Source organism: Antechinus flavipes, chromosome 5 (assembly GCF_016432865.1).
Source record: "Antechinus flavipes isolate AdamAnt ecotype Samford, QLD, Australia chromosome 5, AdamAnt_v2, whole genome shotgun sequence".
Taxonomy (NCBI): Eukaryota; Metazoa; Chordata; class Mammalia; order Dasyuromorphia; family Dasyuridae; genus Antechinus; species Antechinus flavipes.
The window spans coordinates 85,246,191-85,386,847 of NC_067402.1; the positions used below are offsets into that span (position 1 = coordinate 85,246,191).

General features: G+C 37.3%; 2 protein-coding genes across 2 annotated transcripts; one reads left to right on the forward strand and one right to left on the reverse strand.

Annotated features, from left to right (window-relative positions):
- Window positions 1-29,966: 29,966 nt before the first annotated feature.
- On the forward strand, window positions 29,967-83,073 carry CNPY1 (canopy FGF signaling regulator 1). The gene is made up of 4 exons (XM_052001540.1): window positions 29,967-30,068; window positions 76,762-76,965; window positions 78,802-78,898; window positions 82,874-83,073. The coding sequence occupies exons 1-4, from the start codon at window positions 29,967-29,969 to the stop codon at window positions 82,912-82,914; spliced, it is 444 nt and encodes a 147-aa protein (XP_051857500.1). The 3' UTR covers window positions 82,915-83,073.
- Window positions 83,074-132,257: 49,184 nt separating this feature from the next.
- On the reverse strand, window positions 132,258-138,133 carry EN2 (engrailed homeobox 2). Its single transcript, XM_051961083.1, has 2 exons — window positions 136,919-138,133; window positions 132,258-132,580 (listed from the first exon to the last, which is right to left on the reverse strand). The coding sequence occupies exons 1-2, from the start codon at window positions 137,736-137,738 to the stop codon at window positions 132,264-132,266; spliced, it is 1,137 nt and encodes a 378-aa protein (XP_051817043.1). The 5' UTR covers window positions 137,739-138,133; the 3' UTR covers window positions 132,258-132,263.
- Between the last annotated feature and the right edge of the window lie 2,524 nt (window positions 138,134-140,657).

Sequence of the window (140,657 nt, forward strand, 5' to 3'; positions counted from 1 at the left end):
TAGCATTTAAAATTTACATATATCATCTCATCTGATTAACAGGCATTTATTAAGTTCCAGTTCTGTGCCAGCCCAGTAATTAACATAGGGACTGGATTGGGGATTTCATTTCAGGTGAGAAGACTCCCTCTATCAATGCAAGTTGGCAACTTCTCTGCAATGGATAGTCTCAGTAACTGCTGGGGGCAGAGGTGGCAAACTCACAATCTGCAGGCTGCAACAGTTTAAAATGTAACTGGGAAATGTTTAATAAAGCAAATAAGATAAAGATAGTGCTAATTTGTGGTTTTCTAAATTGATATATAGCCACCAACAGTCCTACATTTTAGCTGAACGCCTCTGAATTAACGCACTGAGAGGTGAATGAATTGCTCAGGCTCACATAGCCAAGTATATGTTAGATGAGGGTCATTGAGCCAGATTTTCCTGCCTCTTAGGCCAGTTTTCTGTCTGTTTTGCCATGCTACCCTGTGATACAAAGACAGAAATAAAAGTCTCTGCCTTCACAGAGCAATGAGGTGGGGAGGAAGAGGAGAAACCTTGTTGGAATAGAGCCTTTGAGGTAACATTCTGTTCTGTTGATTCCAGTGTTTTTATTTTTCACAATTAATGAACAATGAGTACAGTGAGATATTATATGCTATACATCTGTCAGTCAACTTTGTGATAGTAAGTGTGTACAATGTTTCTGGCAAAACCCTGACTTCCAATGTCCATTTTGAGTTTGACTTTGATAGTGGCGGTAGTGGAGGGGTGTGGGGTGTGTGTGTGTAGATTAGACAGGTAGGTGGTGTAGTGGATAGAATCCTAGACTTAACATGAGAAAAAAATCAAATAAAACAACATATTTTAAGTGTTTTGCAAACTTTAAGGAATCTTATAAATACCAGCTATTATATTTTTATTATTATTGATCAATAAACATTTGTCATGTTCAGCCATTTCAGCTGTGTCCAACTCTTCACGACTCAACTTGGGTTTTACTTGGCAAAGAGACTGGAATAGTTTGCCATTTCTTTCTCCAGCTCATTTTTACAGATAATAGAAACTAAGTAAACAGGATTAAGTGACTTGCCCAGGGTGACCCAAGCAGTAAATGTTGGGGCCAGATCTGAACTCAGAAAAATGAGTCTTCCTGCTTTCAGGTCCAGCACTCTTATTTATTACATTATCTACCTACTAAATGCCAGGTTAAGCACTGAGGATATAGTAGGAGCAAAAGACAGTCCCTGTATTCCCCTGCTTACAATCTAGTGGGGAAGACAACCTTTATGTAGGTGGAAAGGTAGGCTCAACAATCAGAAGTTTCTGATGTTCTTTCACTTGTCTTTATTTTTTTACAACAATGAAACTCCACATTTTTTCTATCTCTAATTTCTGCCTCTTTCCTTGACCCTTCAAAATCATGCTGCCTCCACTACAGATTTCCTTTGTGTGTGCAGGATCCAGACTTTTTCTATCTATTTTCTTCACTGCCAATACCATTTTCTTCATGTTACCAAAAATCTAGTTGGTAGAAGATTTTCTTCTCTCTCTGGGGTAGATCAGGGCTCATTGAGGCAGCTGGTTTTGGCAGAGATCTGGTCTCAGACACTAATTGTGTGATTCTGAGCAAGTCACTTACCTTGTGTTTTCTCCCTTATAAAATGAAGTGAAAAAGGAAATAGCAAACCATTCCAAATTTTTTCCCCCCTGAGGCAATTGGGGTTAAGTGACTTGCTCAGGGTCACACAGCCAAGAAGTGCTAAGTGTCTGAGTACTCAGTTTACAGAATCTTTGCCAAGAAAATCCCCAATGAGGTCACAAAGCTAAACAAAACTGAAAATGGCTGAATAACAACACCAGGGCTGACTGAGGCCATCTAGGTAGTTCAAGGTTCAATACTAGAACAAAAGGAAATACAATTGAACTGCTAACGAAAGGAAGTTTACTTGATCATAAACAGAAAGAACATTCAGCTAAGGTGAGGCACTGAAACAACTGGACACAGTTTCCCTGCTTCTGCATTTGTTCTATGGGTACACTGGTCAGAAGAGGAAACTGCTGCCCTTTGCCCTTTTGTACTCAAGGGACCACAAAGTTATACCAGAGATTAGAGTCTTGGATCCATAAGCCAATTAAATGTGTAGAAAGCAGGATTTCAGTTGGGACTTCAAGCCAGGGAGATCAGCAGTCACAATGGAGGAAGAAAAGCATTCCAGACCTAAGAGATGGCCAGAGAAAATGAGAGGTGAAGAGCCTTGTTCATGGAACAGCCAGGAGGCCAGAGAAGACAGGACAGGAAGTAAAGCATAAGAGGACTGGAAAGCTCAGGGGGCTGTTATGGAAGGCTTGGGATATCAAAGAATTCTGTGTTTGATCCCAGGAAGCCTCTGGAGTTTAGTGAGTATGTGGTTAAAGAGGGAAAGGGGACATTGCGGGACCTTGGCTTTAGGAAGGTCACTTTGGTGGCTGAGTGGAGGATGGATTGGAGTGGGGAGAACCTTAAGGGAGACTGGCCCACCAGCGTGCTATTGCAGTAATGAGGGGACCAGCTGACAAGGGCCTGCACTAGAATGGTGGCAGGGTCATGGAGAGAAGGAGGTATATTTGAGAGATATTATAAAGGTGAAATGCCTTGGGAGCAGCTTGGATGTAGGGATGGGGAGTGAGAGAAAAACTGAGGATTCCAAAATAACACCTAGGTTGTGAGCCTGAGGGACTGAGAAGACGGGGTTCCCCTCCACAGTATTGGACGTTTAGTTTATTGAACATTCAGTTCAAGGTATATGAAAGGCAGTGGGAGGTGCAAAATTGGAGGTCAGCAGAGAGATTGGGGAAAGAAAGGTAAATTTGAGAATCAGCAGTCATTAAATCCATAGGAACAGATAAGATCAACAAATGAAGGAGGCCCAGAACAAAACCCCAAGGGTCACCCAGAGTTGGAGGGTGTGATCTGGAGAAAGAACTAGCCAAAGAACCTGAGAAGGAGCAGCTGACAGGAAGGAGATTAGGAGAGAGTAGCATACTTGTGACTATAGCACCTTTGGAGAAAGAAGTTGTAGTGGAATGATAGGGTCAGAAGCCAGATTGCAAAGCGTGAAGAAGAGACTGAGAGGGGAGGAAGTAGAAGTCCCTATGGTAGTCTTTTTTAAGGAGTTTACCTACAAAGGGCTTTTTTCTGTGTGTAAGCAGGAGAAAATGAGCCAGGAGAAAGGAAGGAAGGAAGGTGACAGAGTGGGAGAGAGGGGGCAGTGTGTTGGAGAAGACAGTATGGAATAGGATTGATTGAACAAATAGAGGAGCTAGCCTTACTTGGTAAAAAATAAAGCCATGTGAGACTTCATGTGAGACAGGGCCAAAAGAGAAGAAGCAGAAAGCATCTGAGTGATAAGGGATGAAGGGCAGGGGAGAAGATGGAGCTCACAGGGAATGGTCTCATTTTTTTTTTTTTTCTGTAAGACACAAGACAAGATGCTCAGCTGTAAGAGCAGGGAGAGGTGGAACCAGGGGAAGTTTGAGAAGGGATCAACACTGTGGAGAGTGGAATAGGAGATCGATAAGGGAGATATGATAGGATGGCTAGTGGCAGTGAGGGCCTAGTTAAGATCATGTAACATAAATTTTTAGTGAGCCCAGTAAGAAGTTACATGATTTTCTCTACATTCAGCTGCACAGGTATAGGTACAAAAGTTGATGAATAACAAGAGTGATCCAAAGCTGGGGATTGACTGGGCAAACTTGGCAGTATGGTAAGGGGATTAGGGATTTGAGAGATGAGGATAGGATATAGAATTGGAGTGTTTCACCAAGGAGTAAAGATGGGGAGAAGAGGAGAGAGTGGTTAGTGCAGGGTAGATGGCTTGAGAGAGAATGAGGAGTCAAGAGATCGTAGGTCATGGTTGGATAAAAAGTAAAACTTTTGTAATGGAAGGCAAAGGGAAAGAGAAAAGCCAATGAATGATGGGATTTCAGAATTCTTGAACAAAGATAAATATAGAGAGGTGTGTGTGTGTGTGTGTGTGTGTGTGTGTGTGTGTGTATGTGTGTGTATAATAGATTCATTCTGGATAGTTCTCTTAAAGTGTCCATCTTCTTCCCTTTGAAACACACTCATTTAGGGAAACTTGGGTGAGGATGTCTCATTCCATTTGAGTCAATTCTGGAAGCTCTCACAGATAACCCTGGATATTGTCAGAGGATGAGACTGTAAGTTAGGAGGCAGTGTCAACTGTTATGTGACCTGAAGCAATTCTCCTAATTCTGCCTTACAAATAAGTAAAGCACAAAAAAACTTTACCAGCCCAGGGGAAAAAATTTAGCTGCTTTCCTTCCTTCCTTCCTTCCAGGAGTTACACCAGAAATAAAACTATAAATCAGCATTCTTTGCAGCTCACAACTCAACTAAATTCAACAAACATTTTTTTAAAAAATGTTTTATTGATGCCTTTTGTTTTTACATCATGTTTACTTCAATTTTTACTCCTGGTCTTCTCTCCCACATTAAATTCTACTTTGAAACAAAGAAAAACAATTAAATAAAAATGAGCAATACAGGAATATAGTGAGATAACATAAGTGAAATACTTAGCAAATCTTATAGTTCTGTATAAAGGAAAATTCTTGTTATGCTGTTTCTTTGTGTAATACCCTCCCCTCAAAATCCCTGACCTCTCAGTAGAGGAGAAAAGTGTGTTTCTTTATTCATTCTGAAAAGATTATTACTATTGTTGATTTGTTGGATTTTTTTCCATTCAATATGAAAAAAAAATCCTACAAATCAACAATAGTAATAATAATAAAGGCAGATTATCTTTGAACGCTCTTCTCATTTATATTGCCAGTCACATTGTTCTGATTCAACTTATTTCATCTGCACCAGTTCATATAATTCTTCCCATGTTTTTTTCTGAATTCCTTATCTAAGCCATTCTTTATTATGTAATAATATTCCATAAGATTCATATACCATGATTTCTTCAACCCCACACCATTTGGATACACACTTTGTTTCCTGTTCGTTGCTATAACAAAAAGTATTACTATGAATTTCTTGATATATTTAGACTTTTCTTTCTATGTTTGACCTCTTTTCAATACATACATAGTAGTGAGATTTCTGGATTAGTGGGATTTAGTGACTCTTCTAAGAAAAGTCAAAATTGTTTTTCAAAATAATTGGATCAATGTATATAGTTCCATCAACAATGATTGGTTGTTTGCCATCTTCCCAGATCCTTCCTTTCCTTTTATTGTTATTTTTGATGCTTTAAAATGCTTGATGCTTTAAAAGCATCTTCTATTAGCAAAATATTCCTAAGCAATGCTGATTTAAAAATAAAGCCAGACATTGTGACTTCAAGGAATTTTCAGTCTAATGGGGAAATAGACAAGTATCTTGTGCCCTCATTGCTTTTACTTACGAGTAAAAGCTTTTGTTTTGGTATTTCTCCTCCTATTTCTCCTCCTATTCTTTGTCAAGATTAGCTCTTTGACAAAGTGGAATTAGATAATCCTTCCTTTAATACTGTATTGAAGATGATTAATTGATTCTCCTACAATTCATAAACTTGGCCTATATTCTTAATTTTGGTTTTTAAAAAGGAGTGATGATACACAAGGGAAACATACCAAGGAGATAGCGAATTGGTAAGGGAAAAATACAGGCACACCTTTGTTTTAATGCACTTTGCTTTATTGTGCTTAATTGAAGATTTGTAGCAAGCCTGCATCAAGCAAACCTACCATCATCATTTTAACCATGTGCTCACATAGACTATGTCACATTTTGGTAATTCTCTCAATATCAACTTTTTATTATTATATCTGTTATAGTGACCTGTGATCAGTGAGTTTTTATATTACTATTGTAATTGTTTTGGGGTACTACAAACTGCATCCATATAAAAAAGGAAACAATCAATATAAGTTGTGTGTGTTATATTTGCTCACCAACTAGCTGTTCCCCATCTCTTTCCCTCTCCTTGGGCCTCCCTGATTCCCTAAGACATAGAAATATTGAAATTAGGACAATTAATAATCTTGTAATAGCCTCCAAATATTCATGTGAAAGGAAGATTCAATCGATGTGGCAAACTTCAGTGTTGTTTATTTTTTAAAATTGCCACAGCCTTCAGCAACCACCATCCTGATCAGTCAGCAGCCATCAACACAGAGACACGACCTTCTACCAGCAAAAAGATTTATGATTTTCAGGAGGCTCGGATGATGGTTAGCATTTTAAAGTAATAAAGTAGTTTTAATTAAAGTATGTACATTGGTTTTCTCTAGATAGAAAACTATTGCACACATAATAGATATATTAGAGATAGATAGACAATAGATAGATAATAATATAGTGTATAATAACTTTTATGTACACTGGGAAACAAAAAAATTTATTGTGACTCACTTTATTGCAATATTCACTTTATTTTGGTGTTCTGAAGCCAATTGTACATTATCTCCAAGGTATACCTGTGGTAAGGAGAGATTATATACTGAGACTTCGACTGAGTTCCTTGAGACAAACCCTGTCTGTCTTCAAGACTCTCTAGGGATCCACATGCTCAAAAAGGTAGCAGTGAGTGGAGAGGAGCAGAGTAGTAAAAAGCCTCTGGGTCAAGTTGGGAGTGGCAAGAATGAAAACTGGCAAGTAGAGTGACAGAGGAGCTCCTAGATCAAGGCTCCTGGCCCCAGTAAAGGAATTCTTGGGCCAAATAGAAGTTGGAACCACACAGTAACCATAAATACATGAGATACATAAGATAAGGCAAAAATGCATATCTACAAATTTGCACTTTGCCCTGCATGAATATTATGAGTTCTGGTCTTTCTGCAAGTCTAGAGAGAGATCTTTCTCCTATGGAGGACTGTATAGATCCATAAGGGAGAAGCATGACTTGCCCAAAGAAAGAAAGGAGGAAAGTTGCTTGATTTTCTTGTGACTCTGGGTATTTTCACCTCACAGAGTCCAGTACTTCTATCTGAAAGAGAAAATCAGTACAAAGAAGGGATTTGTAGAAAGAGAAGGTCAAGTGTTTTTACTCTGGATTCAGCTATAAGGAGATTTTTTTGCACCTTTTTTGGCCTTCTCTACTCATGAAGTTCTAGGTTCACACCTTTTGGGTCCTATCATAGGTCAACTGCTGTGGCTCATTTTTTACTGTTTGGCTGTGGTGAAACCTATGGATAAATTCCTTTTCAGAAAAAAATGTTTTTCTTAACATTTATAACTCAAGTTATAGATTTCAGTTACAACTTGGTGAAAATAAAAATATAACTTTTTCCTCATCCAAGTTCAGGAAACCTCTGAAATTACAATAATTAACACTGATAGAATGCTCACTCTGTGCACTGTGCTCAGAGTTTTACAACGATCATTGTCATTTGATCCTCACAGCAGCCCTGAGAAGTAGGTGTTATTATTACCTCTATTTTACAGATGAGGAAACTGAGGCAAAGGTCACAGAACTGAGGCCAGATTTGGACTCTTATCTTCCTGACTACAGGCCTGATACTCTACCAAGCTGCCCCTTGTCTTAGAGAGCTGCCTATAACATAGAGAAGTTAAATTACTTGCCCAGAATCATCCAGTTTGAATCAAAGGAAAAACCTGAACCCAGGTCTTGGTTTTAAGATGAGCTTTCTATCCAGTATTCCATAAAGCACTCAACCCATTAAGCCATCCTTGGGGACTACAGAATAAATCATAACATCCCCACTGGGTCTGTACCATTGGAGTCATTTATATAGACAGTGGGAAGGTCCGACAAGGTCCAGACTTTCCACACATCTCCATGTGGTGACTCCAGCCTCCACCAAACTCTGGGACTGGAGATTCTTGTTGAAACGGTTCTGAAGCCCGCATCTGTCTGCCTCCAGGTTCGCTCCACTAAGCCCTCATTGCAAGAATATGCTCCCTGCAGCCATACACTTCTGAAGGAACTCCATCAGGTCTCTGGTTGTTGCCATATTGGTGGAAGGAGCAGTCCATGAGCAGATTTCTGAAAAAGAAAAAGAAAGGAGGACAGTGGCAAGGTGACCTGAGCAAGAGCATGCAGCTAGCTCACCATGAACTTCTCTAAGTGGCCAGTAACTTGAGAGGAGGTTCTGGAAGAAATCCTCTACCCTTACCCAAGTCCAGAAAAAAACAAAAGAAAAAGTGAAGAGGGACTCCAAAAAGAAAAAGAACACATTCACGTGGCTTTCAGAACTTGAGAGGGAAGCCATTTTTGTAAGAATCTGCTCTTTTTACTTTTAGTTTTAGAGGCAATCAGTCCCTACAAATCAATCAAAGAAATCTGGGGTTTAAGCTTAAGTCTTATTATCTCAAAAGAGATAACATGATGTGTAGAACTCTTAGCACAATGCATGGCACATGGTAGAAGCTTAATAAGTTCCTGGTCCCGCCCCCTCTTTCCCTTCCCTCTTTCCATAATGCCAGTTAGTCTAAAAATACATTTACCTCTAATGGGAACTACATCTGCCAATGGGCTTTATTTAACCTGGCATACAGAGAAATTGATCAAGTCAATCCCTGACGGGATGTGCTGGAATCCATGTAGGATCTCTAGAGTTTTGGTGGTGAAATTTTCAGTTATGAGCTTTTTATATCTTAGAAATTGGCAAGGGCTACAAATCAGGTCTTGATTTGTTGTTACACTGATTCTCAAAATTTAAGAAAGCCATGATAAAATGTTAATCATACAAATGAAAATTCAAGAGTGTGCAGTGATGACATTTCCCCCCAGGTTTCAGCTTACCCCTAACAATGGGGTCTCAATTCAAACTGATAGGCTTGTAATCCTAGTATTTTGTTTTGAGACATCTGAAGGACACCTTCCCATAAAGTGTTCATTGGCTAATATTGACAAAGGTGTTCATTCTCACTCCCTACACTTCACTTTTAGAATAAGTTGCTGCCGGATATATATACAGTGGAGTCTTGCCTCTGGTCTTTCTATTCTTAACAGCTAGGTTTTCTACTAGAAGAGAGAGACTAATTTGCTTTTCTCTGCAGTTATTATTTTTTTAATTTAATGAAAACATAATAAAATAAAATAAAAGATTAAAAAAATTGATAAATTAGCGATTTAATATCAACATAGAGTTTGAAGGAATCTTAGAAATCATCTAATCCAATTGCCTAATTTTATAAATTGTTATTTTTATTATTATATTATATATAATATTAATAATAATATTATTATTATTATAAATTATAAAAACTGACACCTAAGCAGTTGAGGCAGTAAAAGTCCCATAGACAATAAGTTCTAAAATTTGAATACAGGTCCTTTGGCTTTAAATCCCATGCTCTTGACATCCTTCAAAGTTCACTTAACGAGTGTAGATATCTTCATCATCAATAAAGGATATTATATTAGACAAAATGTTTAAGGCCCACTTAAACCATAAGCCATAAGCCACAGTTTAAACCCACAAGAAGCTCACAAACAAGTTCAGGAATAGGGAGCCTCCCAGTTTAGAAGTATCTCTGAGGTGTAAATGAATTTTTCCAGAGCTGAGTGAGGTCTAAGCAATATCTGTGGTATGTAAGTATGTAATGGAAAGGAGAGGAGACCAGGCTCTGTAATATTCTTAGAAAACTGAGAAGTAGGTGGAGAATAAGGAGAAAATTTAAATTTTCCTTCCTTTTGTGAGGAGTAAATTCTAGGAAAATTGAAGGAGAGACATAAAAAAGATATACAACCCTTGGTCATGATTGACTCAAAAGGTTAGTCCTGAAGAAGGGGTTCAATCAGAGGGGAGGAGAATAAAGTTATAATAGCTATCTTCAAATGTCTTCATGTTGTTGTGTGGAGGAAGCTTATTCTGCTGAGGAAGTGGAGAAGAATACAGTGAGAGAAATTATATAATGAAATTTAGCCAAAGCACTTGAGTTCAAATCCTAACTTTGAGCAAATCATTTCATTTTCATAAGCCTCAGTAAAATGAGGAGCTTTAGACTGGAGGACTTCAAAATCCCCCTCCATCTCTAAATCTGTGATCCTATAATTTGCATGAAAATTAAACTCATCTCTTTAATGGCTTCCATCATCTGACAAAGGATTAGCTCATATTTTCACAGAACTCTGCTTTTAAAAACATAATTTTAACAGAATAGAACAGGGTTTGTAAAAGTGGATTTCATAAGTGTTTTTTCCACATTTTCTTCTCCTGGGTATCTGATTTGGTAGGATTAATTATCCTTTGTTTAATCCAAATGAGTCAGAATTGCTGCTGTGATCATTTCTAATCTAGACCTCCTCCCTATAAAGAAAGCCACACCCAGATGAGCCCAAATCAGCCACATGCAGGGACTCAGAATAAACCAGCTAAATGACTTAGACAGGGGACAAGGTAGTGGGGAAGAGGATAAGAGGGGGAAACTTTGGTTTCTGCCGCATAATAAAAACTGTTTTCTATCCTGCTCATCTTCTGACAGACACATGGAGGATGGACTCAGGGTATAGAATGAGGCTAATATACATAGTGGTTACAAGGGGTTTGGTTTTTTCTTTTTTTCTCAATTAAAGGGAAATGGAAAGGAGAAAAAGTAATTTTTTTGTTCATTGAAAAATATTAATTTAATGTAAAATTGCTTATTCCTATTTTGCAGAAGAGGAAATAGTGGCAAATAGAAGTTAATTAATTTGCCCAGGGTCATATAGCAAGTAAGTAAGGGAGGATTTGTACTGGATTTTTTCACTCCAAAACCAGAATTCTAGTTACTGCTCCATCTTGCTCTCTATGTCTCAATTTGACCTTCACAACAGATCTATGAGTTAAATGTTATTATAATCAGATGAGGATCTGAGAATAAGGAATTAATTTACTTACTCAGAATCACACAGTGGGAAAGTCTCAAGCAAAATTTGAATTCACATCTCCTCCACTGATTCCAACATTCTACCCACAGTGCAACTTACATTCCTTAAAGATGGTCTCTAAGGTCCCTTCTAGTTCTAGAGTCCATGATCCAAAGCACCCACTGGATCAAGTTGGCAGTTTATTTATTCCTATATTTATTAGTGAAAGGGTTCCTTCCTTTTCAGTACCTGTCTGTGTGAGGCAGGACCACTGGTCACCAGAGACCACATAAACTCCTGCTCTTGGCTTTAGATCAATGAGCATTTTCTGTGGTAACCTTGGGCTACTTTTATTGGATTGCTTTCTGGCCCCCACTCCCACTGTCCTTTTGCTTGGCTCATTATTTGGAAATGGAGCAAAGGTGCGGTAGTTCTATGAGGTGGTTCTATTTGGACTGACCACCATGCTAGTGAGTTGAAAATGAGTATATTTCAAAATTTAAAAAAAATCATTTAGACAAGTGAATCTCTTTATAAGTTGTGTCTAATGTTGATCTGTTATTTTGGAAAGATGCTTATAGCATTATAACCATTGCATTCTTCCCCCCACCTCCATCCTTTTCAATATATCCCAGACTGTTCAGTGGAGCAGATTTTTATCTCACTCCATTTCCTTTGCTTTCTCCTCCACCCCCATTGGATTTGTAGAGGGCACTTCTGTGGGGTCTCATTGTTAGCAGACCTTCAAGCATTTGTGTCAGCCATCAGCATAATGGACTACACACACTATTGATTTAATGACAACTATCACTGCTAGGAATTGATCTAATGTTTTCATTACACTAAAAATGCTTTAACAAGTTCATTCTGAATTAGGCAATGGTAAAGATCTGCTCAGTTCCTGAGCATCTTCTCTATAGGAGGGTGATTTATAAGGTCTTTTGGAAAGACATGTCGCTCCATGATTTCTCAATGCCCTGATTGGTTTGTTGTAGCCTCTCCTCCTGAAGGAGAACAGAGTGGGGTTTGAACCTCTGTTCACAGATCTCTCAACTCATCCATCTAAAAAGGCTTTTTTCATGAATAAGGAGAATTACTCCTCAGAATGAGGGGGCTGTAGTAAGGGATATTGCAAGGGGTTGCAAATAGATGACTAGAAAGATTGTGGTTCCCTTGATTGAAAGAGGGAAATTTGAAAGAGGGATGGATGAGTTTTTGAGAAAAGGAAAAGAATAAATTAAGAAACTCCATAATATCTATACATAAAATCATTGCTTTATATATATATATACATATATATATATATATAATATAAAACTCCCTAATATTTACATATAACATCATTGTATAAGTTGGTAGAATTTTCAAACAGAGAATGCCCTGACACTGATAACATTTAAAATCTTTTTAGTATTTATATATATATTTATTGTTTGAGCTGGAGGAAAACTTAACCTCTCAGTGTTTTGGGCACAATCTAATTTCTTGGACTAGAAGTTATAGACAAATTGTATATCTCATTTTCTGTCCCTGAAGAAAATTTCCATACTTACAAAATCACAAATTCTGGAAATATTATATATTGCTCAGTGTGTCTGTAGCTTATTCCTCAATTGAATTTCCCTCAAGTAAAGGAGCTTTCAATTTTGTACCTTCCTCCATTGTGACATGCTCTAACCTGTGAATGGCTGGAGCCAAACAGAGCAAGTTAGAGACAGGAGAGTCTGGACTCAAACAGAAGTTTAATTTGAAAGCGAAGGAAATAGCTTGAAAACAAGAAAGCAAATTAGACATATGTGCCAGGCCCTGTCCCTAATGGGGTAAAGCACTTTAGTATGGCCAGATCTCAATAGTTATATTAGTGGCTGTGCGTTGAAGTCCTGACAATGAAGAATATTAGTTTGATTCAGAGTAGGGCTTCATGACCAGAACATAGATACAGCAGGATCTTGTCCAAGCTCAGAGAATACCTGGTGCTGGTCAAGGAAATTCATGGCACCGTTTGCTCGCTGGGTCTTAGCTCTGGAACACAGAGCTAATATCCTGACACTTCACATAAGGATAAGAACTAGATTTGTGGTTTCTTGGACATATGAACTCTCTGGGAAGGGAAATCCCTCAATCAAGGCAGGTTGGCACCTGATCTACAGTTTATAGTCTTGGAGAGTGCCCAGAACACCCAGACACAAAGTTAGTATGTATCAGAGGTGAGACTTTAACCCAGGTCTTCCTGGCTTTGATGGTGGTTCTTTATTATGCCACGTTTCCAGCCAACTTTCAAATAATATTCATTTAATAACCGTGAGATCATAGATCTAGAAATGGAAGGAAGCCCAGGGACTATATAGTCCAAATCCTTCATTTTATAGATGAGGTAACTGAGGCTCCAAAAGGTTACATGATTTGTTCAAGGTCACACAAGTAGTTATCAGAAATGGGATGTAGACCCGGCTTCTCTCATTCCAGAACCAGTGCTTTCCCCACTATACCAATTTAATAATCAATTTTTGTGATGATGTTATGTTTTTCTAAGTGGGGTATGAATACAAAATGCATTCTTGTATTGCATATTGTAATCTATTTTAAAAGAACACAAACTTTTATTTCATATATCCATAGAAATGATGGAGTACTGGCCACATAACATACAAGATTTTTTTGGTAGTAGTAAGAGGAGGCAGGTGGGGGTAACTATCACTACACTTTTGAAACAATGGAGATAGTTCATGGAATAAAAAGTTCAAGGACTACTATTGTGCAATATGGTGAAAACAATTGGTCATTTTGGAGATTTTAGATAAATGTATTGATCTAATAGGAACAGGGACTCCCAACCTATTTTGATTATGATATTCCTTGACTTTCAGTAGACCTTTCCGTATCTTCTATTTCATATGAAAGGAATAAATTATAGATATTACTCTGCCTATGCACATAAGAAATTAAGTGAGATTAATATTATTCTCAATATTCCCCATATTGCCTTTATAAATTTGCTGTACTCTGGTGACATATATGCCTAGGTTGAAACCCCTTGCAATAGAGTATGTAGACATAGCCCTTGGTTCTTCATTCCTTCCCCTTTCCTTCATTCTTTCCAACTCGGAGAGTTAGTTAAATGGATCAGTTCTTTGTGATCAGTTGAAATGAGCTCCTTTGGTGCCTCAGGAGTTGGGTTGCATAGCAGAATTTCCAGAAATTCCAGCTGGCAGCAGTAACTTACTCTAAGCAAATTGTCCACAGACTCAAAAAGTTATTAAAAATAGAAGGACATGACAGGGAAATGTGTCACTCTATGGTGCCAGGGCATATTAGAATGCATGGATCTTGTTTGGGAGCTAATGCTTACACAAAAGTGGAGCAGAATGGTCATTAGGGATTGTATGGTTCTCTTCCCTCTTTGTTCTTCCACAGGTGCCCTCCCTCTGCAGATGAAATCAAATGCTGTTCCTTGTAAGAGTAGTTTATGTCACTGCTCTTGAAATACTGGTTTCCTAATGAGCCAACAATAAGTGTTTCACCTCCCACTGGAATCTGATTAGCTGACTAAATACTTAGGGTTCCACTCAGGCATCCAATGCCATAGGAGCCAGAGGCCTCCCCTCAGGCAGAGGGAGATGATCTTAGTTGGAACAGACTGTGGTATCTTTTGACACTTTATTGGGAAATCATTCCCTTCCCAGAAAAATGTATGAATCTGCTGCACTAGATGGGATTCCCCTCTGAAAAGTAACAAGGCATCCCTGATGATAATTTTGTTGAACAATAAATGAGGCACCAGGGTCCTCCACATAGCAGATGAGGTCATCTTCTGATTATTTTTTTAATCTGACAATAAAAACTCTTGTGTGTTTTGTTTTTGGGTTTCCATCATCAGCATTCTTATAGGGACTTACCGAATACTTTGTGAGTCACTCTGAAACAATATTAAGGTAAGGGTTCTAGATCTTTTTTGTGTCTTAGACCCCTTTGGTAATTTGATTGTATCTATGAATCCCATCTAAGAATAATGTTTTTAAATTATAAAATAAAATACAAAACCTTACAAAAGAAACCAATTATGTCAAAATACAGTTATCAAAAATATCCTTTTAAAAGAAGAAACAAGTTCACAGACCTAGGTTAAGAACTTCTTTTATGAGGTAATTTTTTTTTAAAAAATGGGATTCATATATTTTCTCATACTCTGAAAATATATCTCACTATATATGGAATATTTGGTGCTAATTCCTGGACATTTATTAATGCTTCAATTATCAACTTTATTCCACATATGCTATAATTTTAATTTTCCATATCTTTAGGCATATAATTTCACTTCTAGATGATAAGCATCTAGGGGCCAGGAGCCAGTTCTAAATGTCCTATTATAGTGATTTTTATATGAAAATATCTAATAAATATATTTTTGTGGACATTTTTAAAAAATTATGTACTGATGGGGTTGCATCTGCCTTTTCAGTGCAGAGCCAGAGGGCGCTGTCCAGCTGCTGAAACTACATACTGAATGGGGCAGAGGATAAAGAGTTAATTAATGGATTTAAAGCTGAAAAGGATAGTCAAGATCATAAATCATGGAATCATATGTTTATATTTGGAAAGAATCTTAGAGGTAATCTAGGGATCACCTTATTCCTCATTTTAGAAAAGAAGAAACTGAGGCACAGAGAGGTTCATTGATTTTCCCATTGCCACATAGGTAGAAGATCTAGAATTCAAATTTATATCCTTATGATTCTAAATCTGGTGCTTTTCTTATTACACTTGATGATATATATATATATATACAATAGCAAGAAAACAATAGCAAGAAAAACTAGTGAAGAACAGAAAGCAACAGTGGTTATCTTGATTCTATATTCATTTCTGATTTATTGGAAAGATTCTTAGCTTTGTAATCTAGAAACAAACTTTTATTAAAACCCAGGTCAGTGGAAATCCTTGCCATACCTTCTTTGGTAGTCAGCCACAGACTCATATTATGACTATGTCCTTTTTTTTAAATTGGTAGTTAATATCTTGTTTAGAATATAAAAGATTTCTTCCTCCTCATGAGGAAGGGAAGAAGAGAAGGACATAGAAGCATTGTCAGAGTCCAGAAATAACAAAGATGCAAAAAAGGAGATTGATGACATAACCTAAATTCCTTTTCACCACTACCCTGGGTCTTACCTGAACTTTATGGCTCAGAGTATCTTTCTTATGTTTCCATTTGAGGATAAGACATAGGGAAGACAATCACATCAATATAGGTCATGTCAATATAGGAGCCTCCTACTATGTTCGTTTATTGAATGAGTCATTTTTTTAAATTAAAAAATGTTAACACTTAGGAAAATTAGAATAAACCAGTACTACCTGAACAAAATTTAAATAAAACAGAATGTTTGATTTAAGAATAGCTCATAAAGAACAAGGCTTATTAATCTGAGGTTCCCTAAAGTATCCAGAGATAGATTCTGGGGGGGTTTGTGAACTTAGATCGGAAAAAATATCTTTATTTTTCATTAACTTCTAACTGGAATTTGGCATTCCTTTAATTTATTTTAAAATGTTATTCTGAGAATGAGTCTGTAGGATTCTCAAGACTTTTAAGAGTCCATGACACAAAAAAGTTAAGAATCTCTGATCAAGGGTCTGTAGCATATTGTGAATTGAGTTTTTAAAGGACTCAACCAGAAAAATTTTTTTAAAGTGAATCTCCCTATTTTACTTAGGCAGGAAGTACATTGGACCAACATGGACCAAATCCCACTGCGAATTAGCACAAAAGCTTTGATCTGCTTCATTTCCAACTTGGGCCTTTCACCCTTTTATAGACAATCTGGTAGATCTCCATATTCCTGAACATTCACTATACAGGCACCCATGAGGCTTTAGCCCTAACACAGCTTCCAAACTCAAATGATCTACCTTCTTCTCCCACAACAAAATGTATTAGAGATGTGTGCCAGCAAATCTGACCAATTAGAAAATTCTTAGATAAAAGTCTTCCTTAAGCTTGTAATAGTTTCTAAAGTTGGTCCACTTTCCTCCCATGTCATAGTGATTTGAATAGTTACTCTTTTTAAAAGTTTTTTAAAGTAAAAATGTTTTGATCCATTTTCTTTTAATATAACAAGTACATTAGAAAGAAGACCCCAAAAGATACCTATACAAAATATATTCCCCACAAAATAGTTTATCAACTATTAATAAAAGAAAAGACAACAGGGCATCACAAACTCAGCTAAAAGAAAATTCATTATCTTTTCTACCTCACATCTCTTCTTCTTTTAAACTTCTTCAAGTTTTCAAACATATTTTAAATGCTAAATAAATAAATAATAATATTGTTCTTCTAGTCACCTAGAATCACAACCTAGATGTCATCCTCAATTCCTTACTCTTATTCACTTCACATATGCAGTCACTTTCCAAATCTTATGGCTTCTATTTCCCTGTCTCTTATATCTTCTATCCTCTCCTATAGCTACCACATTATTTTGGACCCCTATTACCTCTCACTGTATATAGCAATAGCCTCCTCTTTATTTTATTTTATTGATTTATATATTTAGATATACATTTTCCTCCTAAGTTCTCCTTTGGCTGTATCCCACAAATTTTAGAATATTGTCTCATTATTGTCAGTATCCTTAATGAAATTATTGATTGTTACTATCATTTGTTCTTTCACCAACTCATTATCTTGGATTAGATTATTTAGTTTTCTATTTTAATCTTTGTTTCCATCACCCTTTATTGAATGTTATTTTTATTTCATTATAGTATTAAAAAGGTGCATTTAATATTTTTGTTTCACTGTATTTGATTATGAGGTTTTTTTTGAAGATTCCATGTACAGCTATGGGAAAGGTATACTCTATTCTGTTCTCATTCAATTTTCTCTACAGGTTTATCATATCTTCTAAGATTCTCTTCATCTTCTTGACTTCTTTTTTATTTATTTTATGTTTGGGTTTATCTAGTTCTGAGAGAGTAAAATTGGGTTCCCCCACTAGTATAGTTTTTACTATTTCCTCCAATAATTCATTTAACTTTTCCTTTAAAAATTTGGATACTCAGAGAAAGGACTATGGGGACTGAATGTGGATCACAACATAATATTTTCACCTTTTGGGGGAGTTGTTGTTTTGCTTGCTAATGATTTTGTTTCTCATTCCCCTTCTTTTGATCTGATTTTTTGTGCAGCATGATAAATATGGAAATATATTTAGAATAAATATACATGTTTAACCTATATTGGATTGCTTGCTGTCTGTGGAAAAGGGGAGGTGGGAAGGGAAGGAGAAAAATTTGGAACACAAGGTTTTGCAAGGGTGAATGTTGAAAACTATCTTTGCATGTATTTTGAAAAATGAAAAGCTATTATTATAAAATGAAATAAAAATTTGGATGCTATGCCATCTGGTGAATATATGTTTAGTACTGAAATTATTTCATTATTGATGGTTCCTTTTAATAATATGTGTTTTCCTTGATTAATCCTTTTAATTAGATCTATTTTGCTTTGCTTTGTCTAAAATCATAATTGACTTTTTTATTCAACTAAAGCATACCAAATTCTGCTCTAATCTCTTATTTTTAACTCTGTATGTGCCTCGCTGCTTCAAGTGTGTTTCTTGTGGACAATATATTGTTGGTTTTTAATTTCTAATCCATTATTCTGTCCACTTATGTTTTATATGTGAGTTCATCCCATTCATATTCACAATTACAATTACTAACTGTGCATTTCCCTCCATCCTATTTCTTCTATTTATCCTTTTTTCTCCTTCATCCTGTCTCTCCTCTAAAATATATTTTGTTTCTAACCACTAAGTTCTTTTATCTGCTCTCCCTTTTTGAAAAATAATAATAGCTTTCTATTTTTCAAAGTACATGCAAAGATAATTTTCAACATTCACTCTTGCAAAACCTTGTGTTCCAAATTGTTCTAACAGCAAGTAATCCAATATAGGTTAAACATGTGTGATTCTTCTAAATATATTTCCACATTTATCATGCTGCACAAGAAAAATCAGATCAAAAAAATGAGTAAAAAAAACCAAGCAAACAACAACAAAGGTGAAAATACTATGTTGTGATCCACATTCAATCCCCATAGTCCTTTCTGAATGCAGATGGTTCTCTCCACCAAGTCTATTGGATTGTCTGCTCTCCCTTTTAATACTCCCCCTTTCTCTTATCCCCCTTCCCTCTTATTTCCTTGTTGCATTAGATAGATTTCTATAACCAACTGAATGTGTGTGTGTGTGTTTGTGTGTGTGTGTACACACTCCCTTTTTAAACCAATTTAGATGGATTGAGGTTGGAGCATTGCCCACCCTCACTTTCCAACCATTATCCCCTCTTCTGTAAAAGCTCTTCCTTGAGTACCTCATTTATGTGAAATAATCTTTCCCATTATTTCTCTTTCCCTTTCTCTCAGAGAATCTTTCCTTTTCTCCTTTTTTGAGATCATCCCAACATAGCTGATTTACTCCTATGCTTTCTTTCTATGTAGATTCCTTTTAATTGCCTTAATAAAGATAAAGGTCTTAGAAGACCCTATACCTCCAGTGCCTAATAGTACATCGCATAATAGTAAATACTTTATAAAAGTTGGTTGGTGGCCCAGTGGATAGAGTGTCAGGCCTGGAGTCAGGAAAACTCATTTTTATAAATTCACATCCAATCTCAGATACTTAACTAGCTGTGTGACTCTGGGCAACCCTGTATACCACAGTTTCTTCATCTGCAAAATGAGCTGGAAAAGGAAATGACAAATCACTTCAGTATCTTTGCCAAACCCCAGATGTAGTCACCAAAAGTACACTGTAACACACCTGTAACAACTGTAACAACCAAACAAGATTGACTGGTGCGAACAATTTACCTATGTAATCAATAATGGTTTTCTTTTTTCTTACTGTTATCCTTATGAACATCAAATTATCACTGCAAACTCTAAGCATAAAAGACATAGGGAATTATGTTGAATATATACTGACCCCAGGACATTCTCTGGAATTTGCTTTCATGAATAAATCCCTGATATCAACATATCTCATTTTCTCTATCTCCTAAAGAAAGGGGATAAAAAAAGACTCAGTTAGTTGAGGCTTCTTAGAAGAAGAGAGCGCTTTCTTCACAATCTGAATTTTAACCTAACTTTCATAATTATTTCACTAGTTCTCTTCATGCACTCTGTGCTCAAGGCCAATGGAATAGTTCCCATGTGCTATTTTTCTAGCTCATCATTCCATCTTCCATCTCTATATTTTTGTACAGATTGCCTGCCAAGTCTGGAATGTATTTCCTCCTCATCTCTGCATCTCAAAATGTCTGGTTTTCTCTAAAGTTCAGCTCAGGTTCACTTTCCTATTTAACTCCTTCCTTCATCTACCCATTGGTGGCTCCCACTCTCCTCAATTTTTTTTGTATTTACTTATCTGGGTTTACATGTTGCAACCAGCATGCAGAATATAAGCTCCTAGAGGCAGCAGTTGTTTCTTTTTTGTCTTTATGGTGTTCATAAGATTATAGTTATCATGGGGTCATAGACTGAGTGGTAGGTAGAAGGATCACAGAAGCCATCAATAGTCTAATCTTCTTGTATTACAAATGAGGAAATTGAGGCCCAGAGATAAGTGACTTCTTTAAGATCACAAAAAATATTAAGCATTCAAGCAGATATGAACCCAATTCCTCTGACTCCAGAGTCATTGTGCTTTCTGTCAAATTATATCTCTTACAAGTATAAGTGCTTAATGAATGTTCATTAAATTAAATTGAATTAAATCAGGTTCTAGTTAATTAAGATTTTATTATTGGGTGGATCTTTTTTAAATTTAAACTTCTCAAACACCTTTTTTGCATCACTTATATTTTCCACATTTCATATCCTTTTAGATATTTTAAAAGGAGATTTTTTTACCTTCACTGTGACTTTGTACATGTTAAAAATAATTTGGGTTAAAACTCAATGGGTGGTGACTCATCCTGGACTCAGCCCTGTTCGCTTCACTGTGGAAGCAGAAAAGGTTAATAGACTTAGACCATTTCTGGAAGAGTTTGGGCTATTGCCAGGTCTCTCTCATGTATGAAGTTTTAAAAGAATATTTCAAAGGCTCCAGTTGCTCCCATTCCAGTTGGAAACCAATCTGTTGAGTTCTTTATCTCTTGAGCAGTTTCCATTCCTAGATTCCCCCATACTCAGTGCATCTGGTAATATTTAAGTAGTGGCCAATGGTTTATCACAGGAACAAAACACTTGACTATTAGAATAATAAGAGGTGAGTCACTCTTAATAGTGTTCCATGCCAAGCAAAATCAGACACACCTAAAGTCACCATAACTCATGTCCCAGAAAAAGCTTTCTTTAAAGTCTGGCCCAAACACTACTATGGTAGGATGTTCCCCTACCATTAGGGACACTGTTATGTAACTCTCTGATGAGTTTGCACTATATGAGTGAATGGCTCAGAAAATCAATGTAAATTAGTGGGATTACACAATTAATTATTCTTAAGTGTCAAATTCTAATAAATACTCTGAATTGTAATTAAAATATACAGATTTGAGATTAGACTAAGAAAGGATACTTGCTTAGTGTAAATGTACTATTTTTGACCTTTGATTTCAAATGATTGAAATCCATGTATAATTATATTGAAATAGTTACCAAAACATTAATTACATATTAATATATAATTATTTTCTTTGCAATCCATGTATTTTATTTTTATTAATTTTAAAACCTTATTTTGAAAAGGGACCCATAAACTTCACCAGACTGCAAAGGAGTCTATGAAAAAGATGAAAGAAAAAAAGAACCCCTAGTTTAGAGAGACAATTTGGCTTAGTGGACAGGAAGGACTTTGAATTTGACTTCACACTAAATTCCTTAACCTCCTTTTTCTCATCTGGAGAATGAGAATGAGACAGGGGTTGTCATAAAGATGAAACAAGATAATATGTGGAAAGTACTTTGCAAACTTTGAAGTATTATTACTGCTGTCACATTCTAAGTGCACCAGAGAGGGTCTTTGTGAGGTCTGAAGAAGAGAGGGTCATTTCCAACTTGAGAAGCTCAAGGAAGGAAGTAGTATTTGCACTGAACTGTAAGGGGTGGGTGGGAATTCAAAAGGTGAAGATAGGGAGAGGGGATATTATAAGAATAGGGGAAAACTCGATTTTAAAAAGGCATAGAACTGTGAAAGCACTTATCTGAGGGACAGAAATTAGTGCAGGTTAGAGCACAGATTACATGAAGGGGAATAATATGAGACAATGCTGTTTCATCAGTTGTCAAGTCCAGTCATTTCTACCTTCTCATCATCTCTTGCATCTGCACAGGTGGCTAAGTAGTAAGTGAATAGAGCATAGGGTCAGGAAGATCTAACAAGAGCTTCCCAAACTTGCAGCTTGGGCAGTCTGTTTCTAAGAGAGTACTTAATTGAGCCAGAAAGGATAGGCTTTTTTGGGGGAGGGGGGAGTACATGGAGATTTGACTGATGCTAGCCAAGAAGAGACACCTCCCATTTAGAGACAGCTACATAACAGATATTGTCATCATTGAGCAGGGGGCAATGGCGGCTGAGAAGCCGCTTCTGGAGGGCTCCTAAGCTTTGGAGACAGAATTTCTGTGCTCGAGGCTCCGGGAAAGAGCTGTAAGGGCAAGCTGATAACTAACTTCAGCAGGTAAAAACTGATGGGGCAAAGAGCTCCCCAGGGGGGTCCCAGCAAGGGCCAACCTGTCATCCAAGTGTGGGGGTTTCCCTCCTCAGAGAACATTTTCCCCCCAATGGCAGAGGAATAAATAGAGAACATTTCTGCATCTTTTTATTTGATTGTTTCTAGGATCATTGATGTAGTGCTATGGATCAAGGTCAACGCACTCATCTTACAGAAAAAGAACTAGAAATTTGTTTAAGGTCATTGTTGCCGTTATTGCTCATGCTTCATTCTCTGAGAGGACCAGACCTCAGGAGGGTGATGTCTTGACTCACAAGTGAGTTGGATTAGAATGATGCTCCCAGCAGCATCAGCCTTGCTCTCTCCTCAGGAGTCGTTGGAGTTCAGTGGCAAGGTTGGCGATGGCCCGGGAAGAAATGGATGACTTTAGTTTTTTCGAATGAAGTTCTGATGACTTGCCCGTTCAGTGGCTGGGGGCCAAATTAGGGTTTGAATTTGGGTCCTGACCCCCAAACCCCCCAAAATACTTTCTACAGCACCACACTAATTTATTGTTTTTCCCTTTTAGTTTTGCTTTAAGTACAGGGACTAGCCCATGATTGGTAGAAGAGACTCTCAGATGAGGAGACTCTTCCAATGAAGATTTAATTGTGCTCTACAACTTTCAGTAACAGAGAGTGGCCCAGAGCATTGAAAGGCTACATAGCTCGTCCCAGCTCACAGAGGCAGAGATGGGACCACCCATCCCAGGTCTTCCTGATCCAAGGTCTCCACCCACTACATTATGCTGGTTCTCTTTAAGGACTTTGATGTTAGTCCTCTGGTGATTTGGTTTTAATTTGAGGCAGATTATATGCTATATCTTTTTTTCCCCCTGAGGCAATTGGAGTTAAGTAACTTGCCCAGGGTCACACAGCCAGGAAGTGTTAAGTGTCTGAGGCCAAATTTGAACTCAGGTCCTCCTGACTTCAGGGCTGGTGCTCTATCCACTGCACTACCTAACTGCCTCAGATATCTTTCTTAACAATGAATCTCAGTGGTGAGAATACCCAAATCCATCTCTTCACTGCCTGGAACGCTCTCCCTCCTCATCTTTCTCCTGGCTTACCTTGTTCCTTCCCAAAATCTTACCTTCTTAAAATCTTAACTTCTACAGGAAATGTTTCTCACTTCCTCGGAATTCAAACCCTTCCCTCTGTTGATTATTTCAAATGTATCTTGTTGGTACCTTGTTTGTACCCAGCTGTTTACATGTTGTCTTTCCCATTAGACTATGAGGTCCTTGGAAGCAAAACTAATCTTTGGCCTTTCTTCATTTCCTCAGCATTTAGCACAGTGCCTGGCACACAGTAGGCTCTTATTAAATGTTTGTTGACTGACTAATGTTTAGGATTGTTTCATTTTTGTCTTTGAATCCCCAGTGCCTAGCATAGTGTTCGGCACACAGTAGGTGTTTCATAAATGCTCATTCATTAAGTTGATTTTCATCTCCTAGTGACTGAAGTATAGAAATCAGAAGGATAACACTTGAATTAAAACATACAGGGAAGTTAAAATGGCAGAGAACCCAACGTCCAGAAGCAGTTGGATGAATGTGCTCCTTGTTGGAATCCCACTGATTTCCTCGAGCTTGTTGTTTGGGGCCTGAGAGTTTTGTTCATCAATAGAGAGCCACCAGTAAGCCCAGATTATTGTCATTGTTCAGTTGTGCCCCATGAACTATACTGTCCATGCAGTTTTCTTATCAAAGATCCTGGAGCAGACTTGCCATTTCCTTCTGCAGAGGATTAAGGCGAACAGGGATTAAGTGCCTTGCTCAGAGTCACCCAGGCCAGATCTGAATTTAGGTCTCCCTGACTCTAGGCCCAGAGCTCTCTCCACTGAGCCACCCAGCTGCCGACTCCAGAGACATCATCAGGTAGATCACTAAGTAAGATGACTTCTAGCCCATCCTGTTGGAATCTTTCTTCCACTTACCAGCAGCATTCTTCACCTTATTCCCTCTTGTGTCCTGGACTTATTTCCTCCAGATAGGATTATTATATTATTAATCTTATTTTATGACCTTATTATATGTGAGTTTCAGTGGTTGTGTTCGTTCTCCCAGAGTTATTTATATGTTAAGGAATAGCTTTTATTTTGCATCAACAAACTTTGTTTTCTTAATTTTAAAAGAATTTCAGGCATTGGTATGAGGGGAACTGAACAGGACATATTTGTTAGCTGTGTGACTGGGCAAGTCATTTAATTTCTCCATGTTTCAGTTTCCTTATTTGTAAAATCAGAGGAAATGGTCTCAATGGCTTCCAAGGTCCCTTCAAGTTCTAAATTTGTGATCCTGTGATTTCTCCTAAAACCCTGAAGATACCAAGTTTGTGAATGAAAAAGTTGGACTTTCCATGGAAAAGCCACCTAGTACATAAGGAAAAATTCAAATCAGTGACTATTGTGACTCATGAATCAAGGCAACTTAATTGTGCAGTGAATATTGATGGACCTAGACTCAGAAAGACTTATGTTCAAATCCTGAGTCAGACACTAACTGGCTATGTGAACCTGAATAAATCTCCTAATCTCTCTTAAATCTCATTTTCTTTATTTATAAAATGGGAATAAAATACACACTTATCTTAAAGAATTGTGACAATCAAATGAGATAGCTTTTTTAAAATGTTATATAAATACTATTATCACTGAACAGCTGTGGGAAGAATTTGAGCAAAAGATGCTAAATACTTTATCTTGGCCAGACCACTCCTGAGCACTTAATTCAGTTATAGATGCCTCATTTTACAAAGGACATAGGCAAAGTGGAATGCATCCAAAATGGCAATGTCTGCGTTATGGATGGCAGTCCCGAGGAGAAGGAGATTGGAGGCTATATTTAGCTCAGAGAAGAGGAGACTTGGGAAGGTTGTAATGTCAGTACATGAATATTTGCAGGGGTCTTCAAACTACAGCCGGCGGGCCAGATGCAACAGCTGAGGACATTTATTCCCCTCACCCAGGGTTATGAAGTTTCTTTATTTAAAGGCCCACAAAACAAAGTTTTTGTTTTTACTATAGTCCAGCCCTTCAACAATCTGAGGGACAGTGAACTAGCCCTCTATTTAAAAAGTTTGAGGACCCCTGAAAAGGTTTGTCTCATAAAGGGGCAGTTAGATGGTCAATAGATAGAGCATTGGGCCTGGAGTCAGAAAAACTTAAGTTCAAATTTAGTCTCAGATACTTACTAGCTGTGTGATCCTGGGTAAGTTACTTACCCCTGTTCGTCTCAGTTTCTCCATCTATAAAATGAGCTGGAAAAGGAAATGGCCAACCCTCCAGGATCTTTGCCAAGAAAACTCCAAATGAAGTCATAGTCAGACACAACTCAAAACAACTAAACAAAATATAGAGGGATTGAGATTACTTTTTTTTTTTTTTAGCTCTTAAATGCCAGTCAATGGATGTCACAAAAGACAGGTCTAGTATAAGGGAAAACTTCCTAATCATTAGAAATGGTGCAAAAGCAAAAAGCTCTGTTTGAAAAGTTAGTGTTTCCCCTGACTGGAGATATTCAAACAGAAGCTAGCTGATTTCTTGTTGTATATGTAAGAAAGAGAATTCTTGGCCTGGATGATTTCTGAGGTCCCTTCTAAATTTTGGTTACTGTGATTTTGTTATTACAAATGATTGAGAGCACGTGATAATCCAGACCCAGTGCAATACCTTCAAGAGTTTGCCATTGCTTATTTTTCGGGCTGTTTCTGTCTCATCTCTTCAATTAGACCGTAAAGATCTCACGAGCAGAAGCCATGTCTCATTGCTTCATGGTGTGCAGGGTCTGGGACAGTGCTTTTCACAGAGGAAGGGCTCAATAAAAACTTGTTGATCAATTGATTACATGCTAGCCAAGGACACTGTTGATGAGGACATGCATGAAGCGGACATGACAGGCATCTCAATCATTCATACCTTCTCATTCTACTTCTCTCCCATCCTGTTTCCACCCCCCTCCCCCCCAAAAAAGAGAGGGAAAAAATGAATTATGAAAGGGCCCAACTGGGAGGAGGGGCCTGCCCTCTGGCAGCGAATGTGACCTGTCAATCTCTTGCTACTGTTCCACTTGTGCCAGCTGGTCTAATAAACTCTAAACTCCAGTGATTTAAGTGAAGATTTCAGATTAACATTTAAATTAATGCTGGACTAGGAATCAGGAGAGCCAGGTCGCAGTTGTGACTCTGGAGCTAACTTGTTCTGTGACCTGGGGCAGAAATGTAAAATTATCCTCGCTTCTAACTCATAATGCTTCCCTTCCCGCCTCCATCCTCCAGGAGGCCAGGGATTTGCAGACCTGCTACACCCTAGGCCAACTAAGATCAATCCACCTTTCTATTTCTCTTATCTCAGAGACTTAAAATCTTGCTGAGAATCATCTTTGACCCTTGAAAAAGGGCCTGGTTGACCTTCACAAATAAGGGTTTTTCTGGTTCATGTTTAACAAAAGGCTCTCTAGGGAGATTAATTTGAATTATTAACATTTTCTCCCATCACTTTCTTAAGGTTTAGGTAATTAAGAAAACAATAAATCAAGCCCTTATTTGTAATGTTGCCAGTTTTGAGGAGTAAATGCTCACACTGAAAATTTAACAACCAGCTCTCAGGAATAGCTCCACCTAACTGGAGCATGTTCCTCTAAGTGAAGAATTTATTCAATCTTCAGGCCCTGTGATTACATCTGCAATTAAATCCCTAGAATAAAAAAGGGTGATCAAAAGGGGAAAGGGCCACTCTTCTTTTTGCTTACTTTTTCCTTAATGCCACAGTGATCACAGAATCATAGTCTTAGAAATTAAAGGGACCTTAGTGCAAAAGAAACATAAATTCCAAATATATCATCAATGACAAAGGGTTATTTTTCAGCTTATGCTGAACTCACTATCAATCAATCAATGATTATTCATTAAGCGACTTTCTATGTGTCAGGCACTATGCAAAATGCTAATTCTTGAGGCAGATCCATTTAGTTTTGGATGTTCAGAAATTTTTCTTCCCTAGAGAAAATTAAAATTCACCAGTTTGCAACTTTTCCCCTGTTGACCCTTGTTCTGTCCTTCCAAGGTCAAAAAGGATAAGTATATTGATAGTGCCTTTATTTAAGTCATTCTGAAAAATGTTGAACAGAGGCAAGAAACTGGAAACTGAGTGGATGCCCATCAGTTGGAGAATGGCTGAATAAGTTATGGAAAATGAATGTTATAGAATATTATTATTCTGTAAGAAGCGATCAGCCGGATGATTCCAGAAAGGCCTGGGGAGACTTACATGAACTGATGCTGAGTGAAATGAGCAGAATCAGGAGATCATTGTACATGACAATAACAAGAATATTTGATGATTAATTCTGATGGATATGGTTCTTTTCAACAAATCTGATGATTCAGGCCTGTTCCAATGATCTTGTGATGCTAAGAGCCATCTACACACAGAGAAAGGAACTGAGTGTGAATCACAACATAGCATTTTCATTCTTTTTGTTGTGGTTTGCTTGAATTTTTTTTCCTCATTTTTTTTGATCTGATTTTTCTTGTGCAACAAGATAATTGTGTAAATTTGTATGCCTATTTTGGATTTAACATATATTTTTATCATGTTTAATACATATTAGGTTACATGCCATCAAGGGGAGAGGGGGAAAATTGGTACATAAGATTTTTCAAGGGTCAATGTTGAAAAAAATTACTTTGCATATGTTTGAAAATAAAAAACTTTGAAAAAAATGTTGAACAGAATAGGATGAAGGGCAGAGCCCTGTGGAACTCCTCTAAAGACCTTCCTCTATTGTCAATCTATTGAAATATTCGTTTAGCTCAGGCAAAAAACACCTATGAAACTTATGGTTATTGTGAAACAATTATTGGTTCTCTTTGATCCCCGTCAATGGTGCTGTAGTCACCTCTTTTAATTCAATTCAATACAATAAAATTTACCTCAAACTGATTGAATATTTATAATTATAAGGTACCATTAAGAGGATAAAAAGATAAATCAATACTCTCAAAGAGTTTGTAATCTAACAAGAAGAATAAGATAAAGGGAAATAAGGAAATGAGATATAAACATTTATATACTGCCTACTATGCAGTAGGCACCTTACTAAGTGCACTTTACACATATTATCTCATTTGAACCTTCTCAACAGTTCTTCAAGGCAGCTGCTACTTCTATTTTACAGTTAAGGAAATGGAGGCAAACAAGTGTCCAGATCACACAGCTAATAAATGTCTGAAACTAAATTTCAACTCACATCTTTCAGATTCTAGGCCCACTATTCTATCCAGTATGCTACCAGAAACCTCTGAAAAGACAGGAAGACACAGAATGCCTTTCACAATTCTATTCCCCTTTCTCCATAATCTCTGCACATATTCCCATATTAGTTGCCTGTACTAAGTACCCATGGAATTTACTCAGCCCTGCTGGAGGAAGGTAGTAGTATGCCAGAAGAACTTGCTGACTACTGGCTCAATCCAGTTCTAAGAGGGAGGGATCTCTCTGGGAAGACCCCTTCTACAATAAAGCTTCTCTCCCTGCATTGACAACAGCACTTGGGGTTCTACTCCAAGAAGTTAATTGTTTGAAAACAACAGAGAGTAAGCAAGTTAGGATATTTAAAAAAAAAATAGGACTAGAAGGCATGACCAAGTCAGAAACTCATTGGCTGTGGGGCTAGGACAGCCTCCTAAATAGGCCCTAAGGTCATTTTCTGCCTCTATTAATTAGAGGAAAGTGACTGGATAGTTCTTTTTTAAGTGTTATGATAGGATTAATCTAAGTAAGGGGACAATCCAGGAACAAGAATGTGAAAACTAAAGTGGCAAACAATAAAGGAATTATTGCTGTATTTTTTGGTGGCACCAAATGAATGAAAATAAGGCCAGAGCCAAGATTTGTTTTAAAAACTTATTGTGATCTGTTTTTGGCACATGTCATATTTCCCCCAATCATTACAAAAGGTTTTTTTTCCCCCCAAAAAAAAATCTCCTTAGCTCTGGTGAAATTCAAAATAAGCAATTTTTCAGTAGAGATGTTCTGACTCTTCCATACCCTCATTAAAAAAATGGAAGTTTCTTCAGGCTAGTAGTCCTGTACTTGATAGGGCTCTCTAAACAGACTTGGGGTTGGGGAGGAACTCTTCAGACTCATTACGCATTTTCCTGGTAGGCAAACAGCAGAGAAAAATAAGATCCTTTTTGGTCCGTGGGGCCTAGTAGAAATGCCCCAAATCTCAGCTCACTGATAGCTGGACAGTGCAGAAAATGGCTCTCCTTTCCCACCGTTTCTCGAAGGCCCATTTCTCATCCTGTGCTGCAGTCTCCTTTCCCCGTACTCAAGCCCCGAAATCAAATTTCTGCTTACCTGTGCTTAGCTTTTCCATCCACTCTCCTTCCTTCCTTCCCCTCCTCCGTAACTGGCTGTTTTCTGTCTTGTTTAGCTTGCAGGGCCTTGATGGATGAGGTAGAGTATGATGTTATGAAAGCCCGTCAGAAGAAGGGTGTGAGGGTGAAGTCGTACCGCATAAGGCCTGATGGGACGCAGGAGAGGACCAAGGTAACGGAGAAATCATATGCCAGGACATAATTGCAGATATGGGCAATTACCAGTCATTTATCCAAACAGCAGTTGGTCTTAATCTTCTAACCTTTTTCTTGTGCAGGGGATCAGCCTCTAAATTGCTTCTGAGTCCTCGGGGACCAAAGTAATTTTTAAGCTTGAAATTGAAGCATCTCTTTGTCGGTACCTAAATTTTGTGCCTCCGTCGCCGTGGCAGCCATTCTGGCTCCGCTCTGCATCGGGGTAAGAGCAGGCCCTCGTGATTCTTGGGCAAGGCCAGTAGGGGGCCAAGCAGGACTTGGCTACGGGATCCGTGCCGTGAGGAAAGGGAGCTTCTGGGAGGCTCAGCTCTTCTTCCCACTTCTCCTTGCCCTTCTGTGGTGGAGGGTTTGGGATGTTTAAAATGCAGTGACTTCCTAGGTGAAAACAAGGAAGGTTTCTACAGAGCTCTTCTGGCCTGCATTATATTGAATATGAAAGGGGAGTTTCTTTCTTTTTTATGCCTTCTGCTTATGGGAGGCCATATTGTTGGAAGGAAGGCCCTATATTAGAAATTAGGAGAAAGAAATGTGAGCTTTACTGCTACTTAGCCAAGATATAAAATTACAGTGTTTGGTTTTTTAAAAAGGAAAAAAAAATTGCTTCTTGAGAATTTTGTGTGTGTGAGAGTGTGTGTGTGTGTGTCTGTGTATTTTGGGGTATCATTCCTAGTGTGGAAAATCCCTCCATCCCAGCAAAATTACACAACTTATCTATCACTTAAAGTCTTACAAATTTGCCTGAGAGTTTACACTCACTTGCCCATGTCATAGCTCTAGAATGTCAAGTAGAATGATTCTACTTGCCTCTAATGCCAATTTTTTTTCTACTATTCTTGGCTCCAATACTTGCCATAGCTGAAAATAATTAATGGGTACCAATGAATAAATTGATGAGTTCAAGATCATCAGAGTCCATTTAGGTAGTAGACTAGGATTGGACTAGACTAGGATTGAGTCTTTCCACCATTAGCTCTGTCCCTGGTCCCTAATTTATGCATTTATAAGATCAAGGGGTTGGATTAAATCAGAGCATACCAAACTGAAGACTGGGATTTACTAGTAAATCTGAAAATGTTCCCTGGTATTCCTCTCCAAGCTAGTATCCGCCATATCTCCCTCCTGGACATTTGTAGTCTTGACCTCATCCTCAAACATAGTCCCTCAGAGACTTTACTTTAAATGTCCCGTCCTTATTTTTCAATCAGAAACTTACTATCAGCAATGCTCACTTCATACCCCTAGCACACATGTCCATATAAACACCAGGCTCTCAGGAAGAAAAAAGGAGAATATATGGAATGGGCTTTGAGATCCCTGTAAGTTCTTAAATTCTTTGAGAATCAGTAACAGTTTCTGTTTCCTTCACACTTAGTTTTAAAAGAGCATTTACATCAGTAATTTAATTTGAGACTCAAATCAGTAATACTTAACTATGGCAGAGATGTATCTCCATTTTACTAATAAAATCAAGGGTAAGAAAGTACTTGACTTGCCTAGGATCATACAAGTAGTAAATTGCAGAGATGGGAACCACCTGGCTCTTCTGTGATCTTTCCACTATTCTCACAATTTTGTCTCTATCAAGAAACCTCTTGCTCAGGGTTTCTGGTAGCTGGTAACTCCCTCATAGTAACCAATAAGCAATTTAGTTATACAGCTTGCCCTCCTACTCCCATTTTCACGAGAGACATTTGCATTGATAAGCCCCCAACCCATTGAAGTCTCTGAACCATTAAACCTTTAGATGTCCCTGGTTGGCAACTTCAGACCCTGAATTGCTGCCAAATCTTTCAGACTGTTTCTTTTGCTCACCCATTATGATACTTTGTCCAGAGCTCACACTCAATAAAGATTTGTTATCTTGTTTCTTTAAGGCACTCACTGAAATAATACCAACTTCACTTTTTATATAGTTCTCTGCATTTAACAGTGTTTCACAAAAAAACAGTCAGAAGACTTGGGTTCTCACTTTGCTATTTGCTAATCATATGACCTTGGGCAATTAATTTATCCTCATTAAACTTTCTTTTTCCTCATATGCAAGATGAGAAGGTTAGATTAGATGATCTTCAAGGTATCTTCTGGTCTTGACATTCTGTGATTCTCACAACTACCCTGTTTAGCAGGTAATATAAAAATTATTATATCCATTTCACAGGTGAGTTAACTATGGCTCAGTTCTGCCCTGGTGCATTTATCCTTATGATGCAGAGAGCTTCTAGGAAATGAGATCAATTTTGGGCATTCTCTTAGGTTCTAATCCTTTTCAGAGGGACATAAAAGGTTTTTCCAAGCATATTACAAATCAAAGTCAGCTCTAACCCAGAACTAATCTCCATTCTAGAACTGGTATGGGCTAGACTGTGTTGGATTTAGTGCTTTGTAGCTAAGTAAAAATATAATTGGGTATATGTTGGCATACAGAATCTATCAAAAGGTCTATTGGTTTTTCTTATTTCAGCATAACTCAAACAATCATTTTAATGCTTATTTGGGGGCTCTGTTATGCCAATAAACAAATTATTCAGAGTTACATGCAAAAAATTAGTGTGGAAGAGCCCCCCAGAAAGTTATGGAGAATATGAAAATGTAGTAGCATTTGTTTAAAAAAAAAAGTCTTTGGCTGGCTGGGCTATCAATTAGTATCTGGACAGCCAATGATTGATTGACTTGTTGATGGTGGGAAAGATGTTATCAAGAACACAGCTAGAAGGATTAGCTTAGTCAGAGAATAAAGTTACCTCTTCCTCTGAAACAGGGGAAGGATCATAGGAACCCTGAAGACACTTCAGAGATTAGCTAGCCAAAACTTCTCATTTTACAGGTGAAGAACCCAGAGAGGTTGTGATTTGTCTCAGGTTATAGATGTTGCAGTGGCGATGTTAGGATTCAAAATTCTGATTTCAGATACTGGGCACTATGCTGCCTATCCAAGGAAGAATAAATGGGTGATAGAACCTAAATTTTGGATCCTAAGAGAAGGGAGTTTACAATTGCAAGATTTTTATTATCTCTCTTAAGTAGAAAGTGAGATCATCAGCTCTATGTTAAGGTAGGGAGATTGGAGGCAAAAGTTGGAAGGAAGGATGCAAGAACTTACTGTGTTCCAGACTCTATGGTAAAGCCTTTATTATCTCCTTTGATCCTCATAATAACTCTGGGAATTAGGAGCGATTGCTATAGGGAATAACATCGAAGCTCACAGTACTGAATAGCATTGAGGGCCCAGTCGAGTTTATGTCATTTGAGTTTTTAATGAGTAAACTCAGGACCTGTTACTTCAAAATAAAACAAATCTTGTTATATCTCAAAGACTGACTGAGTCTCTCCATGAACAGCTCAGTGTGGTAGAAAATACATTGAATTTATAGTGACAAGACCTGCTTTCATAAGTTCTGACTGTACCCGTTATTAGTGTAAATAGACTAGCAAATAGAGTGCTAGATTTGAATTAGAATTGAAGACATAAGTTCAAAGCCAGTCTCAGACTCTAGTAGTTGTGTGATTTTGAATAAGTCATTTACCTTTACCTGCCTCAGTTTCCTCATTTGTAAAATGCAAATAATAATAACACCTACATTACATAACAGTTATGAGGATGAAATGAGATAAGATATGGAAAGTGCTTTGTAAACCTTACAACAATATACAATACTTTTATTTTTAGCCTGAATGTTTCATATTCATATGCAGTATATCTCTCCCACTATAGCATGAAACATTAATAAAGCTAGCATTCTCCTTGTACTTGGACACAAAGCATCATTTGGACACAAAGCATCATAATGACCTCTTGTGATATTCATTTTTTGGCAAGTGTAGGGAAGAATGATTAGGAAATGGGGAGAAAATGGGCTTTTTTATTTTTGTGTTATCAATAACCTGAGCCTTTCCTAATTCCCAGAATATCTAGTGCAAACTTCTCCTACTCCATCAAAGTATACCTTGTATTTATTTTGGATATACTTACTTCTGTACATATCTACTCTAAGTAGAAGGTAAGCCTCTTTAGGGCAGGGATGATCTCATTTTTGTCTTTGTATCACCAGCACCTTGGACAGTATCTCTTGTGTAGAAGGTGTATAATAAATGTTTGTTGATTGATTAGCTATTATTACAATATTAGGAATGTACTGATGAATAGCAAGGACCAAAACAAGAGGGGAAGGCTTTGATGATTAGAAAAATGGACAGGGGAATCAAGAAGTGTGACACAATATTCTACCAAAGCTTAAAATGAGCTATCCTTCATTAAGAATAGATTATGCAAATTAATCTGATTTTCTTTTTTTTTCTGACAGGATTGATTAATATAATAGGAAGTGGTAGGAATTCTTTAGATATAATTTGCCTCCTTCTTAGCAAAACTTTTGATATAGGATCTTATGTGATTTTTGTAAAGAAAAAATAAAGACATATGAATTAGATGATAATGTAGTCAGAAGGATTAAGTACTGGTTGGATGTCTGAATTTAGATTGTCATTGGCAATGGCTCAATGTCAGCAAGGCAAGAGGTCTCCAGTGGAGTACCCTAGGGACCTGTGCTTGACCCTGTGCTATTAACATTTTTATCAGTGACCTGGATGAAGGCATAAAGAGTATGCTTATCAAATCTGCAGATGATTCAAAGCTGAGAGGGATAGTTAAGACCCTGAATGACGGGACCTGAAAGGAACTTGATGGATAGAGCATTGGGCTGAATCAAATAAGATGACACTCAATAGGATAAGTATAAAGTTTTATATTTGGACAAAAAAATTGACTTCACTGTATCAGATGAGAAAAGCATGGATAGATAGATAGCAATTGTTATGAAGAAGATCTGGGGGGTTTAGTGGACTGAATGCTTGATATATGAGCCAGTAGCATAATGTGGCTACAAATAAACAATGCAGTTTTGGGCTGTATTCAAGAGATATAGTATCTAAAATAGGGAGGTGATACTCTTCCCCCATTTCCCAATGTACTCTGCAGTCTTCCCCTCTGCTAATTCTTCCCACTTATCCTATATATATATCATGTATGTACATAGTCATTTGCAACCCTTGCCCCACTAGACTATAAGCTTCTTAGGGGCAGCTACTCTATTTTTACCTTTCTCTACATGCCCAGTTCTTAGCTCAGTGCTAACACACAGTAAATACTTAATAAATGCATGTTGGCTGATTTACTTCCCATGTCAGATCTCAAGAACATGCTCGGTTCTGAATACTGTGGTTTAAGAAAGATACTGATAAGCTAGAGTGTGTTTAGATGGGGGTGGGCTTGGAATCCATTTAATACAAGGATTAGTTGGAGGTACTAAGCAAGTTTGATCTGGAAAAAAGAAGAAAAAAGAAGACATGATAGCTGTCTTAAAATATTTAAGGGACTATCACGGGAAAGAGGGATTAGACTTTTTCTGTTTGGCCATAGAAGATGGGACCAGGACCAGTGGTAGAATGTGTAAAGTGGCAAGTTTAAGCTTTTGACAGCAGGAAATTCTTTCTAATCATTTGAGCTGTCCAAAAGTAGAATGGGCTGCCTAAAGATAGGGTAAATTCTTCCTCTTGAAAGTCTTCAAATAACAGTGAGGAGAACCATTGTTGAGGATGTTGTAGGAAGCATTCCTTTCATGGATGGGTTGAACTAGTTGGTCCCTGAGATCTTCCTAATTCTCAAATTCTATGCCTTGGGACTAGTAGTGTCTTAGAGGCCATCTAGTCTAACTCTAATTTTTAAAATAAAGAAATCTGAGACCCAGAGAAGAGAAGTGAAATTTGCCCAAGGAGAGAGAGGTACAAAACAACAGAGTCAGAATGTAAATGCTGGTTCTACGACTTCAACTTCATTGTTCTTTCTCCTGTACAATTCTATTTTCCAAATTCCGGTGATAATAATGATTCTTATAATAATAACAGCAAATATTTATATAGTAGGCAGCTAAGAGGCATAGTGGATAGAATGGAGGAAATTTTTTCAGACTCTTTTTTTTCCTAAGTTCAAATCTGGCCTCAGATGTTTACTAGCTGGGTAGCACTGGAGAAGGCATTTTCATTTGCCTCAATTTCCTCATCTGTAAAATGATCTGGAGAAGGAAATGGCAAAGCATCCAGTACCTCTGCTAAGAAAATCCCTAATTATGTCACAGGGAGTGAAATAGAACTGAATAATAACAAGCAAAATCTAGGCTCCATTCCTCACTCTGTCACTCTCCTCCTCAGACAGCTTTCCTATACAAGGAGAAGGGTTGGACAAGGATGATTTAAGAGGTCCCTTCCAGATCTAAATCAATGAGCCTCCGGTTCAGTCTTTGGAAACTATTGGCTATAACCAAGATGCAGATGCTGAGGTTCTTATCCCCATCCCAGACCACCCCCCACAAACCCAACTCTGAATTATCTGAGATCATGTGGCTTAGTGGATAAAATGCTGGATTTGGGATTAGGATTATACTTTACATACATTTTACTCCTGGATTTAGGATAAAATGCTGGATTTAGGACTTAATTCAAATCTCACCTTATGTGATCACAGACAAATTATTTAAATTTTCCATGTCTCAATTTCCTCATCTGTAAATTAAGGATCATAAGATCTGTGTTCAATTATTTTAGAAATGTTTGACTTTTTGTGGTTCCAGTTGGGATTTTCTTGCCAGAGATATTGGAGAGATTGGCCATTTCCTTCTCCAGTTCATTTTTCAGATGAGAAAACTGAAGCAAAAAGGTGAAGTGACCTGCCCAGTGTCACTCAGCTAGTAAGTAAAGCTGAATCTCAACTCATGAACATGAGTTTTCCTGATTCCAGGCTCAGCACTTTATGCACTATGACGCCACCTAGCTACTCTGTAGGAGTTACCAAGAAGATGGTTATAAGGTATGAATAAGATCTTGGTAAGAGCTTTATTGACAGCAGTTATTATTTTGTAAATGAGAACAAAAATGTTCTAAAAGTCTTAATGCTATTAAGAACAACAACATAAGTACATTATGTTACATGCTGAACATTCAAAGAAAAAAGCAAAAATATTCCCTGCCCCCAGACAACTTAAATCCTAATGGGGAAGACAAAATGTAAATAACTATGTAGAAACAGTTGCATTATATACTAAATATGTATAATATAATATTATATGTATATAATTTAAAAAGTCGGAAATAATCAATAGAGGGAAGACACCAATATTGAGAGGCCCTAGGAAAGATCTTGTAGAAAGTGGCATTTTCCTGGGATTTTAAGGAAACCAGGAAGTCAGGAGGCAGAAATGAGAAGAAAATAATTCCCAAAATGGCAGAAAACCAGAGAAAATGCCTGGAAAAGGAGTGCCTTTTTTGAGGAACTACAAAGAGACCAGTGTCACTGGGTTGAAGAGCATGTAGTGGAGGGAGGATGTACTGTAATGTAGAAGAAGATGAAAAGGTGTATGTAAGGGGAGCTACGATATAAATTGATCATTCAAACTCTGCTTGAATATTTGTCGGCATAAGGATACCCACAAGCTCTTGTGGCAATCCATTCCACTTTGGGGGTGTTCTGTTTGGAAATTCTTTCTCAAATCAAGTCAAAATCTGAATCCCACAACTTCCCGCCTATTGTTTCTAGATCTAACTTCAAAAAGCCCTCAGGAACCTGAGAACCTCCAGATACTTGAAGGTGACCATCAAATCCCTCTTTAATCTTCTCTCTTTCAGAATGAAAGTTCCTTGTTCCTTTAACCAATGCTCATTCCCCCATTGTCTCAGTTTTCTTGCAGTTCCCTTTATCTTTTTTTGAGCATGCATTGTCCAGCTTATCAACGTCCTTCATAAAACATGATACTCAGAGCTGAATAGGACATTCCAGATTTGTTCCAACCAGGGCAGGGTATAAGGAGTTATCACCTTTCTCATTCTAGACACTATGATTGTTTTAATGCAGATGTGGATTATATTCAGTTTTGGCTGCCAAATCCTACCATTGATTCAAAGAATTGAAGTTTTTAATTAATGTTATTCTCAAAATAGCTTAGAATTCTTTAGCATCATGGATTTTATACCATATTCTAATAGAAACAATATAAATGGTTAAATTTTGATCTATGGATAATCAAAGGAGCAGTTATTTTGCATAAATAATTCTTGTTGATAATGAATTCCCAGAGTGAAATCTTTCCCTTTTATTATCATTAATATTCCCTCTAGCCTGGGTTTTTTGGTGTTTTGCTGCTCTATGAATGGTGTATTGGGTTAGTTTTTTTTTAAGCATCAAATTATATTCACTTATGGCAACATTTTGCTTGATGTTATTTTATGATATGCAGAATGCTTGTTCTTCTTGACTTTCAAAGATTTCTCTCTTCAATAAAGCCAAGGATATAGAGGTTCTGTGGAGGCACATTCATTGAAGTGGAGGGTTCAGAGAGATGTCGTCAAGTAGCATCTGGGCTGCCAGTGACAGGACCTAGTCTATGCCTGCTGATTGTATTAGATAAGAATGTTCCCACCTGACATCTCCTCTGTGTTGTTACAAAGAGATGTCTGTTCAGCAAAATGTAGTTCCTATTTTAGTGCTGAAGCTCCTTTTTTGTTGTTGTTAACAAATTGAATTAATGGTGATTTATGAAAAATGCAGTTAGCCAGTCTCATATTGGCTCAGCATGATCTGGCTACAAAAAAGATCACCATTAGGTAGGGACCAGTGAATTTTGGTCGCAAAATTTTTAAGAAAAAAAATATTATATTATTCAAATTTAATATATAATAAGAATATATTATATATGAATGTTTTATCATATCATAGGCATATTCACATATTATAATATATGCCTATTATATTATATAATGAACAATATATGTTCAATATATTTTACATAATATTATGTACATATCATAAATATACACATCATATGTATTAGATATATATTTATAAATCTTCTCAACTCTCTTAAAAATGTCAAGAACCAAACCTCTTGAAAGACACTGAGGAAACCAGCAACTATTGAAGTTTGGAAATATCAGGGAATGGAAGTCTGGATCTCAGGTGCTATGATCTATTTGCTTTTACATGCCATTCCTTTGAATTCTGTGACTTTCTTCAGTGTAATGTAATGGCCAAGCTTTGGACACAAAGGCAAAAGACTTGTGGTTTCAGTTCCAAGTTCTTCAGCAAATCTCTTATTTTCTCTGTGGCTTTAAAATGAGAACAATAATATTTATTCCTGATCTCACAGAGTAGCTGTGAGAAAAGTATTATCTAAATGTGCGATCTTATTAGTGTGGAGATAAATCACCAATTTCAGCTTTTGTCAAATATCTGAAAGGTGACAGGTACCTCCAAAATGGGCTCAGATCTACATGGATTGCCAGCTAGTGGTGGAGTCAAGATTCAAAACCCAGAGTGCTGAATCTTAATCTAGATTCAGGATTCTCTCTGCTATCCCACTGCTGCCTTCTCTATGATGAAGGAGGAAAGGGTACAATACTTCTCTAGACACCTCAGTTTTCTCTCTGGAAATCAGATGAATCTAGATTGAGTTCTGAGGACTTTTTTTTCATTTTATTTTGAAAACACATGCATAATTGTTTTCAGCATTCACCCCTGCAAAATCCTTGTCCCCAGTTTTTTCTCCCTCCCTTTTCCCTATTCTCTCCCCTAGACAGCAAGCAATCCAATACATGGCAAACATGTGTAACTCTTTTACACACACTTCCACAATTATAATGCTGCACAAGAAAAATCAGATAAAAAAGGAAAAAATAAGAAAGAAAATAAAAGCAAGCAAATAGCAACAAAAAGGTGAAAATATTATGTTGTGATCCACATTCAGGCCCCATAGTCCTCCTTCTGAATGCAGATGGATCTCTCCCTCACAAGTCCATTGGAACTGGTCTGAATCACCAGCCTGAGGACTTAAATTACACTTATAAGAAAGGAAAGGTGTATAGGTGCTTCCAGGTTATAAAGGATGTAGGGGAGCCACAGGAGGGATGAGGGACATCCAGAGCCAGCACCTGAGAGCTGAAAGACAGTGTAGTCTGCTTTATCATTTGAGTTTGGGCTCTTTGCTATCTCTGCATAGTAACTCCCCAACAGTTCCTTCTCTTGTATAAGCCAAATCTCACTGAGTTACATAGTGGCTTGGAACATCCATTGCTCTGCTTTACTGGGACCAGCAGAGGGACCTTTTCCTCTGGGCTGTCCTTAAATTCATACCCAGAAGCCTTAACCAAGAGTTAAACAACCTGGAATTGGGGAGAATTAAGACTGAAGTCCCCACTGCCAATCCTGGAGATTAAAAATGAAAGCTAGATGTGATGTGGCAAGGAGTAGAGTGAGCAAAATTTAAAAGGAGGGAAGTCATTTAAAATCTTATTGGGAAGCTTTAAAGCAATGGCGAGGAATCAAAGCTCTAAGAAGTTTGTTGCTTTAAATAGTAGCCTGAATAAGTGACTTTGCCATGAAGGGCAGGTAAATATAACCTAAATTTTTCTCTGTCAAATAATAAAATCTCTCTAATCCCACTTATTAGGACAAAGGTTCTTCTGATTTTCATTCAAAGGAGGCAGATTGCCATTTTTGAACCAACTGCATTAGCTCTCCTTTGCCTCTCCATACATTTCAAACTAGTCAGGAACAATTATAGAAGGCCAGTATTTGAGCTGAGACTAAAGGGAATCAAGAGATACTCTTGGTAAATGCTCTATTCTCTTTATTACCACTGACTGCACTGATTGCCAACCTTTAGGAATTGTCCACACCCTTTCCTTTGTTTAATTTGTAAAACTCTCCCACTCCTGAAAAATGCTATTGGAATTTAATTATTTAATTTACTGATGAAGAAATGTGACAGTCCATGATATAATAGATTGAGTCAGCTTTTGAATTTGGTAAAACCTGGATTCAAGTTCCACTTCTGACACATATCAAATAATCAAATAAGAAAAATGGCACATTGTAAGTACTATAGAAATGCAAATTATTGTTATTGTTGTAGTTACTTTTATTATTATTTATTGGCTGTATGACCCTTTGCAAATTACTTGCCACACAACTCTCTAAGACTATAAATGTCAGAACCAATATTGGGAGCTGGAAAGTTTTCCCCTTAGGAATTTCCTGTACTAATGAAACCACATACACACCAAATCAAAGTCAATTAAAATAAATTTTGCTTTAAATATCTTTTTAAAATATCACAAATGAGTCTTTCTCTACTTGCAGTACACACTGCATATGCCTTTTAAATAATTGAAATCATTGTAGGATTGAAACTCATTACAGTAGAGCAACTGCTTTCCCTACAAAGACCAGCTATGCATACATATATACATATAAAAACATACAGTCTATCCCAAAAGTCTTGTGCAGTTTTAAACTTTAATAATTTTTAAATATAAATATTGCAAACCGATAAGAACACCATTTGAAAATTTATTTAAATTTTTATATTTATTTAGTTATATGAACTTTGAATAATAATTTTTTTTATTTTAACAAGACACAGTATCCTGATATTATGCATTGTTTGGATTATGTTTTTTTATGACATTTTTCCCACCTGATAACTCAAGAGGACCTTATCCTCTTACTTAGTGATGTCAGTTACAGCCATTTGACTTTTTTTCTCATAGAGCCACCTCAAAACTGTCACATATGCACCAAAACCAAAACTTTTAGGTGATCTAAAAGCTAGCATTATAAATGCAATCCTTTCAAATCCTGAGCAGCAGCTGACTTGAAAGTTTTTATTAATTTTGAAAATTGACAAGAGTGTTGTATAGCACAAAATGGTGATTGTGTCCGATGTTGATAAAAATATATGAATATATTTAAAATGTAAATAAATGATTTTCCAAATGCTATTTTTAAAAAGTTTATAGTATTTTTGATTCTAAAGTTACAAAAGAATGAGAGTGCACTAAGACTTTTGGGACACTATGTATGTATTCTGTGTATGTGAATATGTGTGTAAACTTCTACATGACTATTCTATCTGATTCACTGTTTTTTTTTTCCTATCACAGTGGTATAGATTTAAAGCTAAAAAAGAGAAGTAGAAGGTGACTAACAAATACTTAATGTTTATCTAATCTTTCATGCTTCAAGAGTGAACTAAAAAGTTATCTGCTCTTGAATGCTAAGAGGCAGTGGTATGATGAGTCTGGTGTTGAAAAAACTGGATTCAAGTTCTGGTCCTGCCCTTTTAAAACTCTATGTGACCATGGGTAGTCATTTCTACCTAACATGCCTTCATTCCTCAACCAAGAAAAGAGGATAATCATATTTGTATTATCTATCCAACTGGGTTGTCCCTAAATTTTTTTTTGATAAATTTAAGTGCAACCTAAATGGGAGCTATAATCACAAGTCAAAGTTATATATTTAAAGAAGAACCAAGATGGCAGAGTGAGAGATTAGCAATTTTGCCACAGCTTCCCCCAAATTTCTTTCATCATAACCTAAAAAACACAATTCAATAAGAATTCCCAGAAAAGTTAAAAAGATTAAAAGAGCAAAAAAAAATCATATAATAATAATAGAGGAAAATAGGAAAAGAAATGAGAGTTACACAAGAAAATTATGAAAAGAGCTTGGTAAACGAGGCACAAAAATACTTAAGAAAATAATATCTTAAAACCCAGAATTGATCAAATGATCAAAACATCACTGAAGAAAATAATTACTTAAAAATTTAAATAGACCAAATGGGAACTAATGGTTTTATGAGATATCAAGAAATAATAAAGTCAAAAAACTGGAAAAAATGAAAGAAAATGTGAAATATGTCACAGGAAAAGAAAATTATGTGGAAATTAGATAAGGAGAAAAAAAGGAAGAATCATTGGACTGCCTGGAAGTTATGAGCAAAGTCATATATTTATAGAACTATATATTGTTTCCACTAAAAGAAGGTGAACTTCTTGAAGGCAAAAACTGTTTTATCTTCATCTTTGTATCCCTAGTCCTTAGCACAGTGTCTGGCATGTGATAGGTACTTAATTCATACTTATTGATCACTTAAAGATACGATGAAAAAAGTACTTAGTTAAAAAAATCTGAATATCTATATTTGATTTCTGACTGCCACTTTTACTAGTTGTATGATTTTTGGACAAATCACTTTTCCTTTCTGCCCCTGCCCCCCTCCAGTTTCTCAATCTATATAATGATGGGTCTCTATTAGATTATCCTAAATCCTCTTCTAGATCTAATATTCTATAATTTAGAAGTCAACAGCATATACATTTATATGCTTTTTGATCTGTTTCTACACCTTACTGTTTGAGAGAATACTCTGGGGATGAGATTGGGGGAGATACTGTGATTATATATCTGTAAATAAAGAAGCTTGCTTACATATATATTAAAGATTCCAAAGAAACAAGATTAATTGAAAGAGATCATTTTTTCCATAACCCTCTAATTAGGGATAGAGTCTAAATTTATGATTTTATTGGTATAAGAAACTTCTGAATGAGGAAGACTCAATACAGTCTTCTATGTGTCTCAGTATTCTTAGAATACTGAGAATTTAATTGACTCACTCAGGTCACACAATCAGTATATGTCCAAGTTTTCCCCAAAGTCAGCTCTGTGATCATTCCTCTCTGCTGCCTCTCAATCCTATGATTATTAACATTAAATGAAGAATAAAGTGGGAATATGAATGCCGGCTACTATTGTAGAAGATTCCAGTGTAGAGTTCTTATCAAAGAAGGATTCCCTAGAGAAGATAAATTCTTGCAGATGACATTGTACTTAGTATATCAAGCCCACTAATTTTACAGAGATAACTAAATAACATCCAAATTCATTGCAAAAAGTTCAGTCTGATTATCTAATCAGGAAAAATCAGATATATAAAGAATACCTATTGCTTAGAATATGACATACAGTTGGATGGACAATTAAAAGAGCTTGTCCATTGATGTCTTTATTTCAGGCACTGCAAAGAGTGTCTGAGCTCAGAATTTAATAGAAAGAAGCAAGTGGGCTAGAATGCTTTGGGGAAATTTACTTTCTAATTTCTTCTTCCCCCAAAAAAACTACCATTCTTATCACTAATATTCTTTTTTAAAAATCTTTTTATTTGGATAACTTTTCAACACTGACACCTACAAAATCTTCTGTTTCTAATTTTCCCCTCCTTCCCTCTACCCCCTCCTCTAGAAAACAATCCAATATATGTTAAACATATTAAAATATGTTAATATGTTAAATCCAATAGATGTATACATATTTATACAATAATCTTGCTGCACAAGAAAAATTCAGATCAAAAAGGAAAAAAATAAGAAAATAACATGCAAACAAACAACAAAAAGAGTGCAAAATGCTATGTTGTGATCCACACTCAGTTCCCACAGTCCTCTCTCTGGGTATAGATGGCTCTCTTCATCACAAGATCATTGGAACTGGTCTGAATCATCTCATTGTTGAAGAGAGCCATGTCCATCAGAATTGATAGTCATATAATCTTGTTGCCGTGTACAATGATCTCCTGGTTCTGCTCACTTCACTCAGCATCAGTTCATGTAAGTCTCTTCAGGCCTTTCTGAAATCATCCTGCTGATTGTTTTTTATAGAACAACAATATTCTATAATATTCATATACCATAACTTAGCCATTCTCCAGCTGATGGGCATCCATTCAGTTTCCAGTTTCTTGACACCACAAAAGGACTGCCACAAACATTTTTGCATATGTTATCACCAATATTCTTCCACTGAATACGTATGACTACAGGTCATGATGTCTGAGCTATCTGATAGGCAAGTGAGTACAAAAGAGGCTAAGACTGCAATTAAGCTCAGGTTTTTCTGACTCCAGGCCTACCTAGCTACTCAGAAGTTAAGTGATTTCCCTAAGATCATGAAATCACTATGTCCAAACCCAGTTCTTCCTGGTTCTTTGCTGACTAAAAGATAAAGAAATAAAATAAAATAAAAGGCCCCAAAGAAACACATATATTATTAAGAATAGGCCCTTGAGCTTAAGGCTTTTCTGAAGCCTTCAATTAGGAATTTAAGTTCCATTTGCACCTTGCATTTTAGATTTTAGATGAGTTGTAATATTTAGGACTTAGGAGAGAGATAAAATCAACTCCTTCACCCCCAAACTCTGACATGAACATTCATGTTTTTTTTTTTTTAAGACAGCCTAGATAGTCAGTGATCGATCATTGCCTTCTCCTCCCGGGCAATGGAAAGCCAAACAGCCCTTCCCCCTATTCATTGGTAGGCAGTGAGTTCGATTTGTCGAGGTTTTTACCCTGAACTGTGTTTTACTGCTTGCTCTTCAGACTGTTGGTTCAACATGTCACTTTTTCTGGGATTTCCTATTTGCCGTCTGCCTGCTTTGATTGTGTGAGGCTGATGGCAGCAAGATCTCCCAGAGGGACAGCAGAGCAGCTCATAGGAAACAGAGATACAAATAAGGAATTATCCCATCTCTGAATTCAGGAGGTGTCACATTCAGCACACCTCCAAACTGACAACAGAAATGTCCAGATCGGAGATCGGGGAGGTAGGGGAAGGGAGAGAAATGATTTAGAGGAGTTTGGTAATATTCAGACACAAGTTACTGAAGATCCAAGAGTACATCAGAACAAAATGGTTGCCATCTATGCACTGGGCAAATTTGACAGCATAAGGACCTTGGTAAAAACAAAATCAGAAAGAAACTTCTCTATTGTATCAATGATATACTCTAACAATTGCATTTTATTTTATTCAGTTAGCCTATAGAGAAAATCAAATCCTTAGGGACCATCTATCACTAAAAGATAATGCCTTCATAGAATCACAAACAGGTAGAAAAGCCAGATTTTATGCATTATTTTTTTTAAAAAAGGCTTAATTGATGCCTTTTATTTTTACAGTCATTTCTGGATATCTGTATATCTGGATGTGGATAGTGGATTTTCAGGATTGTAGCCATCCCTATCCCTTCCCACTCCCCAAATTCTTCCCTTCTAACAAAGAAAAATAGCTAGGTGAAAATAAGTGTTGATCCATGACTCTGTCTGACAGTGTTAGAAGGGGAGAAGAAAAGGAAATAAGCATTTATATACCAACTACTATGTGCTTGACACTATACTAAGAGCTTTAATAATAGCTTATCCACAGTGTTTATACTATGTGCCCAGCACTTTGCAATTATTGTTTTATTTGATCTTTATAGAAATCCTGGGAGGTAGATGCTATTGCAGATGAAGAAACTGAGGCAAACCAAGGTTACATGACTTATTAAGGTCACACTATCTAGTTAATAGGTCTTCATTGCTCCAGGCCCAGAGTTGTATCACTTTGTTTCCTAATTGCCAATGTGGGAAATATTCTTTTCTGCAAAAAAAACCACCAAACACTCAGTGACTTTATTTTACTTGTTTAAAATGCAACCATAAGAAGCAGTTTAATGGTTTCCTTACAGCTGCTCAGATGCAAAAAACAAGAAATTATAGAATCACTCATCTTGAGCTGAAAGGGATATTGGAGGTCATTTAATCTCATCCTTTCATTTTGGTTGTTCTTTGTACCCAAAGAGGACCAAAATGACATTACTATGTCGGGTTCAAGGTACAGTGGGCTGACTGTGGCTGATCAGACTAATATGAGCTTGGAATGCTCTGCCACAAGTTGAGCACAAATCATCCATATGAACATCTGGAGCAGAGATGTCTCTAAATCTGCAAATCTCACATTTCTTTTGAGCCACTGAAATTCATTTTATAAGCAAGGAAAGAAAACTTAAGAGACTTGCCCCAAAAGCTGCAGGTAGCAAGCTTGAGAGATGGAAGCAGAATTTCCTCTGCCACAGATTGAACTTTGATTTTTTAAGAGTTAAATATTTTATATGAAAGATGGAAAAGAGTAATTGCCTCCAGATTGGGGGTTGAGACAGTATTTCTGAGAATCATACAAATCCTCCTGAATAGAGCAGCAAGTTCATGAGCTTTCTTTGACAAGACTGTTTATGATAATATCTCATAGCATCATAAGATGTTAGCACTAGAAGGGACTGTGGAGATCATCAAAATTCATTTGACAGATGAGAAAACGAAGGCCTAGAGCAGTCAAGGTCATACTATTACAAATGGAACCACGGGGGCCTCATTTTCTAAAAAATCCTTTACCTTCTTCTTTTGGAGCTGCAGTGGCAGACCAAAGAAACAATTTTATATCAGTAATTCTTCTTTTTCTTTGGAGACATAAGGACATCTAGTTGAGGGGAAGAGAGAAAGAATTAACTTCTTTTTGTCATCTCTACTATCCATCACCATTTGCTTGTCTCAAGTGACCCAACATATTGGTAAAAAGAATGGTTATTAAGCTAAGACAAACTGAAGAGTCTGAAAGTATTTCACTCCCATGTAAGGATCCCCTTCAGGGTTTTATTTCAAGCTCCAGTTCTCAAAGAATTGAACCCTAAATGAAAAATGGCCTAATTCTATCTGAGAAGGAAGGAAAATATATTTCATTCCTCCAAGCACACTCCTCTCCCCTGCCATTTTTTTCACTTGAATTTTTAAACTCCATTTTTCTCTGGCTGGAATAAATTGAAAAGTAATTCCCATCCTTACTTACCTCTACTGTGGTCAATGCGGTCACCCAGACTTCTCTTAGCTGAATATTCTTTTTCTTCTTCTTTCTTCCTCCCCATTCTTGGCAGATATTAATGTATGATGGGGGAGGGAAAAGTTTCCTGAAAATGAAAGGGCTGAGATTTCAGGAGAAGACAAGAAAACCCTAGCTATTCAACGACATATTATTAGGGGATTTGGAAGTTGGGTCCCCCAAGCAAACCTAAAAGTGGTATGAATTTTTGCCTCAACCAAATGTTTCTGTGGATGGGAGTGTGAATTGGGGGATTTTAGAACTTATGTTAAAAAGGACGTATTCTCCTGCTCATTGCTTAAGTCGGATAAAAATAATTAGGCTCTTTGGGCCTTTCCCTGCCCCTTTTCTTGAACTTTCTAAAAACATGAGAATGAAAGTGGTCTTTCCAGCTGCACTGGAATTGTCTAAACCTTTATAATCTGGAAACGTCCTTTTTTAATGAAAATATAGTTATGACAACTTTTTTTTAGGGAGTCACCAAGTTTTTCTAGTTAGACTATCTCCCCAGTAGGTCAGGTCTCAGACTGCCATGATATATCAGGGAGTTGGGCTAGCACCATGAAAGCTGAGTTTATTTCACTATCTGTTTAATTCTAAAGGAATAATTTGCCACAAGTTGTACTTGATAAGCTTTGAGGCTCCTCCATGTGTGGTGCTCTGGGTGACATTAAATCTCTAATATCTGAATATTCTAGCAGTTATTACTAGTTTTTTCTTCTGGGACCTATCCCCCTTGTCCCATCTTCTACTTTACTGCTCTTTATGTAACAATATGATCCAGCATTATTAAACTACTTAGTGTTCTTCATATGCAACCTTCCATCTCTCATCTTTATATATCTGTGTGTGCACTGACTGTCTCCCAAGTCTGGCAAGCCTTTCTTTTTCACCTTTCCCTCTTAAAATTCCCACTTTCTTTAAGATTCAGGTCAAATGCCTTTAATCCAAGAAACCTTTCCCAGATAACCTCCTTTCCCCAGTTACTAGAGCTTTCTCTTCTAACATTTCTTCTCATCCACTCTGCATTTTGTATGTACCTGTTTGTTTACATGTCACCTTCTCCTTTAAAATCTAACCTCCTGAGAGTCTCTCCTTGTTTTTGCTTCTCTTAGTATTAGAACTGGCATCTAGTAAGTTCTTACTAAATGCTTGTTTATTAATTGATTGAATGAATCTCTTGTAAATAACTTTTAAATATGACATTCTAGCATTGGGGTTTTGAATGCCCTCAAATTTGATTTAGTATCACCAAATGCATTTTCAGGTCCATTCCTTCTCTCTCCAGTTGATTATCAGTTCCTTGAGGTTAGGGATAATGCTTTGGGTTTCTTTGTCCCTTACTCCTCACTCCCACAACCTAGAATGGTGTCTTATTCAGAGAGGTACAATAAGTATTTGTCGAATGGATATCATACCAATTAGCATGTTGTAGTGAAAGGATTAATGCATCTGACCTCAGAGGAAATTTGTCAATGAGTCAAATAAATTAGAATTTATTAAACACCTACCTGGGCTAGGCACTGAGCTAAATGCTGGAGATACCAAGGACAAAAAACAGTTCTGCTCTTAAAGAGTTCACAGTCTAATGAGGGAGATAACAAACAACTTTACTCAAACAAGACATAACACAGGATTACCAGGAGATATTCAACAGAAGGGAACTGGTAGCATTATGGAGAATTAGGTAAGGCTTCTTGTAGATGGTGAGATTTTGTGGGATTTAAGTTGAGACTTAAAAGAATCCAAGCGAAGCTAAAAGGTAAAGATGAAGAAAGCAAGCAATTCCCGGTAAGATTGTGTGCTTGCAACATAGCAATTACTTATTGTATGTGTGAAATGTTTGCCTTGGAAATTAATCTAAGAAAGTATATTTTGCTTTAATCCATTACTTGTATGAATAAAAAATTGATATAATTATATTTATCTGAATGATTATTTTTAAATCGTCTTACAATTCATTTATAACTAATGAAAAAATAGTCTTGGTAAAACCCCATGCTATAAGTGAAGAAACTTCCACACTAGACGCTCTACTCAAGGTTCTGGTGTTCTTGTCATAGAATTGCAGGGGGTGGTTTTGTGCATTCTGCAAAAATTTTCCTGTTAAGAATAATTAAATTATATATATATACATATATATATATATATATATATATATATATATATATATATACATATATATTTTATTATTATATATTATATATATTATATTAAATTATATATATATACACACAAAATTACAAAATAATTAAATTTAAAATAATTTAAATGAATCAAAAATGATCAAACAATAATTTAAAATAATTAAAAATTACATTTCTAATTAAGCAATTTAAAATGTGATAAATACACCAAATCAAAGTCATGTGTTTCTTTAATTAAAATTTGTTTCTGACTGTACAGTACTCTTTACATTAAAAGTAAATTAGTATTGGAAGGAATAAAAAGAAAAACAGCATTCTAGGCATGGTAGACAGTCAGTGAAAATGCAGAGAAGTGGAAGATGGAGTGTCATGTTCAAAGAACAGAAAGGAAGATGGTGTTAGTAGGATCACTGAGCATATGGAGGGAAGTGAGGTGTAAAAAGACTCAATTCACATGTGAAGAGACTGAAGCACCAGGGTAATGGAAAGGTCCCAGGTCATTGAACTGTAGAGTAGACATGTCCCTTTGATTGCACATCCAGAATGGTATCCTTAAGACTTTTATTTAAATATCCTAAAATTAATGAATGCTTTCATTCATTTAAATATTTTGATGTGAATGAATGTTATATCTTTTAAGTAAACAAATTAAATACTACTCAAAAGAGTTTAAGAAGCTTCAGATAGGGCTGTTATTAAGGTATTTTATAAAGAATACTTAAAGTATCACAGAGTTTTGTAATCCTTATGGGTCCACTCCAAGAACTCAAGTAGTAACATATGTGTGAAATTTACATGCAAACAAATTTGGATTTCAAAAATATGCTATGTGAGAGTTTCAGGCACTAAGGCGACAGAAAGCTGTAAATCACATAACTCTCCCATGTTAATTTCCAATTAACCACAAATTAGCACCCCAAACAAATCCTGGAATAATACAACTTGCCAAAAGACAGGAGGAAACAATCTCTGAGTCCAAGAAACTTGGAAGATCAACAGAGAAGGTCTGTATTGCTCTGGGTAAAAGAGAAGCATCCCAGCAAGGCAGCAGCAAACTCCACCTCAGCAAAGTAGCAGTAGGTCTTGAGCCACAGAGCGGTGGAGCAGGCAAACAGCAACACCAGGACCTTGCACGTGGCTCAGCATAGCCAGGGAAATAGACAGCCTCCAGTTCTGAGAAGAGCCACATGCTTCAGCTTAGCCCCTGGCAAACTGGCAACCTCCAACAGCCAGACCACCATGTGCTTCAGTAGAGCCCCAGGAAATGTAGAAACACCCTACCAGCCTCAACATACCTCAGACCCCAGCACTAGAACTATGCCTCAGGGCAGTAAGCTTCCAGACCCCCAGCACTCCCGACTTTGTCAGGATGGGGTCCCCCATGAGCCATGGGGTAACATCAATGAAGCATCAGCTAAACAGTGAAGGCCTGCAGTCCCTGGCACAAGAAGCCTAAGAGAGTGCCCCTTCCACTCCAGAATCAGAGATCAAATTTAAAAGAAAGGAAAAAGGTCAAAAAATGAGCAAAAAACAACAACAAAAAAAATCTGATCATAGAAAGGTACGATGACAGGGAAGATCAAGACACAAACTCAAAAGAGGACAACAGTGTCAAAACACCTGTGGGCAAAACCTCAAAGAAAAATGAGAAGTGGTCTCAAACTCAAAAAGAACTCCTGGAAAAGCTCAAAAATGAGCTTTAAAATCATATAAGAGAGTTAGAAGAAAAACTGGAAAAAGAAATGAGCGTGATGCGAGAGAATTGTGGGAGAAAAAAGTTGGAAAAAGAAAATAACTGCTTAAAGAGTAGAATTAGTCAAATGAAAAAGGAGATACAAAAATCCACTGAAGAAAGCTATTCCTTAAAAAGTACAATTAACTGAATGGAAAAGAAAGTACAAAAGCTAATTGAGGGAAACAACTCCTTAAAAGTTAGAATTGGGTAAATGGAAGCTAATAAGTCTATGAAACACCAAAAATCAATTACAAAAATTAAAAAAATTTAAAAAATAGAGTAACTGAAAACCATACCCAAAAAGAGGGTCTGGGTAGCATCTTTCAGGAAATTACCATGGAAAACTGCCCTAATATCCAAATCAGAGGGCAAGATAGATATTGAATGAATACATGGATCATCTTGGTAAAAGACCCCAGAACAAAAGCTCCAAGGAATATTATAGCCAAATTTCAGAACTATCAGGTCAAGGAAAAAAATACTTCAAGTGGCCAGAAAGAAGCAATTTAAACATTGGGGAACCACAATCAAGATTACACAGGACTTAACAAGTGGACTTAGCAACTGCAATATTAAAAGATCAGAGGTCATGGAACATGATATTCCAGAAGGTAAAGGAGCTAAGACTATAACCAAAAATCACTTACCTGGTAAAATTAAGCATATTACATTAAGAGAAAAAACGATCATTCTGTGATGACTTTGTTAGCACCCTGGATACTTTAGAATCAGCCAGAGTCAGGATCAGCAAAAGTTCTTGATCTTTTCTCTTTGTGGACGTGAATGGAATGGACATATGAAGTGAGAGCAATCGCAACACAAATCCACCAGGAGTGACTCTGGCTCTCTCACTCTACCCCCTAATTCCTCCACCCAATCTCCTATACAACAGATCAAACTTGCACAGAGTAGTGGGCAAGGCCATTCTTTCTCCAAGAATATACTAATAGAGTATTATTGTCCAATTGGTAATTAGCCTTAAGTACTTGGACCTCAGTGCATCTGCTCAGTTTCAGCCCGTTACAGATCATTCAATATAGTTGAAGAATTTTAAGTTTTCATAAGAATACCAGAATTAAACCAAAAATTTGATCTCCACTGTCAACACTCAAATGAAGAATAAACAAGTTTTTTAAAAAGGGAAAAGAAAACATAAAGGATGCAATAGAGTTAAATTATTTACATCCATTTGTGGGAAGATAATATTTGTAAGTCTTAAAAATTGTATTACTAATAGTGCAGTTAGAAGGAATATACATAAAGGACATGGGTATAAGGTGAATTTAAGGAAATGACATAAAAGTAACTAATTAGTTAATAAGAAAGAGGAGTACACTGGGTGTAGAAGAAAGAGGAGAATAAGATAAATTATTTCACATGAAGAGGTGCAAAAGACCTATTACAGTGAAGAGAAAGATGAGAGGATAGATGAGCATCACTTGAACCTTACTCTATTAAATATTGTCTCAAAGAGGAAATAATACAACCAATTAAATATAGAATTCTATCTTAACTGGCAGAGAAGTGGGAGGAAAGAAGATTAAATAAAGGATGGGGTAGAATTGACAGGAGGGAGGATAAATCAGAGGAGGTGCTAGACAGGAATAAAGCCCTGGTAGGGAGGCAAAGGGTGAAAGGAGAGACGAAAAACAAACAAGAGGAAAAATAGGATGGAGGGAAATACATATAATTGAATATGAATGGGATGAACTTTCCTATAAAAGAGAAGAAGATAGCAGAATGGATCAAAATCTAGAATCTAATAATATGTTGTTTACAAGAAACATGCAGACAGACACACGGAGTAAAAATAAGGGGCTAGAGCAGAATCTATTATGTTTCAGTTGAAGTAAAAAAAAAAAAAACAGGAATAGCAATCCTTATTACAGACAAAGTAAAAGCAAAAGCAGACCTAAATAAAAAGGATAAGGAAAGAAACTATATCTTGTTATAAGGTACCTCAGACAATAAAACAATATCAACACACACACACACACACACACACACACATATATATATTAAATATATATATACACATATATAATAGTATAACATTCAAATTCTTAAAGGAAAAGTTAAGTGAGTTATGGCATTATGAAATGTAAAATAGATAATTTTAATTATATTAAAACAAAAAGCTTTTGTACAAACAAAACTAATGCAACTAAGATTAGAAGGAAAGTAAATAGCTGGGAAACAATCTTTACAACAAGTGTCTCTGATAAAAACTTCTCAAATACATCAAGAACTATATCAAACATAAGAATACAAGTCATTTCCCCAACTGATAAATGGTCAAAGGATATGAATAGGCAGTTTTCAGGTGAAGAAAGCAATGCTATCTATAAGCATAATAAAAACTGTTCTAAAACACTTTTGATTACAAATTAGAGAAACTAAAACAACTCTGAGGTACTAACTCATGCTTATCAAATTAGTTAATATGACCAAAAAGAGATAAATGTTGGAAAAGATATGGGAAAATTGAGACACTAATGCCCTATTGATGGAGTTGTGAACTGATCCAACCGTTCTGAAGAGCAATTTGGAACTATGACTAAAGGGCACCCAAACTGTGTATAACCTTTGATACAGCAATACTACTACTAGGTTTGTATCCCAGAGAGATTACGAAAAAGGAAAAAAGGTGCAAAAATATTTATAACAGTCCTTTTCATGGTGGCAAAATACTAGAAATTGAGGGATGTCCATCAATTGGGGAATGGTTGAACAAGCTGTAGTATATGAAGGTAATGGAATACTTTTATGCAATAAGAAGTGATAAGCAGGCAGATTTCAGAAAAATCTGGAAAGACTTGTACAAATTGATGCAAAATGAAATGAGAAAAATCAAGAAAACATTGTTCAAAGAATCAGCTACAATGAGAGATGATCAACTATGAATGACTCAACTCTTCTCAGAAATACATTGATCCAAGACAAGTACAAAGAACTCACAAAGAAAAATGCTATCCATAATCCAATAAAGAACTGATGGACTCTGAATGCAGATTGAAGCATTACTTACTTTATTCTTTTTTTGTTTTTCCTTTGATCTATTTCTTCTTTCACAACTGTGACTAATGTGGAAATATGTTTTACTTGATAGCACATGTACAATCTATATCAGACAGTCTAACATTTTAGGAAGAAGAGCAGGAGAGAGAGGGAGAAAAAATTGGAACCCCCAAATGTTGTAAAAATGAATGCTAAAAATTGTTGACATGTAATTGGGGAAAATAAAATATTAAAAGGTATAAAAACTTGTGAATAGATTAAACAATCCAACAAAATAAAAAAGATTATACATGAGGAATTATATTTTCAAAACAGAGATTAAAGATTGATTATAAAAAGATTCTACTCTGATTTCTTTTAAATTACAAATTCCCTGTATTTTTAAACTATAAACTGATTAACAAGAATTATGTTCATCTATAACTGCATAAACAAGATGCCCCTGTTTAATTAATAAAATTGCTACTGGACTTTGAGGGCTCTCACTCTCCTCTTCTCCATTAAAGGGTCTCTCTCAGTTCTGGACTTATGCTCACAAAGATCATGAGTTTAAAATTGGGGAAAACAGACCACCTAAAAGAAAGTTCAGGTTCTTGCTTATGTAACCTTTGGCTCTTTACACTTCTACCCTGGAGCTTAAAGGAAAAACAGCTTAGGTTTAGATGTGAGATATTTAGGATCTCCCCAAAAGGAATACTCAATGTATAATGTAAATCTATTTATTTCCATCACACAAAAGAAATGTTTAATATACACAAGCACCCCCAAATTTGCATTAGTAGAAAAACTTAAATAAGAAACAGTAATTTATAACAACTGTTACCTTTTCCTGGGAGATTGGAATTAAAAACTATCAAGTAGTTTGTAATACTACTACTATATTGACATTTCACATGTCACTTCAACTTTGCATTGTCCAAACAATTCTCTCTAGGTTCACAGCAGATTCGAGGTTAGACTCATTCTCCTCTTGCTGTTGGCTGTCTTCAATAAGTGAATATAATAAATATAGGGACAAGGTTTTTCCAAGTACATCTAGCATCAACCGAAGACCTAGAATCTCTTAACATATCAAACCCACAAAAATACCCTTATCCTTAGATCACTTCTCAGTCAAATACCCTCAGAAGCAACACAAAGTAGAAGATGAAGCCAGAGACTTTGATTCAAACTTACCTACTTATGTGGGAACAGCTTTCCTGTTGCTGGGGTGAAGATGGACATCCATTCCTGCCCTTCATACCCCTGAGAAATTGCAGTTATATGATTCCATCTGGAAAGTAAAAGAGAGAGAGAGGGAAAGAAAGAGAATGCATTATGACTTCTTTTTAAGTCTACTCAGTCACTGACTCTTCCTGCTCTATAGCCAAAAATAGGTTTGATATGCCATCCAGGCAGTGAGCCACAGAAGTCCCCTAAGTTTCTAGGGAAGCTCTGGTGAATGCTTCCTGTGATGATCCTATAGTACTATTATCTATGTGTTCTATAGTATATAGTATATATAATTCTATAGTATGCAACCCATTAATAAATGAATTTGTCCAGTATGAATTATAACTTTCTCTAGATGAGTGGGGTTTTTTCAGCAATGGCCAACATATCATATGTCTATGCATATGTAATGTCTAATACATTAAATTCTTTGTGACCAAAACTTCTAAGTTAAGTAGTAGCAAGAAACTATTCAACTATATCAGTGGGTAAGTGATTTGATCTTATTGTCCTAATATTGACTTAAATTTAGGTCCTATAAACCTAATTAGCTCTAATCAGGTATTATCTGTGCATGATTGTCAAAAACTTCTGGAATCCTGAGTCCCACAGTCAGAAAGGCTGACTTGCTGGAGTCACAATGTTCTAATGACATGAGATAACTAGTGATAAGCATTAAAAGCATTTGCTTCTAAGGAGCAATGTCACCAAATTGACTATTTTATTCCTATCTGGCTAGTCACCCTTTAAAGAGGAAATGAGCATAACATCATCAAGATAACACACCACGACCAAGTAGGATTTATACCAGGAATGTAGAGCTGGTTCAATATCAAGAAAACTATTAGCATAATTGACTATATCCAATACCAAATTAACAGAAATTATATGAATATATCAGTAGATGCAGAAAAAAACATTTAACAAAATGCAGCACCCATTCCTATTTAAAACAGTAGAGAGCATAGGAATAAATGGAGTTTTCCTTAAAATGATAAGTAGCATCTATCTAAAACCATCAGCAAGCACCCTATGCATTGGGAATAAACTAGAAGCATTCCCAATAAGATCTTGGGTGAAACAAAGTTGCCTATTATCACCATTAGTATTAATTATTGTATTAAAAGTGCTAACTTAAGCAATAAGAGAAAAAAAGGAAATTGAAGAAATTAGAGTAGGTAATGCGCAAACCAAATTATCACTCTTTGCAGATGAGATGATGATATACTTGGAGAATCCTAGAGATTCAGTTAAAAACTACTAGAAACAATTAACAACTTTAGCAAAGTTGCAGGATACAAAATAAATCTACATAAATCATTGGCATTTCTATAGGTTACCAACAAAGTCTGGCAGCAGAGATGGAAAAAGAAATTTCATTTAAAAGAACTGAAAATAATATAAAATGTTTGGGAGTCTACTTAGGAAGACAAAGCCAGGAACTAAACTATATGAACACAATGATAAAACACTTTTCATACAAATAAAGTAGATCTAAACAAATAGAAGAATATCAAGTGCTCACGGGTAGGTTGAGCTATTATAATAAAAATGACAATTCTACCTAAATAATCTACTTATTTAGTGCCATACCAATTAAACTGCCAAGAAATTACTTTATAGAGCCAGAAAAAAATAACTAAATTCATCTAGACAAATAAAAGATCAAGAATTTCAAGGGAATTGTGGAAAATAAAGGTGGCCTCTTTGTACCAGACTTAAAACTATATTATAAAACAGAGATCCTCAAAACTATTTGGTATTGGTTAAGAAATAAAGTAGTGATCCATTAATCAGTAGTCATGATCTTCTTTTGGGATCAGTGGGTTAAGTTCACAAGACACAATAGTCAATGACTATAGTTATCTAGTATTTAATAAATCCAAAGACCCCAGCTTTTGGGATAAGAACTCAATATTTGACAAAAATTGCTGGGAAAATTGGAAAATAGTATGGCAGAAACTAGGCACTGACCAACATCTATACCAAGATAAGGTTGAAATGGATTCGTGATTTAGACATAAAAAATGATACTATAAGCAAATTAGGAAAATAAGGGATAGTCTTCCTCACATCTGTGGAGAAGGAATTTATTGCTAAAAAGAAATAGAGAACATTATAAAATGCAAAATGGATAATTTTGATTATATTAAATTAAACTGTTTTTGTACAAACAAAACCAATGCAGTCAACACAGAAGGGAAGCAGTAAACTGGGAAAAAAAATGTTTTTTTTAAACAATCAAAGGTTCTGATAAAGGCCTCATTTCTAAACTATAGAGAGAATTGACTCAAATATATAAGAATAAAAGTCATTCTCTAATTGATAAATGATCAAGAGTATGAATAGACAATTTTCAGATGAATAAATAAGAGCCATTTCTAGTCATATTTTTAAAATGCTCTAAATCACTATTGATTAGAAAAATACAAATTTAGACAACTCTGAGTTACTACCTCACACCTCTCAGATTGGCTAAGATAACACAGGAATAGATAATGATAACTGTTGGAGGAGATATAGGAAAACTGGGACTCTAATGAACTATTGGTAGAGTTATGAACTGATCTAACCATTCTGGAGAGCAATATGGAATTATGCCCAAAGGGCTATAAAACTGTGCATACCCTTTAATCCAGCTGTGTTACTACTGGGCTTATATCTCAAAGAGATCTTAAAGGAGGGAAAGGGACCCACATGTGCATAAATGTTCGTGGCAACCCTTTTTGTAGTGGCAAGAAACTGGAAATTGAGTGGATGCCCATCAATTGGAGAATGGCTGAATAAATTGTGGTGTGTGAATGTTATGGAATACTATTGTTCTGCATGACCAACAGGATGATTTCAGAAAGGCCTGGAGAGACTTACATGAACAGAAGCAACAAGATCATCTGACGATCAACTGTATGGTCTTGGCTCTTTTCAACAATGAGGTTATTCAGGCCAATTCCAATGATCTTGTGATGGAGAGAACCATCTGCACCCAGAGAAAGGGCTGTGGAGACTGAGTGTGGATCACAACATAGTATTTTCACCTTTGTTGTTTGTATGCTTGTTTTTTTTCTTTTTCATTTTTGTACCTTTTTGTTCTGTTTTTTCTTGTGCAGCATAATAAGTGTGGGAAATATGTTTAGAAAAAAGAGGAGACTGGCATATAAATCATAAATAAAAAATATATCAATATGTCATTGTGGAAAAAGTCCTAGGAATAGACAAAGAGGCATTATATCCAGCTCCACAAAATTTTTTTCAGTTTTATCTTGACTGATTTCAACAAACTAGAGACTGTAACAAAAACTGATAAAGATAGATGGGACATCTCAGGAGGATTATGTCCATTTAAATGTCCCCCAAAGTCATATTTTTCTTTTCAAAGGAAAATATATGGACACTCAGAGACAACTGTAAAGAAGTTTCAGAATGGTCAGCAATAGGCTGAGGCTAAGAAAACTAGTTAGACAAAAAGCTGCCAATTTTTCGAATTCCAAATTTATTTCCCACTTCCAAGATAAAGGCTTCATCATCTTGATACCTCCTAGGAAATAGCTTCAAAAAATCTCTATAAAGATGACCAAAGAATTCTTTACATATTAATAATGTACTTAAGATGCTACTTAAAGATTCAAAAATAACCAGAAACTTTACCCAGATCATGTTAAAGTAGACTTAAAATACATCACATATTTATATGGTCTTTAAAACTTATATATGTTTGTAAAACATTTTTCTTATAACAGCTCTAAGAGGGACAGAGTATAAGCATTAATGTTCCTTTTTTACAGATAAGAAAAATATGTCAAAGAGAGTTTAAATGACTTTTCCAAAGTCAAATCCTGAGTTGGCTATATATGTAACTTTGAACAAGTCACTTCATTTCTCTAGGCCTTGGTTCCTTCATTTTTAAAATGAGATATTTGGACCAGAGAACCTTTAAGGTCACTTCCAGCTTTGATCTATGATTTTATGGTCATTCGATTTCAACATCAATGGTCTTTCGCCTATACTATTATTACCTTTGTGGATCTACCATATTATCCTTGAGAAACTTTGGGTCTACTCAAGAGGCTCAAGGATTGCTATTATTGATAATGTAAGCCAATAATATGATCAATCAAGCCTCAAATAACTAGAGTTCAAATAACAGACAACCTCAAATAACTGGGTATTGTCTCTGTATTACACCTATTGAAAGAAAGCAGATCTTAACAAAACAATCTCATATTGGGGATTTGTCCAAAAAAGAAAGACAACAAAGAAACATTTTTCAGTGTACACCCTGGGGTCAGAATCAACCTCATTTTTAATACCTACTAATCTCCATCCACATTTCCAAATTATGGACATTGATGTGCAAAATGGTGAAGTTTCTCAAAGCTCTCAGTCATCTCAGAAAATTTGTTAATGCTCACCTCTTTGTTCTATTGAATAGTTCCAATTTATCCTGTATATACCTTATACATAGTTGTTTCCATGATGTCTTTCCCTAAGACTGTGAACTCCTTAAGAGCAGAGAGGAGAATTTTACTTTTTATGAATTCGCAACACTTGGTACAGGGCCTAGCACACAGTAGGCACTTAATAAATTCTAGTTGACAACTTCATTAGATTGTATACACCATATAGGAAAATAGAGTGATATATTTTTTTATCATTAAACCTTTTTATTGACAAAGCATATACATGGGTAATTTTTCCAACATTGACCTTTACAAAACCTTTTGTTCCAAATTTTCCTTCCTTTCCCCCACCCCCTCCTCTAGCTGGCAGATAATCCAATACATGTTAAATATGTTGAAATGCATGTTATGTATACATATTTGTGTATACACATATGTATACATATTTATACATTTGTACAAGAAAAATCAGATTAAGAAGGAAGAAAAAGAAAAACTGAAAAAGAAAACAAAATGCAAGCAAATAACAACAGAGAGAGTGAGAATGCTATGTTGTATTCTACATTCTGTTCCCATGCTTTTCTCTCTGGGTATAGATGGCTTTCTTCATCTTTGAAGAAATGAAACTGGTTTGAATCATCTCGGTATTGAAGAGAGCCACGTCCAGAGTGATATATTTTAGAAAGGTTTTTAATAATGTTTGGGGAAAAAAAGTTTTTGGTTAAGCATCTACTAAGAGAATATGTAATTCATCAAGGATTCTGTGGCCAGTTTTGTAATCTTATGAAGATCACTTGCAATGATGAAACATTTGATCACTAACAGAAATGGAACCAGAATTTTTATACACATTGTCAAGATAAGTGCTTTGCCCATTTGACCAGTATGTGTCAGAGGCAAGACAGTCTGTAACTGTAAAATCAGCTTTCTATCCATTATATCACACTAAGTCTAACATCACAGGAGAAAATATTTAGATCTGGAAGATATCTTAGAGGTGAGCTAATCCAAACTTCTCCTTTTCCAGATAAGGAAACAGATTCAGAAAGATTAAATGATTTCCCTGTGGTCATATAAGTATCAAGTGGTTAGATCCTTTAATAAGAGACCTAAGGCTTTTTCCTCTTCTCCATAAGTAGCATGGACCTCAATGAAACACTAAGATATAGTTCCCTGGGTATTTGGAGTCAATATGAGAGCATTAATTATCTATGGGTGACTATATCAGTAGTAAAAAAAAATCCTGAAAAGGGTAGTGGGTAATGCAAAAGACAACTTAGATGTACTTAGTTTTTGCCTATAATGTGCCCTGGAAACTTTTGTGGGAGGAAGAAACCTTGGGATCACCCTACTCTACAAATTCATTTGTGTTTTCTTTGGAAAGTAATAGAATCAGATGTTCACATCACATTTCCAATGCTTAATTCTCTTCTAAGGCACTTCCCCAACATAGTCTTCAGTTACATAAAATTGAGTTAAATGACCTTCAAGGTTCAACTTAGTTCTAGAACTATGATCCTATTTGTTTGTTTATCCCTCCATTCATTTGTTTTTATTTAGGAAGCAGGTGGGATGAAGTGATTTGCCACACAGCTAGTAAGTATCTGAGGCCAGATTTGAAATCAGATTCTCCTGACTCCAGTGTTCGAAGTACTGCACCTCCTAGCTGCCCTGATCCTATATTTATTGAAAAGAACTGTTGCATTGACTCCATGATAAAGTGAGTTTTCATTTATCCATGGAATTTGGGAAGTCTTAAAAGGGAGAGAGGAAGAACAATGGGAAAGAAAATTTTTCCAAGATGAACTTCAAGCTTTATTTTAGCCAATAGTGATAATAATAATCATTGAAACATTAGTTTTGACATTCAGAATTTGAGCCTTACAATGTTTCTGTGAGTTAAATACTTTAGACGTCATTTCTCCAATTTTATACATAAAGGAGTTGTTCCTTTATTCTTTCCTCGACCCAATCACAGAAAGGAACCAGATAATCAAGTGTTAAATTAACTATAAAAATGTGGCCAGAGCAGGTAATTCCCTTAAGAGACTGGGTCCCCTAAGTGAATTCGGGAAGGAAGCAATTGTGATACGATGGAGAATGATAAGCCATGCTTCAAAGTAACTGTGTTTCCACATAACCTTTAAAAGTCAATTCACTGAGCCCTGGTGATTCAAAGAGGGATCTGTCTCCCAATGGAGGAGTAGAAAATACACATAGCTGAAAGAAAAGGAAAGCTGTAAGAATCTATGTGAAGTGAACGAGGGGACCCCAGCCACAAAGAAGAGGGCCAGAACTTTAGGAGCTGGACTTCTTGAGCCAACTGGACATGAAGTGTCTTGAGAGGAAAGCTATGTTACTGAAATTCTCCCTCTTGACAATTAAGTGATGCTGTGAATACAATCCTGCGCCTGGAATCAGGAACACCTGAATTTAAATCTGGCCTTAGCCACTTACTAGCTGACCTGAATTCAATTCCAGTTCCAAATCAATTACCTCAGTTTACTCATCTGTAAAGGGAGAATAATAATAGCATCTACATCTCAAGGTTGTAGTGAGGATCACATGAAGTAACAATTTTAAAGTGAGTCAATACTTCATATTTACTAATTACCATCATCATTGTTGTCATTATTATTATTGATATAGGTCTGCAGACTGTCTGGATCTCAGCATTCTCCACTGTATAATTAATCAAATTGGATCGATTTTCTTTATTTTCATTTCTTTTTCCTGGGCCCAGTTTCAGCTATGATAGTCTGTATATGATATCTATGGCCAAGGTACCATGTTCACATCCAAAGTCTTGTAGCCTGTCTTCCTTTAAAATGTTACCTTATGAAGATTTTATTTTCAATTGAGATGGATGCCTTAATCTATTCTTAGCCCATCCTAAAAACTGCTAGAGAGAAAGTAAATCCTCTCTAAATAAACATTCAGACACTAAACATACCTCCTAAGGAAAAAAAGTTATCCTAAGAGTAATTTAACCCAAGGAGAAGGGAGAAAATCTTTTGATAAACAAACAAGACTAATTCAACCCAGGCCTATCACTCAAGGGAGAGAAAGAGCATCAGAGAGCTGCTTCTTTACATTTACAGGTGCCAAGGGGCATGTTTTCACCATGGTCTAAGAAAGAGGCCCTGGGTAGATTTTTTTAAAACAGATTGAATCCTTGAACTGAAATAAACAGACTTTAATAATTGATTTTTGTTTCAAACCTAGATCCTGAATGTTGTTTTTATAAATGTTGAAAAAAGTGATAATGTTAAGAAAAAAAGGCCTATTCAAGATTTGCCAGCAGTACTCTGGAAACAAAATCAGAAATTATACAGTTACAGAACTGAAGAAATAATAAGGAACTAGAATTTTCATTTTACAAATGAGGACAATAAAGTGAAATGAGGATGGGGTGGGAGGAAGAATCAAGAGACCCAAGTTCAAAATCAGGTTTTGCAACTAATGGGGGCAACTTAAAATGAGTCACTACATCCCATGGGCCTTATTTTTTCATGTTTAAAACAAAAAGGTTGAATGTGATAAGAGAATCAGAATTTCAGAGCGGTAGGAGTCCTATAGAGATAATCTAGTTCAACTACTTTCATTTTATAAATGAGGAAATTAAGATGCAAAAGGTGAACTGATTTGCCTGAGTTCATAAGATAATTAGTAGAAAATGCAGGACCAGAATTCATGTCTTTGGATTCCCTCTTTCCTTTATCTATCTAAGTTGAATGGCTATATAGCATATCATTTTGAATTTTCATCACATTTAATACTTTTCAAAGTATTTTAAAAATAAAAATATTAATTTGTTAAATATTAATATTAATCAATATTAATAAAATAATAAAATGTTAATTTAAAATAATTTTTTAAATATCACAGCTCTGATGTCAGTATCGAGAATTTTAAAACTATTTGCATTCTACTTGGAGATAATAATAGCATCCTACTACGAGGCTGCTGTGAAGATTAAATGAGATAATATTTCTAAGTACTTAGCATAGTGCCTGGCATGTAGCAATGACTATATAAATGTAAGCTATGATTAGTTATTATTATTATTATATCCAAAACTTATCAAAAGTTACACATCTAGGCTTTGTACAAGTTGGGCCAGGGCAGGGAAAAGGAGCATTACTGATTTTTTTTAAGATTACCATAACTATTAGCCAATTCTTTGGGAAATATGGTGCAATGGTAATTATCATCTCACTTTTATTTTTTTTTCTCTTTTTTAAAAAATTTTTATTTAATAATTACTTTATATTGACACTCGTTTCTGTTCCGATTTTTTTTCCCTCCCTCCCTCCACCCCTCCCCTAGATGGCAAGCAGTCCTTTATATGTTGGATATGTTGCAGTATATCCTAGATACAATATATGTTTGCAGAACCGAACAGTTCTCTTGTTGCATAGGGAGAATTGGATTCAGAAGGTATAAATAACCCGGGAAGAAAAACAAAAATGCAGATAGTTCACATTCATTTCCCAGTGTTCTTTCTTTGGGTGTAGCTGCTTTTATCCATCATTTATCAATTGAAACTCAGGTCTCTTTGTCAAAGAAATCCACTTCCATCAAAATATGTCCTCATACAATATCGTTGTCGAAGTGTATAATGATCTCCTGGTTCTGCTCATTTCACTTAGCATCAGTTCATGTAAGTCTCGCCAGTCCTCTCTGTATTCATCCTGCTGGTCATTTCTTACAGAACAATAATATTCCATAACATTCATATACCACAATTTACCCAGCCATTCTCCAATTGATGGGCATCCATTCATTTTCCAGTTTCTAGCCACTACAAACAGGGCTGCTACAAACATTTTGGCACATACAGGTCCCTTTCCCTTCTTTAGTATTTCTTTGGGATACAAGCCCAATAGAAACACTGCTGGATCAAAGGGTATGCACAATTTGATAATTTTTTGGGCATAACTCCAGATTGCTCTCCAGAATGGTTGGATTCGTTCACAACTCCATCAACAATGCATCAGTGTCCCAGTTTTCCCGCATCCCCTCCAACATTCATCATTATTTTTTCCTGTCATCTTAGCCAATCTGACAGGTGTGTAGTGGTATCTCAGAGTTGTCTTAATTTGCATTTCTCTGATCAATAATGATTTGGAACACTCTTTCATATGGGTGGTAATAGTTTCAATTTCATCCTCTGAAAATTGTCTGTTCATATCCTTTAACCATTTATCAATTGGAGAATGGCTTGATTTCTTATAAATTTGAGTCAGTTCTCTATATATCATCTCACTTTTAGAAATGAAGAAACTAAACACAAAGAATTTGTGACTGGCCCAAAGTCACACTGTAAGAGATCAATCCAGAACCAAAATCCAGGCAGCCTGATTTTGAGTATATTTCCTATGACATCATGATCAGATGATAATTAATCATTTCTCAGTTGTATTCAATTCTATGACCCCATTTGGGGTATTTCTTGGCAAAGATACTGGAGTGATTTGCCATTTCCTTCTCCAGTTCATTTTACAGATGAGAAAACTGAGGCAAACAGGATGAAGTGACTAGTCCAGGGTCACCTAGATGCCCAATAATATCATACTATATCTAAAGCAAAATTTCTTTCTAAGTTTATCTTTTAAAACAAGAATATTAATATATGCCTGGAGAAGTTCTTCTATAATTGTCATATACCTTCAATGTAGTAAACACTTATTAAATACTGAACATGGGCCAAGGCCCTATGGTTCCACCTTTGGGGTTATACTTTTCCTTGAACTCTAACGTGAAATTTTAGGTTTGTTCAATTCCTATATATTTGAAAAACTGAAAAATATTTCATTAATTCATGGTGATTCATGATCACCAATGGCCTTGAATGAATGAGTGAAGCAATTATTAATCATTTGCTATGTGCAAAGCACTATGCTAAACATTCACGATACAAATGGGAAAAAAGCAAGACTAAATGAATAAAGCAAGTCATTTAATTTATCTTAAACATGATTTTACTTGATAACAAAAGTGTTAGTCCAAAATGTAATTCATGAATTTCTAATTATTCTTTCTCACTATGACTACTATTAGTTGGCTTTGATTTCAGCCATAATGTATCTATCTATATCTAAATCAATCTATATTTATAGACATAAATAAATGTTTCTTGGACAGTCCCATTATCAGGGAGGGGAAATATAGAATATTAGTATTAAAGGAGTCTTTCTGGTTTTTTAGAAAATTAAAGAAGATGGACACAAACTAATGTTTTCTTTCGAACCTAAAGAAAGCATATATCTTTCTTTCTTGGACTATACAATATTTTTTTTAATTGAGATTAAGGTTATAGTTCATATATATTTGTGTCTGCATTTATATTTATATTTACATAACCTAGTCATAAGAAGAACTAACAAGAATTTAGGTGTGTTCCTCTCTACATAGTATATTCGGTTCGAACAGCTCTCTGTTGGTTATTATCTTCAAGCTCAATTTGGTCCTTACTTGGTAAAAGTTCCTAAACTAGAAAATCCTCAGTCAGAGGAGATAAAAACTTGATAATAGAAACTCCAAGAGTAAACTAGATTGGTCTAATAGTAAGCTGGATTTGGGGGACTAAAAATATTTCCCTCTTCATTTTCCTTATTACTCTAGAGAGTAACACCATCCTCCCAATCCTCCAGACTGTCACCCCATTCCCCTCACCAATCTGTGACCAAGGCCTGTCAATTTATCTTTGCAACATCTCTCAAATATGTCCCCTCCTTTCCTCTGACCACTTTAGTGTGGGTCCTCATCACTCACACCATGATCACTACAAGAGCCTTCTGGTTGGTCTGTCTGCCTCAAGTCTTTCCCCACTCCAATCCATTTTCCATTTAGCCACTAAAGTGATTTTCTTGATCAGCTCACCCCTCATCCGCCAATCTACCCAACAAACTTCAGTGACTCCTTCTTGCCTCCAGGAACAAATACAAAATCTTGTTTGCATTCAAAGCCCTTCATAATCTCGTCTTTCCTCCCTTTTCAATCTTCTTATATCTTACTCTCCTCCATGTTTATGTACTTTTCAATTAAGAAACCTATAATTCAGTCCTTCTGCTTGTTCCATGAACATGATAGTGCTTCATCTGTCAGCTCCAGGCATTTTCTCTGGCTACCCCTGCCGCGAATGCCTATTAGTTTCCCTGACTTCCCAGATAAAATCTCATCTTCTCTAGGAAGCTTTTCCCAATCTTTCTTAATTTTAGAGCCTTTCCTTTCTTAATTATTTTCTATTTATCCTGTATATAGCTCATTTATACATATGCAGTCTCTCCCATTAGATTGCAAGCTCTTTGAGGGTGGAGACTAATTTTTGCCTCTTTTTGTACCCCAGCTCTTAGTAGTGTCAATAAATGTTTATTTAATAAATGACAATAAAAAGTAAATTGATAAATGATTAAATAAATAAATGATAAATGATTTAATAAATAATAGACTTTAGAAATTAGAGAATGAAGGGCCAGAAAGATCAAAGAATCACATGAGAATGATTTAGAGTCCATAGGGGTCAACTCCCTCATTCTGCAGATAAAGAAACTTAGACATAGAAATATTCAATACCACATGGCTATTAAGTGGTAGAGTTGAGATTGAACCCAAGGCCTCCCGCTGCCAAATCTGGCATTCTTTCCACAATACTGATCTGCATTCTAGTTTCCATTTTCTTATTAACCAGTTGCATAATCTTAGTGCCTATTCCTTCAACTTCTTCAAATGGAGAATGTAGGTCTGAGTATGAATCCTGCCTCAGACACTAGCCCTATCATTTCCCTCTTTCAGTCTCAGCTTCCTTATTGGTAAAATGGGCATAATGATAGAAGCTCCTTTACAGAATTGTTGTGAGGATCAAGTGAGGGCACATGTGCTCTGCAAACCTCAAAGTGCTACATAAATGTTAGTTATTGCTATTATGTAGGGATAATTATTATCTTTCCAATCTATGTTGGTAATTGTTTGAGACGAATGGGAAAGTCTGACCTGAGCATGTTCTTGGCCACTTGTTCCAGAATCCTACATTTTTTGCCTGCCCAGTTCTGTGTCACATAAAACTTAATTTTTTAATGTAAAGATGCATGAGGTGGGATGAGAAAATAATGAAACCAGTTTTTCAACTACAGTACCAGAATTTCACAGCTGGGTTATAAACCACAAGAGAAAATAAAGTCTGGCTACCTTATTATCACTCTTTTTTTTAAAGGAGAGGAAAGGGGAGTATTACCCAGATTGTTCAGCCATCTTATTCTCCAAAATTTTTTCTAGATAGCTTTCAGCTCCTTAAAAAACCAAAAAACCAAAACAAACAAGCAACAACAACAAAAACAAATACACCTGCAAAGGTTGGAGGTTCCCCACTGAAGATGTTCAAAGCAAGGTACCATCAGTTCATCTTGGAACTAACTCAATCTTTATAAAGGATGGGAATGAGTGGGATGTTGTCCCACTTCCTTTCCGGAGACCCCTAAGTCCTCCTGTTACCATTAAGTGATCTTGCCCTAAAGGACTTTCTTTGTCATTATTATTCAGTCGTGTGTGACCCTTTGTGACCCCATTTGGGGTTTTCTTGGCAAAGATAATGAAGTGGTTTACTGTTTCCTTTTCAAACTTGTTTTATAGAGGAAAGGAAGAGTCTGAGCTGGATTCGAATTCATGGAGATGATTCCTCCTGATCCCAATTCCAGTGCTCTATTCATTGCAGAGCCACCTGGCTGCCCAAAGACTTCCTAGGCATAGTGAATTTTTTTTATTTTACTTCTGTTTTTTCTAGCTAAAATGAACTATACAACTATACAAGAGAAGTGAGAGGATACTGGATTAGGAATAAGAAGACCTGTGTTTGAACCTTGGCTTTGTCACTTGAGGCTGTGTGACCTTGGTCCAATCATTTTAACCTCTGTCTCATTTTCTTCACCGGAAAATAAAGATAATCATAGTTTCACTAATAATCATAATCCACAATTGCATAACTCCTGAAGAGTTGCAAAACATTGGTCCCACAACAATCCTGTAAAAATAGGTAGTGCAAGTATTTTCCCCTCCAGTATTTTAGATGGGGAAACTGAGGCACACAGTAGTGACTTGCACAGAGTGACATAGCTAATAGTGACAGAGTTAGGATTTCAAAGTCTGATTAACTCTCAGATTTGTTGTGTGGATTAAATAAGATATACCCACTTCTAAATATACGGGTGATGTATAGTGACATATCTTAAAGACATATTTAAATGTACAGGTGATATAGTATCATCTTATCTTTTTTTCCCAAGTACTGGAATAAATTCTACTGAAGCTATTTGCTCCTCTCATCAGTTAAGTCCCATGTTAAGTCCTTGCCAAATGCAATGGGAACATTCTTTTTCAAAGAATAGGACTTGCAGCCATGCAGTATCTTATAGTCATGTGCCAGTGAGTTCTAGGTAAGTAATAGAACAGCTTTAGAACAAATACCCCTTTGAGCTTTTTGGTTTGGGGGACTGCAAACTCTGCTTTTGGCTTTCGGCTAAGTGAGGAATAGGGACTCTGCTGTGAATGAAATGCTGACTCTGAGTGAAGAAGTCACTTGGGCTCTATTATAGGGCCTCAGTTTTCTCATCTTGAAAATGAGGTACCCACTTTCCAACGTTCTTGTGAGGCTTATATGGGATAACTTGTCTGTAGGCCATTGCAGACCTCTGTGTTCTTCTATGTCACCTTAAGTGACCGTTGATGGTGACTTCCAATAGCGTGGAGGCTCGTGCACAGAAAGGCTCTTAGAGAGCAGGTGGCAAACAAGGGTTTTTTGAGATCTGGCCCTAGGAGCCTGGGGAGGTAGGGGAGTATCATGCAGCCCTGTGGGGAATCTTGCTTCTCTCCTCACCTCCCTTTACTTTTTCAAGCCAGAACCTGAACCAACAGTGGAGTGTTCTCCCAGACAGGAAGCTATGGGATGGAGCGGGCCAGGGGTAGAGATGTCTGTACCTTGCCTGGCTGGTGTTGAAACCAAGCTGGAAAGGGGTAGATTCTGGGGCGCCTGCAGCTCGGCATTATTTCTCCTGAATAAAGAATGGGTAAGGTTGAGCAAAATGTCAGGAAACCTTTCATCCCTTTTCCTTTCAGCTGTCTTTGGACTCACCCTCAAGCCATACAAAGTTTTCTGGCTTGCTTGTCAGCTATGTGACCAGCTGGCTCCCAGGCATAATGTGCATGTAGGTCTGGCAGGACCTGGAGTGAGTGAGTGTGTGTGTGTGTGTGAGTGTGTGATTCCACATCTGTGGTAATAGAACATTTTCTCATCTAATCCTCCAATGTACTTGTCCATCTTCTTCCCAACCCCCTAATGTTTTCACAGAGACTCTTTCTGGTTGCCATATGTACAGATGACAGTGCTGGGGAATGCCAGGAAGTCTCCAAGAATGTGACTTTTCACTCTTTCTGTTTAGGAAGGTGGTCTACAAGGATGACTGTCTCAGCATTATATTCTGATAACCACCAGTTAGTTCTTGGGCACTCCATGCCCCGGGGGATTGGGGAAGACACACTGATTTTTTTTTTGAACCACAAAATGTAAAACATGTTCAAAGATGAAGCCATGCATATCAGTTGTTCCCTATTCTATTCAAAGCAAATGAAAAAATAAAACTGCATCCTTAACTGACCAGCAGATATCAAACCACTTACAAGATATGCCTGGCTCCAAGAAAGGAGCTGTTTTGTTTTTTTTTTTTTTTCTAATCTGACATGAAATAATGGAAGAGATCCCTCTATTATTAACTATATTTCTAAAATCATTTGTAATATATAAATACATGTGTGTATGTGTGTGTATACACACACGTATATATGTATATGTGTGTATATATATATATACACATATATATAACACAAATGTATATGCTGTTAATTGTGGCTCACCTTTTATGGTCCTTTTACCTTTATTGATTGTACAACAATTATAATTTATTTAAAAATTTTTTCACTAATCTGGTGCTCTGGCACATGTTGGCTAGAAGCAAAAGCTCAAGAAAGTTTCATGTAAATGGACCCAAAGTCTAAGACAATAGCAATTCTCCAATTGGGAAGAAACAGTGTCTTTCCTAGGAATAGAACTGATTTAGTTGATTTTATTTGAATTTTTTGTTATACAACTCCAGACTTTGCTGTTTGTTTTTTTTTTTTTAAATAAGACTAATTGGGGATTTTTAAAAATACAAAAACAAATTTTTGTATCTTATAGCAAGGAATAGGTAATGTTCTTTTGGGGAAAAAATCTGGAAACTGTCATTAGATGTTTGTCATTTTCTAATAAGCTATAAAATATTTTATAATAATCCATTAAATTAGTTTGCTTAACATATGGTTTGTCATTATTAAGCAACATAAGAATTAAAGTATGAGAAATATGACTGAAGCTTAGTTATAAAATTTGCAGGGTGGAGGTAGCCAAATCTTCAGAAGTAATGTTGGTCTTGTTTTGGTAATCTGTACAGCCCAGACAAGTACCTAACTAATTTAACGGTATTCCATTGCCACTCAGCAACAGAAACACTTGATTTGAAATGAATTTGTAGAAATGAGTCACTTTACAGTAGCTCAAATCCTACTGGGTTTGGGATGGGTGATATTTATAAAATTGTAATAGTGTTTGTATTGAGTCATTTCACCAAAATCAAAAATTCTGCCCCAAAATTTCATTTATAAAAGAAACTCATTTTTCTTTTAACAGATAATCTATGATGAAAAGATGGATCGAGCAATTCTACTCTAGCTGGTACACTGTTTGGCTTTACTCTCTAAACATATGTTGCCTAAAACCTCTTTTATTGATTAAGTCCAGATGGGCTGCAATTTCTCTGTTCCCCAGTAAACTGAAATTTTACCAACCTTTATTATTCCTCATTGAAATTCACTCCTTTAGAAGATTTCTAATTATATTGCCTAATAAAACTAAACCTTAGATGCTATTTGCATATTATATGAAGAAATCTCATACAACAAACTCATAGCAGACTCAATTAACATAATAGCTAATTATATATCTCATCAGCCTTGTGAGAGTTTCAGAATTCATGTTTCCTCTGCTGTAGCCTAGAGCAAAGGAGGGCTTTGAATTTTCCCTTCTAAATATTGACTTTTAACTAATATTAGAAATGATTTCAGTGTTTTTAAGAATGAAAAGCTGGTGATTAAACTGCATGCAACATTTTCTTCAATGCAATTAAAATTTCTACATTGACTAACTCTTGGCAATAGTATCAAATCAGTTCCAAGTAGCCAAATAGTGCAAACAGCAGTCCATTATCCCAAAGATGAAAGTGTAGAACTCTAAAAAATGAGCTGAAATCTATTTCAGCTTTGCAGATTGGGCCTGGAATAGCCAATTCTGCTACAATGACAGTTCCCACCTATTATTGTGCCCTGGAACATAATTGTATTCCTGGTGATGCTTGTGATAGCTATCAACCAAGAAATTTACTACAAGATTAACAGAGACATAGTAATGAACAAACATGGGAAGCATCCTGTAATTGCCTGTTATTAAAGTGTTGTCATAGTGGTCTGTAATAAATTCACAGGCTGTAGTTTTCTGCAGGCTAAAAGCATAGATGAAAGTTGCCGTGTCTTCTCTCAATTTTAAAGTTGGGATCAAGAGATTCTTCTCATTTTGATTATTACTTGACCTGGACAGGCTCAGCAGAATGACTGTAAATAGGTATAAAATTATATATATTTTTAAATCACAAATTATATATTACATATGTGAACACTAAGCAAGAGTTAGAGATTTCACTTGAAAAGTTTGAATATTTAAGATTAACTTTCATCTTGGGTATATTATAATTTTAGTGAATTTTAGAATCAGAGCTTAATTTTGGATTTAGATCATGCAATACATAGGTGCCTACATAAAAGCAACACCAGATAAGAAAATGTTGTGCTGGGTAAAATGGCTTTCTCCCATTACAATGATGGCTGCCTTTTTCATTCATATTTTAATGAGGTTAGTATCTCTGAGACCGTCTTTTAGGGGTGGAGGCCCATGTCTCCGGTAAGATTACAATAGGAGTTGCTTTATTGACAAGTACTATTCAAAATCTTCACAGTATAGAAAGAAAGACTTAGTCTTATTCCACTTGTCCTATACTTATTACTCTCTTAGTATAAAAACACTTTTCAAGGAAAAAAAAAAAAAGGAAGCTCAATTATTCAGTGAACATTGTTTAAATTTACTCTGGACAGTTCAGGAAAATACAATTCTTTGAAATCCTATCATACAATTCCTAAGTATATCTCCTTAGAGTTGAAAGGAGTGGACTATGGACATTATAGTTTATAATTCCAAACTCGATGCTATTGACAACATAAAATAAAATCATCTATGCAATTGATCAAACCAAAGAAAGTTATCTGGTTTCTCTCTCTCTCTCTCTCTCTCTCTCTCTCTCTCTCTCTCTCTCTCTCTCTCTCTCTCAGTTTTGAGTCCTGAATAATTATGTGATTTCTCTTAATAAAACTTGGGCAGGAAGACCTTTGTGAGTTATTTCTGTGCTGTTCTGTTGCACCAGCTGAATACACTAGGGACAGTTAGTTGCTTCAAGAATTCTCACATTATACCCTATATTGGATAACCTGCTGTCTTAGGGAAGCAAGAGGGAAGAGAGGGAGAGAGAAAAGTTTGTAACTCAAAATATTGCAAAAATGAATGTTAAAAATTATACATGTAATTTGAAAAAAAGAAAATACTATTTAGTGAAAAAAGAAAGAATTCTCAAATTAAGTCTCAGTTACTATATCATTGAAACCTGTTAAAGATAATGTATTTTTTTTTTAAGCCAGGCAATATCCTATTTTATTTAAAGACTCAGGCATATGTTTTAAAACTGAGGAAAACAAGTTATATGGGGTGGGGACAGGAGGAGCAAGGTGGAGGAGAAATACTACTTCCATTCAGCATCAAAATGGTTTTTTTTACTGATTTACTCTGAGATGTCTAAGTTTCTAGGCAATCTCTTTCAAAAGTCTTATACTTGTCAGGAATGTGATGTCATCCTATATATTTCCCCACAGTTACTACGTTAGCTTTTTTGATTGGGTATGAGGAGGAAAAAGGAAGAAGAGGGGAAGAGAGAGACATAGGGAGGAGAAGGAGAAGAGGGAATGAGGGAGGGAAGGGGGAGAGAGAGAGAGAGACAAAGACAGAGACAGAGACAGAGATAGAGAGACAGAAGAGAGAGACGGGGAGAGAGATACACAGAGAGAGGGGAAGGGGACAGAAGAGAGGGAGGGAGAGAGAGAGGGTAGGGAGGCTGGAGGGAGGGAGGGATAGAGGGAAGGAAGGAGAGAAAGGGAGAGAGGGAGGAAGACAGAGATTAGGGGAAGGCATAAGATTTCTTGAAAAGCATTTGGATTTAAAAGGGGGTGGGATCTGCTCTTCTGAACTTAAAAATAAAATATTGTCTTGCTGGCAATCAGACAGTGAATGCTTAAAATACTTAAAATATATACACCAGAAAAATCCTTCTGTTGATGGTTTCCCTTGGCCAGCTAATTCAACTCTTCTTCTGCATTTATAGCTTCTTCCTAGTGATGAACAGACCATGTTTTAATCCTTAACTATTGTAATATGATTATTTAAACTGCATTTCTCCTTTACCCATAGCTCCTATTTTATTTGTAAATTTATGCATGATTTTAATCTTAAGATATTTTATACACGATAGGCTCTTTATATGCCATTTGTTCATACCAAATTGAAATTCACATATATAATATTTTATCTGTTGTGTATGCATTTTTTTCATCAAGATAAAACTAAATCACCCCTTGTGTTTGGAATATATATATTTTAAAACCACTTACTTTAGCTACTTTTATTATACACAGATATTGATTTTCTTCACCCCAAACAATTCCCATGAGTTTTTAGAATTTTCAATATTCCAGAGAATAAATCTAGTTTCCTGGCAAACTAATATTTTTAAAACTACATTTCTACAAGATTTAATGTGCAAACATGGAATGTGTTTCTAAACCAAAAAAACTAAAGTCAAGTTTTGGAGCAAGAGGAAGCTGTAAGTTGCCCTGCGAATGTGCTCAAAGAAGAATTGCAAGGGAACGAGGATTGTTCGTCAGCAATGTTTGTCTTTTTTTTTTTTTTTTTTTTTTTTTTTTGCATTCTTTTCCAGAGTTTCACTTTTTTTAAAGGTAGATTCCATCCTGAGAATGGGGTTGGATAGGGCTGAAAGGGAATCATAATAGAACCTAGTTTTTAAAACACGAACACACAGACACACACACACTCACATACACCCCACAAACAAAAACTTGGCTTCAATTTTAATTCTCGAGCTTTTATTTATCTGATTTGTGGCCAGATGGTGGTGAAGCAAGGAAACCCTTTGTGTAAATGGGGAGCACATGTGAAAGTGCTTCTGTAATGTAATCATTGAGACCGGAAGGGTTCATACTGTGTCTGAAAAGAGACAATAGAGACTGGATATATCAACATTGCAGAAATCGAGTTCATTTGTGATTCAGCCCCTTTCACTATGGTTGTCATGAAAACTTCCTACTTTGATCAGCAGAGGGTGGAGAGAGAGAGAAAAAAAAATCTTCTAAAGGCCGAAGGATGCTGCACTGTTGTTTACTGTGCACTTGGCTTCAGTTCACGCCCCCTTCCGGAAGGAGCAACAGGGACCAGAGCATCGTGCACCTTGACCTGTCTAGACTGCAGAGAAGTTTTTTTGTCCCGGTTACCAAGGGCGAGGGGTGCTCTTTGACCCTTGGAGCACTAGCTGTTGAGACCCTCACTAAGTATGTAGGTAGTGTCTAAATGTTTCTGCTGAATTCTTGCTGAATTCTGAAGGGAAAGGAACGGACAAAGACATGGACCAGCTGTTCTAAAATAAAGCTGAAATAGTAGAACCTTGGAGAAGTTAAATTGCGTAAGCCATTATTTTTCTTTTCTTTCTTCCCCCCTTCCCTCCCCAACCCCAACCCTTCTTGCAAAATCTCTTGGGAAGGATTAAACAGCTGCATCAGAGCTGATGAACAACTAGCTAAATGCAACGCAGGACCAAGGGACAGCTCTGGCTATTGGGGCTGCTTAGAGCTTTTCGAGAACTCTGCCTAAGCTAAAACAGCCTAGAATTTGAAACAAGAAAACTCTTGTCGCCAAGGAGAAACAAAATATCAGTTAAGAGTTTGTGAGCTTAATGTTGTAGTCTGCTTATTGGGGGTCATGTACAAATAATAATATAAGTAAACAGTTACGAATATACATATAAATGTATTTGTACTGGATTTTTTTTTTAACAGTATAGGGATTTCCGTGAGCTTTCAAATATGTGTAGATTTTTTTTTTTTAAGGCAAAATGCTACCTAAGCAAGAGTTAACCTTGTAAATTATGTATGTAATTTTTGTGTAGTAAGTAGACTTAGAGATTAATGCCGGGTTATGTGCCGAGTTTCTGTATGTCGATTTCCACATGAAGTTTAACTTCCAAAGTTAATATTAAAATTAAGAAATTCTTCCCCTTCCTTCCTCCCTCCCCCCCTTTTTTTGATAATAGATTCCTTTAGCCCAGTCAGAGGCATTCTTAACAGAAGTTTTGGAGACCGTATGTGAGAGAATGAATGACTACAAATTGGAAGATGATTCTGACGACAGGCCAAAGACATTCAAACGATTTGCTCCGAGGAAAGGAGACAAAATGTACAAAGAATTTAAACGATTCTTTTTTTACTCCGATGCTTACTGGCCTTTGAGATTTGCGGTAAGCGATCCTCTTAGAGTCCAGGTTGGGCTTTCCATGGAAATAATGCTGGGTCGGCTTTTCACTGATGAATCTCAAGACACTTTTGCAGCACGAGAGGGATAGTAAGTTTCTAAGAACACTAAGCAGAAATGCCAGAGATTAAGTTTGTAACCCTAAAAAGTCCTCAGCCTCTCCTAGACCTAATTTGCCATTCTGTTGCCTTTTCAAATTATTATAGTAATTCAATTTCAACTATACCTTATCAGAAACCTAAGGGGGAGGTATGTTAATTAAAAGTATTATTCATAAATTGAGTAGTTTAGACTTTAACTTTCTCTCAAACTGAAAGGATTTCCAAGGATTTCTCTCAAAACTGTTTGATTCATTTGGAGGAATGAGTCCAGGCACTTGGTTGTTGCCAAGATAGTCTCCTTTCAGATTTTCAGATGAGAAATCGGGGCCTGTTCTTTCTCAGTTAAAATCTAAATTAATACTAATGTCATTTTCAAATATGTATAGCCAAATTATGAGTGGAAGAGTATAGGGTGTCACTAATTTTACCTGAGGTCTTTCAGAATAAAGAGAAATTTCTACTGAATTAATTCAAATATTCTGGCATAGAATTCAGTTAAACAAAGGTCTAAGTACTACAATTGGCTTTATGCCAATTTCTTCCAATAATGTTTATTTTGTGAGAATGACATCCTCTCTGGTTTGCAAAAATGTGTCTTGCAGAATATCTACTAATATGCTTCTCTGGTCTTAACACTGTTGAAACAAAGTGATGGAGAAGTCACATTGAAATATTTAGTTGATTCTCTCATTGGCAAAACTCTCAGATGTGCTGAAAACCCTGAAATGAAGGCCTATGGGTACCCTTGACTTAATTTTAATTAAAAAGTAAAGATAAAACTTCAATACTAAAAGTACTCTGCGAGTGAGAATAGAAATGAATGGTTTTGTATTTCACATTATAAAATAAACATATTTGTAATTAAATTTTAAACTATTTTCCCACAATGCCATTATTTCTTGGTTTTTCAAACAGTAAGCAGGAAATTTTGAGTAAGATTATAGCAGGCTTTCATGAAACACATTACCAATCCCTGGAAGTAGAGACTCCTCCCCTCTTACATCCCCCCCCCAAAAAAAAATGCTTCTGGATGTCAGAGATATGCTGCAGTTAGACTCCAGGCTAGCCAAATGCATGAGGCAAGTGTAAGCTCCATCTCTCCCTCTTATGAAATGTCAGGTTTCTCCCCACTTGCCCAATGGTGAAATTACAGCTATTTTGTTTTTGTTTTTGTTTTTTTTTAAACAAAAAACGGTGAAAAGAAACTCAATAAGTATATATCAAACATGGTCTCCACAGAGAAATTGAAGATGCATTTATTTGGATGAGTTAAGGACCGTACTTGTCTTGACATTATAGACATTGTCTAGACATTAAAGTAGATTGTTATGTTAAATCTGAGGAAGCATTTTGGCCAGAGAAGCTACTTGGTTTTTTTTTAAGCACAGTGGATTTTTAGGGAAAATAATTATAATTATAAATGACCAGTTTCAGCTACCTTAATGAGTTATCAATTTAAATATGAATTTAATAATAATAAGAAATAAATTTCTTTATCTCTCCCTCCCTAAACTCTGTAGTTATAGCATTATAAAAATAGCATAATGATCTACTCAACTGAAAAGGGTAGCACTTAAAAAAAAAAAAAGACTACCCTGATAATATGGGTTCACAGTCTTGTCTAATGAGAATTTTACTAAGTCTTTTCTAAGAAGGAATTCTGCATGTATATTGTGTATGTATGCATGTGTACACATGTGATTTTTATTATATTTTTACAGTGTGAAATGATAATAGAAGAATATGAAGATGAAATATTTTCACTTATCGCCCAGGAGGCAGACCATCTAGCTGACAAGTTGTGCACTGAAAAATCAGGTACTGTGTCTGATGTAACATGTGCGCTCTCTCTCCCTCCCTTCCTTCTTCCCTCCCTCCCTCCCTCTCTTCTCTCTCTCTCTCTCTCTCTCTCTCTCTCTCTCTCTCTCTCTCTCTCTCTCTCTCTCTCTCTGTCTCTTCTCTCTCTCTCAAGATTTGCTTTTTTTTTTCTCTCCAAGCCTATTGCTTTGGTCCAACAAACTGATTTTGAGAATTCTTCTGTACTTAAATCAGGAATGCCATCACGTGAGATTAAAAAAGCAAACAAAACAAAACAAAACAAAACCCAAACCCAGGAAGGCTGTTAAGTTATTTCAACACACTTGGCTTATTTCACTTTTTTTTTTAAATCAGACGTTTGTTTTCATCACGATCTTAATACCCAAAATACCACCTAACATCTTATCTTTTATAGTTAGTTAAAAGTCCCAGATTTTTATCTTTTTTTTTTAAGAACCTAGTTTCCATTCAGAAAAGGAGAATTTCTCTATGTTGTCAGCCAGTTGTCCAAGATTTATGACATTAGTTCTAACCAATTGCTGCATCAGTAATGAGATGGAACCTAAAACTATCAAGAGTTCTGAAAGTTTTTTTGTTGTTTGTTTCCTAATGAGATCCTTTTTTCTATGGGTGCCTTTTTTTTTTTTTTCAGGAAATCTGTTTCAAAACAGTTCCTGAAACACATAATAAAAACAGTTCTTGAAATATATGTATTTTTTTTAATTTCTGAAAACAGAAAAAAATCCCAAATATCTAATCTGATAGTTGATTAATTATCTAATTTGAAAGTTGATACCCATATCTGTTCTATGGATTTCAGAATATGTAGTTATGTATATGTATGCAAAAAGTACATTATTTTAATTCCTTTCTATGCTTTCATAAGAATATAGTCTAAAATGTACCTCTTTTTTAAACAAGTTTCTTTAATTAACTATAGTGATAGAATATGCATGAAGGCATTAATGATTTTAAATCAATGACTGCAATAGTAGTATGTCCTAGTTGAACATATTGTTCATGTTAAAGTTTGATGTACCTGAAGCAAAAGAGCCAAAACATTGTAAACAGATGGTTCACTTATATAGCTTTCCTCAAATATTGTTTATAAATATTTATACTACTAAAGCATAGACTTTTTTATCTAAAATAATAGCAAAATAGACTAGAAGTCTCAACTTGCTGGATATTTTGGAATTTTTCCCCATGCAAACAGCTTAGTTATTTTCTTTCAGAATCCAATTGGGAATGAGGGATGAGAGGAGGGGAGTGATGAAATCAGAACTATTTAGAAGTTTGGAATTTTTGTGACTACTTTGAAATAAGTTATGTAGTGACAACAGAAATTAGCATTTTGATTAACTTTATGCCATAATATTTGATGATAGATGGCTTTTTCTTTTTTAAAGTTTTCCAAAGACTTCAAAGATTTTCTTATCCAGAAATGAACAAAATATTCATGAATGATTTGTGACATACTTGTTTGCCTGTATTTTTCTGCTTATTACAGTGTCTGTATTTTATAAAAGTTGATAATATAAATATTCTGCTGTATCTATACCCAATCTCATGATATAGAAAGAATTGGGAAAGTTTCATGAGATGTTTACAGCAAGCATCTAACTACATAGAATGGAGTTACTTCTTTGAAATTACTTTTGTTGGACTTAAAAATGTTTCATGATCTTTTCCCTTTCACATCATTCATATATGTGTGTGTGTGTGTGTATACATATAAATGTAAATATGTATCACATTCATAGATACAACTGAAAGAATTAAATGCAACTAAGAAAATGACATTTTGATTTGTAAACTTCTGGGACCACTGCTATTTAAGGCATTCAGATAAACTATTCTTAATAGCATTTGATAAAAAAAAAAAAAAATTACTCCAACCAACATTTTCCATGCCAAAAATAACTATGACTATCTAGAAGTATGAGTACTAGCAAAGAAACTGAAAGTTAACCAATCAAAATGCAGTATAGCATACTAGTTGCTATACTTGCCAATATGCTTCTGAATTTTTCTAGGTATGTTTCTATACAAATATAAATTTTTTGATAAAAATAAGGCAGTGTAAAATATAACTAAGTAGAGATCATAATGCTAAAATAATGCGTCCCCTTTTAAAACAATCTAAGGTTAATTATCTATGATATGCTACTAATGATATTTTTAAAAAGTGAGAAATTATTCTGTGGGAGTAAGGAAGGGTAAATACCTAAAAACCATAATAAAAGCAAAGCACAGCAATGATAGGCATAGCAAAAAATAGTAGCCAATATAGACTATCTTTAGCCTTTCTGGTTGATTTCAGAAATGGTCCTAGAAGAAAGGAAAAGTGTTCTCCTTTGAAAAAAATGTAACTGTATTCAACTTATTGCTTCAAGATCCACATGACTTAATTGATCTGATAGATAGTATTATTATAGCAATACTCTATTTTAATAGAAGCATCCCATTAACTTCTTTTGTCATTATTATATATTCTCAATGATGCAGTTTCTGAAATGTGGCTATTTTCCATATGGAAACATATGTTTCCACATGCACTAAGGACTGCTTTTATGTTTATGAAACTGAATCAATCAACAAATATTTATGTTGAATACCTACTGTGTGTTTAGAACACTGTCCTAAGGGCTATTAAAATGTTTGGTGGTTAATCTTTTAAAGATTAATTATAGAAACAAAAAGAATACTATTTTTTAAAGGTTTGACATTAAAATTGAATTAAATTAGTGACTTTGCATATCTATAGGTTTTGAATTTTGACCTTCATATAGAAGAGTGTTGGGAAAGTGACCCATTTCACCTGACTTTTGATAAACATAAACATGTCAGCAAAGATAAGGCGTATATGAAGCAATTACAATTACATCTTCTATTAATAAGGGGAAAAGGAAATGAACTTTGTCAACTTTGGGTCATCATCAGCATTTCCTGGAGATGTCTATAATAATTTTGCCATCATTTTGAAATGTTGTTAAGAGCTTGTGTTCAGATCTGCATTTGTTATTGCTATCTTTCCAATCAACAGGAAAAGATGTTCAATACAATTTTATCTTGTGCATGAGATAGAAAATTATGGGGTCATTTCTTATCAGATAAATTTTTCCTAGTTAAATAATAAGAATGAACTTACTGAATTTGCTTCATAAAATTATTGGTTGGGCACACAATGCTATGTTCTTTGGTTAGATATTTTGTTGGTCAGAAGGTAGTAGTTTAAGCATAGGTGGCCCTAAAACTCTGTCAAGATGAAAGAGTCTTCTAATAATTTCTGATTGCTCTAAATAGGATAAAAAGGTCATAATTTAAAGCAGGCTGGGGAGAGAACAAGCCCAGGTTCATCGTAAATCCAAAGGGCTTGTGTCTGCTGAGATATCAGTAGACATGTATCCATACATACATACACAACTGTATATTCTTAAAATATCTACTTCAAATAATTCATCCTATAGCTTTAAACTTCAAGCATAAAAAAATTTAAAACACCATCACTTTCCCCCCCTCAAAAAGTCAGATGATCAGATTTTTTTTTCCATGACACAAAATGTGGCAGAGAACTCCAAAATATATTCTCAAGCATTTAAATAAAAAAAAAAAAAACACCACTTTGGTATTTACTCCCTTCAGCCTCCAACTAATTTTGCCTTTAATATTCAGCATAGGAGAGAACTCACTTCAGTGCAAAGGCCAGACTTAAACGATTTCAACCTGAAATATAGGACTGGAATTGTTGACCGGTCAGAGTCATTGGCTCCAGCACAGTTCATATGAAGAATGGATGTGGTACCAAGATATCCATTCTCTTTTTGTTCACTACTGCTTTGATGAAATAATAAACATGGCAAGAGTGGCAAGTGATAAACTTATTTCAGGGAAGGTTTTGCTTAACCATACCCCCAAAACTGTGTCCAGCTAACTGAGCATGACAGTAATGCAATTTAACTTTTCTTTTTCTAGATCTTTGTGATGCTCCTTCTACTGGTCACACTGAGCTTTAAGATGACCAAGCTACTAGTTATAAAGAGAAGTAAGGTGACAATCTCTCCCCTCCCCCAAAAGGTCAATGCCTATGTTCTCTGTTGCTTCCTGCCTTTCATCACCATAATCAGTACTCATGTCTCTGCTTTAAGTGTGTGCTAAGTTCTTTGGTGGTTAAAACTCAGCAAATTTTTAAAAAGTGAAAAAACATAATGACGAACTTGTTCCTCTGAATAGTTTCTTCAGGTAAAGTTATAGAGTCCATCCATGTCTATTCCATTGCTTTAATAATGTAAGACTTAAATGAGACTTAATGTGAGAAACAATGTGATAAATGCAATTTTCTTGAAGGGTTATGGAAGGAGGATTTCCTATAAACACGAATAAGAATTTAATAAGGTTTAACAAATTATGTACTACAATAGATGTGTTTTGGTTAGAGAAGAACTTTACTCAAATAGCTGATTAGAAATATGAAGTCAACCAATAATTACTGGCAAGTAGTTCTTAACCTTTCTAGCTCAAGGCTAATATTGTCCACCCAGATTTTTACAAGGGATAGATGTCAGTAGCATAATTATCTTAAGCTTATCATTTTCCTTAAAAAGGGTAGAACAAATATGAAGTTAATCATTTTTGTTTAGAATCATAATGAAGTTTGGTCTTTACTATAAGTTTTAAAATACCAAAATCTAAATTCAAATGATCTAAAAATTTATTTCTTGTTTATTATACAATATGCCCTTAAAAGATCCCATCAACAAAAATGCTTTGTTTTGCTGAAGAATATCTTGCTTAAGTGAAATTGTTGTTACTAGCATATGGTGAAATTATTTCTGAAACTAATTGTCTAGTAGTTATCATCATCATCATCATCATCATTGGAAAGAGAAAGACAAGGCTTTGTTAGACTGAAAGATACAACTTGGTATCAACATATTTAGCACAATGCCTCCAATTAAATCCAACAAATATTTATTATTCTTTGCACACAGTAAATGCTTAACAATTTTTGAATGAATAATAAAATCTAATTATTGTACTGTTATCTATTTCTATATAATTTCTGTTCAATGAAATTCTGCTTTATTTACCATCTGTACATCTTCACTCATTGTAAAAGAGAAATGCTCATTGATGTCAGTGAGAATGACTACAGTCTATGCCCAAAAGGGCAAAGGGTAAAACTATTTGTCTGTATAAAAAGAAATTTCACATGTAACATACTTATTCAAAAAACACACTGAAGGACATGTAATTGGGCTGCAGGCAAGAGAGTTTCTCAAGTTTAGGAAAATGTATAAAGAGTTTATATTCCAATTTTCCTTATTTTGTGTGGGGGGACACTGTGCCCACAAACTGGTTTGTCAGTCTTAAGATTGTTTCAATTTTTAAAATAGATGCAAATTTTATTTTAAAGTATTGACATATTTCCTATTTCTTCATACATCATAAGTGAGTATAACATAATTTGTCTGAATTTCCATATCTTGACTATATTAGATATAAAAAAGATTTAAATCATTATCACCTTATTTTAGTAAAAAGACTGAAGTATAACTTTTCTTTTGTATCATAAACTTTTCTATCTTAAATCTACATTGAAACATGTCCATTTAAAATTAAATTAGCATCTGAAACAGTCATTAACATTTATCTGACTTGGGTTTTTTTAGTGAATGCTCTGGATAAGAATATAAACTTGTAAGATCGTTTACCACTGAGTTACTTTCATAGAAAAATGGTACAGATCAAAGCGTACTTACTTACTAGCCTTGTATTAAAATATCATTTTTGCAAATGGTTTCTGTTCCACTCCGAAATTTTTATAACAACTATTAATCAGTTCCAAATCACAAATAAGATTCTGGGATACTTTTCCCCACCCTGATTGACAAAATCTAACAATTTTTCAAGCAAAATTTTTTCAAGATGGAAAATTCTAATTTTTGTCCATGTGCTCACTTAAGATGAAAGCAGGTTCCCTTTAGACTGACTAATGTGTACCTTATACTGATATTGATGCTTCTGTTTTGAATGAAGATAATAGATATATTTTACTAGAACAGCTACCATATATGCTTTGTTAAGATGCTGGGGTTTTTTCTATATACATATTGTTCCTGAATTTTCCAATGAAAGTGATTTGTTATCTTGCAAAGGTCTTGACATCTTGGTGTCTCACATAATTGGTATTGCTTGTTTCTTTTCTATAAAAATTTCAAAGATCATTTTGGGTAATTTGGAAGGTTTTTTTTTTAAGTTTTTGTTATTATCTGTAGCTGCTTAAATTTGTCATTAAAAAAATTGTGCCATATGAAAAACAAAGTGTTTCTTATGAATTCAAATTTCACTCTTGGCCACTATGACATCTCTAGACTTTTGCTAATAACTGCCCTTAACTTTTATACTTCTTAATGAATACATACTCACCAAAAACTGAATTTGCAAGGTGGTAGGAAAGCTGAACAAAAGAAATGAGAAAATAATCCAATTTTAGTAAAATAAAAAATTTATTTTATTTAAATAAAAATTCCAGGAAAATAGGAGAATAATGCACTTCTTATTAAATGACAGGAGATAGAACTGTTTGGGGACACATAGTTTGAAATCGTACGTTTTATGATATGATTTATTTTGGTCTCCATGGAAGCTTCATATGAACCTCTTCTCATAAAATAAAGACCAAATTGGCTGAGATAAACTGATTATTTTTTGTTATGTGGATTACTGTTTGCTAAGAATAAGCCAAGAACACTGAATTCATTTCACTTAGGAGTAGAGAGTGGAATTGAGCCAAAATCCCAAACGGGAAAGATCAATACTTTATTTACTAAGACAACTTCCCTCCCCACCAAAAAAAGGTCAATAACTGGTCAGATTTTTGAATTTCTATTTTTCTGCTTAGGTTGACATTTATTGTGTCATGTGTATGTATATTTATACACACATATATTTCATTTTATACTTATGCATGCATATATAGACATACACATAATCATATGCAATAGATTAATTCAAATATAGTTTTAGAAGTTGCATATTAATTTTCAAAGTTCCAGTTTATTGATATTGAACATGAAAGTAAACCATTAATTGTTAGGGTATTGTGGCCCGTGTAGAGTTTATTGCAAATAAGAGATCTAAGCCATATTTGGTGACTTAAAGTATCCAACATTTTTATTGGGTAGTTTCCTACATAGAGCTGTATCATATTTTTTCCTGATTTTTTTCTGTACTTAATTAAGTTGTTAATTGTCATTCAGTAGGTAATTGTGAAACCAATCACCCTTAGATTATTTGCTACAGAATAAGGAAATGAATAATAGCTGGAAGACCATTTGCTAAAATGAAACTGGAGTACTGAGATAATAAAAAAAAATTCCATATTCTTAGTTGGACCTAGTATTATCCTCTCTTGAAGCTTTAATAATCTCCTCCTTCCCCATACCCCTCCCAAAAAACTTATACCTCTTTAAAAAGAAGAATTCTCAGTTTTTCACATTTTCTTCAAGTTCTTAATTGAGAGGATAAGGCTGACTATATATACTGTTCATCTATTTTCCATTTCATCTCTCTCTCCCTTTCTCTTTCCCTTCCTCCTTGTCCTCTCCTTCCTCCCTCCCTCTCTCTCTCTCTCTCTCTCTCTCTCTCTCTCTCTCTCTCTCTCTCTTTCTCTCTCTGTATGTGTATGAGGAAGTTGGCACTTTCAGAAAGGAAAATTCACATGAGTAGCCAAGATAAATCAAAGTTTGCCTACCTTTTGGTATTCCAGGGAGGCTAAGATACAGAGAAATGTGATTGAGAATACTTTAATTATCTGAGAATCAAATCTGCTTAAAAAACAGAGCATTTGGATATAGTTTCATTTACCTCAGGACAAAACAAAAAGTCCTAAGTAGTCTCATATTGGTGATCTTGAAGAATATCTCTAGACTTACAAGCAAATAAAAACAAGAAATTAAAAAAAAAACCTATAGCAAAAATGTAAGCATATGTCACTGAATTTTACAAAAAAAAAAAAGAATGAGAAATTGAAATTTTGCAAGATTACTTCAGATTATGTGATTGAACTCCATTATGTAATTTATTGCTACACTGTTCGTATTCTGAACAACTATAGGGCAAATAGTGAAATAATACTATGAAAAATAGAAAGTGCATAGAGTAGCAGCAGGCTTTAACAGAGTTAGCTTATTTAGATAGACAATGGTCCTATTCCCCAATACTAGCATCATAAAGGAGTATTGTAGTTGAAAAATTATCTGATCTCAAATGTGACTCTTCTGAAGGAGTGCACAGCCTTCTATTTTTGAGGTGATAAAGATTACGATAACTTCCTTCTTCTTTTGGAAATTTTAATAAACCCGCATCCAAATTGTTTAACAGATCATGAGGAGTCAAATGTCAGATAATTAAGCATGGCTGAGACCCAGGAAGATCTTGTGAGAGAGAAGTTAAAATATTAATATCAATTTCAAACTTTATGAAAAGCTAGGATGGCAACTGAAGAGTTAGAACATACTCCTGCCATTTTTTATTAGCCGTTCACCTCACAGCAACATTCTGAACAATTGGGAATTTCCCTACCTTGCATCCAACATCAACCTATAAAGAATGATAATAACCCTTGAGGTGACATGAGCATTAACAAAAAGAGAGACAAGGTTTCAATCAGGTGATTTTCATTGTCTGCCAGGGGGAGAAAAAAAAAACTTTATTGCCTGTGTTCTTCCTCAAATGGTACTGATTAATCTCCTTTATGGTGCTTATTATCTACAGACGAAAGTAAAAGCCTTCCCCAAAACAGACTTCAATATTCATTGAAGTAGACCCAGTTTAATAAAGGAATATACTTATAAATGATGAGACTATGTGGAGTGAGGTCTAAGATGATCTCAGATCTAATACCTTTTATTATTAAGTATATTAGATCTATACTTATCTACATTTGGAAATGTACTCTTCAGTAACACATAGAATGGAAAAATTATGACTCTTTCATTTGGAAGTCATGACCAAATGGAAATATTGAAGATTGACTCTAATTTTTTCTTTTAAAAAATACCCACAGACTGTAAAAGTGAAATGGAACAGACCCAGTGTGATTTATATTAAGATTCAATTTTGCAGTGGCCTAAACTTCAATCACTTTTGCAAATGGGGAAAAAAACTCATCTGTAACCACAGCTTGCACTAAATTCAATGGTGAAATCATGTACCTCCTCTTCTACCTAGAAGCCTCCAATTGTAAAATAAAAAGCCTGTCATTGGAGTTATCATTTTGCCAATGTTATCTTGAGGTCTTACTGTATTGAACTTAGGCCGTAGTATTGTAACTGTAAAAATGTCATTGCAAAGATCAGGAGGAAGGACTAGACAAATATAAGTATCATGTATGCTAAAAACAAAATACCACTTTAAAAATAATCAAATATTAAAAGGTCTATTTTTCTGGAGGGAAGGGGAATGAGCATAAGAATTAGAAGCTCTTGACGCTGAATTAATTTTTTTAAATTACAAACTTGATAGTCATCAAAAATAATTATTTCCATAAACAAAGAGGGAAAGGGAAAAAAGATTGAATATGAAACTAAATCTACCTTGTATAATTTGTGGGGTTAGTGGGTTTTTTTAAAGTATATATCAAATTTAACATGGCAGTACCAACAGTACCCTTCTTATCTCTGTCAGTCCATTGGATGTTGAAGTGATTGAGGAACAATGAGGATCCGAATCACCATTCCCTTCTCCTTCTGTCACTCCCAAACCACAGAATATCTTGCTTTTTTAATTATTTAACCTTCTTTTATAGCTTCCAGTCGTTTAAATAAAATCATGTAGAAGTTTTCGACTTGGAGACTAAAGCCACATCTTCTAAGAAAGCAAGTCCATTTCCATCAGTACTTGGAACCAAAGAGAAGGAGACGAGGGAATTCCCCATAAAACAGCTGCCTTTGCATCTCTTTTCTCCAATTGAATATGGATGACAGAAGCAGTACCAGGCTAAGGACCAAAGTAATTTGCAATGGCACAGTCAACCAAAGGCTTGGGGTTTGGTTTAGACTGCTCCCCAAAGTGAAAAACATGAGGGTGGCAAAGGCTCCCGTTCGGAGGGGAAAGGCTCACATGAGTACTGTTTGTCCGTCCTTGGCACTTGAGGTGCACATGTTATTTCTTTTTCTTTTCTTTTGAACAACACAGTGCCCTTGAGCACTGCTGCCCTTCCATTTAGCTTAGTCAATATGGATCCCGAAGGAACAAACACTGGAGCTAACCAGTTAGGCTTAAACAAAGCGTTGTCTAAAGAAAGAGTCTATGAGCTGTATTTCTCTGACAGCCCCCTCCTCACTTTTCATTTGTTTTAAAATTGATTTATACTTCAGAAAGCCCCAAGCAAACCTCAGGGCTCTTTGCAGCAACTCTTGGGTTGGCTAGGTAAATCTAGGCTTCATATTTAGATCTGAGTTATCAATATGCCTGAAGAGGAGAAACATTTCCTTTTCCAAATTATCTTAATATAAACTACCTTGAAGCATCATTGAAAAATAGGACTGGGAGGGACCTCAAGGTAATCGCAATGAGTTCGCTTGCCAGAGTTTGAGGGCAATTCAAATCACCCTTTAGATGACTACATAATATACGGAATCTTGTCTGGATTCATTTGGCAGTGGTTGATGTTTCATGAGGAAATTATTTCCCCACTTAAAAATTCTTCTTTCCCCCCATCCTTCCTTTCCTCTTATCATTTTGCTTCCTAAACTTAAGTTTTCCAGTGGGCTCTTGATAATGTAGAGTTGAATAATGCATCTATATGTAAATAGCTGAACATATACATCTTAAAACACATAGATTTAATGACTATTTGCACTTAGTCTTCTAGACTGTACAAGTGTATAGACAAGTGCAAAGATAAATCATTATAGATCATTATAAATTATATCTATATTATCATTATAGATAGTGTATAGAAAAATCATTAAAGATCATTATAGATTACATCTATATTATAGATAAGTGTATAGATAAATCATTATAGGTCATTATAGATTACATCTATATTATCATTATAGATAAGTGTATAGATAAATCATTATAGATCATTATATATTATATCTATATTATCATTATAGATAAATATATAGATAAATCATTACAGATCATTATAGATTATATCTACATTATCATTATAGATGAGTGTGTAGCTAAATCAAACCAACACATAGGTGATAGAGGGAATATAGAGCACATTAGGAGATATAAAGGAATAATACCCTATCCCTAGATATAGGTTATATAGGTAATATATGCCATATGATGGATATTAGTTCCAAGTTAGATGTGGCAGGAATGACAACAGTTGTCCTGGATTGAGATCTAATAAGAAAAAGAAAGGGAAAAGAGAAGGGAAGTAAGGTTTATACAAACCTTGTAAGGTAAATGTAAAGATAAAAGGTAAAAATGTAAACTAGGGGACTGACTTTATGTTGGGCAGAGTGGGCGTTAGTCCTCCTGTTACTCAATAGCTGGGCAGATTCCTCTCCTGGAAATCAATAGTCAGTGCTGAGGATAGAGGAGAGTGGTGGGTGCAGGGAGGAGCGGGTGGGGGGCGGCAGAAATGAGAGACTCGGGCTGCTGGTAATAAAGAAATGCTAACACAAAATACTGCAGATAAGGGAATTTTAATTTGGAAAATGTGTTCTCTGGTGAGTGACCTTTGGTAGGAGTGAGGGAAGGGAGACATGCTGTGAAATCTAATGATGTGAGGAAAATAATCAAAAATCTTGGTGTCTCCTGCTCCCAGAAACCTTACAAAGTGGAGGCCAGTCAGCAGTGAGATTAGAAAGCCTCAGCTCCTGCCAGGAGCCGGGTCTTTGTTGGTAACAGGGGTGGTATGCGCCTCTCAGAAGGATTCCTTGGTGATCCCAAAAGTCTAGGCACAGTTTCTCAGGTTAGGCTTTGTTTAGGAAACTGGTGTGAAGATTTCTATTTCCTCTTCTTAGATGGTCAGGTCTAAGGGTTGTGTAAGAACTGGATGATTACTCAGAGTCTCTAGACAAGGTTGAACAGTAAGCAAAGTTGGAATGACTAGACCAAAAACAAAATATACAATTTTAGCAATAAGGATGATAAATATTAGTAAGTCAGATGTTTTTCTGGTGGCTTCTGGTTTCTTGAATTTTTCAGTTAACTAAAAATTTCTCTGTTCTATATCTTATTGTTTCTTCTTTTTTTAAAAAATTTGCCTGGCTACTTTTCTGCATTCATAAATATAATATACTAGAGGCAATTTTATCTTTTCTCAACAAAAAGGATCATGCCATACCTCAAAGTCATGACCTTGGACATCAATTGTTGTTTAAGACTGAAGCTATAGAATGTATAATAGATAAAACCAAGCCCGTAGTAACCCCAAGGACATACACTTTGAGTTTTTTTAAAGAAATATTGTTATTTTATTTAAATACTTAATGCCAGTTTGTTTTCTTCTCAAGTTTTCCTAATAAGGGGAAAGATATCTGATTAGTTGGGTTCTGATTTAATCAAAATTTCACTATATGGTATGCCATTGTCTGGGCTCATTGGATTTTAATGCAGATTTCTCTCATCAATGTCATGCTAGTTAAACAAATGGTTTCAAATCCTTCTTCTCACTGGCAGTACTCAAAGATCAGTGATCTTCTAAAGTCTTGCCTGTTCCCTACCAGTTAGATCGAGGCAAAATACAATGTTCCCATTGTATTGGGAACCAGAGAACCTAGGTAGACCCTAAGCTCTGCTATTTTACTAATTGTCTTACTTTGGGAATGTCACTCTTTCAAGACCTCAGTTTCTTCACTTGTGAAATAAGATCATTTTGGGGGTCCTTCTACCTCTAAATCCTATGGTTCTTTGAATTCCCAGGAAACTCTTACACATCCTTTTGCTCTTCCCCTGAGGCAGGGACTAAATGCTGGGGATCAAAGCAAGGCAATGTCATGATGGTGGCAATACCCATGGTGATGCTGAAGAGAGGAATTAGCCATTTGGGTTACAGACCCATGATTTCAAGGGTGTAGGGAACTTGAAGTGTGGAAACTCAGGCCACTGACACAGATCAACAACCTGGCTGTCACTTATGATCCCAGAAAGTTACCAAGACCACTGAAACATTAAATTATTGGCAAATATAAGGTAGACTCAAGATTTGAATCCAGGTCTTTATGATTCCAAGCCTGGACTTCTTTATTCCATGTATTATTATCCTTATTTTATACTTAAGAAAACTGTGATTTTTAAAAGGCTAAATGACTTATCCAAGGTCACATAGCTAATAAGTATCAGAGGCAGGATTTTGAATCCCTATTTTTCTGCTTCTGTGTCCCACATTCAATAAAAATCCCAGTATTCTTTAGAGACTCCCTAAGTTGGGGAAAGGGAAGCTGGCAGATACCCAAAAGTAAGTTTTTGACCTTGAAAATGTCGTTGGTTCATGGCACTCACAGATAGAAATCTAATTCTATACCAGGAAGTTGGTTAATGTCTATTAACTTTTTTAAATATTTATTTTTTAGTACTCTGGAAGACTGGGAATCCTCCATTTTATTGTGTTCTCTTTAATTGAATATAGCCTCTCTGATGGAAAAGGGGCATAATATAAAAGAAGAAATGCCAGCCTGTGGTCAGGAAACCAGCATTTTTCTTCAGGCTCTGATTTTAATGAGCCTCTTGATCTTGAGTAAATTACTAGACATTTCAGTGTTTTCAATTTCTTCCTTTGCCAAATGCATGCCCAATGAGATCTAAGGTCATTTTGGGTTCTGAGTCCATTCTTTTAAGTTACAGACGAAACAGCATGTTTTTGCAGTTGGATTGTCAAGTCAAGGTCTTGAATTCTCTAGGATAAAAAATATCCCTTCTCCCAGGAGTTAGGAAATGAGATAGTAGCAATAATGGAAAGGGAAACAATACTGAAAGACTTTAGAATTCCATTCAATGTAATGACCCATCATGATGTCAAAGATCTGCTAGAGAGGGATATCTCTGCCAGACTCTGAACAGAGGGGTGGTAGCCTATGGGTAAGAAGAGTGGGAGGCACAAACATTTTCAGGCAGAGCCACTTTGATGGTTTGGTTGTTACTTGTTGCAAGAAAGGAGAATTGGAAGGAGTAGAAAGTCACTAGCAAGAGGCAGTGATGAGGGAAAAGAGCATCAAGAAAACATTTTAAAGGGGAAAAAAGAAATTAGGGTGTTAGCTCTGATTTGGAGGACAAAAGTTTGACATAGGTAGGACTTTTTAGGATGAAGGATCACTATTCATAAAACAGGCTGGACATGCTCTAGTCTCATTCACAGAGTGACATCTCTCTTGAAGAGCAGCAAATAAAAATGTATGACAACATGAAGTTGAAAGGGAGAGCTTTAACATGGATTTGGCTGGGGGTGGGGGGTGAGTGTGTGTGTTTGTATGTGTCTGTGCTGTGAGTGGGATGAGCGGCAAACTGTCAAAATGTTAGTAAAAGCATGACTTCCAAACATCTCATGGTGTATCACAGGACACACAAAGAGTCACCTGGCCGTGACACTGTCAAACCAGGGGTGGAGGACTGCAGAGGTTTCCATGACTAAGTTTGCCAACAGATTATCGATGCCTTTTGATACCAGGGAATAGCTGTCTGCATTTCCCCCTCCATCTAAGTCATTTGGGAATGGGGCCACAAATCTGATCCATTTAAGTCAAACAAAGTAATTGTGGTAGGAATAATATTTAATAGTAATACTATCAATAAATCCACAGGCATTTATTAAGTACCTACTAAACAACAAATGAAGAGTTGGACATGACTGAAAAAAGACTGGAAAATATGTGTGTATACAAATATGTACATTGCATACACACACACACATATATATACTAATATGTGTTACATATGGATATATACACACATATATAGAAAGAATTAATGATATAAAGAGAATAGATACCTGGAAATACAAATTAGCTAAATGCAAGGTAGTTTGGGGAGGGCACCTTTGAAAGGGATCAGGACGTGCTTCATGTAGAATGCAGTACTTGAGGAGCACCTTGAAGGAAGAAAGAAATTCCATGAGTCAGAAGTGAAGAGGAAATATGTTCTAGACATAGAATGACCAAAGCAAAAATACAGAGATGGGAGATAGAATATCGTGTATGTGGAACAGGGAAAAGGCGAGAATGACTAGATGATGGTGTTGGAAGAGGATTAATGTATGATATAGCTGGAAAGGTACGATAAAGATTGTGAAGAGCTTTAAAAGTCAAACAAGAGTTAATAATCATAGAGGCAATAAGGAACCACTGGAGTTGAGTAGAGGAGAAACATACTAAAACATACTTTGTTATATTTTTAGAATTATAATGTATTTTATATTATTTTAATGATTATATCACATACCTGATGTAATTTAAATATATGCTATAGAAGACAGTGCATATAGAAAATGTGTGAGATTCAGGGGTAGAGATCCTCAGTTCAAATCCTAGTTCTGCTACTCAGTCTCTATGTGATTTAGGATATCATTTAATTTCTCTGAGCCTAAGCTTCTCAAGTGTAAAATGAACAGATTGGATTATATGTGTTTTAAATTCTCTTCAAGCAATAAATCTGATCGTCTAGATTGATGCATTATCAGGTGAGGCACTGTGTCATAGAATGCTAGTGAATAGAAAACCTGACTTAGAATTGGAAAGAATTGTGTTCTAATCCACTGCTCATAGGACTGTTAATTGGTAGTTAGTTGGCAACTCCAGTTAGGCTGGAGTCGGGAAGTTTTGAGTTCAAATCCAGTCTCAGACACTTATTAGCAATAATAATCATTTCTAACATATAATTAGCTGTGTGATCAAGGGCCCTTAACCTCTCAATACCTCATAGGTTATAGTTAAGATCTTAGTGGTTTATGTTTATATGGGAAAGAGAGAGAGAGAGAGAGGGTAAAAGGAATTTCAAACTGGGTCCAGACCACTCACCCCACCCTCAACCCTAAATAAAAACAAAAGACCTCAGATTAGCACCTCAGACTAGAGAATTCACAATTTTCATACATGGATAATCTCCTTTATCCTCACATTTCCCTAAATTAAGTAAAAATAAGTCAAATTGCAGAGGGAGAAAAGGAGCCCAAGAGAAGTGGCCAAAGTCAAGCTACAAATATATAAAAGAGTTTCCATTTGGGTTCATGTAGGTAGGGTGTGATGTATGTAGAATCACTTCCTTATGTGTTAGCTTTCAATATCATGCTAATAAAAAATCAGATAATTATATCTAACATTTTTTCCAAAATTTTTTTTTATTTGATTGCTCTAGTAATAAAATGGCAAGAGGGGAAACTGGCCATTGCAGGGAGGTGGGGGGGGGAATTATAAGTGCAATTCAAAAGAAAATAAGATCATTTTTATAATGTAGTATCCAAGTTCGGTACCCAGGCAATATTAATAAATATGGCTAAGTAGGAAAATAATCAGAGTTTTATTATAGAAAACCTCACTGAAACGTTTTTGATACCTTTTTGAAAGCATTCTAAAAATCAATAACAAATCCACTCCTGAAGAACCTCCCTCAAAACACTTTTAAAGTTAAAACAAAATAATCACCATGCTGACTTGACTATCCCCTGTTAGGTCTTGATGAGAGAAAGGGAAAGTAATCCCTATTTACTCAATCTCAGTACTACTGTGAATAATCAAAATGGGAAAATGAGAAATTTTTTTTGAATTTCTGAAAAAATGCCATTCAAAAATACCAAAATACAGGATTACCTTCCCACCTAAACCAATAATCCAAAATTTTAAAACAACAACAGCAATAACACACTCAGGACTTTAAACTTTTAGTTCATTTGTATGAATTTCTCATTTTTAAGCAATCAGAAGTAACAATTCTCTTAAATCTTCTTATAATCATTTGTTTTTAAATATTCCAAATACTGTGATTTCTATTTCAATACTGAACAATAAATATATAATCCTCAATCTTCCCTGTAAAAATGGATAGTTTGACTAATGAAGAAATTTAACTTTTACTTGGCAAAGGATAATTATTCCAGAGTCTTTTCATTTCACTGGTGGTGCTGATTTTCTCTTTGTATTTTTCATTTCCCCCAGTGCCCTGTTGGTGTACCCCAAATTATGAAAGCCCTTCCTCTTAATTCCTTTTCCTTTTCCTTTGCACCTCCAAATCTTAGTACTGGGTGACCCCTATCATTTTCCCCCTTCCACTCCGGCTTCTTTTCCACAGAGAGCATGGATAGCGGAAGATGTGGGATCATCCTGGCTTAATGCTCTGTCCTTCCTATACAAAGATGATGCTTAAATCCCCTATAATTGGCTCTCTCCTCCTTCAGCTGTGCTCCCCTTTCCTTGCTAAATAACATTACTCCATTTCTCTCATGTATTACTACTCCCCCCTCAACTCTTCCTCACTGCCCAAGTTATTTCCCCTCCTGTTGTCTACCCTTTTTATTCCTAGCCCCCCTTTTTAACCCTTTACTCTTCCTCATTGTTATTCTCTTTCTGCTTTCTGATTTCTTTCTTTCTTTCTAGACTCAAGCATGCTCAAGTATTTAAAAAGCAACCAAATTGTCCGGTGGTGAACACAGAACCAAATTAAAAGCCAGAAGCCTTGGTGGTGGTCTTGGCTGTTCCATCAACCCTGAGAAGATCACTTTCCCTGTTTCGGCCTCAGTCTCTCCATTGCTAAAATGAAGGTGTTAAACTAGATGGCCTCTATGGTCTCTTTTTTAGTCCCAGTATCCATTGATTCCATGAAATTCCTGTCCTCACCCTTCAATAAACATTTTTCTCAGTCTTACCTAGGTATCTCATTTTTTTCTCTATTGACTAAATACATGGAAATTTTATTTGTTGAAACTATTATTTGTTCTGTTATTTTCTTCAACTTTTTCCAGTCTGATTTCTCTCCTTTTTATTTTATTGAAATTTCCCAGGCTAGGGAAACTAAGAATCTACCAAATCTAAGATAATTTTGATTGACTTTTTCTGATCTGTATCCTTTGAGACTTTTCATCTGTTTGGGACATTACAAATCACTTCTTCTGATCATATTCCTAACTTCAAATTTTTAAAATTTAGATGTGGGTTATATTTTTTGAGGGGTGTGAACTGTTGATCCTATTTACTGATGCTTCCTCCCCCACAATTTGGTTTCAACAATTTTGCTAAGGATTCTTTTTCTTGCCTGACATTCTTTGTTGCCCTGTTGCTTATTCTTTTTTTTTTTTCAATCCATTGTTGTTGTTGTTATTCTTTTGTTTTTTCTTTTCAATCCATTGCTGTTGTTGTTATTTTAGGGACTTTTTTTCTTTTCAATCCATTGTTGTTGTTTATTCCTTTGTTTTTTCTTTTCAATCCATTGTTGTTGTTGCTGCTGCTGTTGCTATTGTTGGGGGCTGTAAGCACCTTGCACAACTTTTCGTAAGTCTTCCCCTCTTCCCCTGTATCTCCTTCAGCATCTAGTCCCACCCATCCTTCCGGTAACCAGCCTTGGATGCCTGAAGCTAGCCATGGCAACAGTCAGATGTGTGGGGGGTGGGGAGTAGGGGGTGAGGGGGCTGGCCTCCTAGGGCAAGTGGGAGCAGAAGACCCCAGGAAGTGAATGCTTCCCCTCTGCATACAGTGAGAACTCAGACTCCCCAGAGAAGAAAGCATTCCCCAGATGCAGAGGCAGAAACTGACCCAGAGTCACAGATGCCGAGACTGGTCAAGCCTGCAAGACTGAGGGATACTCAGGTTGAGAGATGAACTTCTTTAATTTCCTTGAAATAGCTCTTTACTTTTCAGTGACATTTATTAAAAAATAATACACATGGGTCCAAGGAAATAATCCCCTGCCAGCCTAGTATCTGAAAGAAAAGCTACCCATGTAGCAAATCCCGAGCATTAAGGGAGAATTAGGTCCTTGCTGCTTGTCCTCAACAGCAAAGCTTTTTTTCTCTTTTCTTTTTCCATCTTGGAAAAGATCAGTGTCCTGATATCTAGTCCTTTCCTTTACTCCACTGCAAGGGGCTTCCCCGGGCACCACCAGTTAGCCTTTTTGTCCTTTGCCAAGCCCTGTGGGCAAGGGCAGGACACTGCCCAACCCCAGTACTGATTATAAATTTTAAAAAGATGTTCCTACCTATGACCAGATGCACCCCAATCATTTCCTGAAATGTTCTTGTTCTTGTTCTCTCTGTCTCTCTCTCTCTCTCTTTCTGTCTTTCTCTCCTTCATCTCTCTGTGTCTTTCTCTCTGTCTCTCCTGTATCTTTCTCTTTTCTTTCCTTTCTCTCTCTCTCTCTCTCTCTCTCTCTCTCTCTCTCTCTCTCTCTTTCTCTCTTTCTCTCTCTCTCTCTCTCTCTCTCTCTCTCTCTCTCTCTCTCTCTCTCTCTCTCTCTCTTCCTCTCTCTGTCTCAGCTCTGTCTCTCTCTTTGTCTCTGTCTCTCTCTTTGTCTCTCCTCTCTCCCCTCCTTTCCCTCTCTCTCTGTCTGTCTCTGTCTCTCTCCTCTCTCTCTTCCTCCCTCCTCTCTCCCTCTCCCTCTCTCTTTTTCTCTCCTTTTCTCTCCCTCTCTCTCCTCTCTCTCTTTCTCTGTCTCTCCCCTTTCTCTCTCTCTCTCTGTTTCTCTCCCTGTCTCTCTGTCTCTGTCTCTCTTCTTTTCCTCTCCCCCCCACCTCTCTGTCTCTCTCCTTTTTCTCTCTCTGTCTTTCTGGCTCTTTGTGTGTGTCTCTGTGTGTGTCTCTGTCTCTGTCTCTCTCCTTTTCCTCTCTCTCTCTCTCTCTCTCTCTCTCTCTCTCCTTTTTCTCTCTGTCTTTCTGTCTCTCTGTGTGTGTCTCTATCTCTCTGTCTCTCTCTGTCTCTGTCTCTCTCTGTCTCTCTCTCTGTGTCTCTCTCTCTCTCTTTCTCTGTCTCCAGCTCTTTCCACTTTTAAAGGCACACCACACACAAAAAATGCAGCCATGCATGCAGTGCTCAACAGCGGCCATTCAGCTGCACTTAGCTCATTCCCAAGACTCTCGGCAGTGGTATGGAAACAGCCTTCCATGAATCCATTCAGGAAACCAAAGTCTCACCCTCTCCCTTCTAATGGTTTCTGAACCATGAAGTCCTTGTCACTGGCACATAAGACAACCCTTGTGTACAAGTGGGGGGCTGAGAAGCCAATGGGGCCCCTGTAGGGGCTCCTCTAGTTAATGTCCTCCACATCCCAGCATTCACCCACTTCACCTCCAGCTCCGGCAGCGACTGGTCTAAGAACGAGTCCTTTGGAGCCCAAACCTGATCGCAGAAATAAGTATCCACAACAAACAAGAAGAAAGTGCTGCTCTTTGTCCATGAAGATGTTCTGATGGCTCACTGCTCTGGACCACCACTTGTTTTTCCACTTGGGGGATGGGTCTGCCCCTCTCCCTGAGAATCCCTTGTCCCACTGACCCATTTCTAGACCAGTTTGCCAGAGCTTGCAGGAATAAGTCGGTCATGAAATTGGACAGACTCAGGTGGCCCTTGGAGTAAACACCCTCCTAAGTCTCCCCGCTTAAGAACCGGGCTCTAAAAGCTAAACCAAACTTCCCATGCAGGGAGGAGGGAGAGGACCAGCTCTGTGTCACTCAGGGAGGGGCACAGATCAGGGCTGGGTCCTTATTGGGGTAGGGGGAACCACTGAAAAATTAGTCTGGCCTAAAAGCAGAGGGAAGACCCAATCAGGAACCATTCCCCAGGAAGATGGGGTTCTAACAAATAAAAATAAATCTGGTTTGCTGAGAAAGCATGGGGAGGATATATGAAGACAAGGAAGGAAGGGATGGATAAGGGAGAGGCAAGACAAGGAATACTGTGAGGCTCTGTTTGATCAAGCAGGAGAAACACAGAATGACTCTAGGTCAGAAGCAGAAGTTCCCAGGGGCAGACTTCATTCCATGCTGAGTATTCTAGAAAAAGCAGAATCCCACACCTCAGCTTCGGGCCATTGTGGCAAATGCACTTTCTGGGTCACTCGGTTCCTCTCCTACTCTATCTCCTCCCCGCTTCAGACTTGCGCATAATGCCGCGTTCATCCAGAGCTGTGGGCTGACTACTGCCCCACTTCTCCCCTCACTGCCACAGTTCTGCCCACTCAGGTCTCCCACGCGCCTGGGGCTCCTGAAAGCCAAGAAAGCCATCCAGGTAAGCCAGGCTCTCTTAGCAAAATCCATTCATCTGCAAAGAAGGGCCCCTGGGCCTAGAGGATAGGTTTCAGTCTAGCTTTGAGACCTAGATTGTGTCAGCCCAGAATTTCAGACACTCCCTCTAGAAAAACAAGAGTACTGGGTTAGCTCTTCTCTGAAGGGTGAATGAGATATCAGCAAAACCAGCTGCATCTGACACTACTTCTGTGACTTGGGCTACATCCCCTCCCAGCTCCCCACAATTTCTTCATCTTTAAGATGGGGCAATTAAATTAGATGGACTTTAAGGTCCCTTCCAGCTGTCCATCTGTGATTCTAGATGTGTTCCTTCCAGCTTCAAAGTCAGGAATATTCGTCAACTGACCAGACTTTCTTTGAAACTCTTCTTAGGTCCCAAAACCCAAGACTGAAAGTGGTCCAGAAGGATTCTCTATTTTATTTGCTCATCCCCATTTTGGTGATATTTTGCTGATGCACAAAGCTCATAAGAAATTCTAAATTCAGTTCTTTCAAATGCTCAGCCCTGCCCAAGGCTCTGGGGGAACGTGGCGTTTTCATGGCTATTGTCTAAGACATATCAACCCAAGACCATTATGACTTGGGGTTTTAAATTGTGAAGATTGTTGCTACGAAGATTTTGCTTCTGTTTGCCTGAAGTAGGAGGGTCAGCACTGCCTTTTCAGTCAGATTGTTAGTGAATGTTAATTAAGTACCTACTATGTGCCAGGTTCTGGGCTAATGCTGGGGGTAAAGAAAGGCAAAAGATTAGTACCACCTTTCTAAGAGCACGCAGTCTAACTGGGAAGGAGGGAGGGGTTTGGGAAAAATTACTTGCAAACAACTTTATGCACACAAACTACCAACAGAATAAATTGGAAAGAATCAATAGAGGGAAGGCACCAGCATTACAGGGATCTGGAAAGACTTCTTGTAGAAGGTAAGATTTTAGCTGTTGGATAAAAACAAGGAAGACAGGAAGCAGAGAAGAGGATGAAGAAAACTTCACAAGGGGGAAAGGAGGGTGAGGGCAACCAGTGAAAATGTCTGAGTGTCCAATGGCTGAACTCCGCTCCAACGTATATGTTGGTCAGAGGATGGTGACTGGGGGGAGTAAAAAAAAGTCAAGACCATCACCCCTTGCAAAAAATTTCTCAATAAATTACACAGAACCATGTAAAAGTAATTAAGCCACTCTCATTGTCAATGTGAATTATTTTAATAAGTTATTTATTTAATAATCTATTACTATAGATTTAAAGTTAAAGGGTACTCCAGAGGTCAGCTAGTCCAGAGATATCAAACTCAAATAGGAATGGATCCCAGGTGGTCAAATATTGATTTAGAAAACCACAAATTTAACATGTTCTATGTAGAATTAAATTTTTATTATTTTTGTTGAACTTTCCCAATTACATTTAAAAACTTTAGCTCAGGTTCTCTTGAATATGATACCTTTTGATTGATATGATAGCCAAATTTTTCAGATTAAGAAATTGAGGCCCGCATTAGTTAAATAGGTTACTCAAAGTGCCACCAAAAACAAACAATTATTTTAAAGTTTCCTGAAGGAACGAGTGCATTTACTTGAAGGAAAGCAGTGTTTGAAGCCCAGGGTACTTCAGAGAAAGGCAGATGTATCAAAGGCTGCACACTGTAGGATTTTAGAGAAAAGGTAACATGAGAATCTTTGGGATCCAGGAATGCAGACTCTAGAAGAGGAAGGCAAAGGGCCTAAAGAGGGAAGGAAGATGAGATTCACCTACTTTTCAGCATTGTCCACGGCTCTGATGTCCTCCTGTCCTTTTTTTTGCCATGGGTGCTGATCTAAGATGAGAGAATCCACATTAGTATAGAAGAACGTAAAATGAGAGACCCAAATTGGAACTCTCTGAGTTTTATTTAGGTGAATTCTTATTGATGTCGTTGATTTTTATGTTGCCTGGATTCCTTCCTATTTCTTTGTCCCTCTTTCCCAGAAAGTCTTTGTCCCTATTTAAAAAATGATTTTGGAGCAATCTGTCTTAACAGGAGGCTGGCTTCCTTTTTAAAGGGATCCAAGGGAAATTAGATAAGAACACCATTTTTTCAGTCAGGAAGGTCAAATCCAGCCTCAGGCTAGCTGTTTGACCCTGAAAAAGTCACTTAACCCTGTTGTCTCAGTTTCCTCATTTGTAAAATGAGCTAAAAAACACCAAACCTGAAGTCAGGAGGACCCAAGTTCAAATCTAGCCTCAGATACTTAATACTTCCTAGTTTTGTGACCCTGGGCAAGTCACTTAATCCCAAATGCATCACCAAAAAAACCCCCAAAAAAAACAAAAACAAAAAACAAAACTTACTAAAAAAAATGACCTAGAGAAGGAAAGTCTTGAAAGGAAAAGGCAAGACACTCCAGTTCTGCCAAGAAAAGATCCAAATGGGATCACAAAGTCAGACAATATTGAAAGCAATTAAACAACAAAGAAGAAACTACAGAAATCCCTTGGGGATCAAAAAACTACCTGCAACTACTAGGAGGGCAGGAATAAGAAAATGGATGATGGACAAAAGAGGAAAAAAAAACACAAAAGCATCTGGTCACAAAGAGCAAGAAGGAAGTGTGGGGTAAATACCTCATTTTAAAATTGGTCAGCAAATAGTACCTATATATTTTCTGGGGCAGAAAAAATAAGGGAAAAATCTCTACAAGGTTTTAGGATAGAGAGGGATGCAAAAAGCCAAGAATAGAAGTTGAGGCAGGGTGGCATGTGAAGCTAAGGGACAGTATTGTTTGGTGGGGATAAACAATAAAAAAAGTGAAAATTCTATGTTGTAAGCCACATTAACTCCCCCTAGACTTCCTTCTGGATGCAAATGGCTCTCTCCATCACAATTCCACTGGAATTGGTCAGGTATCACTTCTTAATGGAAGCCTCAAAAGCCACAGCCTTTCTAGGTCTCAAGACTTTTTGTAAAATGTAATTTTCTTTGCATACCTTAAAATCCTATGTTAATATTAATTAATTATTAGTAATATTAATATATTACTATCACAATAAAATAAGTGTTTGGACTAGATGATCTCCAAGTATCCTTCCAGTTTTAGATCTATGGCTCTATAATGTCTAGAATGTGACTGCTGACCTTGGAGAGAGTATTATCTAGCTTCTGCTGGGCAGAAACTAAGATGGTTGATTAAGCTTTAATCCCAAGGAGTCAGATTTATGGGGTACCTGCAGTCTTACAGATACTTAGTTAGCAATATTTCATTAAAAGAGAAAAGGGCTGTTCAGAAGAAGACATAGGCAATCAAGTGTCGGTACTCTTGTGTATATGTACATATAATTTATGTGTGTGTATATATATATGTGTGTGTGTGTGTGTGTGTGTGTGTGTATAAAATTTTAATAAAAGTAGATATCACAAATTATATGTATGTGATATCTATTTTTTATTAAAACTTTTTATTTTCGAAATATATACATGAACAATTTTTCAACACTGACCCTTGCAAAACCTTGTGTTCCATTTTCTCCCTCTTCCCTCCATCCACTCCCTCAGATTATATATTAATCCAATATAATGACATCTTTTAAAAAAAGAATAACAGTTTTATATGCAGTCCTCTTTTTTGTGGGTTTTTTTGTATATGAAAATGTTTGTGTTTGTCAAATACACAATAATAAAAAAAAAAGTTTTCAATTACTTAAACTAGAAAGTGACCCTACAATAGACTGTAGTCAGCTACCTTCCCTAGCCTCAACGTGTCATTCTCAACAATAATATCTAGTGCCTCAGTTCCTCTGTCTCCTTTGCTTCACACTGCTCACCTCCAGCTTAGAATGTAAGAGCTATTAGGGATTCGAATTGGGAAGTTCCCTCCTGGCCCTGCTCTCCTGGTTTGGAGCAGCTTTCTTAATGTGATTATCAGACAGACTTGGGATGTTCCCAAGAGCACGAGGATGTGACCCTCAGTGCAGGCAGGAAGCGGGACTTTCTGCTGACTCCTTCAGAGTTCTCACACAAGACAAATCCTGATTTCTGATGAAGAAAAACCATTCTAAACGGCTATCTGAAATACAAACGCCTATTTCTGCACCTCAGATGATGTGACAAAGCTGTGGGTTTGTGTTTGGGGATAACTGCAAAGAGAGAACAGACCTATTATTTCACTGATACAGAAATTTCTGAGTGAAGAACCAATACCAATTGCACCTGCCCCATAGGCAGCTAGGTGGCCAGATGGATAGAGAGAGTGCCAGATTTCAAGTCAGAAATGAGTTCAAATCCAGCCTCAGACACTTCATAGACAAGTAACTGTTTGCCTCAGTTTCCTAATCTGTAAAATGAATTGGAGAAGGAAATGGCAAACCGCTCCAGTGTCTCTGCCAGGAAAACTCCCAATGATGAAGAGTCAGACATGGCTGAAAAATGATTGAAACTGCCCTGAACTGTGGAGTCTTAGAGAGTACTTGGGGGACCTTAGATAGGGTCACATAACTAATAGATGATAGAAACAGAAAACAGGACCTGAATCTCATCAGCTACGCCCACCACACTGGCTCTCATGGAGGTGCAGGCTTTGGATCTGTGTGTGGAGGGCAGTGGGCTTCACACGGCTTTTTCACTGTGGAGCCCCTTTTTTCAGAGCAGCTCATTACAGTAACAAGTAGGGCAGCCAGTGTCCTACCACTTGACTGGCTGAATCCATCCATTGCCCAAAGTCTTCCTACTCATTCCACTGTTAGCCTTTGTTCAGGCTGTCAAATAACAGTCAGCTGTGGTCTTAGTTTTCCTGATGTGTGAACACATCCACCGGGAATTCACAAAGACAACCAAGTAATTAATTTCGTATAGGTCACTAAACACCTTTTGCCCGATAACTCTGTCTTTCCTACTTGTGAATGATACTGACCCACCATAAATAAGGGTGGGTGATAAGTTGTTTTCCCAGTGGTGGGGATCGTTTTGTCCTGTTCCATCATATTCCCTCACTCAAATCCTCCAGTGATCACAGTATGGATTTATAAGAGAGACAGTGTGGTCCGGTGGGAAGAGCACTGGGTTTGGAGTCAGAGGAAATAAGTTTGAACCATGGCTCTATATCTCTCTGGGTTTCAACTGCCTTCTGTAACATGAAGGGGACTGATCTTAATGTTCTCTAAGATCCTTTCTCTCTCTCAAAAAAAATCTATATATCTCTTATCTATCTATCTATATCTATATCTACTTATCTATATTTATATGGATATAGATATAGCTATAGATAGATATATAGATATTACTCTTGCTATGTGCCAGGTACTGTGCTAAGTGTTTTATAATTATTATCTCACAGATCCAAGACACAATAGTCTCCTGATTCTCAGGATAGTTCTCCCTCCTACGCTGGGGCAATCTTTCCCTCTACGTTGGCATGGTCAGCAAAATAATTCTGCCTTCCAATCTAGGAATTGAGGGGTTCGGTCTCTCAGGCTGAAGACAAAGGAATTAAAGTATATCATTGCAAGTGTGCTACTGGTTTGTGCAAATGGTCTCCAATAAGAAACGATAAGCTATGGGCCACCCAGGAAGACTACCTGGTGAATCTGAAGAGCCAGCTGGTAGGAGTTTGGAGTTTCTGGAGAAACTGTGAGGTTAGGAAAAAATAAGGGAATGTTTGGATTGTGTAACTGGCACACAGGTGCGGGATGACAGGGATAAGCAAATGGAACAGAAGCTGATCTAGTTAAAGCAAGACTGGGGTCATGGGATTGCTCAGAACGAAGCCAAATGAATTGAAGGACAGAGGAGAGCATATCCCCTCTCCTTTACTGAAATATTGTTTTTAAAATACAAGTTCATAAATCCAGATTAAGAACACCGTTGTATCATGGAGCCAACCTTCTTCCTTGCTACCCTATTTCAGATAGAACCATGCCCTTTGATACTGCAGGGAAGAGCTACCTAAGCGATATCATTAGACAAGAAATTAATTGCCTTAGATGCTCAAATGTACATCTCTACCAAAACAACAGTGTACGTAAAAGATGTCTTTTTGCAGTTCAGCCTGGGGCCTCATTTAGGGGCTGCTCAAGAAGCCAAAATTCAGTGTTATTAGGGCTGCTGTTTTCTTGAACCCAAAAGCCATGGAGATGTTTATACCATTAGAAAATTAGGAAGTACTATCATATTGTAATACTAGGAAAATGGACAAGGTCATTTAGCATGGCAGGTAAGTACTGCCACACAGATGTGGTCAAACATGTTTCCACTAATAAAAAGCTGATTGTGGGCCCAAAGATGTGGTTTGCATAAGTGCCTGAGGCAGAATTTATATTATAGATTGACAGCAGTTCCTCAGGATGATCTTGTACTTCAAGGGCACAAGCTACACAATGAGTCCTCTTGTCCCCTTTCCCCCTCCATTTGTAAAAAGAGGATGCTAGCATTTAAAAAAAAAAAAAAAAGGTGTCTATAAGAAAGAGTACAATCAAGACATCTTTGAGGAAGTATTTGAATTCATTTACATACTATCATCGGTATTATTGAGTACTAATTAGTATGCTTAATAAATGTTTACTAACTACTATTATTGCAAAAATTGTCAAACTACCTGATTTCACCATTCTTGTCCTTCAAACAATAACTCTCAGGAGTCAGGAATGGAAGAAACTCTCTTGGTTTCTTCTGTCTATGGGGAGTACTGAAATTTGCTCCTTTACCCATTCAGAAACACAAGCATCTGTTATGAAACCTGGAGTGTTTTCTAATTTACCATAATAGTTTTTGATCCATGGATACAGAATTAGATTCAATTATTATCAAGGCAGTTGTGATTTAAAAGAAAGATCATTGACTTTCTTTTTAAAATTTTAAAATTTAAAAAGACCAAAAAAGTTTTAATTTAATTTTTTCAATAAAATAAAATCCAACTCTTCTCCCATGTATCTTCCCCCCCTCTTCTTCTCCCCACCATTGGGGAAAAAAAGAAAATAAAACTGTTGTAACAATATGCACATCAGACTAAACAAATTCCCACCTTGGCTATGTCCAAAAAATAAAAAAATGTGTCTAATCTGCACATTGCTCTAATCATCATCTTTTTATCAGTAGATAGGTAGCATGTTTCATCAGGAGTCCTCTGAAATTGTTGTTGGCCATTGTGTGGATGAAATTTTTAAGTCTTTTTAAATGATTTATCTTTTCAGTGTTGTTACTGTGTAAATTGTTCTTCTGTTCTGCTCACTTCACTCCTCATCTATTCATATAAGTCTTCCCATATTTCTAGGAAATGTCCCTCTACATCTTTTCATAGAGTACAGTAGTATTCCATCACTTCCATTTATCATAACTTGTTTAGCCGTTCTCCAATTGAAGAATACTCCCTCAGTTTCCAGTTTTTTGCCATCACAAAAAGAGCTGATGTAAATATTTTTGAACAGATAGATTCTTTCTCTCTTTTTTGATGTCTTTAAAGTATAGATTTAATAGTGATATTGATGAATTAAAGGATATGCAAGGTTTAGTAATTTGGAGGGCAAAGTTGCAAGGTGTTTTCCAGTATTGTTAAACAATTAACAGTTCCATCCAAAACGCATTAATGTACCTGTTTCCCCACAATACCTTTAGCTAAATATTTTCCATTTTGGTCAGTTTTGTCAATCTGATGGATCTCAAAGATGTCTTAATTGGCATTTCTCCAATTATTAATAATTTGGAGGGTTTTTTTTTTCAAACAGCCATTGATAACTTGGATTTCTTCTCCAGAAAACTACTTTTTTATATCCTTTGATAATTTATCAACTGGGGAATGACTCTCATTCTTTTAAATTTGGCCCATCATCCTACTGAAATTGCCTTCTACAAAATTACCTAAGAATCTCCTAATTGCTAAATGGAGTGCTCATTTTTCAGTTCTTATCTCTCTTGACCTCTCACAATTGACCACACTCTCTTCTTGGATATTCTCTCCTCTGTAGCTTTTCACCACACTAACTCTTTCTGGGTTTTCCTCCTATCTGTCTGACCATTCTCATCATTCATATCATTACTCCTAATGATGGGCCCTCCCTGAGGCTCTGCCCCAAACCCTCTTCTCTTCTTTCTCTCTCACAATGGCCTCATTAATTTCCATGTTCTTATTATCATCTCTATGTAAATTATTTGCAGATCTATACACCCATTCTTTGTCTTCTGAGCTCAAGTCCCACATCCCATTGGACATTTTAAACCAGATGTTCCAGAGATAATATCAAACTCATTATGTCCAAATTTCTCAAAAATAACTTTCATTTCCATCCCAAACTCTTATATTCCTACTGAAAGCACTATAATTCTACTCCTTTCGCAGTGTTAACCTTAACTCCTCACTCCCATTTCACAAATTCATTGTTACCAAATCTTGCTATTTCAACCTCTATAACATAATTCACATATGACCCCTTCTCTTTATGATATGGAAACCACTGAAGTTCATGCTCTTATTACCTCTTATCTAGACTATTTTCTCTATGATAAAATATAAATTCTTCTGTTTGGTCTTTAGAGTCCTTCAGCCTGGTCTCCAGTTCTTTCCAGTCTCATTACATATCACTCCCCATTTCTGTTTCATACATATTGGCCTTTTATTTCTGTTCCTCACAAACAACACTTTTCTCATGTCTGTGCCTTGGTATTGACTACCCCCATATCTGGAAGACCTCTCCTCCAACTCATGGAATAGCTCTCTTCCTTCAAGATGAGAAGAGAAAGAAAGAAAGAAAGAAAGAAAGAAAGAAAGAAAGAAAGAAAGAAAGAAAGAAAGAAAGAAAGAAAGAAAGAAAGAAAGAAAGAAAGAAGGAAGGAAAGAATGAAGGAAGGAAAGAAGATAGAGGAGAGAGGGAGGGAAGAAAGGAGGGAGGAGTGGAGGCAAGGAAGGAGAAAACAAATGCCTGCAATGTGAAAGGCACTGTGCTAAATGCTTTACAATTTTTGTCTCATTTGATCTTCGCAGCAACCCTGAGAGGGAGGTGCTACTATGATCCCCATTTTACAGCTGAAGAAATGGAGGCAAAAACAAATTAATTGACTTGCCTAGATCTGAGGCCAGATTTTCCTGCTCTGGATCCCTTTCTTCATGGTGCCCCTTGCCTACCTTGTGTCAGCAGCTTCAGTGGCAGACATCCAAAGCCCTATCAAATCTTGCTTTGGAATGCCTCTGGCATCTATTCCTTCCTTGTCCCTTTCCATTTTCCATGTCTCTACCTACTCTACTACAAGCCCTGAACACTTCACCCTTGGGTTATTACAGTTGTCTTCTAAAGATTTCCCATGGAATACACACTGAATTAAAGGCAGAAAAACCTGGGCTCAAATCCTTCCTCTACTACTTACTAACAAACACAACTTGGCCAAGTCACTTTATTTTTCAAGGTCTTAGCTTCCTTATATGTAAAATAAGAGATTAGATTTAATCAGATGATCTTAACTTTCAATCCATGAACTTGTGGCTTTAATTTTTTTTAAAGATTCCATCTTTATTGTTTGTTAATTTTTAACTTTTTAAAAAATTTTGAGTTCCAGATATCTCTCCATCCTTTTCGCTATCCTTGAAGAGTAAGCAATACCTACCCCTTATACATTTGAAGTGATACAAAACATATTTCTACATTTGCTATGTTATTTTTAAAAAGGAAAAAAAAATTACAGAAAGTAGAAAACAATACATTTTGATCTGCATTCAGAATTCATTAGTTCTCTTTCTGGAAGTGAAGAGCAAGTTTTGGAATTGCTTTGGATCATTATTTTGATCAGAGTAACTAAGTCATTCACAGTTGATTATCATACAGTATTACTGTTACTGTATGCAGTATTCTTCTGGTTTTACTCAATTCACTTTGCATCAGTTCATATAAGTCTTCCCAGATTTTTCTGAACCCATCCACCTCATTTCTTATAGCACAACAGTACTCCATCACAAGCCACAACTAGCCCAGCCATTCCTCAACTGTTGGCATCCTTTCAATTTCTAATTCTCTGCCACTTCAAAAAAGAACTGCTATAAATATTTCTGTACAAATAGAACCTTTTTTAATCTCTTTGGAATATAGACATAGGAGTGGATGAAAGGATACCTACATATTTCTAGTATTTTGGACATATGTGAACTTAAGGGGTTTTTAAAATTATTTTAATGACTGCATTTTCATATAATTGATTTCCTCTGTAATCCAGTGTGTTTTGTTTTGTGCATTTAAAACCCTTATTGTAAAATGGCTTCAGCTGACTGTCAGAGAGGTTCATGAACTAGGTTAGATGTTTCTTTTCTCTTTTAGCTCTCCAATCCTGTTATTCTGACTGTTATCCCTGTTTCCGGTTTCTCCAATCATTATTGAACATTATTGAACAAAGATCAATCTTCTTGAGGCATTATACCTCTTCTGTTCTAACACTAACCAGTATTCAAATCTTCTATGATTCAGATCCAATCTACCTTCCCATTGATCCCTTATATAAAACTCCTGCTGTAACTCTGGACTCTCTTCTTTTCCGAATCACTTTGAGCCTTCCTGACTCTGGGTCTTTGCCTGTGCTATCTGTCTCTCTGTCTTAAATACCCTATTTGTACATCAAAATTTTACTGCCTTTAAAGTTCAGTTCAAATGTCACTTGCTCCACGATGCCTTCTCAGATCTCTCAAGTTTAAAATTCAAGGCCCCCCTTTAATAATCCATGTTGGGATACACTGATTTGTTTTGGTTTGGTTTGGGGTTTTTTTTGCTACTTTTGTGATACTACTCTGTATTGCAAACATTTATAGGAATCACTCTTTCTCTGTTACTATATGGTTTCTTGAACATAGGACCAATGTTTTATGTAACTACAATGTCCTACATAGTACATTAAATCAAATCTTATTGGTAGAATGACTGAATTAGCTATTCCACAATTCTATTTGGCAAAAGTTTGGTAAGGAAAGGATGAACTGTAGGTGTTCTGACAAGAAGTCCTTCTGAGCTGCTTATTATGGCTTACACTGGAAAGCTGGGTCTTATATTCTAGTACAAAAGAGAAGAGAAGGAGGGAAATAGGCAAAGGGAATAGGGGAGGAGGAAATGAACCCAGAAAATCAGGTAGCAGAGTGATAGGATTTTAGAATTGGAAGGAATTTTAGAGGTCAAGTAATCCAATATCTTCATTTTATAAACTGAGAGGTAAAGTTATCAATCTGGGGTCACCCAGATTTTAAGGGATAAAACTAGAAGTAGAACCCAAACTTTCTGGTTCTAATTCCTGTCCTCTTTCTCCTTTCTTTCTACCTACATAGAAAGTGAGTGCTGGGTATACTCAGTAGAAGTTTGCTAAATAAATGGATAAAAAGCCATTATTCCCACATCTCCTGTAGCTCAAGAGTTTAGGAGTAAGACAAGAACAAGGAATCTTTTGAGCTAAGTGGGGAGAAAAATCAAATTCTGTACTTTTGATTTGTCCATACCACCCTCTTACTCCCATCAAGGCAAAAACCCCAAGAGTTGGCAGTATTCATTTGCAGATTCCTTGGGTGTCTTTAGGGAGGGAATTAGATCAATAGCAGAACATCTTATTTAGATGTATGTGAACTCTTCAGTGAGCCAAATCTAATTTTGATAGTGACACAATACCACTTAAAAATATATTCTATGATTAAAGCCAAAAGATAACAAAGCAATTAAAAAAAAAAGGATACCAAGCAAAACCTTTGCTCCAAAAACATTTCCCCCCTTCATTGGGAAGGCAAGGGAGACAATGAGTTTGACTTGATTCTCTGAGGTAGAAGAATCCCCAAATGATTAGTTCCAGATGATTTTTTTTAAAGATTCTCTCATTTTAAAGGCCTTCTATGTAAAAAATGGAAATGAGAGGAACAGTTTGTTGCTCTAAGGTGGGGGAAGAGTGGCGACAAAGGATGGAGAGAAAGACTATTAGTTCCTTTCCATGGGAAAACAATTCGGGATGATCTCTCTTATAGAGTGTGATTCAGTATACTTTCAAATAGTGTCCACATGAGCAACCATTTGGGAGAATAAGAACTAAGCGTCCTGCCATGTCATATTTGATGAATGCAGACTTAAAGACGGAAATCAATCTCTCTCTACCTATTCCTTCTTGATCATGTAAATTTCCATTTTCCTTTTGAAATGAAACATAGAGCACAGCATCCACCCTTACACAGCTAAACGTAAATATTCAATGTGTGCACCATCCTTGAAAATGATTTTTTTTATGAATTAAGATGTTATTCATTACAGAGTGTTGCTTCCCACCAATAACTCCGCCCCCCCCTTTTTTTTTTTTTTTTTTTTTCTTTTCTTTTCCACTCTTTTGCATTTCCAGCTGTCTGGGCTTGATTCCATCTTGCTCATATAGGCACAATTTCCACTAAGTTCCCAAAGAAGCCAGTATGGAGAAAGATGGATCAGACAGAGCTTCATCACTTACCCTTTTGCCCACTATCCATCATTTAAATAGCCTCCTTTCCTTTTTGTTTCCCTATGACAATATCTGCCCAGCACAAATGGAAGTGGAGATTTGGCAATTATCTGGTTAATTGGATCAAGGCTATGGCCTGGATTATGGGGTTTGGCTGTGCACATTGATCAAATTAACTACATCACTGCCACATCTCCCTTTTCCTTTGCATTGTGTAGCAGTAGTTTGTCGAGAGATTCTGTATAAATTTTTGGAGAGATCATTAATTCATGTTCATCCACAGATCAGACATCCCTCTTGATAGAAAACTGAGAAACAAAAGATTCTGAAGCCCTTCTGATCTTTGTTCATTTAATGAATATTTGTTACAGTCTTACAACATTCAAAACACTGTATCAAGAAGTCATCATATTGGTTATTTTATTGTTATTATATATAATAATATATGTATTTTTATTATTAACATAGTAGAGGTTTTCTTTGAGAGTAGATATACCATCCTAGGCAAAGAAAATCAGAATATTTTATACATTTTATGTCTTTAGGATTATTTTAATGTAAAGATAGCCGTCCCTACTAACCAATAACTCTAAATATAGACCTAATTCCCTGGCTTTATAGCTCCATTTTAAGTATAGCACAGTCTGCCTTTAGGAATAGCTATAACTTGCTATTTGGGAGCTCTGATCATCCATCCCATATGCTATTCACATTTCTCTTACCATTCCTCTGATTTCCTCTAGAGCCAAATGAATGAAGCATCTATGTAAAGTTCAAGAGAAACTAAGTTGGGGTTGTAGGGAAGGGAAGGGAGGCATATTTTCATACCTTTGACATATTATGGGAACACAACCTGCCATTCATCCTTGCCTGTTCCTGGGATAAATCACGAACCTAGCAAGAAATATCTTTAAGTCTATAATAAAATATAAAAACCTATCTTCAAGTCTAAAATAAAAAGAATACTTTTTTTGAAACTCTCAGGTAAGAAACTTTCACTCAAAGTAACATCAAATGTCCAACAAACTGAAAAAGAAAAACAATTCTTAATTTCTCTTCTTAGTACACCCATTGTTGGACATAGAAGCCACCCCAGGAAGCATGTGATAAAAGAATCAAGGCAAACTTTAATCTCAGACTCCTTTTGTGCCTCAGTATTGGGCTCAAATTCTAGCTAAGGGCCTCTAGAGTACTAAATTACCCATTCCCCAAAGAGTGTCATTTATTTTCAAATACTAGAACCACATTTCAGCATTTGGTATGGAACATAAACTTTTAGGCCATACATTTTCTGATACAACAATTATAATTCAGATTTTTAAAAGATGTGAAGAAGACCTTTTATGAGACTCTATGTGAACATATTCAGTTGGACAATTGAGGCAATTATCTAGATAATTTAGGTCAAAATTGTGTTGTGGAAATTAGGTATTTCAGTCACAAAAAAGTGGAATATAAATTTAAAATATAATTACCTTAATTGTCCTATTGATTTTAGAAATACTTCTAAAGAAATATTTTCTATTTGCATGAAAAAAGGTATTTCTCATACTGAAATTAATAACTTTATTCTTAATTTTGCCATTATACTTAATGCCTTAGTTATCTAAATTTTTTTTTAAAAATCTGAATTATGTGGATTATTATCTCAAGGGTTCCACTTCTTTCAGAAATGATGATAAATTCTGAAACTTCTCCTTTTCTAACACTTTGACAGACTCTTGAAAATATTACTATTTATTATTTAAATCTGTAATAAATGAATAAACAAACTAACAAAATAAATTATCTTAGTCTCTGTAACTCTCAGCATTGCATTAAAGAAAAATTAGAAGCTTTTTGTTCCTGTATTTGCAATTATGATTAATGCACTAGTATTTTAGGGCACAAATTAAGAGGACCAGAAAAAGGAATGGAATCTGAACCCTGAATGCCAAGAAATAAAGGGGCCCCAGGCTTTTCAAACTGAACAAGATTATTTTATAGATGTCTTATATTAGAACTCAAACTTAGATCCTCCCTACCTTGCCTTGTTAAATTTGATTAATGATTTATTGCTTTAATTAACATTTGATTTATGTATTCATTGTTCAAAGTATGAGGGGAGAGGACCAAATTCCTAAGTAATCTGGACCCTCTAGTTGCTTGATTTATTCCTTTATGTGAAAGATACTGGCATTTTATTAAAATACTTAGACCTGATTTACCTAAAAATATTAATATATTCAATTTTTCTAACTGGGAAAGAGGGTAAATGAGATAAATCTATTTAAATCTCCCTTTTCTCTGGGTCCCAACCAAGTAAGTCCATGAAAATTCTGTCCATGTATAAATCTCAGGTCCTAGATTTAGCCCACAGACTTATGTTGGATAAAATCTGAGTTCCCACATCCCCCATTAGAAACATTTTTGTTAAGCATATTTTTAGGAGAGAGGGCTGAATATCAATACCAAAGCTTCAAAAGGTAAAAATCTCAAAATAAAATAAAATGTTGCTTGATTTTCTATTTTGCCTAGAGGTGGGGGAAAAGCAAAGAAACTTTGATTTATGAAAAAGAAAACAGCAAAGAAACAGAAGAAAGAGTACTCAATTTGTAGTTAGAGGACTAGGGCTCAAATTAAACAAGTCACTTCATTTCTTTGGGCCTCAGTTGCCCTACTTGTAAAATGAAATGGTTGGACTAATTGGCCTTCTAATGTTGCTTCCATCTCTAAATATATTATCCTCCAGCTTTAGAAAATGCTAAAAATTATTTTACAGTTTTTAAAAAGAATTCATACTTTTCTGTTCAGATGTTAAGGATGCTAGTTCATTATAGACTGAAAACTGGAAGGGACCTTAGAGATTATCAAGCCAATTGCCTCATCATTAGATAAGTAAGAAAATTATGGCCCAAGATCACACAGTTGGTTACTGGTAGAACTGGAAAGTGAACACAAAGCCCTATACTGATTCGAAATCCAGGATTCGTTCTGCTAGATTATTGCATCTTTCTTTTAGTTTTTAATCTGTTATACTTTGCAAAGTAAACATGGATCAATTCCATTGAACCTTTCTCATTGTTGAAGAACTTCAAAAATGCTAATTTTCAGAGTATCCAAGACAAGAAAACAGAAGCCTTTTTTTCCCCCAAGGCCAGTGAAACAGATCATAAAAAAGTACCTATGCTATAGTGATAGAAATACTTGGGATAGAAGCTTGATTTATAGTCTAACTCCATAGAATCTCAATAGTAGTTTCTATCTTTGGCTCAGAGATGGACAAGAAATTACAAAAGAGGTGAAGGGAGCTGCTCTGACATAGGGTGTTTTCCACTGCACTCTCATATTATTGTCAAAATCATTTCCCAAGTGTTTATATGTCTGCTCACATTTCTATTCATTGATAGCTCCTAAAATTGGGATAGTAGTGCATACAAACAATACTTTATATCAGTCTTAACTTCTGTCAATCACTATGACTTTCTGATACAACAAGATCTTAGAAACCCTAATACCAGGTCAACACAACAAAAGGGGAAGAAGAGATTTGAAATTATCTAATGAATCTGAACAACATAAACAATACAATTATGTATTTAATTCATGGAGGGGGTAAAGTATTGTTTTTAAAGCCCCTACGACATAAACACTGTGCTAGTTGAGAGACATGCAAAAATGACACAGGTCCTACCCTAAGTCCACATTGGTCAAGCTGAAGTGACAAAGATACCTTAGGAGCAGCCCAAAGTCACAAACTAGCTTTCTTTAGTCTCAGCTGCAGGCTCCAAATACCCTTGAGCCTCAGGGTTGTAGTAACAGTTTCCAAATTGAAGTAAAATAACCAGAGAAATCATCCACTTTTACTGATTTATCTTGCAGATGAGAAAACTGAGGCCCCCGAGATATGAAGTGAGTGGTAGATATCATGAAAAGTGATTTTGGAGTAAAGGAATTTGAATTTAAATCCTGAACTGTGTGACTTTTAGATCACACAGCACCTTCACCTCTAAAATAAGGGGTATCAGTGACCCCTAAATTCTCTTCTAGTTTTCAATCTAAGATCTTACGGCTATACTGTTGGTAATCAACAAAAATCAAAAACTAGAATTTTGATTTCCTTACTCCCAGTCCAGTGCTCATTCCAATAAACCAAAATTTCTGCTCCAATTATCTGGGAAAATCAGGCCAAAATCTCCTCCCTGATCCCCTATCAAATGGACAGTTTTATTTGGAGAGGTTTCCAGTTCTGAAATGCAGTAAGCCCCTGAATCTAATATTTGCAATTTATTAGAACAGATCTGGGTCAGAACCCATGATTCCAAGAATAACTTAGAAGCTATAAACAAAGGAGAGTTTTTAAAAAGTAGGATATCTAGCCAGGGAATGGTGTGTTAGTGGACATTACAAGGTCTATTGTAGTGTTCATTGTGCTTTAACAGCCTTAAGAATGATTTAAAAGAGCACATTTACTTTTGATACTCAGCAGATAACAGTAGTAAATAGCACTAATGAATTTTGTGGTGAACAGAATTGGTGAAATTTACAGGTGACACTGAATAAGTCGGTTTTGTAAACACCATTGAGAGCAGAAAATGTAATTGGAAATACAGAGATTAGAAGTGTGAGAAATAAACAACCAGCTGGAATTCAGAAAGGCAAAGTTGGTGAAGGAAGATCATTTCAAATATTCCAAATATCACCCTCCAGAACACTGAGATGGAAGAATACAGATTACAAAAGAGTCTTAGGAGTTACACTGGATAAGTTCACCTCAAGGCTTCAAGGAATCAAAATGGTAATATTGAAATGGGCATTTAGAAATCACATCACCTTTATAGAGTGAAAGTAGGAAGGGGATGTTATGGTATTTGAGAAATGGAAAACAAATTCTTAAACTTCTTCCTAAAAAATGCTATCACAATTGTTCCTTTAAGTAAATATGTCAAAAACAGTTGCTTTTGTCCCTTCTTAATTATCAAGTAAATTGCTTCCCAGAAGAGACAATCCTCTATGAGTTAATGGCTACTTGGGCAACATCTTTGGTGTTATACATATTCTGTTATATCTATTATACAGATATATATCTTAAGTAGAAGTAGAACATAAGGGTGAAACATCGAGGACCAGAAAGATAATCCCCATCCTTGCTAACAAGTGGGCAATTCTAATGGACTGATAGAGAATGATTCAAAGTAAGACATTTCCCACCTACCTACGTCTTTTCCCAAGGGATTCCTGAAATTCCCAATTGTTGATTCCTAGGCTCATAGGTATAGAGCTAGGAAAAAAAAAAAAAACTTATTGGTCATCTATCCCAGTCTCCATGTTTTTACAGATGAAGAGACTGAGGCACAGAAAGGTCAAGTGATATGCCCACAGGATCACAGGTATTAAATGAGAGAGGTTCGATTCAAACTCAGCACTTTGGATTCCAAACCCAACACAAACTACACCACATTCTAAGTTCACTACCACTCCTTTCTCTTCTTCTAAAACACAAACACTCCTCAAAAGAGAAACCCATTCAGTCCTTTCAATGGAAATGAATTTGTCAGATCACTTTCTTCCATGTTTTAAGGAGACTAGAACCAAAAACAACCCCAAGAGTGGGAGGAGGGAAAGTTGGAGAACCAAGAGCCCAGAGGGAACATAGGACACCAAACCTCAACTTCTCTGACCAGAAATTCCTCTCAGCCTGGAGGACCTGAAATTGGAACAGGATCCATAATCCTAGAGGTTGGTGGGTCCTGGTCTTTCTTAAGGGCAGTCCAAAGCTAGATCCAACAAAGGGAAGGCAAGTCTCCCAGCCTTTAGCATGTAGTAGGTGTTTAATAAATGCATATTGAATTAAATTGACTGTGCCCACTGACTCATATTGTCCTTGAATTATCAATTCAGGAAACAATTATCAATTCCTCTTGATGCTTAACACACTGTCCTAAGCCCTTGGCAATGAAGAGAATAATTTATGACTAAAAAGTAAAAATTAAAACCTGTGTAGACTATGCCAATAAATGTAGTCAATACATCAACTACTATTTCTTGACCAGACAGTATATCTCTAGTATGTTGTGTTGCTAACAAAGCATAAAGCAATTTGTCTCTTCCCAAAAAATACTCATTATAGAAATAAGGCTTAAATATCTTCAGCAACCAGACCATACAGCAAAACCACATAGAGGACATTTTGTCAATATAACATAGTCTCATGCTTGACCAATCTAAAAAAAATACAAAAATAAAACCCAAAACAAAATCACCACAAAATAGTTTGGGAGGTTGCCTACAAGGCAGAAGTTGAATCAAGTAATCCCTTCAGTAATTAAGTAATCTAATATATAATTGAGCCTATTCTGATGCCTTATGGTGGCGTCAAGGTGACCTTGAGTTGGTGGAAGCAATACAAAAAAATACAAACTCTGAGACATGTTACCAAATTGGAATGGTTTTCATTATGGAAGTATATGCATTATAGGGCCAGGCTACCTAGGTTTAAGGAGGCTTCTCACTAGATTGGCTGAAAGCTGATTAATATTTTGATCACAGCAACTCATGAAATTAATCTACTAAGCCATAAAAAGATTTAGTCCTATCCTATATCCAGAGGAAGGAGAACCCACACTGGTGAAACCTCAGATCTTTGAAAAATAAATATTATTGGGAAGATCTAACAAACTAAATAATATGGTAACAACCCAAACATAAGTATCAAATTACTATTTGCCTTTCAAGAGAAATGATTGGTGGAAGTTCTGTAATTAATGTGACTATTATTCCAAAATAAACAAAAGAACTACTTAAATACAACTATTTACACTGTTTACAGAAATAAAGACCTAAATAAATGGCGAAACATTAATTGCTCCTAAGTAGGAGCCAATATAATAAAAAATGACACTACTGTCCAAATTAATTTATTTTTTTCAATGCCGTAACAATCAAAGAATTGCTTTATAGAATTAGAAAAGATAATAATGAAATTCATAGAGACCTAAAAGGTCAAGAATCTCAAGGGAAATGAAAGGGGAAAAAAAGTGTGAACAAAGGGACCAGGAAGCACTAGTTCTCAAACCATACTACAAAACAATAATTCTCAAAACATGATTATTAACTTAATAAAAATTAACCTTTAACTAGCAATGACTATGTGCAAGGCACTGTGCTAAGCATTTCACAGTTATTATCTCATTTCCTGCTCACAGCAACCCGAGGAGGTAGATGCTATTATTATCCCCATTTTACTGATGAAAAGACAAGCAGGTGGAATTACCCAGAGTCACACAACTAACAAATATCTGAAGTTGGATTTGAACTGTGTTCCAGATACCAGGTCAAGCATTCTGTATTATGACGCTACCTAGCTCCTTCCAGTGTAAGGCAGCTTTATTATATAATGCTGAATAACATTTTACATTTTGATAGCCATCAATCAAGCATTTTCTAACCACCTACTATGGACCGGGTACTATTCTAAGTTCCTGGGTCACAAGAACAAAAGCAGAATGGTTGCTCCCCTCAAGGGCCTTCAAGTCTTTTGAAGGAAAGAACACATTTACATGTATGTACGTAATACATCAAATATGTACAATATAAATGCAAAGTAATTGGGGGAGGGGGGAGGCGGAACACTAGTAACTTCATCCAGAAGATAAAGCTGGATGGAATTCTAGATGCTGTAGCCAGAGAGGATGTACATTCCAGGCATGAAGAAATATAAATATATAAATATATATAAAAAGGTGGAAGATGTTTTGTATACAGACTAGCAATTGATCCATTTTGGCTAGAAAGTAGAATACATGAAAAAGAAGACTAGGTAATAAGCCTGAAAAAAGTAGCCTATGGCAACAACATGTTGCAACTGATGGGAGCTGTGGTCATACCTGTCGTGGTTATGGTTAATAAGGAATATTATTAAATTGCTTACATTTTTGCAATAATAATGAATGCTTTCACAAATGTTTTCCCATTTGATCTTTGCAACAATGTGAGCTAGGTAAGTGTTGTCTCCATTTTACAGAAGAGGCTGAGCCATTTCTCCATCATCCAGACAACATTCAAACTCTGACTCTGATCTGGTGCTCTTCCCCAGTAGTGATATCCAGTCATTTAAACCTGGAGAACAAAACAAGAAAACAGTCTCCTTCTTCTGACTCCTGCTCACCAAGCTTGACTCCCCTGAAACTCTGAGAGCTTAAATATATTTATTATTTATTTCCATCCATTATCATTGTCCCTGAGTGCTCAGGATTGATGAAGTTATGCTATAGAAGGAGGGGGAAAGCCATTCCTAACTCCAGAAAGCTGGGGCCTGCCAGATGCCTCCACTGATTTTTAATCCAATTCCTTGAAGCTCATGATGGCAGAGAGCTCTGAAAAGGAGAGGAAAAGACCATTGACTTTACCAGGGAGCTTTGGCGGTCACTTCGGTGGTTTAATGTTAGTCTCCTAAGAAAACTCCGCATTGGCCCCCCGCTGAAGCATACGAACCACATGTTTCTACAGGGACCGGGTTCAAGAAGAGCAAAGGATGATCGTTTGAATGAGGGGATGTAATGCATACTTTGGTTGGAGTCAGGTATTATGCCTGAGGCAGTGGGAATTCTAACACGCACAAACAGAAATACAGAAATTGCCTTTTAGATAGCTGCCATCAGCAATATTTAACAGGCAGGCTCTCTGGGTGTAGTTTAACCTTGTGTAACCTTACAGGGAAGCCACGCTATAGAGAAATGTATGTACATAGATAAAATAGGTAGGTGCAAAGGCACGTATTGCTAATTCACATTGTACCTATTACTCATAACATAAATAACGTCTAGTTATGTATCCACACAAAAGTAATTTCACTCATTACAATGTATTGCTGGACCTATACGTTGGGAGTTATTTTATGAAGGATGTAATTTACACGGGGAGGTGAAACTTTAAGCAGAAAGAGTCTGAGTGCTTCGCGCCCGTCAGAATGGGGCCAAATGCACTGTTGGCGCCCAACAAATAATTAATAGTAATGAAAATTGGCATTGTAAAAATTAAAGTGAGGGCGCTGATAAAAAGGAATTGGCTTGGCTGTCAAACCTTAGGCCTAAAGGGGAACAGATTGCTTTGGAGAATCTTTTAATTAATTTCAGTTTCCCTGCTTCCTTCCCCAAATTGAGAAAAGTTCCTTTGCTGGGCCTTCTTCATTGACTGGGCTGAGGAGGCAACTGCTAGGGGAGGGGGTAGGTTGTGGTAAGGCAAGGGCCTTACGGTCCTGGGAACCTTTGAAATGCCTCCCTTCCTTTCAAAGGGAGTGGAAGGTGGGGGTGATGCAGGCTTGTAGAGGGGTTCATTTTGTAAATTTACTTTTATGAAGTATGAATACGCCAGGAGGTCTGCCTCATTCCTAGCTAAAGTAAAGATGGATCTCTACAGTCTGACAAAGTTCAGCCACTGAGCTGCAGCATTAACTTGTATTCTAACAAGATTAAAATATATTTGTCCTGGGGATTAGCATACTTAAGTCCCCTTTTGCCTTTTTAGCAGTGGTAGGGCACTTTGATCTGTGTTGCATGGCAAGAGCAAGGCTTGGGCCCAGCCATCCGAGTGCCAACTGTGAAATCGGTCTGATGTCATCCCCATTCTTCATCTTTTACATCTTTCACCAGTTTAATTATATTTCCGCCACAAAGCTCGGGAGCTTCATTGCATATTCAAGTTTGACTAGGAAGCATTTAAAAAAAAAAAAAGTATGGATGAAATAGCCCTGTGGGGGGAAGGGACAGAGAGCTGCAAATCTTTGAGAAAAGGCAACAAGGTCTAACATTTGATTTGTCCCTAATAGATTTTCTCACCTGTGCCGAGAGGTTCGCTTAACTTTTCTGTGGATGTGCACTCTGCAATGGCAGGCACAGAGCAAACTGTTATGGGTACACCCTAGGAGTGAGGTCGGAGTGGCTTATGACTCCACTGGGCTTGCATGACACTTTTTTGTTTCTGTAAGGCTGGGGGAGTCTTAGGGTTGGGTACTCTTCTTGCCTCTGTCCTGCACAAAGACATTCTTCCCTCTACCCCCAACCCCTACACCCCTTCATTGTGTAATAAGGATTCATCCACTGGCAGAATTGTTAACTTTAAATCAAAATGCAGGGAGTTCATAGAAGTCCTAGGCTTTCACCAGAGCCCAATGGAACACATCCAGTGTTTTCTTGCCTGACTCCCTGAGAATATTTTTTTTAAAAATTAAACTCTAATATCTATGGCCTCTTTACAAAGGGATCCTTTGGGTCCCCCTTAGGAACCGACCAATGGACAGAATGAGCCATGGGACCCATCCAGGATAACCATTCTTTCTTTGGCTCTTTCAGAAAAAAAAAAAAAATTCCATCAGAAATTTTTGACGGGAATAAAAAAGAAATGGAAAAAAGAGAAAGGAAAAGAAGCCTTTTTTTGTAAGGTCTCACATAAGGCAAATCAACTGGCCGCTTCTTAGTCAAGCTGGTTGGGTATCACCTCAGAGGTAGAGATATGTTTGGGGGGAGAGGAAATGAACCACCTGCAGTGGTGCTGGGGGCTTTGACCTTCACCCCAGTCTTCTGGATGCAGACTGCATTCATACAAAGTTAGAGTGTCTCTGAGACACAGGCCATTCTCCCTGAGGCTCATCGAGTCAGGGACCGTTGGGCGTTACTTCCACATACAAGCTGGACAGAATAGAAATGCAGATCAGGTTCTTTAGCATTTGAGAGCGGGTCAATGCTGGGAAATGCTCTTCTCAGACAGCTCCTTTTGTCTGTGATTTTCCAGTGTTTTCCACTTTCTAGATATGAGCATAGACAGGTAATGGGAGAATGGATTCAATAAGTTTATGTTCACATGTGATCGTTTAGGGGAAAGAAGAAACAACCTGAGAGGCCTTTTTTTCACATGTTCTAAATTAATGAGAATTTTACTTTGAATCATCACTCCCATTTAAAATCTGCAGTTAACAATGCATTGCTTTTTAAATTGAATTGATATAATTATAAAATTATCTCCACATAATTAACTCAGGATTATGTTTGATTCTATTTAGCATGTAATCAAAGCCCATTATGTTTTAGCTATAGGAGCTGCATTAATTTAAAAGGGTTGCTTAGACTCATTGCTATTTAGACAAAATAGCTTATCATGCCATTAGTGCACCCATGCATTCCTGGAAGAAAAGATATCCAGTGTCTAACATATATGTATATAAACACTCTTATACATGTGTATGTAAATATGCATTCTTTGGCTTTCTAAGCTTCACTATGTAACTTAGTCTGTTTGTAGTAAGAGGCTGCCTGAGAGGACTCTAACTTCATGTTTGGGTTCAATTTGCATAATGACTCAGCTATAATCTTTCAGTTAGTTTATCTTCACTTAGAGAAGGACACAGCTCTTAGGCTTTTGTCCCGTGGGCATATAGAAGAAAAAAAAATTTAATCAGAGTTCAGGAGAAGTTTGCAGAAAAAAATCTCTGAATGAAGAGAGGGCAAATGTGTGAATATTAATCACAGAAATAAAGAAAAAATAACATTGCAATAAAAGTTTTCCTGGACAAAATTTATTGTTTTTTTCCCTTTCATTTCCCATTTAAATGTTTGTAGTCATATAATTGTTTTCTCTAGTAGACATTACACTCTCTAATGCATTTCTAAAATAAGTGCTTTGATGCCACATTTTTTATCAAGAGATCTGGAGAATAAGTAATCGAGTTTTCTTAGCACATCATGGGATGCACATAGAGAAAACATTCTGAGGAGTTATGTCGGACCTATAGTAAAGGTTCTTAACTTTCTTCATGTTGTAAACCCACTCTGGCAGTGTGGTGTAGTCTATGGATCCCTTTCTAGTATGCTGTTTTTAAACAAAGTAAAATATGGATTTACAAAAGAAGATAATTTTTTAAATAAATCATCAAAAAAAAAAATTTAAGCTCATGGACTCCAGGTTAAGAACCTCTGGTTTTGGGGTCAAAAGGCATCTGGTTGAAAAGAGTAAATTTAAGGCAATCATCAGAATAATCAATATTCAAGAAACTAAACAATTGTATATCTTGATAAGTTTGATTCTGTTTCCACAATGCCCTGATATTTGGCAGCCTATCAAATCAATTTTTTGAACAACAAGAGTGCATTTTTTCATTCTTTGACCAAACATTTTGGCATTAGGAAAAATAGCCTGAATGGTAAGAATGAGAAAGGAAATTATTGATTGGGGAAATTCTATTTTATTATTATTTTCATCATTAACAATAACAATGCTGCAAATTGTTCAATGATTTGTCAGGCAGAGGGATCCTTAAATTCTGTTCTCAAGAGCTCTGTCAGTTACACCACTGCCTCTGAACTAAATAATGAAATGTTTTCAAAGCCCACGAGCACATGGACTTTGGGAAGGAAATGGAAAGTGTGAAGCTTTAAAAACTGCACAAAATCTCTGAATCAGAGTTTTAACTTAAATGAAATGACAGATAAAAGGAAAGATTGAAATTAGAATGGATGTCCATTCACCAGAAGAGGAAGGACTAAAATTTGAAGGAGACAGAGAAACTAATATGAAGTTATCCAGGGCATCAGGAAAGAGCATACTGCCTAATACCACACACACACACACACACACACACACACACACACACACACACACCAATTTCTTGGGAGGATCTTGGCAACTGGTTCCAGGGACTATCCATTAAAACTCAAAAAAAAAAAAAAAAAAAAAGCATACAGAAGAAAGGAAGGGGAAGGGCAAAAAGGATGGAAAAAAGAGAGGGCAAATTATCACAGTCTATCTTGATATTCTCTTTTAAGGAAGGAGGAGCTGATAAGAAGAAAGTGTAAAAGGAGTAGATACATATGGACGATTATGCAGCCCTACAAAGTTATAAGTTACTTTTGGAGATACTTTTTCTTTATTTAAAGAGGAAGTTCTATCTTCTATCCCTTCTTTCTTACCTTCTAAGCATAACTTCTGTATCTGAAATGGTACACACAAATTCTAGGCTGTGGAAAAATCAATTAATTTGGAACTGGAAGGTCTGAGTGCAAATCTTAGTATCTGTGTGACCTTGGACAAGCCATTTAAATTCTTTTGTACTTATTTTCATGTTAAATATGAAGATTATAATTCAGTACGTCTAAGGTCCTATAAGACACTTTCAAAATTAGAATGAAGTTTCTTCCATCATCCCTTTCCAGAAGTTTACCAAAAAAAAAAAAAAAAAAAAAGAGGAAGAAGGAGGAGGAGAGGTTGAATTGACCATTTTTCTGGCCTATTGCAAGCCACCACTTTATCCTTAATCTCTCCTTAGTGAGAAGTGTGTAGTGGGAGGGGGGGTATCCCAGCGGAGATTATGCTGCCTGGGGGTGGCAACAGGGAACTGTGGGAACCACACTCTTTAGAATTAGGCAAGTCTTTGTTTCTGTTCTGGTCTACGGCAAATTTGGGTAGGGGGCAGATCGTTAGGCAAAGGATGGGGATTTATAGAGTTGGAGCCCAAACATGATTTTCTCCAGCTAAGAAAAATTAGACCTCCTCTATTCAGGAACCAGAGACAGGAAAAGGTACAAAGGTACTTTTTGGTTGGCGTCTTCTCCTCCACTGAAATGGCCTTTGTGTTGGGGGTGCAGAAGATGAGGAAAGGAAAAAAAAATGGAAGCGAGGAAAGACTCTTCTTACCTGTTGACTCGTCCAAAGAGAGATCCCCCTCCCTCGTGCTCCCCAAATCTTTCTCTAAGTAAGGCTCTCCAGCCTAAGTTGGGGGAGACAGGATCCACTGGGCTACGCTGTGGCCGTGATGGGCACCGTCATCCAAATGCATAATGATGAGAATATTAATAACAACAACAATAATAATAACACTATCATTATCAGCTGCACGTGCAAGAGCAGGGAGTGCTGGCGCACCACGCTTGATTAAATCAAGTAATTACGAGGCAGTTTAATGAAATATTATTACATTTGTAGGGGATTTTGAAAGTGGTCTTTTTTTTTTAAAGGCTGGCAGCGTTGATATAATGAAGTATTTGAGATTATTAATAAAAAATGATCTACATGAAACCTAACCCACCCAGCACAGGCTAGCATAGACGCACACCACGTGTTTTCTTTCCCAGACCCTAAATTAAAACTAATTTCTTCCCTGGGCCACGAGCTCCTTCTGGCATAGACCAAAATTGTCTGAAAACCTCTAGCCTCCTTTTGCGGGGAAAGGTTTCCCCAAACCTATGGACATCCGCATTCCATTTTTTTTTTTTTTTTTTTTTTTGGCCATTTCGTGGCCTAAAAATGATTCTCCCTTCCGGCTAAGAGATGGGACAAAGGATGGGAGGGGAAAATGTCACTGTGTTTGGGGTGGGAGTGTGGGGGGTGGAGAGAGAAGAGAAAGGAGGAAGAGGAGGGAAAAGGTGGGTGGTGCTGGTGCGCAAGGTTTTTTTCCTCCATAGCCCATCGAAAATCTGCTTTTCAAAATTGAGCTGTGGTCCTTTGTCATCAATTGCTATTAACCTTCTTCCGCTGAGCAGCTCAGACTCACAGGCGCGAGTTGCTGGCGGAGCCCAGACCATCCCAGGGGCGCTTTTGGGAGCTGGTTGGGCGGGGGAGCGAGTGTTGAGGTCGGATATTAAATCAGCGGGAGACAGAATTACTTTTTAGCAGAACCCGAGCGAGCAAAATTCTCCTCCTCAACCCTCACCCCTCCGGCCCCCTCCATTCCCGCCTCCCCCCAACTCAGATATGCATTACACCCTCAATGGCGAGGGCATTTGCATATATAGTGCCTGGATATTTGTTTTGTATGCTGTATGCCTGGGCACACCTGTGATATCCTGCGTGGGAGCTGCGATCGATTTGCACTTTTCAGTCAAAGAAAGAAAAAAAAAAAAAATACAGCAAGCTTTCGGACTTAGACACAGGCTTATCTAAGCGTCTCTTTATTTCTTTTTCTTTGGAAAAAGAAAGCGCCTCTGTTTTGGACCACGTCGGTAAAGTAGTAAGCTATCTTTCTTCGGAGGCCCTGAATATCACTAGCTTTGTCAAAGCTCTACTTACTGGTCCATCTCCCGTTGAGATGCTGTAGCAGCTAACACGTGGTTAGATGGGACTGAGGGGATGGGGGTGGTAAGTTGGGGGGGGGGGAGGAAGGCCGTGCGGAGAGACGGTGAGGGATGGAAAATGGGAGTTGGAGAACTAGGATAGGGACCAGGCCATAGCGCCTCTCAGTCTCCACAGAGGAAGAGGCTTCAGTACAGGGACAGAGTCCATGCTCCGTGCACCTCGTCCCGAGTCCTCCCCTATCCCCATAGTATGGTCTGGCTATGTGATACTACCACGCGGGGCTCACAGAGGAACGTCCTTGGGGCCTCTGGGCTCCCCTGTTATTCTTCTAAGTCAAGCCTCCCGCGGTTTTTTGTGGAGTTAAAGGACCCGCGCATCACGACGGATATCTGCATTCCCATGTGGTCAATGACACGTACGGGCAGGCCTGGCGGCCCTAAGGGGTCGGGGGTAGGGGTGGGGGTGGAGGTTAAGGGAGGCCCGCTAGCTTTTACCTTCTATGGAAGGCTGGAGACCCAGCAAAGCAAGTCCTTTAAAGTTCCGGAGGCATTCTGAAAAGAAGCTTTTATTTTGCCCAGACACTCATGGCCTTTGGTAGTGATTTTATAGGTAAACAAAACAAAAATGACCTATTAGAGAATCCCTCTTCTCCTACTGTATGCAACGTATTACTAGGTTAAAGGAATGAAGAATTATTATTTTTTTAATGAAGGCAAAAGAGTAAACTGTACTTAAAAACCTAAAAAAAAGAGTTTTAAACAGAGAGGCCAAATCCGGGACATTATTATCACTTTAAGAGAGAACTGGCTTTCCTTTTTTTTTTTTTTTTTTTTTCGGTGTGGTTTTGCTTTCCATTGCTGGTTTAAATGTCAGCATCATAAGGCTGTATTACATGCAGTTATTCTTATTGGCAAGAGTGGTGCTGGTTCTTTTAAAAAAAAAAAAGTCGAAAAGTTCCAATCTGTTGCCTCAAGTTTAAAAAAAAATTTAAGCTCCCCAAACCTCCAGACCCTTTACCCCCCAACTATCTCACTCAGGGCATTAGTCTGGAGACTGGACAGATTCCTATAGATGACAGGTGTAATCCAGGACTCCCTTATTATCCCTGGCCCTCCAGAGAACCTCACTGTATCCCCGTTTGACCCATGCATGTTCCCAAAGGCCCTGAACACAAGACACGTGCAACTCTTTGGAAACCTAATCTCATCACTCTTTCTTCCCCTCACTACCAAGTAGTCACTTTCTTCACGTACACACTTCCCTACTCTTCCTGCTTCCTACATCTCTAGTCTTTCTTCCTATTTCCTCACTTTAGCTTTCACTAGGCTTCATTTAAATAATTAAAAATAGTTCATCTTGCTGGCATATATAGTGCTTTAAGATTTGCAAAATGCAGTGCATTCATTTGCTTAATCTATTTACCAAAAGTTTTTTTTTAACTTTCTTTTGCCTGCTTTGAGGTTCAATCTAACAACCACCAGCACCCCAATGTAAAGCTGGCTGCCCTGAGAACTCAGATGCCTAAACTTCCATCTGACAGTAAAACTAACTAACTAGCTTGGCAGAGAGAGATCTGAGCCCAAATCACCAAAACTTTGCTTTTGACAGAATGAATTATCTTTCACTCTTTTAAATATATGTTTAAAATTTTACAGGAAAAAATATTTGAGAGGGGCAAAGATAACAACATAACTGGACCTACAAAATATGTTCCTTTTCTGAGAATGGGGGTGGGGTGGTAAAAATGGTGACAACATATACTCCTGTCTCAGAAGACCAGCCTACTTAGTACAAACAGCAACTGATGTTTTCTCTTTCAAAGACTAAATCAAAAGGAAATAATACATTTTCCCTGCAATTTTCAGAGGTCTTTCTGAAGGCATCTGCCTTTAAAAAATCAAAACAAAACAAACCAGCTCAACAATTACAAAATGATTGTTTCTATTTGGGCAGCAGCCTTTTTGAGAAACACAATAATTGGTTTGCAGGCACCTTTCCTCAAATGTCTTAAAAAAAAAAAAAAAAGCAAGCAGGATTTCTTTTGAAGCTGAAAAAGGAGACCTGTTGAACTCCGTGGGATTAAACGTCTTTTTTTTTTTTTTAAACGTAATTCCTATTTTAAGCATTTCCTCCCGGTAAAAGAATGGGGATTTTAAAATACTTTGGATGTTCTGTGTTCACATTTGAGGTGTCAAAAGTGTCTTCCTTATTCAAGAAATTGATTAAACGTCTGGTTGCAAAATTATCCACCCCCTACACTTCGCTGACACCAATAGAAATCTATTTGCAACTCCACAATGATCATCCGGTTTCCCCACTTGGCTCACAAAAGTCAGAAATACACTTTAGAAGGACTAAGATCCTTCCACATGCCGCATTGTGTATTTTATAATAAACTTTTTATTTAATGTAATCTTCAAGAATTTAAACACACAAAAATGCAGTGAGAATGTTCACAATCTTGATAACACAGTTGTAAATAGAAACATTCATTTTTCATAAGATTATAAATATTTGATACTGCAATTGTAAAATGCACATGTTTTATAAACTGAGAAAAAAAAATCTTTGCTTCCTGCTAAAAAGGCATGTCATTTCATTTTGTCTCCTAAGCAGCAGATGATTATTCACAGAATTTAAAATTACAGCTTCTGTTTTATAGTTTCCTTTTTTCTTTTAAGGTTTATACTAATATGTACAAAGTATGTCTATTATAGCTGCGAAATAAAGAGGTTTAAGGCAAAGAGATCTAAGAGAACCCTCCATCATCAGGGATACAACCCTGAATCATTGAACAACACACACACACATACACACCCTCCCCTGTCTGCGTTCCACAGGTTGACATATGGACACAATTCTTTCCCCTCATACCAAACAGAAGACTGTCAAAATATACATAGAATGTGTGTGTGTATATATAATATATTAAAAATTGATGAGCTAGGGGATATATTTGTTTATTACATTATATCACATCTTCAAATCAGAAGAAAATGTATGTTTTAGCTAGAAGTGCCCCCCCAAAAAAAAGTGACAAAGAATGATTATTTACACTGACTTTACTTTCCTATATATCTGTGGAGTACTACAGTTAAGTTCCCCTGAAAATCAAGACAGTTGCACTTTCCAAACTTTGGACTGACATATCTATTTATATATGTATTTATGGTGGGGAAAATTCACTCCATAGCAAAGGAAACGACTAGGATTTTTGTTTGATTAAATTAAAATACTAACTACCTATTCTGGAGCCTGCAGGGTGCAATGGGCAGTGTTTGTGTTTGGAGGCCCTAGCTAGTTAAGTGCCTGACATAGAAAGGCATCAGGGTTGGTGCTTTTGCCCAGGGCGGAATGGCCAGGTCTTGGAAGCTGGAAGAGGCAGGGGATAGATGCATGTGAAAGTGGGGAGTAAACCAGAAGAAAACTGTCACTCCAGAAGCTCACTAGATCACCAGCTTTGGCTACCCCACAGATCTACTCACACACAGCCTGGAATCACTAGCCATGAACTTATCATTATTCCCAGATAGGGGACAGAGGAGGGCAGAAAAGCTGATCTTCCAAACTGTGTGGTAGCTGAGCTGAGGAACTAGCAGCTTGTGGGAGTGTGACGGCGAGAAACAGATAGACGGGCACAGAGACAGAGAGAGAGGAGAGCATGAGAGATGCAGAAAACACGCAAGGAAGCAGCACGTTCTCAAAAAAGGGGGTGTTTGAAGAGGAGAGAAAAAGAGCGTAGAGGAGACAGAGAAAAAGGGAAAGGAGAGCATCCACATTGAACAGAAGGAAGGAAGGAGGAAGAGGATGTGATATTTTTTTTCCTTCCTCTCCCCCATTCCCCTAACTTCCCACCGCATAGCCCCGGAAGTCGTGGTGTTGACTATTCACACAAGACAAGACATCAGGACCTAGTCCAAACAGTCCTGAGAAAGGAAAATAGGGAAGGAAAGACCCCAAGCGGCTCCTCGGTGCAGTCCCATCTTCTCCCTTCTCTGCCTAGCACCATTGGACCCCAGAACTCGGGGTGGAGGCGGGGCGGGGGGAAAGGGGGTGGGGGAGTTGCTAGCTGGGATAACTCAACCCGGAGCAGTTAAGAACAAAGTTAGCGAAACTCCCCAAGCCCCAGGAGCTAGGATGTGGGGCGGGGGACGCAAACTAGGTCCTAGAGAGTAGCCTTTCCTGCTTTTGTCCCCCATCCCAAAAGCCAACACAAAGAAAGTGTAGAATTCATAGAACAAATAAGAGCTATTTATTCGGTTCACAGTTGTGTGAAATGCAGCAATAAAAATCTTTGGACTTCAGCAAGTTGTTTTAATCTTTTTTTTTCTTCTTTTGAATTAAAAAAAAAAATAGTGTCTAATGTCCCTTAATGGCGCTTAGGGAATTTAAAAAAAAAAAAAAAGATGTAATCCTAAGCACCCCAAAAAAGTCATAAAGATAACATCTAAAATCCCATAAACACAAAAAACTCAAAAAATACTTTATAATCAGATATTTCAGATTTTACAACACCTGTAAATTATATACATAGAATATTGCAGAATCATACCGAATACACAATATCTTCACTATTAATGCTGGTATAATCTTTTTACACTGGCCCTTTTTTATTTATTAAATTATTGCATTGTTTAACTTGGACTGAAAAGTGGATTCCCCGGGTCCCTCTCCCTCCCGCTCTGGAGCCTCCCCCCTCCCCCGCCACCTCCTTTCCCCCCCGCCCCCCTCTTTCTTCCGCTACTCGCTGTCCGACTTGCCGTCTTTCGCCGTGGTCGAGTGGTTGTACAGTCCCTGCGCCATGAGGTGAACAGCCAGCGTATTCTTGTTGCCCGTGGCCTTCTTGATCTTGGCCCGCTTGTTCTGAAACCATATCTTGATCTGGGACTCGTTGAGGCTGAGCTCCTGGGCCAGGCTCTGCCTCCGCTGCTCGGTCAAGTACCTGTTTGTCTGAAATTCCGCTTTCAGTCTCTGCAGCTGCTCGGCCGTGAAGGCGGTCCGGGGCCGCTTGTCTTCTTTGTTCGGATTCTTCTTCTTTGGTTTTCGAGACCTGGGACCTGAAGAAGGGGTCCGGGGGGCCGGGATGGGGTGGTGACGGGATGGAAGGGCAGGGGGGAGAGAGAGAGAAGCCGGTGACCAACCAGACCCTACTGCCGAATCACCGAGGGGATGTGCTAGAGAGGAAAGGGAACAAAAGCAAGCCCCGACAATCAACGGTCCAACTGGCCCTTTTGCAAATAAATACATTTGGAGAGGTGAACTCTAGGGGTCCGCCTGGGTTTTCTACGGGGACTGGAAGAGGGGAGCGGCGATTGTGTGGAAAGGAGAGTAATGAGTGAGGGGGGGAGGAATGGAGAGAACTAGGGATTAGGGTCAGAGGAGGAGGGGGTCTAGAAAGGAAGCAAGTTACATTAATGGAGACTTGTGGAAAGAAACAATGTCGTACTTTTTCCTAACCTTTTTTGAAAGATAAAAAAGAAAAAAAGAAAGAAAAGGAAGAAAGAAAGGAAAGAGGAGGAGGGGTGGGGAGAGAAAAAGAGCAAGAGAGACAGAGAGATGAGAGCATGGGGTGGGACTGGGGTAGCTAGGAGAGGACGAAGGACTTAATGATAATGGGAGAGTGACTGCCCTGGGGATCTCACAGCTTCTCAGCAAAGAGCAAAAAGGGGTTGTGGGTTCCCGACGAAGGGAGCCATGGAAAAGAAGAGGACCCAACATATCTCCTACTTCTAACCAAATCCCCTTCCTTCCCCGAGGGAGGCACAATCCGCTCAAGTTCACTGTTTGATTTAATGATCCGAGGAGCAGTGGACTCCGAAGCCTTTCAGGGCCTAGACATCTAACGGTTCCCTGGCAATTCCCTCTCAAGAGTCTTTCCGGGTCTGGGGCATCTGAGACGGGCAGGGACACAACACAGACCAATTCCAGCTCCCAGAACAGCCAAGTGTTTCCTTAGCCCTGTTCTTTTTTCTCAGTGACTCTCTCCCTCTTGTTGGAAAACAAGCTAACCTACAGGTGCTATCTTCCTGACTTCTCCTCTCAGACTAGGATAAACACCTCATGGCGGGGCACTTGACAGTTCTGAAGATGATCTACACATGATCACCACAGCCCAGTCTGCCCCCACCTTCTCCCATTACTCTGGTGCCTTCAAACTTTACAAGATTATTTATAATAGGATGTTTGGGGGGAAGGAGGGGTCATTTATTCCTGGAAAACTCTTGGTGTAGGGCAACTTAACTGAAACTAAGGAGGTTATAAAGTTCTATACACACACACCCACACACCCACACACACACACACACAAACACAAGCAAAAAAAGACATCGAGAAAGGGAAAGGAAAAAAATGAGAGAGTGAGAGGAGAGGAGGGAAAAGTGGGGAAGAGGAGAAGGTACTTCCTTTTGGTTGGTGACAAGCAGTCAAAATACTGGGCCAGATCTAGGATGAAGGAAAATAGATAATGGTAGGGAAGAGCCAGAAAAGGAGCATGTGGAGATAGTGTCCTTATGCCAGATTTTATAAATCTTAACATTTTACAATTAAACTGTAGAATATGACTATTCCCTGGAGCTTGGTGGAGAAGTTTTATGATGATATTAAGGAAAAAGGGGGGGGGGGGGGGAAGGATCTGACTTCTTGATATCCAAGGGAGGAGCTGCATTCACTAATATTTTTCCTTCCCAATCTGTACTGTTCTACTGCCTCAGGGACCCCATTATAGGGCCTTCAGTGAACTGCCTAGGACACTGTACCTAATAATGTCCTAGTTTTCACAAAGAATAAGGGCAAATTTTGACCTTGGGTGGAGCTCTCTTTTTAAGGAGGGGAAAACTCTGCACTCCATGGAAATGGAAGAACTATATTGGGTTGGAAAGAGGAGGTTAGATAGAGACCAGAAGGCTCAGACTGTCATACTTGGGAAATCGTATTTCTAAGAGCAAAATTAAACTGCATTTATCTCTGAATCAAGTTAAAGATGGGAGGGGAAAGTAAGAAGGAGGAAGAGAGGAAGAAAGGGTTATAAAAGCAATTCTAGGTGAACTAAGAATTGCTTTTGAGTTTAGCCTTGTTTTACTAACGATCTTCCCTTTCCATTTCCCAGGCTAAGGAGTGGTATACCGTATGTGGATAGAGATGTGTAAAATAAGAATAATCATCCTTCCACCACTTCCCCACCAGATTTTGATTTCAGAAAGACCATGTGTGAATGCAGTTTCTATGATCTGTGGTTAGAAGGTTGTTTTTCTGTCTTTCTTCCCTTCTCATCCCTGTCTCCTCTTACACAAATCTACTCTCAAAAGTTCCCTATATAAGTACAGATATGTCCACTTCCATAGCTAGATGCATATTTTTTAAAAGAACAACAACAAAAGGAGAAATTCCCCTCACTCCCAACCCTAACATCAGGTCCCATTCTGAAATGCTCCAAGTTCTCCCTACTAAAGAAAAGTAAGGAAGGAGCTAAGAAAAAGACATCGTTCCCTTCCTTAAAATGGGGTACCCGAAGGAGGAAGCAGAGATAAAGATAAAAAAGCAAACTCTTCCCTTGTCCATGTTAAATATATATACATTAATATATATGTGTATATGTTAAACGGAATCATTTTTGTTTAGGTTTTAAAATGGAGGACGGCTGTTAATATTGAATTATCCTGATGACAATTTCGTGTAGCTTCATTGCTGAGTTAGAAAAGAAGAATTCTGTTTTTTTACTTCTTTGGTTTCGGCACAAAGCACAGGCGAGGAGGTTTCTCACCCTGGCCTGTGCCATTGTGAGGATATATGTTAATTAAATATTAACAAAGGAAGGGAGTCGAGAACAATGGAGTAAATTTCAGATCTGGCTGGTAATATTATTTCATCCTAATTAATCATTTTTGCGATAAGGAAAGGGATGTTAAAAAATTCTTTTCCAAAATTGTGAACTAGTTCTTAAATAAACTAAACCAGACCTTTTCCTCAAAAGTCAATAGAGTTGTAGGGATTGGGGGAGGGGGATATCTAATACAACAGGGGATACATTATTATTAATATTATTTTATTATAAATATTATTTACAAAAGGAGGTCCCCCCCCCTGTGGCTTTTCCCAGACTTGCAACTGTATTTAGGATGCTTAATGATTTCAAAGTTCTATAGATTTTTGAAGAGAGCAAAAAAAAAAAAAAAAAAAAAAAAAAGACATGGAACATAATAACTCTTATAACTTTCCCATTCTTCTCACTTATATACACTTGTCCCCCTCAATCCTGTTTCTCACTAGTGTAAAACAGCAAAGAAACCTTTTTAGATGGAAGAGTCTTTTCTAAAGGATTTTAGAAGCTGGGAAAGAGTCCCAGACAGACAGTCGCCTATCCCCAGCTAACTCTCCCCTTTTTTAGTCTGAATGGAAGTTCCCCTTACACTTAACCGAAATCTGACCCTATCCTTATCCTGGGGAGTGAAAATAAAAGAAGATATAAAGCAGGGAAAAGGACATCACTTCTACCCTTACAACCCTGCACCCTTTCCTCTCACTTCCCTCACAGCTCCATACTGATTCTCCACTCTTGCCTAGGCCTAAAGAAAGAGTACTTCTATACATAGAGGGTTTCAGCAGTTTGGGTGTTTTTGCCCCAACCAAACCACCCGATTATTAGATACGGAAGATGGTTGGAGGGAGGGGAATGCTGATTCTGGAGCTAGTTTAAGCTAACTTGGAAGAAGAAAACGAGAGTGAGGGGATGGTTGCAAAGGAAGAACTCTTTTCTCTTTTTCTCTGTTTATAAATGACCAGAAACATAGGTTTGCATTTGGTAAAGCTCAAACAGATTTTGCCTGCTGGCCCAGGCTTTGGAGTAAATTACTACTTCAAGAACGAGATTTCGTGGAAGTGATTAGAAAAGGAAGACCCCCTTCCTTCCCCCAATTCTCACCCCCATCCCGTATTTACAGTCTCGTCCTTTCCTTTCTCCTGCCACTCCCCGGAAAAGCCCTCCGGAGGGATAAAACCCTATCCATTTGTGGGTTAAGTTTTCTTCGCCCTCTCTTGCCGCTCTGGACTTCGCTTTTAGTTTTCAATTTAGGTCGACTCTGTGTGTGCTTGCACCATCATTCCCCTTTCCCCACAGGACAGGAATTTACACCCTTTCCTACAGTTTCCACCCCCAACTATCAATCGTTTATCAAAAGAGCAGCTACAAGAGACAGAGTGGCTCAGTCATTTGACTGAGATTAAAGAGAAAGGAAAAAGCTGAGGAAGGAAGAAGGGAGCTGGGTGAAGGGAAAAAAAAGGGGGGGGGGAGGTTGAGAGAGGCAAAGAAGGGGTGACGGATTCCAAGGGTTTCAAATTTGCCAGATTGACCTCGTAGGGCCCAATGGTAGAAGTAGGATCGGGAAAGAAACGTCCTTTACCTGAAGAAGGCCTGTCCGAGTATCGGGTGCAGTAAACCCAGGCGGGCCAGAGCATGGGTTGATTGCCGGGGTTAGAGCTGGCTTGGGAGCTGTCCGAGTCCGAGCTCACCGACAGATCGCCGCCGCTCAACCCCCGAGACTTCAGGGCTCCTTCCAAGGGTCCCCCCGGCTCTCCTCCCTTCTTGCCCCCGCCTCCGTGCAAGGAGAGCGCTTTGGAGCCGCCTTCGCCGTCCCCGGGAGAGCCTCCTCCGCCTCCGGGAAGCTGCCCGCCCGCTCCCGGCGCCGAGCTGGAGCTCCGGTGCTCCCGGTTGGAGAGGAGGAGCCGCTCCGGGCTGCCTCCGCTGCCCCCGCCACTTCCTCCTCCTCCTCCTCCACCGCCGCCACCTCCTCCTCCTCCTCCCTCTCCTCCTCCTCCTGCACTTCCTCCTCCTCCTTCTTCGCCTCCTCCTCCTCCTCTTCCTCCCCCTCCGCTGCTGCAGCAGGTCCCGGCTTCCTTTCTTCGGCCGAACTCTGGCCGTAAAATGTTGTCAATGAAAAAGTTAGTAATCCGATGCGGGTGCTGGTGGTTCCCGGGCGCCTGCAACACCACGGGCAATATCAGAGCCCTCCTCCGGCCAGTGTCTCCGTCGCTAGGGCTGCCGCCGCCGCCGCCGCCGCCGCCCGATTCCTGCTGCTGCTGCTGCTGCTGCTGCTGTTGCTGCTGCTGCCTCTGGTCCTCACTCGCTGCCGCTGCCGCTGCCGCCGCCGCCGCCGCCGCCGCCGCTGCTGCTGCTGCTGCTGCGGCCGCCGCTTCGCTGTGGCTCTGCTCATTCTCCTCCATGCTGTACACAACAAATCCCAAAATGTTTCTCTCCGGGATGAAAAAAAAAAAAAAAAAAGCACCCCCCCCCCCCTCCAAAAAATCCCACCCCCTGCCTTTCGCTCATACAATCCCACGCCCGCCCGCCCGCCTTCCTCCTCCCTCCAGTATCTTCAGTGAAGGTTTCTGAAGCCGCCTCTGGCTGCTGTGGCCACTGCGGCGGGTCTTGTTGTGAAAGGAGTGCCTGGCTCCACTCGGAGCGAAAGCCACGTTCACATCCACATCCAGAGAGTTGCTTTGCGGAGGGGGGGGAAACACCCACCCTCGGAGACACCGAGAGATTCGGAAGAATCGGATGTTATTATTTTTTTTTAAACAACAACAACCCAACAGGCACCCACAGCACCGTAACAATAGTCGGAGTCGTGATAACAGAGGCGCCGATAATTCTTCTCTTCTTGCCATCTCCTCCCCCCCCTTTTTAAAAAATCCTCCTTTCCTCTCTGTCTCTATCTCTTCCCCTTTCCCCCGTCCTCGTTCTCCTGCTGCAGCCGTGCTATTACTGCCGGTCAAGGTTTTAATTCTGGACACCAATGCATCCTTTCCTCCCAAAGGCATTCATCATTCCACTTTGCTGCCCACCTCCTGACTCCTACCCACCCCACCCATCCCTACCCCCTCCCCCTTACCCCAGCTCCCGGTGAGAGCGCAGTCTCCTAAAAGGTGAGGATCGGTCAGAGGGAAAGCCACCGCAGCTGCACGCACGCACATGGAGGAGCGCGAGTCAAAATAGCCACAACAAGGTGCAATATTCCTTCTACACGCGGCCCCCCCTGCTCGCGGACAGAGACGAGCGCAAGAAGCATGTGTAGAGTCTGCCGCCGCCTCGCTTTCCCCCCTTTGAGTTCAATATTCCAAGTTGCATGGGCGAGGGGAAGGGGAAAAGGGGGAGGGGGGCGGGTGGGTGGGTGTGGGGGGGATGTCTTCCCTGTTCCTCCCTCTCCCTGTTTCTTCCCGTCTCGATCTTTCTCTGAGTGTCCCTTTATCTAGTGTGGGTGTAAATTTGGAAGCCACTTAACTGAACCTGAAATACTTTCACTCTGGATTTTTGTTCTTATTTTTAATAGAACCCCTCAAGTGACGTTGCAAGCCCGGTATCCTAGACACGTGCCTGCGGCCAATGGCAAAGCCGCCGCGTCCACACGTGACGCCGTGGCAGGCTAGTAAGTGACAGGAGAGAACACGGCCGCAGCCTCCCCCTTTCCCTCAATGTCCCCCTCCCACTACCCCCTCTCATTCCCAATCTCCTCCTCCTCTCCCCGCCTTCCCTCCCCCTCCCTTAAAGCTACAGCACCCTCTCCACTCAAGAGTGTATTAAAATGGGGATGGTCGGAAAGCGGTCCCCGAAACCAAGGATGGACCCCAAGACTTCTGGTCTCTCCAGCGGTTTACCTTATTTTCCCTTAAGCCTTATCCCGCTTATTGATGGGATGGGGTGGGGGAAGCAAGGTTCCATTAGGCATTTCTGTGCACATATGATATAAGGATCTATTTTAAAATTTCCATATTGTTTACCGTGGGGGGAGAAATCCCACAATTCCTTGCACAAAATGCATAAATAATATTAAATGAGCTGCGGCGATACAAAGGGACTTTGGTACGGCGGTTTTATTTGATGAAACGGAGTGAAATTGTCACTTTTTTTCCCCCTTGCCCTAACCTTGGCTTCTTCCTGCTCTAAAATGCAGGGCAGACTCGAAGAATCTTCCCCCCACCCCACCTCCTCCTCATATACTTATTATAAGTAAGTACGTACATATAGATGTTAGAATCCCATCTGGAGTTTTGATTTTCAAGAAACATATATATATATAAATTAGGAGGAGACCATTGGAGGGGCTGTGGGGCACAATTCGACAAATAAAGAAGTAGTTGTGGATGGAAGGTAGGATCGTTCTTTTGGAAAGAGGAAGCGCGCTTTTGACCACTCGTCTCCGCCTCCAAATCAGTCTGAAGAGAGAATTCACAGGAAGACAACTGTCTCTAAAAGTTCAAGGTGGGGGGGTTTCTTTTCTTCTTCATCAAAAATCTGCTGAAGATTCATTAACCCCTTAGCTGTCTTCCCCAGTCTGGCCATTCATTTGTTTGAATTTGTCGTAAAATTCTGAAGACTCTTTTGCTCAAGGGCCAGGCCAATTTAGAAAAGGAATTAGACATTAAATGATACGGAGAAGAGGAAACTCCTGTGTAGTTTTATATCGCTTTGCTTCTCCCTCTTTTTTTCTCATCTATCTTTATCCAAACTTTCTTCTCAATTAGTGCTGTCTGTCCCCATTAATAATCTCTTTCCTTTCTCCATCCACTTATTTTCCCGTTCTCATCCCACCTTTAATCCTCCCCTTTCGCTTTCTCTCCTACTCCTTCTCTATCCTCCCTTCTCTCCACTGCCAGCCAGTCTTTTCTAAGTCCAAATAGTTCGCCCAGGCCACATACCAAAAAGCATATCAGATGTAGTTACTCGAACTAATACTAATTTTAAAAGATTTGGCTATTCTTGAATTCGTGGTAGCGACAGAAAGAATCAAAATGGGCTCTGGGCTTTTAAAAGGAACTACAGATACATTTACTATGTTCTGAGCAAAGACCCGGAAGATTGTGCCAAATCTCTGATGCTAAATAAATAGATTCCTCGGACACAGGAATGGACAAGGGCCCGACGAGGCAGGCGGAGAAGCCTAGGAGAAACTAGATGTTGTGAGAGCTGAAAGGAAGGGAGGCCGAAGTGCAAAGATTCCTCTGGGCGGGAGCTAGGACTAGAAGGGCCAGATTGCCCCGAGACTGTAGGGGAAAGAGATTGGGGGGCGGGGGGAGAGAGAGAAAATGTAAGACAGCATCATACAGCGAGATTGATTTAGTTCCGCTTTTACCCTTGGCCAACCG

Bases quoted from the DNA above. Each gene is read 5' to 3' on its own strand.
- CNPY1 (XM_052001540.1), top strand. From the start codon at position 29,967: ATGGATGAGGTAGAGTATGATGTTATGAAAGCCCGTCAGAAGAAGGGT. The intron at 30,069-76,761 runs GTAACGGAGAAA...TTTTGATAATAG, and splicing joins GGACGCAGGAGAGGACCAAG to ATTCCTTTAGCCCAGTCAGA. The intron at 78,899-82,873 runs GTACTGTGTCTG...TTCTTTTTCTAG, and splicing joins GTTGTGCACTGAAAAATCAG to ATCTTTGTGATGCTCCTTCT.
- EN2 (XM_051961083.1), bottom strand. From the start codon at position 137,738: ATGGAGGAGAATGAGCAGAGCCACAGCGAAGCGGCGGCCGCAGCAGCA. The intron at 132,581-136,918 runs GTAAAGGACGTT...CCCCTTCTTCAG, and splicing joins CTCGGACAGGCCTTCTTCAG to GTCCCAGGTCTCGAAAACCA.